The 144179-nt window shown below is 30.2% G+C and overlaps 9 protein-coding genes and 1 long non-coding RNA gene across 11 annotated transcripts in view; 3 read left to right on the plus strand and 7 right to left on the minus strand.

Moving 5' to 3' along the window:
* Positions 1-5991, minus strand: part of LOC108331763 (CBL-interacting serine/threonine-protein kinase 23) — an 8256-nt gene extending 2265 nt beyond the window's left edge. Inside the window, exons 1-8 of the mRNA XM_017566676.2 lie at positions 5227-5991; positions 1488-1550; positions 1292-1363; positions 1070-1177; positions 907-987; positions 762-815; positions 556-681; positions 78-167 (exon numbers count right to left, since the gene is read on the minus strand). Coding sequence (XP_017422165.1) covers positions 78-167; positions 556-681; positions 762-815; positions 907-987; positions 1070-1177; positions 1292-1363; positions 1488-1550; positions 5227-5418 — 786 coding nt within the window. The 5' untranslated portion in view covers positions 5419-5991. The remainder of the gene's footprint in view (positions 1-77; positions 168-555; positions 682-761; positions 816-906; positions 988-1069; positions 1178-1291; positions 1364-1487; positions 1551-5226) is intronic.
* A 22764-nt stretch (positions 5992-28755) lies between these two features.
* LOC108332181 (putative ALA-interacting subunit 2) lies at positions 28756-40358 on the minus strand. Of its 2 annotated transcripts, none has more exons than XM_017567358.2 (9): positions 40100-40358; positions 38624-38788; positions 33647-33708; positions 33488-33562; positions 33265-33381; positions 32592-32662; positions 30683-30980; positions 29707-29996; positions 28756-29151 (listed from the first exon to the last, which is right to left on the minus strand). In XM_017567358.2, exons 2-9 carry the CDS (start codon positions 38700-38702, stop codon positions 29049-29051), a joined length of 1095 nt encoding a protein of 364 aa, XP_017422847.1. In that variant the 5' UTR covers positions 38703-38788; positions 40100-40358; the 3' UTR covers positions 28756-29048. The 2 variants fall into 2 exon arrangements, with proteins under 2 accessions (XP_017422847.1, XP_017422849.1); XM_017567360.2 differs by having other exon boundaries at positions 28756-29146; positions 40100-40356.
* On the plus strand, positions 33719-36972 carry LOC128196161 (uncharacterized). Its single transcript, XR_008248333.1, has 3 exons — positions 33719-34613; positions 34763-34834; positions 36719-36972. It is a non-coding gene; the product is annotated as an uncharacterized LOC128196161 (long non-coding RNA).
* Positions 40359-41429: 1071 nt separating the features above from the next.
* On the minus strand, positions 41430-45567 carry LOC108332102 (heparanase-like protein 3). The gene is made up of 9 exons (XM_017567217.2): positions 45003-45567; positions 44422-44458; positions 44114-44297; positions 43860-44005; positions 43352-43582; positions 43063-43252; positions 42765-42890; positions 42368-42467; positions 41430-42032 (listed from the first exon to the last, which is right to left on the minus strand). The coding sequence occupies exons 1-9, from the start codon at positions 45246-45248 to the stop codon at positions 41676-41678; spliced, it is 1617 nt and encodes a 538-aa protein (XP_017422706.1). The 5' UTR covers positions 45249-45567; the 3' UTR covers positions 41430-41675.
* A 17807-nt stretch (positions 45568-63374) lies between these two features.
* LOC108331986 (protein PHOX1) lies at positions 63375-71588 on the minus strand. The gene is made up of 3 exons (XM_017567051.2): positions 68631-71588; positions 68315-68553; positions 63375-63709 (listed from the first exon to the last, which is right to left on the minus strand). Exons 1-2 carry the CDS (start codon positions 70657-70659, stop codon positions 68405-68407), a joined length of 2178 nt encoding a protein of 725 aa, XP_017422540.1. The 5' UTR covers positions 70660-71588; the 3' UTR covers positions 63375-63709; positions 68315-68404.
* Positions 71589-82649: 11061 nt separating this feature from the next.
* On the plus strand, positions 82650-86562 carry LOC108330720 (protein OS-9 homolog). Its single transcript, XM_017565233.2, has 8 exons — positions 82650-82859; positions 82996-83093; positions 84041-84244; positions 84390-84461; positions 85681-85796; positions 85923-85989; positions 86059-86165; positions 86247-86562. The coding sequence occupies exons 1-8, from the start codon at positions 82769-82771 to the stop codon at positions 86398-86400; spliced, it is 909 nt and encodes a 302-aa protein (XP_017420722.1). The 5' UTR covers positions 82650-82768; the 3' UTR covers positions 86401-86562.
* Positions 86563-88913: 2351 nt separating this feature from the next.
* On the minus strand, positions 88914-93148 carry LOC108332107 (uncharacterized). Its single transcript, XM_017567225.2, has 11 exons — positions 92773-93148; positions 92568-92690; positions 92393-92489; positions 91784-91819; positions 91136-91323; positions 90928-91030; positions 90484-90665; positions 90343-90420; positions 89709-89811; positions 89548-89641; positions 88914-89459 (listed from the first exon to the last, which is right to left on the minus strand). Exons 1-11 carry the CDS (start codon positions 93069-93071, stop codon positions 89101-89103), a joined length of 1662 nt encoding a protein of 553 aa, XP_017422714.1. The 5' UTR covers positions 93072-93148; the 3' UTR covers positions 88914-89100.
* A 13716-nt stretch (positions 93149-106864) lies between these two features.
* On the plus strand, positions 106865-108398 carry LOC108331282 (uncharacterized). Its single transcript, XM_017565933.2, has one exon. It carries the CDS (start codon positions 107304-107306, stop codon positions 108129-108131), a length of 828 nt encoding a protein of 275 aa, XP_017421422.1. The 5' UTR covers positions 106865-107303; the 3' UTR covers positions 108132-108398.
* Positions 108399-108995: 597 nt separating this feature from the next.
* Positions 108996-111768, minus strand: LOC108332095 (protein NUCLEAR FUSION DEFECTIVE 4). Its single transcript, XM_017567210.2, has 3 exons — positions 111211-111768; positions 110139-111034; positions 108996-109786 (listed from the first exon to the last, which is right to left on the minus strand). Exons 1-3 carry the CDS (start codon positions 111532-111534, stop codon positions 109297-109299), a joined length of 1710 nt encoding a protein of 569 aa, XP_017422699.1. The 5' UTR covers positions 111535-111768; the 3' UTR covers positions 108996-109296.
* A 28990-nt stretch (positions 111769-140758) lies between these two features.
* Positions 140759-141676, minus strand: LOC108331072 (uncharacterized). The gene has a single exon (XM_017565688.2). The coding sequence runs from the start codon at positions 141564-141566 to the stop codon at positions 140976-140978; it is 591 nt and encodes a 196-aa protein (XP_017421177.1). The 5' UTR covers positions 141567-141676; the 3' UTR covers positions 140759-140975.
* Positions 141677-144179: the final 2503 nt, after the last annotated feature.

Raw genomic sequence — 144179 nt, forward strand, 5'->3', positions numbered from 1 at the left:
AAAAATAAGAATATTTGTTAAACACCAGGTTAGTAACAGATCATAAGTAAATAAGAAAAGAAAACAAAAGGGCATACAGTGGCAGGATTTGGATCAAGTATTCTGTTGATTAGTTTCTTTGCACTTGAAGAGAACCATGGAGGAGACGTGAACTCAGCCTTGTAAATCTGTCGTGGGAAATAGGAAAAACAAAATAAACGAAAAAGAAGCACACAAGGACTGTCTTTTTGATTCACAAAAGTCAATATGATAAGTTTTCTAGACAGCTTCACGACATTAAATAAATCATGCTAATTATCTAATTCATAAAAGGTACCTCATTTAACAAAGAAAGAAAAATACAGTAATGAGCATACATGCATTCGTAAGAATTCCTCTAGTAATTAGTTCGTAAACTGCTTCAACTCTTACAGATTCTAATCACAGATTTTAAAGATAATAAATGTTTGAGAAAAATTAAGTTGTACTGTTATGCCCTCGAGAAAGATCAGAATAATGTGAATCGAGTTCGGTCAGGTGAACAGAAGGAAATGGACATGGAGTCATCAAAATCACCTTTTTATATAAAGCCGTTAGATTGGTTTCTTCAAAGGGCAAATAGCCTGCCATTAAAACAAAGAGAATAACACCACATGACCACAGATCTGCCTTTGCACCATCATAACCTTTGTTGTGAATCACCTAGACGATAAGGAAGTAGTGATAAAAGAAGAAAAAATAAAAGTTCATGAGATTAAATGTAATGGTAAAAGCCAATCTACCTCTGGGGCAACATAATTTGGCGTACCGCATGTTGTGTGAAGTAGCCCATCTTCCTATTATCAATAAGATAATCATAAGATAATCAGTTTCCAATTACACGTAATTATATTATCACTTTTTTCAAAAATTACTAAATGTACTCACCCGAACTTGTTGAGGCAATGCACTCAATCCAAAATCTGATACTTTAAGCACTCCATTAGCATCCAGCAACAAATTCTCAGGCTTTAGCAGATAAAACAAAGGAACAATTTAATTTTATATTCTTTTATCTGCTAAAAATGTGAAGGGTGCAAGAGTTACACACCTTTAAGTCTCTATGAAAAACACCTCTACTATGGCAGTAATCCACAGCACATATAAGCTGTTGAAAATATTTTCTTGCTTCATCTTCTTTCAACCTCCCGCTGCGTGCCTGACTCAAGTTAATAGCAACAAAAACACAGTAGAAGAGTTATATAAAGACCGACGAGATAATACAAGGACTCAGGCCTTCATAAGCTCACGGAAAAGATAGAAACTGCCTTACAATTTTATCAAACAGCTCTCCACCAGTAACAAATTCCAATACAATGTATATCTTTGTTTTGCTAGCCATTACCTACGCAAGGATTAGTCATTTATAATGAAGTTTGGAAAGATTGAAAGACAGGGAAAATATGAAAAAAAAAAAACAAATGATACAAAATGTAAAGTAACTGGGAAATCATTTACTGTATTCTAACCTCATGCATACGTATGACATTTGGATGTCTAATAAGTTTCATTGTGGATATTTCCCGTTTTATCTGCATATCAGTGAACAGTGGAAAACGTCAGGAAGGCAAGAGTAACTATACTAAAAGAAAGCACTAAAAACTGTATTCTTAACTTTTATATTTTAATATTTTTTTTATTGTTCATAATTTTTTTAACTCTCTTTATCTATTTTCCAAAAGTAATCAATATTTGTTACATAATATTATAGAAATATTACACAATAAAAAATTTAAAAAAGAAGAAGAAATTTAATAGTTTAAATTAAGAAATAAAAATATAAATTTAAGAAAATAAATAAAAATTAAATTTGATTACTACTTATTGGAAGAACTAATTTAAATAAGATGTCTAGTCTAAATAAGAAACATGTAACTTCAAAAAAAAATATAAGCATTACAAAGGTTAATAAAAATTTAATTATTTTAAAATAAATCTAAAATTATAATATGCTTTTTCTAAAAAAATGTAAATTTTATTTATAAAATAAAATTTATATAGTTACGTCATTTTATATTTATCAATTAATTTATGAGTTAACTCAACAAAAAAACTTTTAATCTAATAAATTACCTTATTATTACAAAATTTATTAACTAGCAATTAACTTATAAAATAGAAACAAGTTATTTTTACCAGCTAGATTATAAAGTCAAACACATGCAAAATAGCTAATTTATTATATCTTCTCTCATAGTATTTCTTTAGGTTAAATTTGGAAATAAAAGATAGAAAGAAATAAAGATAAAATTAACTGTACCAAAATGAAAATATAAAAACATATTTTAAAAAACTATAATACCCACACAAAAAATCAAAACCAGAACACAGATCTACAATAAACAGTACTACGCTTTGGTCCACTAAGTTATTTTCATAATCAATTCAGTCTTTATCTAGTGTTTTCCCCTTTTTCACTTCCCTTGTAGTTAATATAGGATAGTTTTTTCCCTTTCAAAAATCCCATGATTTAGACAAAAGTAAACAAATTCGATAAAATATACTATCCTGTTTAGCTTATTTTTTCAATAAAACCATTTCAAAGTATATAGTTAGTGTCTAATTAATTTTAAATCATGCTAATTTTATTTAATATTTAAATTAACTGTACAGAAACCAATTTTACTTTTCTAAAATAAATAAATAGGTTTCACTTCTAGTTTATTTGCACATTCTGTTCTGCTTTCTCCATACACCTCAAGACAGCAGAGTCAACCCAAAACTTAAAAACTCTAACCCTCTACGAAGACGACAAAATTCACTTTAATAAATGTTGTTTTGACTTCCACATTCTAAAAGGTCTAACAGTGTGACAAACCAACAACGGACAACAAACCACACGCCACCCTTTTACAATTTTCAAAAGAGTCTGGAAAAACAAATAACCTAACTGAAACCCATAAATGACCTCATATTATGTCAAATAAAGTCATCCATAATAATAAGGATTAAGAATTTGATATATGAATATTACAAAATTTTCTTATTAGAATAGGTAAATATAGTATAAAATTTAAAATTCGATTTTAAATAAGAATTTGTATTTTAAGAACTTCAAAACCAGATATTATAATTCAATAAAATATGAATGCTATAAAGGTTTGTATTAAAAAGTTAAATTAAAACATTATATAATAATCTAAAAAGAATTATATAAATTCGGGTTATATCAAATTCAAATATAATATGACTAATTTAATATAACTCAAATTTAATATTTTAAAATTTTTATTTGATTATTTAATTTATTGAATTTTGAAAATAGAAATTCTAAGTAGTTTAGGTTATGAGTTAATTTGAATGGATTATTCGATGAATTCATATTAAACTAATTTTTTTTAAAAAAAAGTATTTGTTATTTTAAATAAATATAATGAATATTTAATCAAAAAATAACATGTGTAATTTTAATTATAATAATTATAATAAACTATAATATTATATAATTTAGTATTAAATTTTCATAAAATATATTACAGAAAAATAAAATTTAAAATACATTTATAAATTTATAAATATTAAATCATAAACTCAAATTGAATGAATCCTCAAAAATATTCTAAACCACTAAAACTTAATTATAATTATTCATTTTCTACAATTTTATTTATCCACCCATCCAATTATTTGTTCAAATTGAATTTCATCATTTTCGGTTAGAGTATAAGCAATCATCTAAAAAAATTGAAAACTAAGATGTTTCAAAACTTCCCTTTGGTAGAGTCTTTTATGCACATTCATTAAAGTTAACCTCGTCATTTTTGTCATTGTATAATAATTAATATATTCATCTATTGCATGTTTTTATAATATTATGCAAACAATAGATAAATTAAGCTCTAATATATTTATAAGAAAACATGGTTAATATAACAACTATAACACCTGTTTTGTCCAAAGTAGCAAGTGCAGGGATGATAAGGGAAATAATCTTGCATGAAGAACAATAATTATTTGGTCTTGGTCTCTTTGATAGTTTAGATTTTGAGTTTTTTTTTCTTCCTAAGTTTTGTTCACTTAAATCTCTCCATTATTTTTATTGACTCATTATTAATTCTAGAAAATATTAAAAAAAATGGACAATAAATTTTAAAAAATCAAAACTTAAACTTTTAAAGTAGGAAAAAAAAATATTTATCCACTTAACCTTAGTCTTCTCCCATCCATATCTTTCAGACTCAAGATTCAATAGTATTGACCAGTGCTCGGAAGCATCTCGGCAGGAGTTGGTAAAGATGTCAATGTCATAAGTGCGTTATTGGCTAATATTTATAAATATTCTGATTCTTTAAGAAAAAATATATTCAAAAATTATTTAAAAAAATATAAAACTAAATAAAAAAATAATAGTCAAATATAATTTTAAATAAATTATATAATAAAATATTACTACAAATAAAAGTAATCTTTCTAAAAAAAACTATAAAGTTTCTTTTGAAAATGATTTTAGTTTTATACATCCAAATAAAAAAAACTATAAAGTAAAATTATAAAAAAATCATTTATTCTTTTAAACACTTTATGTAAATAACTTTAAGTCAATTATTTTAAAATAAATATTTAAACAAATTGCAATAATCACAAGTTGGGTATATCTCGTCAGTGAGTAGATAATTAAAATATCCATTTTTGTGAGAATGCATTAAAAATAGTCATGGTCAGTTTTATAGATATTTTTTTGTTATTCCTTCCTATGGAATCCAACAACATACTACACAGATTAGATAAGTCCAATAAATTAATATTTTTTCTGCCTTCCCAAAGTTGGTGGATTGCAGGGTTTATCTGAGTCCATAAGGTCTTATCTGACTTACAGAAGTCAGCAGAAAAATAAAACAGCAGGTTTTTAAAATAAATTTATTTATTTCCTTTCATTTCTTAAAACAAATCTATCACAATATTAAGCTGTAGCCACAGAGAAAATTAAACAATCAAATTAATCTTACAATTTCTTATTCATTTTCATTCATTTCTAAAACTCTCATCTTATTTTTCTTCATACAATTTTAAAAAATTATTTTTGTTTCTTATTATTTTTATCTTCTCTGTCAAATATTCAATTTGTTTGGTATTTATTTTCACACAATGAAATGCAGCATCACAATTCAGTACAAATAGAAGGATCACAAACCAAAACAAATCCTATTAACAGTAATAATGATAGATAAGAAGACGTAATTAAGAAAACAAATTGTAAATTAGTGGTACCTGGTCAATCATTTTGTGCTTGAGAACTTTCTCCTTGTCGAGAATCTTGATGGCCACGTTCTCTCTGCTTTCCACGTGCCTAGCGAACTTCACCTTGGCGAAATTGCCCTCACCCAGGGTCCGACCCAACTCGTACTTCCCCACACGGGTCCTGCTGCTCCCGCTGCTGCCCTGACCCGAACATGACGTCATCTCTCTCTTCCTCCTCCTCTCGCTTCCCCCCCTCTCTCTGCAACAATCCCTCTTCTCTCTCCTCTCTTTCGCTCTCTCTATAATATCAACTTCTCTTCTTCTTCAGTGGCTGCCACACGCGAGACTTCGCCATCTTCATCTTCCTTCCCCTTTTTTCTTCGCAATCAACCGGCGTTGACCGTTGGATCTGAGCAATTTAATCGCGGCGGTTCAAGAGAAAAAAGGTCGGTGAATCGTTTACCGATGGATCGAAGGAGGACTCCATCATTTGCGGAGAATCTGAGGAGCTGAAAATTTCTGAAAGAGGAAAATCAAATGAAGCTTCGTGGGAAGCCAGAAGCCTTTTGATAAAAGATTTTCCCCTCTTGCTGATAATGATACGAATCGAAGACGTGGATTTCGATTTTTCTTCGTTGGTGTATGCTTGGGCTGGTTTGAATCTGAAGAAGAAAGGAATGAATGTTAGCGGTGAATGAATGCGCGAACGAGGAATGGTTTTCTCTGACTATGATTTTATGAACGTTGGTGCTCATGTGAGTCTGCTTAAATATAATTGTTTTCTATAAAACAAAATGACGAAAACTTGAGCGGTTGTACAAAGAAAAATCCTCCATTATTTGTCTTTTATAACATATAACTCGTGAATCGGTATTAGTTTGAATATTATATGTCATTATTATATTATTATAAGTAACCTTAGATTTGATTGAAAAAATATTTATTATTATTAGACATTCAATAATAACGATGATTAAATATTTTTAAAAAATAGCAGTTATACTATGGCTTAATTGATCAAGGATCGATAATAATATGTTAAAATATTTTTCTTTAATTTTTTTTGTATAGTTTAGACAAATTGAATATGTATTAAAATTCATAATATTTCTTTTACTTTTTTAGAATTACTTGACGTATAGCTTTTAGAAAATTTCAATACCCAATAAAAAAATACATTTATATTTGAAGAAATCATTTTAACTTCAATCAAAATAGAAAATAACATATCATTGAAACAAAAAATTTAATTGAATAATATATAATATTATATATTTCTGTCTTAATTGTTAAGAGTCGAGATCAATAAAACTTTAAATATATTTTATCTTATTACTTTTAAAGACACATTTTAATAATAAGAACATAACGATGTTACCTCATTAAACTTGGGATTGAAACATTACTGGTGTTGCTTATGAGGAATGCTTGAAAGGTGAACTTTTATTCCTTTTAGATTTTGACTAAGAGCTTATGTTTAAGTATATTGAATAGTCTCACGTAGCTTAGAAGTCAAGAATAATGACACTTTAAATACTTTCTCCTTCTTCCATCCTTGGATGCATTTTTTAAGGACAAAATTATGACAAAACTCTAGACTCCACAGTGGATAATACCTCATATGCGATGATATACTCAATAATCTCACATTATTTAGGAGTTGAGGTCAATGACAGTTTAAATACATCTTCTTCCTTACATCCTTTGAGTTGTCTTTTAGGATAAAACCATGAAAAAACTCTAGACTCCAAACGAACTATACAACGGATTCAATGATCGACCCTAGATAATGATATTATCTTATTGGACTTGTGGTAATGATGTTATCTTATTGGATTTGTGGTCAGAACACTATATAAAAAATATAATTTATCCACTATATAAGAAAAATAATATGAAAAACTAAATTTGGTTTTATAAAAATATTCTATTTTGTCTAATTTTAAAAATTTTAATTATTATTTATTTAATTTAATTGATCTATATATATTATGCCCATAAATAGTAGGAGAATAAATTATTGGATTGAGCATTATTAAGACAAGATTGTCTCTAATAACTCTTGTTTTGAAATTTCACAATACTGTCTAATGAAAGTGTTTAATGAAAATAAATTGTTTAGGATAACATACTAAACGCTATACATATCCTAAATGCATAACGTTACTCTGAAATAAACTTTGCTAAATGCTATAGTACATGTATCAAGCTAAAAGCTCATGAAAGTCTAAGAACTTTCTTTTTTGTTGTGTTATTTTCTCTTTGTTTGTGCATATTATAAAGGACAAAACTTTATCAAAAGTTCTACATTGGTTCAAAAGAAAGTCAAGAGGTAGGAAGATATTCTGATAATGTTTCCTCGATACCTTCTGTTTGACATATTTGTACAAGCAGCACAGTTGTCTCTAGAAAGCAACATAGCATCTAACCTCATACTGAAAGGTCATACACCTACATGAAAATCAATGCTTTGAGTAACGAATATTTTTCGAAGAAGCTTAAATAAAGAGGATCGCATGAAGAAAAGAGAACAAAAATTAAGAATCCTTATTATTCTTACATTGTCAATATTTTCTCTTACTTACAACGTCTAACACTTTCTTTGGAAGGAAAATCTTTTTTACAAGTTTTTAGATATTCTTTGTATTGAAAACATACTCTCTTTATGAGAGTTATCATATGTACTTGATTTTCATAGAAAAACAATTTGTTGTTTTTGTAGAATCAAAATTATTTAAAATACTTTTTTGTTTAACTTGGCGGAGTTAATCGATATAGTCAGTTAGACTATTTGTATACTAGGAGTGGTGAAACTCGTATAGTTAGTTGAACTAGTGTAAAAGATGAGTGGTTAAACTTATTGTAATCTTTTAAAGTTTATTGGAACTCCTCAAAAGTGTTTAAATGAGAACTAGACGTAACTCAATTTGGAATGGACAAGTATAAAAACAAGTCTTCTTTCTTGTTATCGTTTTTAAAAGCTTTCTAAATGCTTCTTAAAATCCTTAAGTTTTCAACACTATCTACCCTGCCCTTTTTTCTAGAGTTTACATGTGTTTCAAGCATTTATTATTAAGGGATAATGATTCAAATGTTAGAATTGGGTTGTAACTCGACTCATCTGACATTCATAAACAATTTATTTAACCTAAATAATTATCTTTTGATAATTATTTCATCAAGCACTGAACTTGTGAGTAAATAATAAGACACAAGTCTTAATCTAAATGTAATGTTAAAAACACTCATATTTTGATAATAACATATAAAAACTTTTTTTTATATATCAATGTGAAAGGGGTATTAAGTGAAGTCTAACTTAGAACAAGAAACTAACAAAAGTATTAAATGATAGACAAAGTTTTCAAGAAAGAAAAATACAAAAAGCTTAGCAACACCATAAAATCAAACTATAAGTGTTCAACATAATATATATATATATATATATATATATATATATATATATATATCAATGATACAATGTTTAAAGAAAACTAGTTTACCAAAAAAGCATCCTAAAGATGATTTTTATGAGAACCCTAAAAAGGAAGAAAGGTACAAAATGCCTCACCCTATGTGCTTTCTTCCTTAGAAAACCCTCATCCAAAGCATTTCATATTTATCAACATCCTTTTCCCAAATTCTTCTCTCATACTTCATTTTCCTTTTACATAAAGGCATTCTTGGAGTCACTGCAAAGAGTTGTATAAGACCCATAATTTGAAATTCCAAATACAATAAGTTTCCTTTTCCCTGGTTTCTAGAAAGTCCAATTAGCGTTTTTAGTTTCATGCTTTTTTTGTTTTGCATGTAGTCCATTTTCATTCCAATAGACTCCTTGCACGTTTGCGCGTTTGCATGATAGATTCGTGAGATAACAAAAAATATTTGGGTTTTCTTTATAGTTCTTTTAATTGGACTTTTGATACAATATAATGTGGATTATTTGTATTTCCTTTATCCTTTTAATTAATTTTGAAAGATGTAATTGGACATTGCTTTTGGAACTAATACTATGTGATTTAGTTAGTCATGTTTAATTATTGAAGTTTTTGAAAATACGTTTCTGCGCTATAAAAAAGTTTTAAAATTATTGGTTTTTGTAAGAACTTGTGACACTCGAAATTAGGGGCGTTACAACAATGACTCAGTAGAGCAGTATAAGTCACCATAAGTGTGTGTCTCAAATGAATATGATATCAATGCATGTTTCTAAATAATTGAGTCTAGTTCTACCTTGTTTATGAAATATATGTTTTTATGAATGTTTGGTAGTTAGTTTACGTTGAAGTGCAATAATAATATGATTGATTTGAGTACACTATATTATGATACAATTTGATTCATTAATGTATGATAATTCTTTTGCAATTTTGTTCACCATCGTTTTGTTTGTTGTTTGTGTATTTCTTCTTTTGTGATCATCACCATTCATTGATGTGAGCACAAAATGATGTAAGAGTGAATGCACTTATATATGGATGTAGTAGTATTATCCATCTAAGTCGAGCCATGTGATAACAAATTTTCTTTTATTTATATATAATTATTTCTTTTAAGATATATGTACTTATGTTATATATTAATTGTTGTGTTAACTATTTGAATTATTAAACCTGTAATGTCTTATTTTAGTGATTTTATTCAAATAAAATTTGATGTTACAATTCTAATACAATGCATATGCTATTAAAGTTTGTGTATTCGAAATAGTATTATTCAAAATACAAGAGAAAATTGTTGTCATTTATAAGATATTTGAGTGTAACAACTAATAGTGTTAGTATAAAGTTAAACACCACTTTGTAAAGGTGTTGATTCAATGACAAGTCACAAACACAAGTTTCAACCATTTGATTAGAATATATATAAGATAAACAACTTCTTTATGCTAAAGCTCATGAAATGAATAAGGATGGTAAAACTGTGTGGACTTGTCTATGGTAATATTTTTTGGTTGGACTTTGACATGTTAAATCCATCAATTATTTTGTCCCACCCCACTTGGTTGACAACCTAAGAGGTCAAAGACAGGGTAGGAGGGATTAACCTATCAACCCAGTTTTTTAATTAAAAGATAAAATAGAAAAAATAGTTTAAAAAATCATTTTTTATATTGTATTATTTAAATGATACATGTAATATTAAAATTTATATGACTAATATTTAAAAGTTAAGTTATAGTTATTAATTATAATAGAACAATTTTAGATATTATCTTATTAAAAATATTGATTAATAATTGTAAAGTAGAAAATATTTACCAGACTACGCATGATTTTTAATACAGGCTAATCTCACTTATTTTTTTTCAACCTTACTAATGCATATACATTAATGTCAATTACACGAAAAATATTCTCCACACATTCAAGTGTTTTAGCTTTTAATTCATTTAATAATATATAAGATCCATTTATAATTATATTATTACTAAAATTTACACACAGATATAAATATGCCTACATTTACGTACATACAAATATACCTAACATAATCACAACACTAATTATTACAAGAAGCGTGCTAAGAAACTAATAAAGTTAGAGATTGATTTTAGAAAAGATATAACATAATCTCAACACTAATTATTACAAGAAGCGTGCTAATAGACTAATAAATTTAGATATTGACTTTAAAAAAGATTTTGCATGCTTTCAACTCATACTAACTATAATAAGTATACTAATAAATTAATAAATTTAGAAGTTGACTTTAAAAAGGTTATGCATAATGTTAATACTTATTTATTTATATTAAACATGTTTTTTTTCTTTTTTATAGAATGGTTTGGATTATGTAAATATTGATATTTATAGTTATAATTTTAATTAAATTAGTCTCCTCATATTTCTATTTATCTCTATTTCTTTTAATAATACTATTTTTTAAACATATTTGATGGATAAATTTGAAGGTCTAAATTAAGATACGAAAATTACTATGATAATCTTGAAATTTTTTTTGAAACATGTATGTTTTTAAAAACAATGGGTGATATATAGTTATATTTATTTGACACACATTAAAAATACAATAATTATAAAAGAATATTTTTTTAAAAAAATAATATGTAAATTTATTTTATTATATTAACATATGCTTCTAATTTTTTAAAATAAGAAAACTAATATTAAAAGATAATCATTCCCGAAGAATCATTTATTTATAACTACTCTACGGTTTCACAATTCAATGTTTTGGGATGTCTTCAAATGAATATACATATTTATAAAACTTTTGATATTTTTTTAGCTAATATAAGTTTTGTAGTTATTATTAAGATAAGATATTGTGTATATCAACTAATAAAAAATGTGTTATAAACATTTTTAAATAATAAACTTATCATACACAAAGTTTATAAATAGAAGATAGTATAAAACTGTTTTATAGTATTAATAAAAAAGCTTATCATACAAATAAGTGGTTTATAATGTTAAGTTATTTTTAATATATCATCACTATATATTCACTTTTTCTTATATTTTTAAAATATAATTAAAAAATAAATAATGAATATAAAATATGTATTTTTAAATAGAAAATTTCTATTATATGTCAGCAGTGAGAAAAATATATATATAAGTAGAATCTTTTATATGTTGCTGTAAGTTTTTTTAGTTTTAAAATATAATTAAAAAAATAAAAATATAAAACGGCTATTTTAATAAGAACAATTCTTTAATGTATTGTTATAAATTTAAAATATAACTAAGAGCAACATATAAAAAAAATGTACTAAATCTCAATCCACATTTTAAAATTGTGTGATGTACTTTGAATGGATGTGGGAGTTCTTTTTGAAAAGCGTCACTGAATTGAAAATTTAAATTTTGACTTCTTTTTTTTCTATGTTTGGGTTGATAATGGATTTGAATGGTATCATGTTATTTTCTAACTTTTAGGAAAAGCGTGTCAAATTAAACAACAATATCTTATTTGTCATCAAGGTCGGTGGTAATAATTAAATACGTCAGAAGTTGACATGCTGCCATTGGTATGAGATTATTAGATTTTTAATAAGAAACAAAATTTGAATTTTATATTTTTGCTAAAAGAAATTAAAAATAAAAGTAGTTCTTTTTTCAAAATATCAAATACTTACAAAATATTTTTTTATTCTTTATTTGATAATAGAAAAAAAATTGATGAGACGTGAATGTGAGAAATAAAGTAAAATAGAGATACTCATGGATTAGAGCTGATTTTTTTTTAAAATTATTTCGGAAAGAATGATAAAAAATATAGATTTATTACAAAAATTAGATTACACGTTTTTTTTAAAATATTTTTGAATAAAGATTTTGGATTGCCTTTGAAATACATACTCCGAAATTTATTTCCCACATTTTTTAATGATTATTCCTTATATAATAAATTTTTTATTATGAAATAAATAAAATAATTTTAAATAACAGGTTTCAAGGCTTAAACCACCATTTGCTTCTTTATTTAATCGAAAATCTATAAGAAATAAATTTTACCATGAATATGAGAAAGAAGAAAATAACATAAGATTTGGTGAAGAGAAAAGAACAAGAAAATCTACAATAATGAAATTGAGAGAGAAAAATTGCATCTGGGAAAGCCCAAGATAGTTTTAGATGAAAACTAAAGGCGAGAAGTGGTCAGAGTTAACAGTGCACACCAGCATCTTCTTCCTGCACCTCATATACTTCTTCCTGCACCTCATATACTTCTTCCTGCACACCCATAATATTTATTTATTTATTTTTATTATGCAATTTAGAATGTAAGATTTATATTTTAAATTATAAAATTTAAAATATACTTTATATTTTATATTTTAAATTTTTTAATTTAAAATACAAATTTTTATATTTTAAAATATATCATCTAAAGTAAACTTGTACTTTGATATTTATATTTTGAAATACATTTTTTATTTTCTATTTTTAAAGGTATTATTTTTCAAATAATATAATCCAAAACATATAAATTTATAAAAATATTGGTGAAATTATGAAAGTATAGGAAGAAATGACCGTGGACTTTTTAAACCAACTCAGACCAAAGGAAAAAATCAAACAAGAAGCTATTATTGAATTAAGACTCCATCTTTCACTGTTTTCACCATTTCCATAATTTTTTTTATACACCTCCATGTATATGAAAAAGATTTAAATTGTATAAGAATTAAAAATATTCTGGGCTACATAACCTAGAAATGCATTCCGGGTAATGAAATTTAAAATTTAGAAATATATTCCAAATTAAAAGACCTTGAAAAATATTTTGAATTACAAAATCTTAATTGATAATACATTTTTATCCGAAAATGTATTTTAAATTCTGTAATACTAAACCTATTTTAGATTGTATAATTTAATATATACTTTTAGATTTAAAAAATATTTTAGTTTGTGCACTTTAAAATATTAATCTAAATTGTACCATATGTGGCGTGAAGAAGCCACAAAATTATAGCAAATTCGACATTCGTAAAGGTGCTGGCTTTCTTCTGATACTGGCTTTCTTCTGATAACAAGATACTAAGTATCTTATTAACAAAAAAGTCTCTTATTTTTAACGAGACAGACACGAACACAACCTTATACATATAATACAGAATACAATAGAATATAATATAATATTATATATATATATATATATATATATATATATATATATATATATATAACACGAATATATGTTATTTTAAGTTTCTGACATATAATAGAAATTTAATATTATAAAACAAGCATTATCTTTTAAATAGATGTCAATTAACTTCTATTACATTTATAAGTTAGTTGACATTTGTTACATATGTTAATTTATGGGAACATTTTTAATATCAAATTTCACTATATGTATGAAAAACGATATAAATCCTTTTTGCATTAATGTATCTACCTCTCTCTGTATAAATTATACTTGTGAACACATAGATAGTATCTATTATATATTATAGGGTAATTATTGTGTTTATTAAAGGAAAATTATCTTAACATGCAATTAACTTAGAAGCAAATATATTATCCTTTACCTTTTCTATACCAATTTTTCCTTTAGTGAACTAGTGGCGATTATTGAAGATTAATCACATGTTTAATTATATAAATTATCATCGAAGTTAAAAAAAACTAACATACTAATATTGTTGATTTAATATTATATATTTTTTCTTACTGTACTAAAGAAAAATATGTCCATACTTAATATAGTTCCTTTTTTAACATTGTTGAAATCATAAGTTTCCTTATATATAAATTAGTGCTTTGGATGTTAAGTGTATAAACTAAGTTAATTTGGACGAACTTCTAATATGATTGAGTTATGTATAAACACTAGTACTATATTATAACAACTAACTTAGAAGGTCTAACAATAACTTCAACATAAAGGAACTAAAGTTAGAAAATTTTCTAAATATTATATTTGACTACTTGTTAATATTTATTTACCACTAAAACTATTCACATATAAATAGTTTAGTAGTAAAAGTATCATTTAACAATCGCGAGGAGAGAGAAACACAACAATGGAGAATTGAACACCAAAATAGTAATAATGAAGAAATGACATAAAAGTATTTGTTTATGTATTTGTCACTTTACATAATAATTTAAGTAAGAATTAATATGGTTTGTGTGTGATATAATAAAAAACATAATATAAATGTTTTTATTTCATTTGTATCCACTTTTATTTCACATTCTTTGGGTTCCTGTTTAAAAATAAATAAATAAATCTTTAGGATACTATTTAGTTTTAATTTTGATGGTTATTTCTCTCAAATAATTGAATTATAAATCTATATTGGTTTGAATTAAAATTATTTGAGGTACGAAAGAAATTGATTTCTTAGAAGAGCACTGGATTGTTCTCCTTCGAAAATGATTTCTTAGAATCCAATATACTTGTCATAATCTCATTAATACAGAACTCCAAAATGCAACATAGTTGTCAAATTGCAGCAAAGACATGTTGCACTTGCTAACCTGTTGAATGGCATCTTTCCATGCTGCATAAAGCCATAAAACCCCTTTTCCTCTAAGACGATGATGTCCACAAATCCTTAACACAAGCTAAAGGATTTACTATTTTTATACTTTTCCATCTTTGCTTGCAGGAAAAAAAAAAGACTCTTAAAGCAAAAACAAATGACCATTCATCAATATTGAATCACCTGCAACATATTGTGTAACTTCTTAATATATCTTTTATCTCTAATGGATGAAAAAGAATACTCTTATTAAGTGAAGCATTTATTTAATTAAGGAAATTATGAAAAAAAAAAATTCAATGCATTAGATTATATAAGTGAAGTTTAAATTCTCTTTCTACAACTAATTTGAAACAACTTTTTTTTTTTAAAAACATGATATACATTAAACAAAAAAGTATTAATAAAGTGCAGCAAGTTGCATGGATAAAATATTGGCATTTTTAAGGGTTATCGGAATCTGAGAGCAGCGATATTTTATCCGCCGTCTCGACGACGCCAAAAGTGCATATGCATCCTTTAGCGAAGCATCGCCATCATCAACGTACTAAGCCACATGCATGTTTTTCCATGGAGTCGAATATACATGAGACATTATTTCAAACAAGAAGACTGTTCTACAATTCCACCATACTGTAACCGCACCGAGTCATAAGTTAACCATATATATTTCCCTGTCTGCTTTTCCAACATTAAGATACACACTGCACTTTTTAAATTTTCTTCACTTTGATTCCTAATACAATTTGAACATATTGAATAAACTCAGTTAATTGAGTTGAGAGAAATGAGAAAGAAAAGAGGCTTTAAGTTCCATTTATCTCAACTCCTAACCTTTCGGAATAAGTAAATTCAGTCAAATTTTAACGAAACTCTTTCTAATTATTTTTACATTAAACATGATCAACTTTAAAAATTTTACTATGAGTGTAAGTTTCGTATTAGTTGAAAATAATAAAATTTAACATCTTATAATAAATAAGATCTATAGGTCTATTGTTTTAAAGTTTTAAATTAAAAATAGTGTTATTATCTTATAAAAATTGTTTTTTTTCTTATTGATATTGAGTCTTTTATTTAAAAGACTCTGGAAAAAACGTGTAACATTATCCTTAATAATTATCTTGCTAACAGAAAAATAACATAAATACAAGGAACACAGTAATATAATGCGGAAATCAGAAAATCGAAAAAAATAGCAAGAGTTTAAATAATAAAACTATGTAAAAATTTATATACATAAATTACCATATCATGCACTTTGATCCAAGTACACTCATTAAAGTTTTTTTGACCGGGACAAGAAATATCATAGACTTAGAGTCTATTATATAGTCACCAATACTCACTCTCTAACTTATCTTAAGCTATGTGAGACTTTACAAGATGTATTATTTTACTACAAGAAAATTGATACTACCAATGACAAATTCGTCGGTAAAATTCTCATTGGTAAATTAACAACGAAATTTATGTTTCGTCAGTAGTTACCGATCAAAAAATTTATCAACAACTCTAATAATTTTTGTAATATTATCATCAGTCTAACCATTTCTACCCTATTTAAAATAAACACATCTTCATTATTTATATTAGCAATTAAACCTTCCTAAGAATTTTCATCCATCATGCATTAAAGTTAACCAATGTGTGTGTATAAATTACAACTACAAAAAAACTCATATTAGCATTCACAATCTATCCAACCAAGAATTGTCATATGTCACAGTCCTTCAACTTTAAATCCGACAAACTAGAAAATGTCACATGTTACAATCCTCCACTATAAGATTTGACCAACCAAGAGTTACCATGTCATTTCCTTCTTCCTCAAGAAGATATACACACACAACCTTGTTTCATTTTCATTGCATAGTCACCGTCAAACCTTCACACAGTCACTAGAGCAAACAAATTACGCTCCCACCGCGCACAATTGTCAATGACGTAAGACCACCGCACGAACCACGAAACATTGCCGCTGGAGATTGGACCTCCATCGTCGCCAAAGAGTGTTAGCCACAACGCATATCCTCCGCACATAGATTGCTAAAAACCTGAGATCCATGAATGCAACAACCCATATCCATGAGGTACATCGTATGAACAACTAGAGCAAATATATAAATTGCATAGCACTTCCTCCACGCATATGTCGCTAATTGCGACTCACACAAATCAGATCTCCATCGTGCATACTCACTAAGCCACGTGCAAGCACCAACAACGACCTCCACTGTAAATCCAGGAGCACACTCGCCAAAAAATGTAAGTTGCATTGTAAATCCAGCACGACTCACCATCTTTGTACCTCTAGGAATTTTATTGTAGATTCACCACATCAACACAATACTGACATTGATCTTTCTATCAAATTTCTCATTATAACTTCAATAAACAAGGATGATTCTCTAACAACAAGGAATTAATATTTTCGTATGTGGTTGGACTCATATTCCATTGGTGTTGTGTTTCATCGGTGATTCTTCCCTCGATAAAGACCCATTAGTTGTATTCGAGATGATGATTAGTCTTGATAAATAACTTAAATAAGTACAATATGGTCAGTGTATTGAAAGTCTTCCTAACAAGAGTTTCAGGTAGACAATACAAAAAAACGACAATACAAAAAGGAGTACTCATAGTTGAGTATACTTTCACTTAAGAGGGAGTATAACCAATATAGAAGGGACTCACGGAAGATTGTTAGGATTTCAAGTGCGAATCTAAGTTTCCTATTGAGTAAAAAAGATAAAATTGAACATTAAAAGAAGGATGAAGACCTATAAACTCATTGTCTTAATATTTTAGATTGAAAATGACATTAATATTTTATTCATTGAACTCATGTCTCGTTATTGTTTTATCTTGGGTGAAGCTCTTCCTAACCAACTAAATAATAATATGAGAATAGAAAGTAATACTTCTATATGCTAATATAAAATAAACTTACTGAAGAAAAAAAGTGAATGTGAAACATTAAATAAAAATAAGAAAACTGAACAACTTATTAAAAAAGAAAAGACATACCTCGTTAATAATCATATATGATGTTAATATGTTTTATTAGATTATTAAATGAGATGCAAAATCACTTTCCAATAGCATTATGAGATAGCTGCCGTGTTAGAGAGGTTATGCATGAGTGCATGATGGAAGGAAGGTTGAAAGAAAAGATGCATGCGGGGCCTGAGCAGGGTAGGCAGTTCCAAAAGAGGGCCAGCGAAAAAGCGGAGGGTTGCAATCAATCAGAAATGGAGAAATGGAAGGGAGTGAGAGAAAAAAAAGGTGAAAAGGAGGCTATTGGGATAATGCTGAACTTGCATTTAATATATCAGCAACCAATTTGAGGAATCCAGACAATTTCTCTCTTTAAGCCTCCCACGCATATGCCAACTCTTCTATTATCTTTATATATAATTACACCACTCAAATACAATGCATCACTTTTTGCCTCTCTCTCACTAATTTATTCATTTTGTATTTACATGTCATTTGCTGATGTGGAAACATCTATTATACAATACATACATACACACATATATATATATATATATATATATTTAGCATATATACAAATATATATTTTTTATTCTGTCAGTTTTAATAAAATGTTTGCAGAATATTCTTGTTATGCCACTGACCTACAACTACTTGTTCTAATATGACACAAGTTATTTGTCACCACCAATATCCAATTCCAGAAATAGAAGTAATATATAGGACATTGTTGGGAAAGAGGGACTAGTTAAGGAGGAGAGACATGCAGTGAAAAACGATGAACATGAGAGAAAGAAGGATTATTAGTATTAAAAGGACGAGAATAACTCAAAGATGATGCGAGATAAATGTCATATCCAAAAAGATAAAATTATTCTTAAAAATGGGATTATATATGCAACTCATATATAGTTTATATTTTCTATCTTAATTGCTCTACAAATCAATATACAAAAATATATATTACATCGGTTGCTTTTGTACACAATAAATATATACATGTAATTTTATTGCATTAATTACTTAAATAAACTACGTTTATGTAATCAATATAGTATCTGCTTTATAAATTAACTTTTTAAATTCTCAACATGGAAAGTCTTCATATATATATATATATATATATATATATATATATATATATATATATATATATATATATATATATATATATATATATATTACTATTATTGTATAGATGATAAAATAATTAATTTTGTAATAAATTATTTAAAAACCATTTTTAAAGTGATATTTACCTAATTTACACTTGATTTAAACTAGAAAAATATTATGCACATGTTGGAGTGATCACTGTTAACTAAGTTATTTGGTTTAAGAAGGAGTTTGTACTAAATCCAAAGATAAACAAAAAAAATTCTTAAATATACTTTCATTTTATTATAATAAAATATCAAATTATTTTTTAAATATTAGTGTTAGCCATATTGCGATATTATTATAATTAATTGACTCTAACATGATACATGATGTTAATTTTTTATTAGAAAGATTAAAAATTGTAAAATTATTTTTAAATAATTTAATTGTTAAATAATAGAGTTTTTGTAATATTGATTGATAAAATTGGTTATTGAGATTATACTACCTAATTTTAATAAATAAATATTTGCATTCGTGTCAAACTACATTAACTTAGCCAATATTAATAGAGTCCATTTTATGTTGGACACTAATAGAGTCCATTTAACCAATTTTATCGCAACACTCACTATTTTTATTTTTTTTAATAAACAAAAACATTTGTTAAATCTAGTTTATGGTTATTTTATTTATTTTTAATATTTATATTTATTTAAGGTAATAGTGATTAAACCAACACTAATTTTATTTACTTAAGTTTGTTTTGATGTGGGTGAATTCGAATATCACCATAGTATATAAATTTTATTTGTATATTTTTAAAAGATTTTAAATTATTAGTATGCAAAATATTAATCCAATTTAATTTTATATTTAAATCTATAGAATTCGATTATATCTTTAAAAAAATTAATTTCTTACAACTTAAAAAAAAATGTGTAAATGATTTAAATTTATTTTAAAATTAATTTCTATTTGATTTTATATTTCAAATAATTTTATTTAAAAGTAAAAATGGAAAATAAAAATATCTATAATATTTGTAAATATAAAAAAATTGTAAATATAGAACAAATTTTTTAGATAAGATTAATTGTGAATAAGTATTACGTGTATATGATTATAATACATGGAAAACTAAGTTTGTCTTTTTTCTTTTCTTAATGATTTTATTCGAAGGTGCCCTGGTAGGTATTTAGTACGGTAGTTACAAAAAGAAGAACAGTCTTTTCAAGTATTCATGTCAACTTAAGAATAATAATCACTTCTTTATACGTACTTGTTTGGTAATCATTGCAACAAAGGATAAATAGTATTTTTTTAAAGTTGATTTTAATTCTAATAAAACATTTTAACATTTGGTTCACGAACTATATTTTATTTTCATTCCTTTAGTTACAAAGCTAACGCTTTTAATTTTGTAAGAAAAATATATTTAAATTATTATTCATAAGTAGACTTTAAATCTAATTCAATACACTCTTTTTTATGTTGAAAGATATTAACGTGAAACTAGATATTAATGAATAATTCGATAACGAGTGAAATAATATGTTTAACAAACCACAAATATTACTAATATAGACTTTAATTTGACTATGATAATATGTTAAGAAGTGAACTTTAAATCTTATTTAATTTTATAAAATTAATTTGTATAGTAAAATTTGTATCTATCTATATATTTTAAATTAGTCTATCTCTAATTCACGTGAATTACTAAAATAAATTTATAAAATTTAAAAAAGAAATTGTATCTTTATATAATTTTAACAAGTTAGAAGAACAAAACTACACAATTACCAAGATCAATAAGATCAATAGAGTATGTCTCTCACCAACAAATTAAGCCATAAGATTATTAGGGTACATAAATAATGTCAGGTGCATTCATTAAAGAATCCAAAAAAAAAATCTAAATAGATCGATATTTAATAAGCAGATATCTGAATCCACCACCGTTGCATTAATGAAAAAAAAACATCATAGTTATAGAAGAAGAAAAAATTGAACATTGACCATCTGGACTGAAATAAGAAGATAGATAATATTAACTTGGTACACGTGTTAATAATGGCATTATTGAAGTTATAGGGAAAATAAGGGCCAATATTGTGTATGTAATTGTATAAAAGGACACAGGAAGAAGAGGAAATTGGATAAGCAGAAAAGTTGTTTGAGCAAAGTGAGCAGTAGGAGTAAGCATGTCCAGCATAACTTCATCAATGAGTAAAACTTCATTGTTGAGCCCATTATGTGCAGTGTGTCCTCTTACTTTGGCCACTGTCACCAAATTACAGATCCAAAGAACCCTAGAAACCATCTACGAAGAAGAAGATGATGAGAAGGAGACAACTGCATCCACCATTCTTCCCAGTTCATGCAACAACTTCTTCATCCCAAATTCTCAACCCTCTGCACTCTTTGCTTGGTCCAAACTTCTTCTCAGAATGATGTACATAGTTGCCCCACGATGGATTTATGCAGTTAATCAGCCATATTATTAGGTTTATATATATATATATATATATATATATATATATATATATATATATATATATGTAGATTCTAATCATGCATGAAGCAGATTTTTCCACTCAAATCTCCTAGGAGCTTCATGTTTTAACCTTAAATGTTGATGGCTACATAGGTAGTCACATACATATACCTATGTTATCTTCTTTTCTGTTTATTTGCTCATTAATGCTTCCATTAACGCCAGCTTTAACTTTTATGCTGTAAGTATAATTTTATTGGATTAAATATATATTTAGTCTTTTAATTTTAATGTAAAATTGATTTTTTTTCTCTAACATGAACTTTAAGACGAGATGTATTTAACACATTCAAATAATTTGATTGAAATGACTATTTTCATTTATTTTAAAAATTTAAAAAAAAATATATATTAATATTTCAAATAAATTATAATTTCACTTCAAAATTAAGAAACTAAAAATATATTTAATCTCTTTATTATTTATATTTGTCTTCTTCTTACTAGTGTGTCAAAATTCAAGGATGAATTATTTATAACTTACTTACACAACTCTTTGGCTAACTGTCTTAATATAATATTAATTATATAGCAAATTAAATTCACATTTAGTTGTAACATTCCTTTGTTAAAACCAACCTCCACATGAACTTTTCTTTGAAAAGATCTTTTTTTCCTAAGATGATAATTAGTTGATTAAAAGTATTTATTATTGGATTATAATTGTTATAGAAATAGTAATTATGTGATAAAAAAGAAGGAAGAAGAAAATTGTTAAAATATTTTTGTCTATCCAGAAAGAACGTTGTTCAAACTAGTAAAGAAATTGGTGGCCAGTGGTGAAAGAAAACGACAGAGACAACTAACGAAAGTAGGGTCTTGCCATAAGATTATCCATATATTCTGTTTGGTTCCAGGAACTTCGCGAGAAATTCATATACTTACAAAAGTTTCATTTATGAAAAAAAATAATAATGTTTTTTTTTTATTGATTAAAGTTAACTTATGCATAAAGTAGATTATAATTTTATTTTTAATCATTCTAGATTTATAGTTTAAGTTTATGTGTAAATTAGTTTTAATGGATAAAGATATTAAATTAATATCCTTTTCTTTTTCAAATATATTCTGAAGAACGTGTCTACAGTGGTGCATTGACAATAAATGAAAAGCCCGCTTCTAAGGGAAAGCGAAAAGGTCACTGGGTCCCTCTATTAAATGTTTTTAAAATTTTAAAAGTTTTTTTTTTTATTTTTAATTTTTAATTTTAGTATTTGAACTATTTCTGTAGTAAAATTTTTATTTGTAACATGAGACAATTAATTTTAGTTCTGCTGTTAGTTTTCTTCTTTAAAGATTATATTTACTATGCAAATCTTGCTTTCTCTTGTGTTTGTACAGACAAGTACACAAACAATGTCCTCAATTTATGTCAATTACCGGATAAATATTCCTAAAATTAATATAATTTAGATTTTTTTTAAAATAATAGAGTAAGAAAATTGTTTTTTTAAAAAACAAAAATATATTCAAGAAATAGATAAGATTAGACATTTAATTTTATACCATTTATATCAACCTGATTATATATCTATAGTAATTACCAAATTCATATTAGAATTACAGTTTTTATGTGACACGTGTAATTACATAAGATATGAAACTAAATTTCTTGAACAACCTTCAAGAGACACGACCTACGATGCAAAAATAATACTAACTCTCACAATGTATACATGATATAATAAAGTATTTACAAAGGTTTAGAATGATATCTCTAGTAGTTGCATATCCAAAGATTAAAATCAAAGAGTAAAATGAAAAACTTCATAGAAATGCCCCCAATTGGTAATATTATAAAATGATATGTAATTAGATTATTTGTCTAACATTTATTAATACATGGAGATAAGAAAAATAAAATAATGCAACAAGATAACAGTTTCAAAAAAATTAAATGACAAAATTGATTGAGAAAAATATAAAATTTTGTATATTCAATAGACTAAAAATAATTTAATAAAAATCTAATTAAAAATATACAAATTTATGATGAAGTTAAAATTTAATTAAATCTTTTAAAAGATAGATATATGTGCAAATATATATCTAAATAATATTCAGTTCATTGGTAGTAATTAGGTGTAAGATTGTAATTTTCAATACACCTAATAAATTATAAACAACCATTCAATAAAAGACAAGGGAAAAATAAACAAAAGAAACTACATCGATGGCATCCCAAACAAACATCAAAGATAATTTTCATTTTACTGGTAATTTTAAGAAGCGTGGAACCAAAAATACTTTATAGTTAAATGAAAGTCGAATATTTTCCTTTAAGAAAAAGTCGAATTTTGTATTATTTATTTCTCAATATATTTACGTAATACCATTACAAATCATTTAACTGTCAATTTAATTAAAATTTAATTAGGATTTGTTAATATCTGAGATTGATTAATTCATATAATCCATCCGAACTATCAAATACTTACCTCATTTAGACGGTCTAATTTCAAAAGACTTTATCTAATGATAATAATAAATATTAAACATAATTTTTTTGTATAAATATATTTTTAGTATATGAACATTTTAAGGTATATTTTTGTGTTAGTGGAAGGATCTCTAGATCATTTAACTAATGGTATCATCAAACTACCGTGGAGGACTTTTAAAAATATTTTGAAATGTCAAAATTTAATTTATAAGTGTATACAAATTTGAGAAGACAAAATATATTATAATTAAAAATAGTATTTTTATTTATACATTAATTTTTATATATAAAAAAATTGGAAAGGTCAAAGCTTCCTAGACTCCAGAAAAACTCCATCATTGTGAGATGGTCTAATGTTTGTATTTAGATTAAATTCATATCAAGTTTTAATAATCAAATGTGAAATTATATCTTCAACGATTCTATGATTTAAGTAGTAAATTTTGATATTAAAATTGTTTGGTGATATTTTTATAAATATTTTGTTCAAACCATTATACTTATTTATAACAAACATCAATTAGTCATTTAATGTCGACTTGACGTTAAATAATGTCATACTACATTAGATCTAACATTATTTAATGTTTGTTGGCTCTATGATCCACGTTAAATGACTAATTGACATCTATTGTGAGTAGGTCACACATCAATTTTCTTTTTAAAATTAGCATCCCTATCTTTCTCTTTTTTATTTGCACAAAACCTCCTACCATAGTGCAATGATGATGCTAAACTTGTAGGAACAAGTTCTTCAACCCATTTCACTTCATCTTACCATTGTGGTGTTCATTAAATTTTCATTCTCCCCAATTACATTTCTTATTAAAGTCAGTGTTTTCATTCACTAGTCATTATCGTGTATTTTGAATTTTTGCCTACTTAAGTTTTGTAAACTTGAAATTGTTATAACTTTTAATATGGACCTCGAATGAAGATGCTCCAAAAATGAAAGTTGTTGGAAACGGGATGACGAACATGTTGGTCATCGTTGAAGGTGATTTTTTTTTACTATAGTGTTCTGGAATTTTAAAAAATCCATAGTTTAAGGTATGTTTTCTATTTTATTAGGATTTTCACCCATTTTTCTTTACTTTACACTTTTATTTTAGATATTCATACTACTTCTAAAATTTTGGAAATTTTTATGGTGTATTCTTGTATTGTATATTGATTTTTCATGATTTCAGTGAAGAAAAATATTGGTGAAAAATTGAAATAAAAATCCACAATTTAACATTTGTTATTCTTATAACAAATGTTAGTTATCATTTGTTATAAATGCAACATACATTAATTGACGATTGTTCAGAGACAACAAAAGTCAATTTGACATCTCTCCCTATCATGTCGGATATTTATAGATGTCAAGAGTCTAAAAATAACAGACATTAGAAACTTTTTTTGTGTTATTTGATACAAAATTAACAATAATTAGTTATTAGATATACATTTTTTTAATTGTTTTTATACTAGTAAAAAGAAATAAGCCCAAACGAAGAAGCAACGACTTTTTATATCAAACTTATATTCAAAGCATTGATAAAGGAAAATAACATTTTTTCTTAAATGACAAAAATAAAGAAAAAATCATATATTTGCTAAAGAAGTATTGCAATGCTTTATTATAGCATTCTATAATTCTTTCTATCTTCTAGTAATCATACAATGCCTAAGTGTTTTTTTTAAGGTGAATGAAATTATTATAATTCTTTACAATGTAAAGTAATCTCAATGAGCTAAATATGTTCTCACTCTAAGAATGTACTTGTTTCTTTTTTAATGAAGTCTTAATCTCAAGGGTATGTTAAGACAATATAATCAATAGTAGTTTGTGCTCTTATGTGTAACTAGGACTGGTTTGCATACTCGTGTAATAATTTATTCAACTAGTGGAACATCTTGATCAAATTATTTAATGGAAAAAAGTTGGATGTAGTTTGTGAATTTGGGTGAACTACCTAAAATTTGATTACGTTGTTTGTGGTTCTTGTCAGTGTAGTCTAATTATCTGCAAAAAAGAGTTTAAAACTGTATTCAATATTTTTTCTAAAATCAATTATTCTAAAATCAATTGTTCCAACATGATCTACGCTACTAAAAAAAACTTATTACTATTATTTATCAATTTAAATGTTTAACTTAAAAGGTGTAAGGAAATAAAACTATTTAGTTAAACTATAATCACACATTTGAGAGAAAACTTGTGATTAGACAAAATAAATTCTTCTTAATTTCAACAATTGGTAACACAGGTCGATATCTCAAGTCACAAAGAAATTAAGATTTTTGTTTATTCATTTTTTTCTTAGTAACATGGACAAAATTCGTTCATATTACCAATCCTCTATATAAGAAAATGTATAGAAAGCCACAAAATAATAACAAAGGCATAGAAACAAAAACTCTCGTTCAACATTCCTAAGCCATGTGGTTGTTCTTCTTCCATGATTGGTTCCAACATGAAACAACGTGGTGGTCTCTTATAAGCTGATTGTAGGAGGAGGGTTGGTGCAACTTCACCCCAATTCTGAATGGCCTTCATGTTGTTCATATTGTGATTGAAACTTCAAACCTAAGAAATATTACGGTGGAGAGAGAGGGAAATTGTTGAATGTTATGAATACAAAATGTTTGATTGAGGAAGAGTTAACTTGACATGAGCTTTTATACGGTGAAAATAATCTATTTTTGGTTTGAACACCAAAGAGAAGGACGTAACAATGGGTTTCCAACATTTTAGAGAGGTAGCCTAAATTTTCAATGGTTGATATATATTTTCGGGAAACTAGGCTTTAATTTAGCTTGCAATATGTAATTTCTACTAATATTTTGTTTTGGTTGTTACTTTCTAGATTATTGCTTTACCGACAAAATGTATGTACACAAATGAGCATGTCTTACTATTCTTTTACGTGTCTTTTTTTAGGAAAAAAATCATTTAAACTCTCCTAATTCTCTTATAACTTTAAGCAAGTGGTTATAACTTAAATACATGTGATGTTAATTTAGCCACGAAATAAACTATGCTAGAAGGAAAATACTCATTTTTGAAAGGTAAAATAAAATCATAAATTACTCACAAAATGTATCATATTTCTAAAAGAAAAAACTTCATAATTCAACACCATTTAACCCAAATACAATTAAAAATTGAAATAGTAAAATCACTTTCAAGTAGACAAAAAAACGTCATAATATCAACTTGAAAGTAACACAAGTATGGTTTCTGTTTCTCTGGCTTATACAAGTACACAAAGTCACTTCTGCTACTCTCTTTATCTCTGCCTATGATAAAGAGCACAAGTGTTAAGGCAGAAATGACCTAATAGTCTATCATGTCTAAAAAACCCCATTATTTTGATGATAACACATAATGTCAAGTTTTGGTTTATCTAATTAAAGTTACTTAGTGTGTAAAAGCAAGAAAAGAACATGAAAAAGATCAAAGTCTATACAAAAAGCTTGACGCAACATGAAATTACTCAAAAACTTAACCATGCTAATTGGAGCTTAAATACATAACTAGACACATTTCAAGCTTAAACAAAGCTCTATATATAATATTTTAGCATCTGTGTTAGATAGAATATGTTTGGTTTTGTTTAATTGAAATTTATAAGAATAAATATTTTAAAATATAAAAAATATAATTCACATTTTAATTAAAATTAAAATTCTTAGAAAATAAATATATTTAAATTAGTTATATGTAAATAAATTAAAAAGAAATCTTTAAATGTATAAATTTTTTATTTACAATAAAACATTAAATTGTTATAAGATTTACTTTTAAATATTGACAATTTGTTTTAGAAGAACCATTGAAATTCAACACAGAAATTGAGATCAAAGAAAATCGAAATACTTAAAAAAATTCAGTATTAACGTGTATAGATAAAAGAGATCCGACGTGGTTGAAAGAGAACTTTTATCAAGATGAGAGTACGTTTAACATGTTCAATTAGAAATACCATAAATCATAAACGAGACTTATGAATAAGTAGGATTCACATTTAATAATTTTATTGAATTTCATTCAATAATAAATGAGTTACAGTCTATCATTAACATTTTTTCTTTTAATTTATGATATAGTTCTGATGTTGATGGTGATAAAATGGGAAAAAAAGAAGTAATATTACTACAAAACAGCCTTTTCCACGAATTTCTTTTATGATAAATTATAAGGAACCAACTATAAAACTGTCGTACCATATTTATGAATGCATTTCATAGCTATTAATTACCAGGAAACAATGCTCGATCGGATTTGTACTTAATTAATGCACTAACAGTTAAATTAAAATGACTGTACAAGAATTTCCAGGGAATGTTCCAGGCAAGTGATTGTATCAAATAAAGAAAAATATCTAAAGAAAACAGACTAGCTTTCCGTTTCTGCCATTGGTAAAATGCTCTGAGAAGCTAAAAGATCCTTTTATAAGATCCTATCTAGTTTATAATAGTGCCACATAATAGTGGTAAGTAAAAGCACCCCTTGCATCTGTGTTTTAACTCTGTTCTGTAAAAATATGCTGCAAAATACAAGACCATATACGGTTTCTATTTCAATATAGTGTTTTTTTTGTGTACAATGGCATTGCTGAGGTTTGATTCATAACCTCATGCAAACACCCAAGCTCTCAACTATTCCATTCCTAACGGCTCATTTCCATAATAGTTAAACCAAAAGGAGATGCTTGCTCTGCCTCATCATTTACAGTTAAATACACAAGTTTTTAATAGCAAGAATACGTATCTTGTGTATCGCATTAAGAAAAGTACAACCACCAGTGTACCATACCATGTCCTTTATCAACTGGCAATGTTTTTCCTATTCCAAGATAAGTAGGCCATGTCCCCATAAGGTCTGTCCTAAAAAAGAAGCATAAATTGTAAGTAAACGCAAGTTCAGAAAATGTTGGGACAATCTACTTCAAAATATAGAATAGCAGAATGATCAGAACATGCTTTCTTAGATAATTACCATTTTTGGGAATTCCGTCCGAGGTATACCTACTAAATTTTATACTTTTTCTTCTAGGTAAGAAGTTTCAAATACTTTCATGACTTCACAATAAACAGTAAAAATATTTACTCAATTTCATTTAAAAGGACTCTCGGTCCTGCCTCAAAAGAATATTAGTCTTATCCGCTAATAATGTATACAAGTAGTAAATCATATGACACCACCGGTTTAAAACATGTTATTAACCTTTACACAAGTCAAACTACTATTCCTAGCATGATTATGTGAGAATAAAAGCTCAAAAGATCTTAAATAAAAAAGCAACAGAAAAAGAAAACTAAGGCTCTCATGCAGTAGATAAGCATTAGACAAACCAAAAACTAGCAGAGTTCAACATCCTCCAAGCAACTGCATAAGTGGTATCACGTGAACAAAATAATCAAAAAGCATCTAGAAATTACCTAGGATTTTTCATATGAAGCAACAGGAAGATGATGGAGATGAATATACAAAAGGCGCCAACAAATAAATTTGCAACTCCAAGGAAGTCATTTTTTCCACCCAACCAGCTTGATGTTGACAGAACAAGCTTCTTCTTTCCACCAAAACTGTAAGTGTTATAGTTATTTATCAGGTGGACTACTATAACATCATCTACATCCAAATCCTCTTCAATTCTACCATATAACTTTCTGAAGCTGGGGAGAGCAGCAGTCCTCATCCAAACAATGAGATCTTCTTGATCACCAAGCTGATATATGGGAATCAGAATGCATTAGAATCAAAACACGAGAAAATATATCAACAAAATCAGTGCATATAGATAATTAAGAGGAAATTAATAGTTACAAGAGATGCTTATTGTCTACCTTCCCAAACACCAAATTATCACCGCCACACCCACTCTCCCTCACCCCACACACAAGAAAAAGTGAAAATCAGCAGCACAGTGCATAATAATGATAATCCTGTTATCTTTAAACTATTGCTAATAAGTATCTCTTAGGTTTGCACTTTTTGGCCTCTCTTATTCTTTTTCTCAAATTTAGTCCCTCCATTATTTTAGTTATGCAACATCTATTTACTTGACATTCAGTATTTAATAAGTGCTAACATGACACTCTTGCACTGCCACATCAATATTGATGTCAAGTTAATGGATTGACCAACATCACATAATTAAAAAGGATCAAATTTGTGGGGAAAAAAATGTAGGAACCAAATTTGTAAAATGATGATAGTAAGGTGACCAAAATGTGTAATTAAGCCTATCATTTAACTCCTAGAGAATACTGTTAAATATATGAATAAAAGGAAAAGGCATTGAAATGCAGGTCACAAAAAGATATTTCGAATCCAAATAAGGAACTTGGTCACCAGCAAGACAGGATGTCAATAGTAAAAGCTCAATATGTAGTTCAAAAACTTCAAACTCACAGGAATACTTGGATCCAGCTTTCCACCCCCAATCAAAGTCCCATTTTGAAAATTAAATGGGTAAACATGTTTTCCAAATTTATGATCACGATCACTCTTCCAAGCAATATTCTTCCGATTGACCTTCAACTCTGATGGCCCACGACTGAATTTATATGTATCATTGAACAAACTCCACGCTATCAACCCACAAGGTACAACTGGAAGATTATGGGAGGACTCTAAAGGTTTACAAGAACTGGTGTCATTGTATCCAAGTCCATGTAAGAGCTGCAGGTCACTTCTACTTTTGACATACCTGAACAAATTTTGAAAATTTGAGTGAACCAGTGGAGAAACAAAATTACATAGTTGAATTTATAAGCATTTTACGGTATAGACTCTAACTTAAAAGATCTAATACTGAACCTGAAATTCTTCCTGCTAGAGTACATTAGATTAAATTTAAAGACAAATAAAAAAATGACAAAAACAGAAATAATTTAAAAATTTAACAATGGTTGGGATGACCTGTTGCTCAAATAATTAAAATACAACTAAGAAAATAGTGCAAAAAACACGTTAAATTCTATGCCCTTTGCATGTAAGCATCTTTGACTTTTACTCAAGCCAAATTAATCCTTAAACTCCATTTAATGTTACAAAGGTCCTTCCATTAAGTGAGTAATCAATATTGAAAAGGTTTGATAGTAATCCAAACCATCAAACTAAAAATATTATTTTTTATCATTTCTTAATTTAAAAGGTATATGTAACAAATAGGCAGAACAGAGCGTATTTCGAATCCTGAAAACCCAAAAGCCATAAACCCAAGTTCTGTTAAGAAACATGAACAAAAACCATAAAAAGAGACACCATCCAGTTACTGATATTATGTCCAATCAGGTGCTGAACTTCAACAGGCCTCACAAATATATGGCTGATCTTACAGTACAAGACATGCAAGTTACTCAACCATTTTGAAACTGATTAACATCAATTAATTTTGAAAGAAAAAGTATTGTGCAAAGATAGACACTTTATATCAGGGGGGATGACTGGATACTTTTTATGATCTGGATGGAAAAGATTAAAGAGATTGTCAATTGTTAATATAAAATTAGTAAATTCCCACTTACCAGCATCCTGGATTAGATTTTTTTACAGAAATTTTAAGATTTTCTAAATTTGTAAATCTATTATGCTAGAGGCTATGATTTTCCTGAATCCATACAAGAAAATTGAGCAGCCAAGAAATCACTGGATTCTTCAGACTTTCAAAGTCTATGAATCATGAAATCAACAAGCTTGGTTTATAATGTTGCTTGGATCACGAAGTTATTGTCTACAGAAAACATAGAACATGCTATGTTCTGCAGGTTATTTTATTAATTTTTCATTTAAGAATTGGGAAAAACAAAAGAAAATATGATTCTTAAATGGTTTAAGATCTAGTACGTTCGCTCAAGGGAAGGACTTACTGCCAGGACTAATTGAAACTAAGAGTTGAAGATGACTATACACAGAAGCTAAAATTATGCATTTCTTCGTAAAGGTAGAAAATGAAACCTAAAATATAAATCCAGAATTGCTTTGGAGAAATGTCAATACGTTCAAATATAAATTAATACTGCAAATAGATTTGACGAAAGCAAGAAAATATAACAGGGCATACATTCAGGTTTGCTCAATTTAATATATGCAGTTGCACAATAAACTATTTCCAACAATGAGAAACCAGCAAATGATAAAAAAAATGGCTGGTGTATTGACCAAAACACAAGCAAATAAATAAAAGGAGATCAATGTGAAAGAGAGTATAAATAGACAAGATCTGAAGTTGAATGATGATTTGGAGGCCTTGACAAATAGTACTTATTCTAAAGACTTAATCATTGTATTTGAAAAGAAGAAAACAAAGAATCCTCACCGTCGGTGGTTTTGGTAATAGTTATCAAGCTGGTAATAGATATAAATTGGTGCTTTCATTGGCTTAAGTACCTACACAGAGTATGAACGTAATCAAGAGGTGGTAAAAATTCAACTTTATTGATAATTCTTTTGGCAATATATAAGCATTTTATCTTCCAGCCCCAAATTATTCTTCAATATTAAATGAGGGTGCAAAAAGCATGCCAAAAATGTTATGAAAGTGAAGTAACAATACATGTAAGAAAATATAATATAATATTATACCATGTCCTTTTGAACAATGTCAAAACCCATCACCATGTTCTACCAGATATGATTTCCATGATTCATAATATCTACATCAGCACATATAATCTTTTCTCTTGAAGGGTGGAAGATCCTTCATAGATTGTAATAACAAGATAAATGCAGAAAACAGATAACTAGCATTTTAAGTACACAAGTTTTAACCACTCTACATGGTCATGCTATGCAACTTCTGAAAGAACAAGGGTAAGGGAATGTCACTAAAGAGTTTTGTGAATCCTATGTCAAAGATGTTAAGAGGAAGCCAGCCAATCATTCAAAAGGAAAATTAAGCAACTAAGTGTCACTGATCTATTTAACTAAATTACTGAACACTGAAGCAACAATCAGTATATAATGTAATTAATAGTAAATTGAACTATCACCTTTAAGAATCGTGAACAGTTTTTGGAGATTAAGTCATCTTTAATATATGCGACCTTGTTATTTCTATATTCTTCAGGTATACAATCCATGTCATACCTATCAACAATTTCAACAACCTACAAATAAATAGGTCAAATAAATATTTTAGAAAACAGGAAGATTTAGAAGGGAGACAAGAAAAAGATTTGGTTCTAATATCAAGAAAGTAAAAATTATTCATACACTATTTGAGGCACGAAGTGTAACAAGTCCAATAGGAATGAAAATTAAACCCATCAATAGAAATGTGGCGATGATCTGCATAGAAATTGACTAAGATTTAGTACATGTATTTCATAGAATAAGGTGTCATGAAATACTCAAGTTTTTTCAAAGACTAACTGCTGCAGGTGTAAGAACAGGTTTGCATGCTGGAAGGTTCTGCTGTGTAAACTGATAGAATGCTGCAAAACCATCAAAATAGCAATCAGTACAAGTTCCAACAATAAAAGGGGGAAGAAAGAGGGGGGTTTGAGGGGGTGCCAGCCAGGAACAAAAGAAATAAAACAGTTCACTAGCAAAAACCTGTCTAAAGAAAAATGTGATGTAATTCCGATGTATTGGAGAATTCTGACTAAGCATCATAACAATCTTTTCTCATTAAAGTCAATTTTCAAGGAGAGAACATGTATGAAATGCATTGAAACAGGATATGTCAACAAAATTTGATTGCCCTATTCTTATGTATTAGGTCACTGTAATGTGACAATGAAAATGATAAGTTAGCATGCACAAAAATAGAAAAAAAATGTACTGAAATAAATTGGTAAAAGACTATTTTTGTCGAAATAAATGAAAACAATTTTTCAGTCACCATTACAGCTATATGACTGAAACAGGGTCAGTCAAAATGTTGGAATAATGATACTTAATGTATTTAGTAAATAGAAGATTCATATAATCACATGATTATATGTATTAAGTGTTTATGGGTATTAGTATCTAGGAAGTTGCACTCAATTAATATTAGCCTAGGAACTAATTTCAACTAAGGGTCCTTTTGGACATTCTTTAATTTATATATGATAAAAAAATCAGTGGGTGTCAAACCCCTGAAAATGACATGTGGAAGAAAGGGGCAGATGTCTCAAAAAGATGAGCTTGAGTATTTTATATGGCTTTCCCAAAACACAGCTCATCCCATTTCTCAGAATTTACATCCCTCTAAAACTCAAACCTCTACCTTCTCTCCTCCTTCTCTCTAGAAATCCTCCATCTCCTTTCACTTTTTCCTCAAACAGCCACCGTCTAAGCAATTTGGGAGTCAAGATCTTCAATCTACACCGATCAAAATCAAGTTTAGAGTCAAGTAAGTTCATTCTCTTCTTAGAAATTCTACTTCCTGGCACATGCAAACCAAGTTCCTGGTTGCATGTGTTCATCAGCTCCTTCTTCTTAGTTCTGACTATTTTTCTAGTAATTTGGGTTGGTATTTCTTCACCGTTCGGTGAAATATAGGTGTTCTTGGTATAATCCTGGGAAGGAAGCAAAGTCTGGAAAAGAATAATCATTGTTTGGTCCGGTCAAGAGGTAAGGGAAGCTAGATAATTTAATTACTTGATTTTGATGTATGAAAATGTTGTTTGATAATTATGCATGTGTATGAAACTGATCTGGATAAAGATGTATGAGTATAAAATGGATGAATTGGATGTTCGGTGTTGTTGGTGTGGAATATTGATGATGTGATTATGATAATTTTGTATCTGCATGATTATGGTTCAGTGGCCGAGTGAAATTGAAAGGTAGTGTGGTATTGAAATGGGGAAATTGTTTGGGTTTGGTCTGTATAGGAAATCTGATTCCCAGTCATTGAGTTTATGATTCTACAGAATTGATTCTCAAATCTGTGATGAAACTCTCTTAGCAATGTTAGAAAAGTTTAAGCAATCTTAGTCCAGTATAAAGAAGTGTTTGATATATGTTTGGAGGATTAGAGGTTGGACGAGTATAGTGAAATTGGTAATATTTGGTGTCGATCATTATTCTGCAGTTATTCTGCAGAATTATGTAGTTCACTAAGGGTTTGGGGTTGACCGCTCGGCCATGCTCTGATTTGGCCGTTCGGCCTTCTCGTGTGTTTGGTTATTAATTGGGTTTGGTGTGTTTGAAGTCCTCCAGTTCATGACCGTTCGGCCTTAGTAGCGCTCGGTCTCGGTAGTGCTTATTCTGTACTACCGCTCAGTCTCAGTAGTGATTGGTCTTGTATTGGTACTTGGTTGGTATTGATGTCCAGTCGAAGCTCTTAGTGTTCGGCATGAGCCCTAAGTGTTCGGCCTAAGCCTATAATGATTAGTCTAAGTTAAAGAGTGTTCGGTCTTAGTCTGATACTCGGTTTCTTAAAGAGCGCTCGGTATTGTACTAGCCGTTAGGCTAGTAATAGCGCTCGGTCTTGTACTAGCTCTTAGGCTAGTAATAGCGCTCGGTCTTGTACTAGCTCTTAGGCTAGTAATAGCGCTCGGTCTTGTACTAGCTCTTAGGCTAGTGATAGCTCTCAGTCTTGAACTAGCCGTTAGGCTAGTGATAGCGCTCGGTCCTGTACCAGTGCTCAATATTGTAAATTGTACTAAGTTAACCGTGTTCGATCTAAGCCGATATTATTCGTTCCAAATCATAAGTGCTTGATATAAGTTCAAATGTTCGACTCCTACTTGAGTCTTATTCTCAAAATGACCATTCGGTCATATTCTCATATTGGGAGTGCTCTCCTGTTCGTTCTTGTTCATAGGTTATGTTGAACTTTCACGTTCGGTCTGGTTTAAAGGTGGGATTATTGTTTAACTGTGATGTGTGATATGTATTTAAGGATATGACGAATGAGGAAATATGTTGTTAATGAAGTATGGTATTTAAATTGTGATACACATGAAATCATATGGGTATGAAAGAGTATTCCAAGGAGGAATATCTCAAGATTGGTTATTGAATGGTAAAGTATGAATATGGTCAGACTAAGTTGTCGTTCATCCTGACATTCTAATGGTCACCGAGTCTCAAGTAGAGAATGGTGGCGCATGTGGTGAGAATAGCAGGAGGCCTGGTTGCGTATAGCTTGGGGTTCCAGCTATCGGACTAAACTCATGTGTAGACTTGGGTTTCCAGCTACAGTGAGGGATGAAGGGCTAACCTCGTGTGGCGGCTTGGGTTTCCAGCTATGGTAATTCTGATGGTTTTCCAGATTACCTTTCCACGAGTGCAAGAACGTCGTATCTACATAATCCATACAGTCTGGGCAATCAGAGTAAAGTGAACAGTCAATGCATGCATTGTGGTACGATTATGGGTGGAAATGTATGATTGTTTGTTACATGATGGACTGATTGATTTATATCAGATTTATGTGAGTAATTTGTTTACATAGTTAATTAAATTACATGATGTGCCTTGCAATGATCACCCTGTGGGTGTGAGCAGAAGGAGCTGAAGTTTTTCTGGAGCAGGCGATGGCAGGAGAAGATGGTTCTTGCTAGGGTAAGACCGTTCAGTCTGGTGCTGGTTTTGTATTAGTAAAAGACCATTCGATTTAATACGTTGCTTTTATGACTGATCAGTCTGATCTTATGAGTTGTGTTAGTATAGGTTTCTGTAAAGTTGTGAATTTATGGTTATTCTAGGATAGCTGTAAATTAACTTTATTCTTCTTGTAAACTGTTCTATTTTATTATGAATGTAAGGACTCTTAAGTATAGTTTAAAGCTATATTTTTGGGGATGCTACAATGGGTAATTGTGCTCAGCTGATGTTTATATATATATATATATATATATATATATATATATGGAAAGAGAAGAGTACAATACATGAAAAGTTATATCCTATAACACTCAACCCTTAGGTTAGGTACATACACCCAGAAAGTAGCTTTATGAAAGTTGTATTGAGTTTCTCTGCTGTTGCTAATTATGTATTTAATCACACACATGCAAATCCTTCATTTATATAATCATTCAAAGCATAATATAAGGGAGACCTAATAATGGAGAATATACTAATTATCACTTGTTCATATTTCCCTAACTATTGAGTCCAAATCATATCTTCTACACTCCCTTCAAGTTAGAGCATACATGTCACATGAGTCAAGCTTGTTACAAATGTAATCAACACGAGAGTATGGATTCAGTGAGTGTGTCTTCAAGTTGGTCACTAGAATTGACAAAGTCGGTGATGATTTCTCCCAAAAGCACCTTCTCTCCCACAAAAATGACAATGAAATCTTTATGTTTTTAGTTCGCTCATGGAAGACTGGGTTTGATGCAATGTAAACGACAACTTCATTGTAGTTTCTCTCCCACAAAAATGACAATGAAATCTTTATGTTTTTAGTTCACTAATGGAAGACTGGGTTTGATGTGTAAACGACAACTTCATTGTAACATAATGGTCAAGTATCATGTGTATCTCCAAATTTTAACTGATGAAGAAGTTGTTTCAGCCATGTAATTGCTGCCATAACTCGGTACTTAACTTCAACACTGGATCTAGTAACCATTTTCTACTTCTTGCTCAACTGTTAGGCTAGAAGAGAGGAGTACAATACAATAACAGTCACAATTTTAACATATAGGTTTCACCATAAGTACTTCTGGAAGAGAAAAATAAGATGAAAAAAATGAAAGGGGTTTCTCCATGAGCTAAAATTAGTTTGTGCATAAGCTTATTTGTAGAAGTTCTTTCATATAACTTCTCCAAATTTTTATTTTTAACTTGTGCATAAGTTAATTTTAGCTAATAGAGAAGCTCGTTTCATTTGTTTCTTTTTCTCTCCCAGAAATGCTTATGGAGAAGCTTGTTCAAAGAAGCTCTAAGTCTATCATGAAGATTTGTTTGCATAATATATGTACTACTTGAATAAGCCTTTTCATTCTCAAAACACTCTAGATTAGCTCACCCTCTCTCTTCCTCTCCCTCTACAACAAAAACCTATGCTTTAAGGAGAAAAGTAAATACAATATCTTATATTCTTCTTTGTAACTGCTGATAGTGATAACCAATATCTGTATTTTGATTATTGTTACTAGAGATGAAATAATTTAGAGTTTCATTCTTATATCATGCTTCAAGAAGAGGCAAAATTATAAAAATTAAAAATGAAAATAATAAATAAATAAATAAATCATTCAATACATGTAAAGAATCCAGTAACTGAACTCTCCTGACAAAACCCTGTTTAGTTTCCAGTTTATTAAACAAAATTCATTAATCATATAATTGCCAGATATAAATCATCTATTAGAAAAACCATTAATGCATTGCAAAAGCTTGCAGTGTCTAAGCTGCCAGAAATAGTTGAAAATCTGCCAAGAAAGTAACACTCACCACCACGTTGTGTTGAACGTCCTGGAATTTCCTGCACTCCTGTGCTAACTGTTGGCGAACTCCCCCCATCAAGATCCATTACTACCACAGCTTTCCGAGTTTCAGGGGTGTGTCACTCCACAAATTAGCTACCCAATTTTCACTAGCAGTTGCATTTGCCCAATACTGCATCCATTCCAATTCTCATCTCAGTTATAGTGAATACCACAGCTTGTCCTCAGTAATTTAAAAGCATAAAAGTACAACGAGTTAATCTTTAATACTGTATCCATTCCAATTTGTCATGCTGCACGGAACTAACTAATGGACAACAAAAAGGCATCAAGAGAGTAATGTCAGCATAGGACATATGAGAATGTTGCACTGGATATGCCCATGTATAAGAGAAGATAGGATTAGAAAAGAATTTTAAAAAGTTGGGGTAGCAACTGTTACGGAAAAATAAATAAAAGAAAATGGTAGAATCCCACCTTAAGTGGTTTGGGCATGAGGAGAAAATCAGTAGAAGCCAACGGTTACTGAAATGGATCAATCATTAAATAGTAGACGGACCTTTTGTTACATGAATAAGTAGATTGAGAAAAACCATTTTCATAAAAATTGGAGGATGATGGTTTCTCTAAGGACAGATTGATTCATAATAGAACATTATGACCTCTTTTAATCCATGTAACCAATCCATGCAACAAAAAAATAAGGATAGTACTTCTCAATCCCAATTAAAATAAAATAGCACGATTAGAAACCCAAATCTGCGTCATTGTATTCTCTTCTAACAAAAGCTTGCCAACAATAGGAAGTAAATTGCAATTCATTTCATTTGCAAAAATAACATCATCATCATCATCATCACCAAGCAAAAGAGAAGTTAGGTACATTGAGTGAATAATTCTCGAAACTCTCCTATTTAATGGATAGTCTTTAGGGTAGGGTTCTCTACTTAAGTTCTAACAATTGATATTTTCAATAAAAATCAGGCCAGAAAAAGGGTTAACTATTGTCTAGATTAAGGTGCAAACTAAATGTTGGTAGGTGAGTGAAGTCTTCAAGAGAAAATGAGCATCGGCTCTTAAAGGGAAGGGATGATAATGCTAGCAGACTCATTGAGTGAAATCCGTGGAAGAAAAAGCAACCAGAACAACAAAACAAAACAGAGAAACTCAAACTGCTGATACTGCATATAATAGCAACAAAATCCAAAATGACCCCAGCTCAAATCAAACGACACCGTTTTACCACTTTTTCCATGCGTCAACTTAATCCCGAAATATAGCATTCAAATTTCTAGCTGAACTAAATCATTGACCTAGTTATGATTCCCGTAATTGTTGTTACAATTATTATGATGATCAACACAAGCAGTAAAATTAATCAAAAGAAGGAGAAAAACACAAAGGCATAGAACATTGTACAATTAGACGTGCTAACAACATAGCGAAATTGAAATCTTAACGACGAAGAAATAGTAGGTATTACCTAGAACGTTGTGTAGATCTCCGAGCGGAGCGAAAGAGAAAAAAAGGGAAGAAAGAGAGAAATGAACGTAAAAGCATATATTCTTGGCTTGCGGAGAGGGAAGTGATGTGAATGCGCAACACAGAGAATGGAAGCAAACCAACGCTGCGTGAGGAATCTGTTCTTCCGCGGTTTCGCTTTGTTCACTTTTGTCAAAATCCCTCTGTTTGTGTTAGTGTCAAGGTTCCGGGAACTAATGGTTTGCTTTACCCAAATCAACTTAGCACCTACCACGTGAATTATGTTTCATCACTTTTCAAATCAATAAATTTATTACAAATTTTTAAATTAGTTCTTATAAATAATTCATAATTAAATAAACAGTAACTTATTTTATACTGTTAAACAATAAATGTAATTTTAAAATATTAATGTCAAAATCAACGAATTTACTTTCCAATTTGTAATTAGGTAGGTGTGGAACATTAATTTTACGTAAAGCTCATGTTAGATATTAACATGTATTTTGACATCTTTAGATATTTCAAAATACGCGTAATTTATACAGAGTTTACTTATTTTAAATAATTATGTAAAATGTATCTACATTATTGATAAATTTAAATTAAATTTATGGAGTATATGTAGTATTTTTAGAAATTCTTTTATTGCGTGATAAAATGTCTGGAATATAAATGTTGATATTTTTTTTTCGAGACTGTTGTGTTGGTATTATATAATAAAGGGATAATATTTAATTAAAAATTTAAAAGTTTTAAGATGTTCTCATGTCTTTTCTTTTGATCTAAAATTTAAAACTTAATGTTACTTAAATTATAAATTAATTAGTTTTTAAATCCTAAAATAGTAATAAGTGAATTGAGTGATGTAAAAGTCTCTCTTTTGTCCTCTCTTCTTTCATATGCATGTAATTATTATTGGCAAGTCCTTTACGAGGTTGTGTTTTTTACAATTTTGATAATAAGCTCAGTTAATGTAACCATACTTTCAATGTTAGACCTAATGTTCTTCCTCAATAGTTATGATAATAAGCTCAGAATAAAACATCTCTGAACCAAAGATTCGGCCATTGAAGATTACTTTTATCTTTTCATTTCCAATCCATGAATCAATTCACTTCTTTCTTCTCAATTATCTTTTAATTCATCCGTCAACTCATGCCATTTCATTGATGTCAAAATTAAAATGGTAGATTGATTAGAGGAAGACAAAAAACAGTTTGAACACGCAATAGGACGAAATTTTGTTGAGCAAATTTTTTTTAATAGAAACTTAGGTAGTTAAAACTTTAATTAAGCAAAGCAAAAAATCATTCCATATCAGAAGAGAATTATAGCTGTAGAAAGAAAACAATTATTCATGTGAAAGAGGGTTTGCCTCATTCAGTGATGCAAGAAATTGAATTTGTCGCTTACAATAGCAAATTGTAATCACATTGAACTTGATCAGCAATAGCAGAAAGCCATCAACATCCTAGTTCTTAACCTAAACAATTGGTAAACTAGGACATATTTTTCCATGTAATTTGCTAAACCACCAAGTGAAACCAATTTTGGTTTCCCCTAGTGCCACCTAACTAGCCGCAAGCAGTAACAACAGCATCAGGTAAATGGGCAAATACAATAGAGAAAGGAGCAACACTTATTGGTTCTGATGAGTTCACATATATAGGATCCAAAGGAGGAATTTCACCAGCTGAGTTTACCCTTAGAGCTTTCCCATTTAGTACCATGATTTGGCTATGTATATTCCCATCCTGTGGAGTTAGATGGTACTCTTCTCTTGCTGTTTCACTTGCAAGAGGCAGTTCCATCATGTTTGAATGACTGGACATCTTTCTCAGCCTCAAACTCTTTGCATTGTTGTCGAAGGTAACATCAGCTTCAACACTTGTGTTGCCGTCTAGGTTGATCAACAGGACTGTGATTCCCTTCTGTAAGATAGATACTATGAATAACATTTCATAGATAGTGTGTTTGTGTCTCTATGGTTTTGTTTGGCATAAATTCTCAAAACATACGTAAATAAGAAAGCAATAAGATCAAACGTATAAAACTTTTACAAAAATTAAAACCAGCTTCTGTACTTCAAATTTTATACAAGTTATCCAAATTAACTTGTTCATAAGTTGATCTTAGCTACTGCATAATTTAATCTTGACAAATTAAAGAAAATTTATTTCATCTTTTTTTCTTTTCCTGCAAAGTATTTACTCACAAGGTTATCCACTGTATATATATACCATGTGTGTATAAAAAATTCACTCACGGATTGCTTTGCACAGTGTGCATAAGCTCTTATCTTTTTTGTCCCAGAGAAGGTAGTTGACAGTACATTTCTTCCCATGAGTCTATGCCAAAGAAGAGCACTGTAAAGAAAAAAGAACATTACCATAGAAACATAGTGTGGATCTAATTGAAAAAGGATCACCTATTGCATTATTGGAATGGGGGGTCCTCCCATATCAGCCAAAAAACTTTGTCAAGTAATTAATGAAGCATGGAACATTTGGTGGATTCATTTCAGCTCATGAAGAATTATACATTAATGAAGTAAACTATGCATATGTGGGTCCACAATTATGTTCCCCATTCTTGAACATGGAAATTATTACATGAAAAATGCATATCTCCCTTGCAAGACTATGAAAATCAATTATTAGTACCTATAGTAGTCTGGATTTGGCAGGAAATTGGTAGTATTGAGTAAACCATAGTTTCCTCCTATCAAACTCTGTCTGCAATATGTTTTAGTGTCATAAGAAGCTGACATGCCAAGCTGATCCAAATACCTGTTTGTGATATCATAACATTAGCCAAAATATTTCTAAGGCTAAAATATGTTTTTCATCACTTAACATATCTCAAAATTCAGTTTTAGTTACCATAAAAATTTAGTAAGTTTTTATTCCATGAGATTTTAGTTCCTCATTAAGAACATAATAAAGGGTGCTTGTCACTAACCAGAAACTATAAACAAAAGCATCTGATACAAGATGATGACCGCTATTGTAGGCCCCTCCTGACTCACCAACCCATGCTGTTGCTGAGGTACCTGTACTTGCAAGTATATTTTTGAGGCCACTGAATGTGCTAGCCTCCTTATCAAGAAAGGAAGGGTCCAGAATTCTTTCCACGAGGTGTTCATCTACTCCTGTACATTAAGATAAAACAGCCTTCAAATATAATCAAAGTCATGGAAATTGGAAAGATATAAATTATAATGAGTATTTGCCAGTTTGGTGAGGGGTACCTGGTCCAAGGTTATAAATGTGGTGGGTTACCACATCCAAAGCTTTTCCAGATTTGCTTATAAATTCCCTGAACCAGGTTGCATCAAAGAACCCTCCAGGTGCAATGACTAGTGGCTTAGAATCAATATCTGCATATGCATTGTTAACTATGTCTCGTAAAGCAGCAAAATCAGAAGCATATTGGTCTGCTTTAATGCTTGTTCCAACTCCACTCCCACTCAATTCATTGCCTGCCAATGACAAGTGCTCAATATGGTTTGATATAGAACAAAAGAATGATTCATTCTTTAGAGAAACTGTCAAATTTATATCCTTCAACATAAAAGTATTGAAGAACATACTATCTCTGTGAGAAGTTTGATAAAGATAGTGATTTCCATAAGACTTTCCTTAAAGAAAACTTGGTATTTAGATTGTGGTACAGTGAATTCGGTACACAGCAGACAGTTATAGCGAGGATTATGTAACTATGGTGTGGAAATTACAATAAGAACAGCATATGCTTACCAAGTTCCCATCCATGAATGGTGTAGCCATTTCTAACATTGTATCTGATGAAGGACTCAGCATTGGTGGAATTCCAAGGTCCTGTTGCAGAATTACCGTGAATTGATTTTCCAGCAAGAGCATTTAATCCAAAAATGATCTTAGCCCTGAAAGAAACAGTTCAAAAATGTTTTAGAAATATGTTTTTCAAGTCCGCAAGGTGAATCTTGTTGGTTCAAAAACACATGCATATTTCACGGAGAATTCAATTTTACCCCGCTTTTTTAAAAAAGTTGTTCAGTTCATCCCATCTTTTCATTGGAAGGCACCCTTGCGTGAAACCAAACATCTCAGCAGCGTTCTTAACAAAAGGAGTACAAGGTTGGTGGTAATCTTCAGTGCCATATATTAACTTATCTTGCAAACTTCCACCTAATCTGAGTTTCAAAGGTGAAAAGGCTGCACAACAGTACCTTGATAAGCTTTCAAAACTCAAAGCATTCATCTAATAAATTAAAAAAGCAATGAAAGAATTGGATCCCTGCCAAATTCAAATATAATAGAGATGTAAATTATATCTTACCTTTCACTGCATTAAGAAAAATCTTGTTGTTGAGGTCCTGAAAGAGATGATAATTAAAAGATGTATAAGATTTGCAAGGTACTGTAAGCGGAAGCTTGTGAACTCATTAGAACAGTTAATCAGTAAATGAACACGTTTTTGAAAAAACGAAGTCTAAAATCTCAACCCAGACGTGAATTTCCATTAACCTTGAGGAAGCCAGAGTCAATAAAAATCGATTATTAAGAACAGTTAAGAAAGGTATATACTACAATCTTATCATGATGTGATGAGAATCTTACCACCTTGTTCACCACCACAAACTAGAATCAGAAATTGACATAATATGTATTTAGAAAATAGACATAATTAGTTATCTCTTTCTAGTGGAATTACTTTGCAGATCGCAGACATGCATGATAGATTCAAACATAATTTCAAAAGTAACAAAAAGAAAATCATTAAGCAGAGAATGAGAACAGAACATAAAAGGAAAGTAGCCAAAAAAAAGAATTTTTAGTTTGTGTTGGAACACTCATAATTCTAAAACCACCTTCCAGAAATTCATCAGCCATCTGAAAAAGAACAGAAAGCAAAAATACCAGATTGAGAAGAGAAGCAAGACCCCAACTGCATCTCCCATAGTCACATTTATCAGGAGGCCACCAATCCAAAGTTGCACAGACAAAATCACCATCAATAGTTCCAATCGCAGCTTTGTCATCAATGGCAACAGTCCCTTTCACAGTTGCATCTCCTCCTACTGCCACTCTGGAACCAAAAATGAAGCTTGAACATGCAAAGTGAAACCATAAGCAGAGACCCAGAAGCTGAATCCGAGAACCCATTTCCAGAATCAGCCAAAGTACAGATCTTTATCTGAGCTCATGCATAAAAGGGCAATGAGGAAGCCATGGGAGTGAAAAGTGAAGGTTTCACTGCAGAGTCACGTGCTACACTGACACTGAAAATGTAAAGAAAATTGGTAATTTAGCGGCACCACTTTTCTATGTTGCAGAGGCTTCTGTCTAGAAAGGCATTGCGCAAACACAGTTAATGTATTTGTACATTGCTAATCCAGAGATTTGGCTCTTATAGATTCAGTGGCCGGCTCAAAGTATCAGTTTAGAAAGACATGAAGAGAATTTCACAAAATCTTTGCATAAAAAAACAAAAGGCTTAATTGTTTCGTTCAGAGTTTTTTATCTGTTAGTACCCCGCTTTTTAAACAAATTTATTTTATCTGTTAGTACCACCTTAATTGTTTCTCTATTTTCTTCTGCAATGTCTCACATTTTTCTCTCTTTCATGTATCTTTTTTATATTACTTCTATTATAGTAAGTAATTCAGTTTTTTTAGATAATCGATCTAAATTGCTCAGCCTTTTAAAATATTTTAATTATATTTTTAATTATTTTTTGCAATTTTTTTTACGTAAACCTTTTGCAATCGACATCAAATATCTTCGTTATATTACTTAGCTTTAAAAAATTTAAAAACGATAATAGGATTATTAGTTCTCTTTTCACTTTAAAAGATGTTATTTAAAATTAAATTATTTTTTACATCATGCAGGTGCTAAATGCTAATCAATACAAAAAAAAATTATAAATTACGTAATTAACTGAGAATACAAAAAATATTTCATAACTAATTAAAATTTAAAACATTTAATAAAATATATTAAATACTAAATTAATATATTTAATGCATTGTTTAGTTTTTAATACATTTAACAAAAAAAAATTGTAAATTACGTAATTAATTGAAAACACAAAAAGTATTTCATAATTAATTAAAATTTAAAACATTTAACAAAAAAAAGTTATAAATTACGTAATTAACTGAGAACACAAAAAGTATTTCATAATTAATTAAAATTTAAAACATTTAATAAAATATATTAAATGCTAAATTAATATATTTAATGCATTGTTTATTTTTTAATACATTTAACAAAAAAGAAGTTATAAATTACGTAATTAACTGAGAACACAAAAAGTATTTCATAATTAATTAAAACTTAAAATATTTAACAAAAATAAGTTATAGATTACGTAATTAACTGAGAACACAAAAAGTATTTCATAATTAATTAAAATTTAAAACATTTAATAAAATATATTAAATACTAAATTAATATATTTAATGCATTGTTTAGTTTTTAATACATTGATATAGAGTAAATGACATATTATAGAAAAAAGTTAATAGTGGTGATTAGATGTTATTAGATTATTAAAAAAAATGAACTTTCTTATCTTTTTTATTTTGTTTATTCACTTGTTTAAAGAAACTTTTTAATCCAATTTCGTGATATTATGTCAGATAAATTTAAATATTTTACAAAAGAATGACATTAATATTAAAATTTCTATTTATTTTTATAAATTTTACAATTAACTTAAATGTTAATGTTTAAAATATTTTCCTTTGTAAGATAAAATGTTAAAAGAAAAGTTGTTTAAAGATGTAAGTTGCAGATACAAATTCACCTTAGATATTCTAATGGAAGTAGAACATCATTTAATTTAATAAAAAATAAATTAAAAATTTTAAATTATTTTTCCTTATCCTTTGTCACTTTAATAAGTATTGTAAATAAAATATGTGAATATTTAATATTTATAAATAATAGATATTTTAATATTTATTTATAAACAAGTTTGACATGAGTATTATATTATTTGTTTTATATTCATTAATGAAAAAAATTAAAATTAAAATTAAATTTTATTACATTAAATTTAATTATAATTACAATTAAAACTAATGCATTTTTAATTTAAATTATATTAAATTTTATATTGTTTTGGCAACTTTTTTAAGTTATATTTTAAAATTCTATAACAAAATTTAAATAACATTGAATATTAGTATGTCTTTTAAAATTTTATAGATAATTTTAATTTGGTATCAATTATTAACGGAATAAATAACAAGTTGGATTTTTTTTCAAATCAAACAGTGATAGGTATTATCCTAATCCGAAAACTAAAATAAAATATATTAAAGATATAACATTAATAAGAACAAAATGTTTTTAAGAAAGAAACATATTGAATTTATAAAATTAAAGTTAGCTAACGTAGAAGAGAGAAAAAAAATTGGGACAAGAAAAGCAAACGAAAAAAGAAAAAACAGTACTGATTTCATAATCAGGGCTTGAAAATGTAGGGTTATTGTGTCTTAGGTTGAGGCAGTCAGGCCCGTAAAACTAAGGACATTATGACTTTAGAAGGGACCTTTCAAAATCTGAGTTCATTAGCCAACTTTTCCTTCTCTTTCTAGAACTCTTATTTTCCCTAATCTTGCTCTGCCTTCTCTCTACCATTCCCTCACATTCGGCCATTGCATGTTGGATTAGGTGGTGCTCAAGTGACCACGGCGTAGTGAGCTTCGCAACCATCTGATTAGATTTTCCTTCTTTAGCGGGGTTTGGTCGGGTCCTTGCTGTGTGAGACACTGTTAGAGCATTCTAGTGGGTTGTATTGCTCAACTCCAAGGTAAGGGGAGCTAGAATACTTCTTTAAATTGCTTGCATGAAGTGTATGTATATTGGATTCTGAATTGGTGTACTGTTTGGAGTTGTATTTTGCGTTTTGAGTATGTTGTATTGTATGTGTTGATATGTGAAATCCATGAAATTGTGTTGAGTTGTTTGGAATTGATTTGGATGGGTTTGAATTGCTATAATTAACCAATTGAAAGTGATTTAAGTGTGAAATCTGGTATATTTTTTGTTGGATAGAAATTTGGAGTTTTGTGGTTTTTAGGTCACTTTGAGAGTAAGTGAGGTAGTGATTTTGGGCATTTGGGGTCTAAAGCGCAACTGGGCTGTTGGGGCAGTCTTAGCTAGTGTATTGTGACTTGTTTGAGTCACTAAATTGATCAAAATAGGTGCAAAGCAGTAGGATTGGGTTTTGGATCCCTAAGTTGGGAAAATTGGTATTTTAGAGTTGAAATTGAGTCTTAATCACTTTAGAATGGTAGTAGGAATGTTTAGAATCATTTAGATAAGTTTAATTAAGTATAAAACAAGAATTAAGGGTGTTAGAAGTTAGTAAAAATGGTTAGGAATGGTTATGTTAGGTGTTATTCATAATTCTGTAGAAATTATGCAGAATTATGCAGTTTCGCCGAAAGTGAACTAATAATCGTCCGGCCATGCGTTGTTGAGCGTTCGGTCTCTTAGGTAGCGTTCGGTCTCTTAGGTAGCGTTCGGTCTCTTAGGTAGCGTTCGGTCTCTTAGGTAGCGTTCGATCTCTTACGTAGCGTTCGGTCTCTTAGGTAGCGTTTGGTCTCTTAGATAGCGTTCGGTCTTAAGTAGCGTTCGGTCTCTCAAGTAGCGTTCGGTCTCTCAAGTAGCGTTCGGTTGTAGTAGCATTCTGTCTCTCTTAGTGGGCGGTCCTAAATAGTGTTCGGCCACTTCTTCAGTCTTACCTTTTATGGACCGTTCGGTTCTGTCATTTGGAAAGTGAGATACCGTTCGGTCTCCACCATTCACAGGGTGTTCGGTCTTGCTCATTATGTGTTGATGTTTTCCGTTCGGCCTATATTCGTATTTATTCCAGTATGCTATTTTACTTAATTGTTCCAATTGCTTTAAGGGCTTATGTGTGCATTATCATGTTGGTGTTAAAGTGAAAAGTATCAGTATTGGACGTAATTCCATGATCCTCAAGGGAGATACATGGTGGTGCCCTCAGTGTTTACAATGATTTGCATGGTAGCTCAGTCTTGGGGGTTATCCTGAAACTACAATGGTCAATCATTCTCAAGTAGAGAGAATTGAATCATATCGTGAGTAGTAGCAGGAGGTCCTAGTCTTGGGTGCTTCCAGTATGGCCCAAGGTGAGTGATAACGGACTAACCTCGTGAGTGTGGTAGGGTGAAACCCATTGGCAATGGCTTTGCAAAGCAGTAGAGGCCACCACGAGTGCATGACCCACCATAGCTCGACAATCATTCTAAGTCCGGACGAGTCAAGTTTAAGTGCAACAAGTCATGTGGGTGTAGTGTACTGTATCTGTCTTTGCTTGCCTATTGCATGTGACTGTTATAACATGATTTTTATATCTAGCTCACCCTTGCTTGTGTGTTTGTGTTTGCTTGGATATGTTTTTCTTTTGTAATGACCATCCACTTGGATCTAAGCAGAGGCGGATGAGGTGCCTCTGGAGCAGACTTTGGAGGAAGACGATGATGCTGCTTAGTCTCCTTAGGATTCTCTTAGTATTTTTGTATTTTGAATTACTGTTTAGCTATTGAGGATTTCCGTGTGATTCCTATCCTTTTGAAATACTCTATTTATGTTTATGTTTTAAATTATGTCTCATTTTGGGATGACTGTAAGTTTAACTACCTTATTTACAGTCTACTCTAACTGTCCTCTTTTATATAAATGTGAACTCACTGTATTATATGCTTTTATATAATCTGAGATGTTATAAATGTGATTAATACAATTTATACCACTTTTTGAGACAAAATAAAATAATTTTAAAATCATGTATTAAACAAAAAAAAATCTCATAACATGGGGATTAAGTAAGCCATTATGCCAAAAACAAATACTGTAAATTTTATTTGTTATTTAAAGTAATGATAATGTTCCAAAGATATGGATTAATGGTGTAGCATGAAGTGCTAATAATAGGAGAACAGATAAGATTAAGTGTAATGTAAGACGTAAAAATGGGAAAAGAAATTAAAAATGGAATTATGAAAAAAATTCTCAAATTTAGGCAACAACGGATAATATTTGGTTAATGCAATTTTTTTATATATAATAAAAGTTATAATATATAAATAAATAAATCTATCTATCTATCTCTCTCTCAATCTCCCTCTCTCTATATATATTAAAAGCAAGTGTACGTTCTTCAATAATGAATGAATATTATAATATAATAAAAATACAAATCTTCACTTATGATAATAAAAAATAAAAAATTTATTATTATTATTATTAGTATAATAAAATTAAATATAAATAATTTTATTATTTTATTTTATAAATAATTTTTATTTATTTGGTAAGTAATTTTATAATTAAAAATAATTAAATTTAAAAACACTATCAAATTAAAAAATAATTAAATTTAAAGAAACAGTTATAAAATTGATAAAATAGTTATTTTAATTTTATAAAACTTTTATTTAAATAAAAATTGGAAAATAAATGTGACGACAAAAATCTTTATATATAAGTATAAATGCAGTTAAAATTGGTTATCATATAATTTTAAAGCATTATAATATAAAATACTATCATTATATTATAGTAATTAAACACATTACTTTATCAAACTTATAATTCTTTTAATGATTTAAACCGACATCATAACAAAATTCATAGTTTTTTTCCAGTTAGATAATATTTGACTATTTTTTTAATAGACTAATAACGTTATCAATATTAATATATATATATATATATATATATATATATATATATATATATATATATATATAAATATGTAAGTTTAGTTTTATTTAAAATATACATTATTACTTAGGTTTTTTTATGTTGAAGAAATGTATGATTAAAATAGTTAAGTGTTGAAGAGTCTAAGAGTAGGTTTAAATTTCATTGATTTAGAATTGACAATTTAGCATCTTAAGAGTAAGATGCTAATGTCTTTAAGAATAAGATGCCAATGGCATTAGGAGTGGGGACCGAAATCACATGACACTTTATAGATAGCAAAACGTGGGCAGGGAATCAAACTCAGAAACTATACAAACATATATGTTATTATGTATATGAATAAATCTGAATCACACAATTAACTTTTTCTTTATCCACTTTCGTTTTTATTAAATATAGTATATATCTCTTTATATATATATATATATATATATATATATATATATATATATATATATATATATATATATATATTATAATTAAAGAGTCAGGCAGCTGTGCATGCACGACGGATTGATGGTACACAATAATGCGTTTAAAAATTATATTGTATAGTTTTAGTTCATATAAAAGTATTTATTAGTTTTAAATATATGATATTTTCTAATCATAATTTTTTAGTTTTTCTTATTGATTTTTAAACTCGTAAAAAATATTAATTAACATAATTTAGATAAATAAGAATATATAAGTTAAGATAATTAGAATATCCGTATGAAAAATATCACTTTTTATTTAATTAGTATAGAAAAATGTTTTTCTTTCTCATCGGCCAAAATCAAACCATTAGGTTGAGAAGCCAAACAAAGTAGGTAACATGATCCAATAATTATTTGCATTATTTGTTAGAAGTCTCACATCGATTAGAGAAAGAACAATTTATAATATTAAGTGGATGCAACCATCATCTTACAAGTCATTTTTGTGAGGTTGAGTTAAATTTAAAGTTCACATCTTAAGATAATATCAGAGTTATGGTTAAAGTCTATCCTAACGATATTTGTTGTTTATTGGGCACGTTGTTTCATCCTCTATCGGGTTGTTATCGGACAATCAATTAATGTCTAGTCTCACACTCAAGATATGTTTATATCTCAGCGTGAGGGAGGTGTGTTGGAAGTCCCACATCAACTAGAGATAAGACCAATTTATAACTCACCTTACAAACCGGTTTTGTGGGGTTGAATTAGCTTAAAGTTCACTTCTTAGCATTATTGGTATGTGTTTCAGAGCTCGTAACAAATGACGAGGTTCATTTTAGGTTCCCAACGATTCGTTATTGTTTTCACAAAACATCCTGCAACATTAGACTCACTTTCATTCTTCAATCATTCTCCTCTTCAATTTGAAGCACCTAAAAAGAAAAGACAACAAAGTACCAGTTTTCATAACACATATTCATCCTCTCAATCTCTCACAACCACTAACAAAGTATCATCTTGATCACCCTTGGCATCACGTGCCTTCTTCTCCAACCACCATCATTCCTTTATTCCTTATTTCTTAGAGGCAAAGCACAACACATCGAAAACAAATTCTTCATTTCCTTATTCACCATCATTAATTCCCTCATCCACCATCAACACATTCTAGGCCACGATTTCTTCCTCCAATCTCTTCTTTCTCTTCCATCAATACACTCAATTCCATTTGTTTTTCTCCATTCATCAATTAAAACAAAACTCCATCTATCCTTATTTTCCATTTCGATGTAGAGATTAACAACAAACCAGGGTCTCCATCAATCCCATGAAGAATAGGAAGCCAATGGCACCTTGGAATGTAAATATTGGTACGATTGTCGACGATGACAATGACAAGTGATTCGTGGTGGTTGTTGTACACTGGTTGCACGTTGGTAATTTAAAAAATAGGGAAGAAGAGAATCAACACCGTCAATGACATCATGGTGTGACGACGCAACACCTGCGGTGAGTGGTAGTGGTGTGACGACGGTGACGCTGCGAGAAACAAAACCCTAAGAGATCTTGTGCTAGGGTATCTCTAATCTTCATTCGTGTACGGTGGCGAAACCCCATCAAGGGACATAGTCAACTTTATACAGTGCACAACAAGGGTTTTGACAAGCAATGGCTTGGCGATTTGGAAGGGGTCGCAGCCAATAAGCACTATAAGAGTTTTTACAAGTGACGACTTGGCAATCTGGAAGGGGTTGTGACTCATGAACACAACGAGGGTTTTGACAAGTGTCAGCTTGGTGATCTGGAAGGGGTCGCAAAGTTGCAAACGTTGAGGGTTTTGAACTCTGTCTCAATGCATAGGAGCTCGTCGAGGAGGCAACTAGTCAGGGGATGGAGAAACGAGAAGCAAACAAGAAGAAACACACAAAGAGAATGTGAAGAAAAGAGAAGAAGCGCTCAGGGAGAAAGTGAAGTGCGAAAGGAGGGTTAGGGCAAAACATCAAATATTATATACCGGTTATAGTGACTAACCGGTATAGAAAAAATTCTCCAATATTACATTTTTACCACCACGCTACTTTTATACCGATTCTACATTTAACTAATATAAAAAAACGAATTTCTATACATGTTGTGAATGGAATCTATATAGAAATATTTGTAATTTATTATAATTTTTGTATCACACCACTTTTTATACTTTTTCTTAGTTGAATCACCATGAAAAAGTTTATCATATTTACAATCTTACTACCGTATTACTTTTTATACCTGATGAATCTCAATCAATATAAAAAATCGCTACAAAAATTATATTTTTCACTAATATTTGATTGATTAATGTTTTGAATGGTTGATGTTTTAAATCATGATTTACCTGTATGCATTTGTATATATTGACCCTAATTCTTAATAACGTAACAATTTTGATTATAATTTCTTCTATAGAGTCATACTTAAAAGCATAGGATACTACAGCTCCAATAGAAAGTTTTGAACGAGCTTAGATGGTTTTACCATGAGTATTCATAAAACTACATGTTCTATGTAATTTACTTTGTGAAATACTTTGAAATTTGTAAGTATAAGTAAAACTTAGTCATATAAAGTTTCAGGTATGTCAGAAAAATACATGCTTCACAAATAAACATATATATCATGATTTACTTGGTGCAAACTTGTTTATTTTAAATGTATTTTTTAAATATTTTAATTATTTTTAATTTTTCATATTTATATATTTTATATATTCATAATTATATACACACTTATCTATTAGCATATATTTTTAAAATTTTAAAAATGACATAAAATACATTAAAAAAACCATAAAATAATAAAAGTTAGGGAATAAGGATATAGATAACAAAAGAACTTGAATAAGTTAAACGGTTTAAATTTTAACGATTTGAAATTAAGTATGACTTCTTAGATTATTAGCTAGGACATTATATAACTTGATCAATATGATAGATCTCACCTACTTAAGATAACTTTTGTTGCTATATTAATCCCACTTTAATATTTATAAAGATTAATGAGTTTTATTATCACTATAGTTGTTATGAAAATATTTAAAATGTTTTATGATGACATTATATGAGAAAGATGACATGAAAGAGCATCCATGGTAAAGTTTAGGAAGTGGTCCAATGGAAAGGAAGGTTTAGAATAAGTATAAGATGATGTTGGTTGGTGGAAAGGGTAAGAGTTTGGTTTGTTGAAGGAACGTAAAAAAGGGATTGTGGAGGAAGTAAGCTTTTGGAGGCCAATGGAAAACAACGCCAACATCACTACTTCCACTCATAATAAAGATCTTCAACCACCACCTTTCTCACTATCTAAACCTAACTCTTAATTTTGGAAATTGAAAGTGCTCAATTCAAGGTGTAGTTAGTTGAGTTCTTATCTAATTTCAAATAACTCTTGTTATATAAGTTACATAGTAGTTCATACAAGACTATCGCTATATTCTATACAAAAAGAACTTATAAACCTTTACTATTCAAATGACTTATGACAACTACGGATAATTCATTAGCGACACTACTTTTTCCTAGAAAAAGTTAAACTGCCGATAACGCGTTTAGTTGGGATTTAAATTCCTGAAAACGACAAATATACCTCTAACTAAAATAATTTTTTGTTGTAGTAACTATCGAGATCGTTGTATAGATAAAGAAAAAGAGAGTGATGAATGTAAGTATAATTTGAGGGAATATCGATTATTTTATTTTTATGATTTTAAAATAAATATTACAAAATCAACTAACTTATTATATGTTAATATAGTATTTATAGTAGGTTAATGATGTATATAAATATATTTTTTAACGTATGGTTCTTTCTTCAGGAATAAAAATGCGAGATAGTTTATATAAACTGATTTGGCATCTATTTTGAAAGGTGTGAGATTGATTAAATAGTTTAAAATTAAATATATTTTTAATTTCTAAGTTTTTAATGAAATGTTTATTTTAAAAAGTTTGATATATTTTAGTTTTCAAACTTTAAAAACAAATAAATATAACTTTTTTAATCTAATTATATTATATCAATTTATTAATTTTTTTAAAATTTTGAAATTTAAATATATTAATGTTTCAGATAGAAACGAAATCCAAATTTACTTCAAAACTCAAAAACTAAATACATATTTAAGCAAATAATGAATTTGTCACTTTTTATAGATCTCTTTTACACGCAAGATAATGTGAAACGAAATACAAGTTCATCCCTCCCGCAACTTGTATTTTCTTTAATTGTTAATGTAGTATTGTTTGTGTATTGAATATGTATTTTCATTTATTATTTCATTAATATCATATATTTTTCAAGTTTAAATCTAGATTTTATTTTATGATTTATTTAATATATATTTTATTTACTTCCTTGTTTAATTGTAATAAATAGGAAATGATTAATCTTTAAATTTTTTTCTTTTCAGTTGTTATAATTGCATTAAATCTTTAGTTTTATAGGATATTCAAACTTAAAACTAGAAAAATGGTTTAGTTAAGTTTCAAGTGCTTCTTAAATTTTTACATTTTAAATTGAATCTTATTAATATCTTTTGTTTATTGAGTTCTCCAAATTTTTAATATTTTTCAATTAGGATTAAATGTTTTCATTAATTGTATGACATAATGATTATCTTGTCTACTCATCTTCTTTATTTGTCTCCATATATTAAAAATGTAAAGTTTTATACATAACATTAGATATTACTGTTAATCTAAAATGATAGGTGATTTTTATTATGTTTAATTAAAAATGTTGGATAATAAGATTGTATAATAACTTTCACATCATCACTTACCATAGTCATGGTAAATCAATTGTCATTTTACATTATTTTAAAAAAAAATTACATTTTTTAACATAGTAATACAAATTAAAAAGATGACGAGATAAAATACGTGATTAATGAAAAAAATAAAACAACTAAATATTAATTTAAAAATATGAAAATGTTAAATACTTATTAAATTATTTAATAAAAACCGAATTAAAAGTATCTAAATTTATAAATAATTTTTTTTATAATTTATACAAGTTAAGTCAATCCATAAGAAAACATATCTACAAATATACATTAACCTATAAGTCTTAGGCAAATTGCCCAAACTCCTTTTTGGCATAGAACGGCCGAAATAATACGGCAGATGAACCAACTTGCCATCCCACTTTATAGGATTCATTCCAATTTCCATGCTGTTTTACTATATATTTTCAATTTAAATTGTAAAATGTTCAATTTTATAATTAAAATAGGGTATAAATTTTATAGGAATGGATTTTTTAATGGAGACTAAGATTTAAATGTACTTCTTTTGCACATAGTAAAAATATATTTCAATTAATTCACAAAATAATAGTAATAAAAATAGCCATAAGTGTATAATGAAATAGAAAGTATTTCTTATTAATAAAGTGAATGAATATTTGATATTTGATGGCTTACGGCATGATGCACCATTGATGGCTAATGTTTGGAATTTGGGATGAATGAAACCATGAAAGCTTAGTATGTATGATGGGATTGTGATTGAAAGTGAAGCAGTTTTCTTTTCCAGCCACGAAACCTAATATTATTTTATATTAATCATTGGATAACATTTTTTATACGTGTTTTTCAAGTATCAATTCTTCGATTGCAAGTTTAGAAAACAAAGACTACATATTATTTAGGTATATTTGAATATTATATTATATATTTAATATATTCAGTTTAAATAATTCAGTTATATAAAGCTTTTTTCCTTAAGTATAAAAAAAAATTATATTTTCACAAATTATTTTCTAAACTGAAGTAGCTATATGCATAAATTTTTCAATCGTTCTCCATTTCTTGCTGTTTTTCCATATAACTGAACATGAAAATTATAAGAACTTTTATCATAATGTGAAGTTGCTGGGAAAATTAATAGCTTTGATTTATACCATTTGTTATTATTAATTTTTCTTCATGATAATTTCAAAGTGGGTGATGAGTATATGAATAAGAAAAAAAAAACATATTATTTCTAGAAAATTAATTAGAAACGTGTCAAGGAAATATGTTATTGATCATTAAAATAGTTCTTTATTTTTGTATATATATATTTTTTAGTTCTTATATTTATTTCATTGTTTTTTAATTGTACTTTAGATTTATTTGGGGCTAATTTGTAACTTAATCAAGTGTAAAAGGATTATATCATTCTCGACTGAAAGACTGAGAATACGTGGTATTAATGCAGGAGTTTTTGAATTGGAACGATTAAATCTTCGTTTCTTTTTTAGACATGTAAAATGTAAATATTAAAAAAATATGATGTGAATAATATATAATTTTAATTAGTAATTTTATTTTATAATTTTTTACTTAATTTTTAATATTTATTCGGTTCATAGAATTATAGTGGAGATGGATGAAGGTGTGAGGTATAGAAGTGGGTAGTGTATAAAATGTTATCCATAGTTATTTGATTTTCTATAAACAGAGATAACGATCCAAACACATTGAAACAACTTTCTGATTTTTCTAATTGCAGCTTGTGCAGATGATAGTGAAAGCACTTCCTTAACTAAATTTAAAACTATATAGATTATTCCATCTCCATTAACTTTTTTTATGAGTTTTTTTTATTGAAAATATTAGTATTTATTATTATTTGTTATTGGATGAGTTGAACTCACAATTCCTTTTACTTCTTTTAAACTCATCAAACTAATTTTATATGTTTAAAAGTATTAATGAGAATTTCATTTATTACTCGATAGATATATGAAAATATAGATTCGAAGGAAGTTCAAACGAAACAAAATCACTACCTATATTGGAAATCCTAATAATTCTGTTAATGATTTCAAATTATGGATGACATCACGTGAAGTGGTTGCAACATTATAGTCCTAAAATAGTATGCAACTCACCAAACGAGTTTTAAAGTCACCAAACGAGAGTTCTAACATAGCCACACAAATATTTAATGTCTATGTTAGATGCTAACAACTCAAATTATTCTCATATAATTAGAAAAGTCCATTCAAATTAATCCAGTGTTTATATAAATTGTGATTACAATCATTACATTTTGTAATTATGTGAAATCCAACATATATAAATATAGGTCTGCAAGTAATGGTGTTCACACGAATTTAATGAAGATTCAATTTGGAAAAAAAAAATTCAACCATAAAAATTTTATGGTACATATTTGGAATATCAAATCATTACAGTGAAACTTAAGTTTCGAATTTACTTCTATAATTTTAATTTATTCTATCTTGATTTTTTATTTTTTATTTAGTTTGGCAATCTTTGGTTCAAGTAACATCTCATCTTTAATAGTAAAATACTACTAAAATGAATATTACATATATGATAAACTAACTAATATAAGAAACAAACCTACGAAAGACAATATCTACACCTGTAGATTTGTCCGACTTCTTTACTGAATTCCCTCGATCATTTATCGCTGAAGTAACTGAAATAGATGTATCTCTAACCTCACACCAAACAAGTGATCATCACAAAAGAAAAACATACAAGGATAGACAACAGAAAAGCAATGGTAAGCTAGTTTAAACAAAGATTAATCATATACTCATTTACTAAGTTTCATACAAGCATACTTATTCATTCGCACCAAATAACTCTTCATACATAACACTACACTAACTTTGACCGTCCAGACTTAGAATGATTGTCGAGCTATGACAAGTCATGCACTCGTGGTGGCTTCTACTGCTTTGCAAAGCCATTGCCAATGGGTTTTACCCTACCACACTCACGAGGTTAATCTGTTCCGAGCCTTGAGGCATAATGGAAGCCCCCAAGACTAAGACCTCCTGCTACTCCTCACGACATGATTCAATCCTCTCTACTTGAGAATGAAAGACCATTGGAATTTCAGGATAACCCCCAAGACTGAGCTCCCTACAAATCATTCTAAACTTACACAGGGCACCACCATGAAACCTCTCCTTGAGGATCATGGAATTACGTCCATCAACCATACTTTAAAACCACATACTTTCATGTGTAGTTAACATCCATGTTTATCCTCTTTTATATAATACAAAACACTCTCAAACATATTTCACAAACCAAACAACACCCAACATAGTACAACACAAGATGATAGAAAAAGATAGTAAACTAAACTCAACTTTCGCACAGCGCACCCCATTCGCATAGCGAGACCCGGAGTTTCTCGCACAACGACACAACTCGTTGTGCGAATTAACTCGCAGAGGTACCAGACCTCAAACCCCTCGCATAACGCACCCAAGTCGCTATGTGAATGCTCAAACAGAAACCAACCTTCCAAACCACTTGCTATGCGCCCCTTTCGCTATTCAAATAAAATTAGAAATAACTCCAGACCCCTACCAGTCGCATAGCGCCCCAAACCGCTATGCAGATCATCAAACAGAGAGCAACCCTCTCAAACCATTCGCACAACGAGCTCATTCGCTGTGCGAATGCCCTGGCAAAGAGCATTTCGCCAAGGTGACTCGCTATGCAAATGGATTCGCATAGCGAGTCTGCATAATCTGCATAACGAAATTATGCAGAACGAAATTATGCAGAATTATGCAACTCAACCAGCCATTACCAATTCTAACCATTATTCCCAACTTCTAACACCCTTGGATTGTTGTATATACCTAATTAGACCTGACTAAGTGATTCTAAACCTTCACAACATCAATCTGAAGTAATTATGAATCGATTCCTATTATAAAACATCAAAATCATCAACTTAGGGACCCAATTTTTAATCTACCACTTTGAACCTGTTTTTGACCATTTTAATGACTCAATTGGAACCCAACCTTAGAATCACTAGAAATTTAGGAATCCAAGAAGATGAACACCCGGTTCATGCAAGAGTAGAAACATCTACAAAAGTTAAGAACCCTAAAGGCTAAGAAAGGGGGATTTTCACTTACTTGACCAAATCCAGAAATTGATCGATGGAAGAGATAGCTCTTGACGCCAGGATCGTCTAGGCACCTCCTGATCGTCAAACTGACACCCCAAATGAGAGAAGATCTTGAGAGAAGGCAGAGAACTCTAGGTGAATAAGGTTCTAGAGAGATAAATGTGTTTTAGATAATGAACCGAACTTTAAAAAGTTATATTTATATTATAAGATTATTTTAAAATAAAATGTTCGTCTCACTATTTTAATACACTTATCTACTCTAATATTCTATTTTCTAGGTCCTTACAGTTCCGCTTTGAATTTAATTTTCAAATTTTATTCGAATATATTTCAATTTTATTTTAAATTCAATTTTACAATTCTAGTTGACCTTTTTAATTTTGTTCTTCAATTTTTAATTGATCATATATTTATTTTATTTAGAATTTAATTTTTGAATCTTTGTTGAACTTGTTTATTTTATTTTTTTAATTTAACTCTATAATTCTAATATATTATATCTTAATTTTATTTTTTGATTTAATTCTCTAATATTTTTTAATTTAACTGTATAATTATATTTATATTTGTTTAAATTTTTAATTTAATTTTATAATTTTAATTGATTTTATTTTTTTTAATTCAATTCTGTAATTTTAGTTTTATTAAAAGACATTTAAAGGTTGAGAAAAGAAATAATAACTATTTTAAAATTTATAATTAAATTTTGAATAAAATTAACTTTAAAAATGATTCATAAGTTTAGAAAAATATAAATAGTATATACTTTATAAAAATACAAAGTATAAAGCACTTGCAAAAATATAGAGTAGACTTCTTATAAATATAAAAGATGTGTACAAAAATATCTACAGTAGATTTACTAAATATATAAATTAATGTATGAACGGTCTAATGTATATTACTAGACTAATATAATTAGTGTATTAATAAACTTATCTAATATGTGTTGTTAGATTCGTCTAATCAATATATGGATAGATTGGTCTAATGTGTATTGTTAGACTTGTCTAATCAAATATATGAACAAACTTTTCTAATGTAATATGGTGTATAAGATAATGAATATAGTCATTTAATTCGTATTAATAGACTCATATAATTTATCTAGCGTATAACTCTTTTAATCAATGTATGGACAAACTCATCTAATATATGTTGTAAGACTTATTTGATCAGTACATAAAATATTCATTTAATGTTTGTTCTTAATCCAATTTTTTGTTAGACTTATTTAATCAATATACGTATAATATATATTTTTAAATTCATCTAATAACAATATAAATATATTTCCTTTTTAGTCTTATTAAACTCACTAAATCTAAATATTTGAAGTTGAAAATAGTAGAATATGAATTCAATAAATATAAAAAAAACTATAATATTAAGAAGTGTCATTTTTTTATTATAAATTCATATTTTAAACTTTTGAAATAAATTATTAAATATAATTTTTTTGATTGATTGTATTATAAATATAATTATTTAAAACATTATATGAAGTTTTGGAATAATATCGATTTAATTTTTTTCTTAAATAATATTTAATTTTGAAATAATAAATATAAAAAATATTCAACAATAAGAATATTTATTAATTTCTTAGCATATTTTCATTTTTCTATTTTTAGGAAAAATCAATTTAAAATAAAAATAAATGAATAAAAGAGTAAAATAATTTGTTTACACATGTGATAACACTAAATATAAATAAAAAATAAATTAAGAATGTCAAATTAGCCAACTTACTTTTAAGACACTTGTAAAAAAAACATGGATTATGAAATAAATTTCATAGGTAATAAATAAATAAATTTTAAACTTTTGAAATAAACTATTAAATGCAATCTTTATACAAGATTTTTATATACATATAATTAGTGTAATAATTAAAACACTTGTAAAAGGAAATATATGAATAAGAGAATAACGTTGCAAATATTTTCTTTATATTTATAGAAGATGACATTAGTTATTTTTCATATTACAAATTTTAAGAAATTTGTGAAACTTTTTATAATTTTTAATAATTAAAGAAAAACAAATCACAGTAGGAACTTTCTATACGTAAGTAAAATTATACTTTGCAATTCTTCATTTTCTGAAAATACTACAAATCAAATATTTTGAAATGATGTTGTGATTCTTACATCTCTTGTTGCATTAATATAAAGTCATTATGTGATGTGCCCATATCTCTTTAATGTCTTTATCTTCTTTATTGTAACTAAATTAAGAGACACCAAGATGCTTCTTTTTTCTATGTTGAAGAAAACTCTAATATACCTATAATCTCCTTGTAAAATTATAAATTATAAGAGATATGATTAATTTGTTCCAAAAAATGTTAGAAAATGGTTCATGGTATAATGTTAACAACATTATATTATACTTCCAAAAAATATGTAAAAATTTATTTCACACAATTTTCTTACTGGCTTCGATCTCAATTAATTTACAGTTTTAGTTTCTTTTTTTCTAATATTTTTTATTATAAATATAGTGACATTCTTTCATCTTATATAAATATTTTAAAATAAAAAGTAGTAGATCGTTTTACTTCTTTTAAGGTTAGTCCCATTCATTTAGTACCAAAACCCTAAAATGAAACCTGCTATTGTCAATCAATATTTATAAATCATCTTAACAACAAGCCAATGACCATTAGGTGCACACAAAGAAATTATGCATATAATAAGAACCTCACTATCCAAGAAAATTCTTTCAATACTAAAACACAAAGGAAAAAAAAAAAGACCGTTTTCCTTAACAACAAGAATCTTAAATTTCAAGAGAGGGGACGACATTATGGTGAAATATCAGAACTTAGGTGAAGGTGAAATTGGAGAGGTGAACTGGGATTTTCGTTTCAAATGGGAAAAGGGAAATTCTTGCTGATGTTTTTTTGGTATAAAACAATGCCATTTCAATTTATGTAAGCAAACTCTGGCAATTATGACAATTATCATAAACAGAATTTAAATGACAAATGTTAATCTAAAGAGAACAACAATTGACTAACAGTTCAAAAACCAAAATTACTGAACCAAATTTAAAGGGACAATTTTTTTGTGAATGAATTATGAAGTTATAAGAATTAAAATCTGCTACTCTTTCCTTTCAAACAAATTTAAAATGCCTTTTTCCCTTTAACTTTATAAGCAGAATGTGCAGCAAGTTGAATAATTTAGTACAAGGAAACCTCATGTAGTTAGAAATACTAATTCAACAAGTAGTTACATATGATAAACTATTGAACAAGAGAAACAAGAAAACAAACAACAAATCTCTCCAACTTTCTTTCAGTATAACTTTAATTTCCTACCGGCCACTATAAATCTAAGCATAAAGGGAAGGCAATGTGAGCAAAGGCAGAAAGTAACTAAAAGGTAATTTCTGCTACTCCATCTTCCCCACCTGTCAAGAATCTCCCAAACTTTTAAATTCCTGTGAAAGATAGTTTCTTTCTAAAACTACAGTGTTGACTACAGATAGTAGGCAAAGAAACCTGCAAAATAAGCCAACAAAGATGATAAAATATACTCCATACTTTATGAACAAAGAGGGCATAGAAAAGAAGTTAACAGCAGCAAACAGTATCAATCATGCACATAGCTAAAGGTTGCATGAAATACCATGTCAATTGAGTAGTAACATAGCACACAAAAAGAGATATTTGTTTCTGCACCTCAACCATCTCAAAACCTAAATCCCTTTTAAACTTGGATTAGGTAATCTGAAACATAAATATATCATTCTGGATTAACCTTTCTGTAACAAATGCAGACATCGATATGTGAACTCCGGTTAGGTAATTCAAATCCGGAAAGAAGGTTTAACATTCTGGATTAATGTATGAAAGCTTGTAAGGTAGAACTTTTGTGTTTGAGCACAATGATTGAATGAATGATTAAAAGTCCCTTAGATCATTACCTTGTCCATAAAAGGTAACAGTACATTCAATACATTGGTCTTATGTCTTAAGGTGTTCGGATTCTTGATTCAAGAGCAACTGATCACATGACTAGAAAACAACTCATTTAGTCACAAGTGGTGATAGTGTACTAACGCAGATCTGGAAATATAACTTCAAAAATAACTAATGTATTAAAGGATGTTTAATATGTCCAACAACTGACCAATAGTAGTCTTATATTTGTGCATAAACTCACAAAAGATTTGAACTATTTAGTAACCTTTATTCTCTTATGTATTTCAGAACCTTGCCACAAGAAAGATGAATTCAATTGCTAAAAGGCCTAGATTGGGTTGTATCTGTTGGAATCAAGGACCAAAACAAAATAAAGGTCACAATGCAGCAAGCAACATCAAAAACATGGACGAGTTTCCAAATATGGCTTTATTATAGAAGACTTGGGCATTTCTCATTCAACTTTATCAAATCATTATTCCTTCATCTATTTACTAAAGAGTCTTTTAAATGTGATATTTGTCAATTGTCAAAGCATCACCATGCATCATATCCCACATGTGGTAAAATAGAGTTCTATTTGACTTAATTCATCTTGATGTTTGGAGAACTATTTTAGAACATATTTTTTTATCAAAATGATTGGTTACTTTTATTGATGATTGTATTCATCACATGAATATAGATTATGAGAGGTAAATTTGAGGTCTTTCATATCTTTGTTATCTAGTTCCATATTGTCCAAAATCAATACAGAAAAAATGTCAAAAGAATTAGATTTGATCATGGTACTAATTATGTGAATCATGAATTCTACAAACTTTTGTCTCATAATAGTATTGTTTGTGAACTAACATATGTAAACACTCCACAACAAAGCAAAGGTGCAAAAAGGAAGAATTGTTATCCACTCCCGGACTAAATGACATTAATCTTATTGAGTCTTTATTGTCTTTTGTTCCCTCATGCCAAGTCTACCTTGTCGAGTTTTTGTGGTTACAACCTACTTTGATTATCAAAGAAGCAAATAAACCACTTTAAGAGTTGTCTAACTTACAGGTGAGGATCCCTAGAGATAAAAGTAAGGAGGTAAGTATCAGAGAATTTACCAATGGCATTGAGGAAAAGAAAAAAAAAAATCATATTTTAAATATCTTATTTCTCAATATGTTTAATCTAACAATCTTTTTAATAAACATTGAATTTTTATTAGTGTCATTGAGGTAACGAGAATTCATACCTTAGCCCTAAAAAACCATGAAAAGTGAACATTGGACTCAAGCCATGAGAGGGAAGATGAATGCATTGAAAAGAAACTTAACATGGGGGATTGTTGACAAACCAAGAAATTGTAAGGTGCAGAAAGATATTTACATTGAAATAAAAGGCAGATAGGACAAAAGACACATATATAGTCAAATTGGTTGCAAAGAGATACGCTCAAATTTATGAAATTGACCACAAGGAGACATTTTATCCTTTAGCTAAGATTAATATAGTTTGAGTTGTTCTTACACTACCAGTTGATTTTGGCTGGAAGTTACCCCAACTGGATGTGAAGAATGTCTTTCTTCATAGAGCTTTAGAAGAAAATCCTCTAGAGATAGTGGGGCTATCAGGTAAACACAATTTTGAAAAAAAAAACTCTATACCATGTTAAAATCTAGGAAAGAGAGAAACATATAGCTAAAACTGTGTTTCTGAAACAACACAAACAACTCAGGAACTTTATTTATATTGGGAAAAAGGAAGAAATTCAATAAGTAGAGGAGATTTGATATTCTTTAATAACAAAGACATGATATGAGAATAAATAAAAAGTTCCTAATATATAGACATTCTTTATTTCTATAATTATAACAAGACTCAATATCAGATATTGGTAGGAAAACTTATTTATGTATCACGCATGAGACCAAAGATTGTTTATGCAGTTAGTGTGGTAAATCAATTTATACAAGATCCAAGAGAAACATGCATGCAAGTAGCTGACAAAATTTTTTCAAGCCCAAGAAAGGGGTCATTGCTTGGGAAAGAAAACACTTTGACCTTTGACCCTAAAGATATATATTGATGCAACCTATGCAAGTGTTGTTACTGACAGAAAATGTACTTCTAGGTATTATATGTTTCTTGGAAAAAGTTTAGTGAACTAGAAAAGAAAAGAAAAATAACAGATATAATATATTGTTCCACTGCAGAAGTTGAATTTCAAGTCCTTACTCAAGGTGTATGGGAAAGGCTCTGGATAAAAAATTATACTAGATATGATAAAAATAAAGGTTGACATTAATTGTATTGTGATAACAAGTTAGCCAAAGCATTGTCATTAATCCAGTCCATGATTGAACCAAACATATTGAAATTGACAGTAATTTTATCAAGGATAATTTTGACAAAGGTTTTGTGGCACAACCCATGACTTCAAATAACCAACATGTTCACAAAAGGTAGATTCCCTAATCTTGTAGGCAAGTTCAAAATAATTTATATTCATTTATCAACTTCAAGATAAGTGTTGTAAATAGCATATTATTAAAATAAAAATATCATCAGTGTATCCATAGTGATTATAAAGAAACATGTAGAATCTTTCCATTCATCTCAGCATACTTTTATCTCTTTATTTTTAAGAATTTGAATATTACAAATAGATATGATAAGAATGTAATTGGCATAATTATTATCAATAAAATAATTTTTTATTTCCATACAAAGTTCAAGTAAAATAAAACCTGCATGATTGCCGCCTAGCAAAAAAACAGCAAACTAAAACAAATATTCAAGGTATAAATACAATCGTTTAAATTGCAGAAGTAATTTATAAGATAATATAAACTTGATTAAGTATAACTTGATGGAAGAAAATTTACAGAAAAGCAAATTATAAAAATAAAAATCTTGAGTCCAAGCCTGGAAATGCCCGATTGTATTGTAGTCATAATACCTTTATCATCTATTTCCAGACTAAGTATGGGAAAGAATAATCACCAAATTACCTAAGATGCCTCACAAATAAAAACTGAAAATTGTTGGTGCATGTACACGTTAATATATTATTATGTAATCACAATATTAAACTGCTAATGTCAGATTATTAGGTCCATAAATTCATAATGTATTTCACCACAGTCAAAATTTCTGATCTAGGATATCTTTACTTTCTCTCTAATTGCCTGCATATATTGCTATGTACAAAATATTCAGATGTTTCCAAAAGTTTGCTATTTCCCACAAAACTGGATTGTAAGTTGAGGTTTGCACCTCACTTATATATTATAATTTGGCCTTATCTCTAGTCGATGTGGAACTTCCAACAAAAACAATTGTCTTTGCATTCAATCTTCAAGGTAATACACTGTCCTCTGATGAAGCAAAGGCTTGATGTCATCACATAAACAAATCCATTTTCATTAAATCAGTCTGCTCTACAATTGATTCAACTGAATATCAAGTTCTTAGACATTATTTCTGAAAGATTCATACAGAAGAAGTGACCTTGGGCTATAAATTTATAACCTAGTTCTGACAGAAGTTAATTTCTATTAAACGCTGCTTTATTCTTGTGAAAGTACTTCTTCCAAATAACATTTAATCTTACTCAGGTGAAGATATAGCAATCTAAAATCCTTTATTGAGTAATGGGGTTTGTGTATTAGTTCAAAAATAATAAAGACGTAAGTTGTTACTGAACTATTGAAGTCCTTGCCAGTAACTTCGTATGAAAACCCCTTGTATATGGTCAACAGATGTTTATGCTATAAAGAAAGGGTATATACGGAGCAGCTTGTTCATTTTAAAATAGCTTGCAGAAGTGATTCTAAAAGATAAGCAAGAAATTTACAAAACTTCAACACATTGCACATTGATCATCAATGACAAGACTTCCTTCAGAATTAGAAGGCAGATAGTAAATGTCCAAACAGTGTCAAAAAGAAAATGTTCGAGCATAATTCTCAATTTGCTGGGATGATCACAAAGACAATAATTTTCGCCAGCTAAATTTAACACCAATATTCCTCAGTTACTTATCAATGCACAAATCTACAAGATACTTTTGCAAGATGCACCTAGAGTCTCATTCCACAGACATGTACAAAAAGAGAACAAAACGAGTAGATTAATAAGCAGTGACAATTAATACTACTAAAAGAAAAGAAATAACATAGGACTCTCAGTTACCTTCATGATGACTAGCATCTCGGTCACAAAAGCAAGCCATGTGGATGTTGGCTCTGTTATTCCTCAACAACTTGTAGAAAAAGATGTAACTCATACAAGCTCAAAGGCATGGAGTATTTTAGATATTCTTCTTCTAAACAAGGGCTCCAAACGGAATGATGGCACACCTTTCTGCAACTTTTTAGCGTTGTACATCTCATTCCATGGTCGGACTATTTCATCAATGTTGACTCCAAGACCTGTTGGGAAAGTTGTAAGTATATATGAATACATATCTGTTCAGCTATAAATTTTCTAACTAGAAAAGAAAATGTACCGTCTACAACCGAGTTATTTGAACAGTGATTCTTCAACATTAGAGATATATCTGTTGTAGAAGTTCCAGCAAGTTGAAACTTCTCAGCTGCAACTTCAAGAGTTTCATTCCATCCCGGTATCCCTAACTTGAATTCCACTATTGAGCGCTCATATAGTATGGTACCCCACAGAAGATTCATTTGAGACCTCGTATCTGCCACCTGTGTAGCAATTTCATGTGCTGACATATTTTTGAATAGTTGGTCCAATCCCATGTCCTTCAAATGTAATAAAATATCCTTCGGATTGGAAGTTTCCAGCAACTGCTGCTCTCCTGATTCTTCCCATATAAGCATTCCTTTCTCCACACTATCCTCAGCACTGTTGTAAAGCTGAAGAACCTCAGTGGAGGAGGACCATGTTGATAAATCTACCTTAGAACAGAGTGCATAATTCCAAGAAAGCTTGGCTTGCTCAAACAGCTGTTGGCCAAGGGCCAAGAAGCCTTCATACAAATCTGGTTTAATTTCAATGGCTGTTTCATACTTCTCCCCAGCTTTTTCATATTCTTCGTGTGCCCATTCATACAAACTTCTGATTTGTTCATGCAAATGCTCCTTAGAAGAATCTCCTGTAAAATAAATTTTTTTCCTTGCGCTGGACATATGCACATTTCCCCAATTGAACAATGCTAGAGCTGCCATCTCTTGGAACTTACCTTCAGCAACATCAAGCACGCCTTGAGCTTCCTCACTTATAATTGTCTCCTCCACAACCTCTGAATAGAGCTTCATACCAAATTCATGAAAATATAAATATCTGTCGGCTTCCAACCCTACATGGTTCTTGAACAGTTGTGCAAACTGAATTATCCAATCCTCAATGCAAGATGAGCAAATAATGTCCTTTGCCTTCACCACAGATCCATTCACAGGAGAATTAGCAATACTAGCCTTTTCTCCACTCTTTGCATTAAGCTTCACAAAGAATGGATCATGTTCTGGATTAACTTCCACTATGTACAGCCGAATAGAACCCAGTGATCCTGTTTCAGCCCACCTTAATTCTTCATCAGAAGTGATAGTGACCAGATCACCCTCTTGGTCCTTATATTTGACAAGAACTGCTCCTAGTATAGGGAAACGATCACAAATAATTTCCCTTAGCTGAAAGAGGCTGCAATTAACTGGCAATTCAGCCCATCTTATATCCTCACCAAAAACAAGTTTTGCTGCTTTCTTAGGTATATCATCACTTCTACCATTACTTTTTTCCTCAATAACTTCCTTAACGTCATCCTTTTTCTCAACATTTTTTTCCTTAGCCTTCTTCTTTTTATATTTCTTAGCCTTCTTATCTTTCCGACTGTCCTCAGCTTTATTCTCATCTAATTTCTCCTCACTTTTCTTTTCTTCAATTTTATCAGTAGACTTCACCTTCTCTTTGTTTTTTTTCTTCTTGTGAATCTTTTCTTTGTAAACTTTTTCCAGACGTAAATCAGGAGGTCCAGCATAGTCTGGAGGCAACTCAATTTCCGTATCATTTACTACTAATCCCTTAACTTCGAGAGCATGCTTCACCTTATCCGAGACCTCCAATGCCATTACATTATTTGGCTCTATCTTTAAAACAGTGCTAACATCTCTCAGCGCAAAATCCAACCTATTTAAAGCTTCATAGCACCTTGCCCTCTTCATCAGAGCTTTACTATATTTTGGTGATGCTTCAAGAGCCAAATTGCATTCATTGATTGCTTTAGGATACTCACGAAGACCCATCTGCATGTAGCACGCAGCCATGTTACTCCTCAAATAAGAAATATCAAGATGATTTCTTGGAAGCAATTTCAGGGCCTTCTCATACTTTGCCAAAGCCCCCTCAACATCCCGCTTCTGAAACAGCTTGTTCCCTTCATCCTTCAAATCTTGAGCCATTGATATAAACCCCAAAGTATCGTTGTCATATGATCTGGAGCTTTCATCTTCTGTCTTCTTATGATCTCCTCTATCTTCACTTGTTTCTCCTACCTGCTTCTTGTTCTTCCCCATTTTGAACCCAACAATCCAACAGTAAATAAACTAATCAAAGATACCACTCCTCCTAGTCCACAACAGTTCAATCCACTCAACAACATAAGGAAAAGAGGCTTTTTTTTATTTTTTATTTTTCCAATGAATCAATGCACACACAAGATGACAAATCTAAAACCAAACGCAAAGCCCTCCTCAAAGAAAAGACAATTTAATAGGAAAGAGCTTCACAAAAACCTATGAACATAGCAGAAGGAAACAATGGAAAAGATACAACTGTCAGGTTGATACAAGAATCACATAACCAAGATAACCAACTTTATATATATATAATATATAACAGTGGCAGCAACTATGAGGAAACAAGCTTAAAACCTCAAAGTTGAAATTACTGAAGAATCAACTGGGCTGGGTTCAGGGAATACAAATGCACCACCCTTCTCTCCAAATCAGGATTTGTTTCTGCTGATACAAATCCCAACTCAGAGAGGGGACAAGGACAACCCAACTCAGATTTGAAGGTGAAGGAAATTACCCTTTGGTTTTATATCAGAAAGGGATTGAAGAGAGAGAGAGAGAGAGAGAGAGAGAGAGAGAGAGAGAGAGAGAGAGAGAGAGAGAGAGAGAGAGAGAGAGAAAGAGCCAGAATTCGGTAACAACGAAAATCTTATCAGGGTGACAAATTCAGGGGAAAAGGTTCAGGCTTTGTGAAGGAAATTCAAACACCAAGAGAGAGCGAGAAAGTCTGAAATGCGAGCAATGGAAGAAAGCCAAACCATCTTAACGTTACGTTGTTCCTTCGTCTTTCTGGAGAAGTATTGGATTTTCTTCCACACCCTTCACCTTAACGCCACAAATGGAAAAAAGGAGAAAAGTAAAAGAGAAAAAGATCAGATAATGCCGAATTTGTTGTCTGAACCGAAAATTTGCAATGCAATGCAATACAATATCCCTGGGGAATTAGTTTCTGTCACTCTCTAATTAATTCCCTAAATTCGTGAAAAAAAAAACAAAACAAAATCTGTTGGTGGGTCCCACCATGGAAAATTTTGTAATGAATTAATTAATTAATCCTTTGCTTTAGGACAACCTTAGTGTGAAGTGGCACAAACATGTTGACCTTTATGTCATATCCATCAGTTTGTTGGTTTTTTATTTTTTATATTTTGGCATATATAATGAAAAGGTCGTTTATGTTAGTTGGTGTCTCACAAAGTGTATCATTGTATTTTCCTCCTTCAATTTTTTATTTATAGTTATGCTTTCATTCCCTACCCATGTCATTATTTTAAGCATATAATAACAATTATGATATGTATAAATTAAGAAAGTTTTAAATTGCTAAACAGTTATATACCTATCTAAAAATTGTATATATTCATTTTTGTCATCTAAATTTTTTAAATATAACATTATCTATACTTTATTATGACTTACTCATTACATTTTATATATGGGCACTCATTACATCATGTAGTGAGATTCATTCTCCATTTGTCACATATCTAAAGTCAATAAAGAAAAAGAAAAAAAGTGAGATATAATTCAATATTATTGAAGCATGGATTGTTATAAGATTGATTGATAGGTTAGTTTAGTCTATCTTTGATTAACATGAGTTAAGCAATCATGTAAAGTATGTGTGCTTTGGATAAACCTAAAAAGCAAATGGCTATGCGTGAAATATTGGGAAATAGTTCCACACTCCACGGGAAAAAGAAAAGTGTTTAACAGTTAATGATCTTTTGGAGAAAATCTTATTGGAAAATGTAGTGCAGAAAGAATGAAAAATAAATAAAGAAAAGGCATAAGTTAAAGTAAAAGTGTTATTTTGATTACAAATAATTTCTCCAAATTATGAAAACTCAAATCAAATGTGTTTTATAAGAACCGGAAAAAAAATTTCAAAACAAAAATGGGGTTGAATCCTGCAACACATGATCGAATAGTATTTTTAATATGATGGTTCTATGAGATATAGATTAATATAAAGATAAATGAAAATATAGGTACGTGGATGCATAGAAATGTATGATCTTTTACTTTCTTTTTCATCATTTGATATCCCTGACAAGATGAAATAAAACCATTTTTATCTTCTCTTTTCATGTTTCTTTTTTAGTAGTTCTTTTATAATGTTAAAGTAAAAAAAGAATTGAGTAAATAGTTTACTCCTTATGATAAATATTCATATATTTCACTTATAGTAAAAAAAAATACACTTTTATTAAGACAATTTAATTTGGTTAATTTTATTTAAATTCTACTAATGTTTAATGTAATTGAGTACATAATTGATTTTTAATCATTGTTACATGTATCTATTAGAGAGTAGAGGAATTAAAAAAAAAAAGGAAAATCATTTGTAATATAGTTATCATTGTGCATCCTTATTACTTTTATCAAGATGTTTTATATTCTCAATACTTCTAATTAGATAAACAAAATCTTAGTTTAACTTGGAAAGATATAAAAAACTCATAATTCTCAAGTCATTTTAAGAATGAATTGTTCTGATAACATTAATATAACATAAAAAAAAAATATTTATATTTAATAAAATAATAAAAAAAATCATACATTGTATTTTACGCCTTAACTCCACCGTTCACTAGTACATGCTCACCCTTAACATTCTCCTAACCTCGTATCATTTAAGTGATATTGTAAAAGAGAAAAAAAACACACAAACAAACAAAAACAACAAAAGTAAACTTGATCTAAATTCGTTATAATTTGATTTATTCTTATTTAAACTAAGTTTGATTCAGAGTAACATGAGCTCAACCTGATTTCAAACCAGTCTAATTTAGACTAGATTTATTGTGTCTCTCAGTTTAACTTCATCCAAGATTTTAATAAGAATCCAACATCAATTTAACAAAAAAAATCTAATTAAATTATTTTAAAATTAAATTAATAAAAATTAAGCCAAATAAAAATTAAAGATCTAAATAAATCTTTTATACTAAAAACAAATTTTAACCTTTAAAAAAACAAGCTATTAAAAAAAACATTCAAAATTGTCCCACTACGTTGATAACCCTCCTAAAATATCGTCCCAAAGTTCGGTGGATCGGAATATCATATTCAGAATGAATGTATGCATTCCACGATTTACATTTGTCGGTTTACTTAACCAACAAGCATCGTAACTCTTTTTATTATTATTTGTTTTTTTATTTTTTCAAGTTAAGGAAAGAAGGTTATTCAAGTTATGGCGTTCTACTACGTGGCAAGAATTATTTATAAATGAAATATTAATATAATATGAACTTTACCATATTAATTTTTAAAATTACAAATATTAATAAATATATCGTTTTAATTTAAAATAATTTATATTTGTCACATTCACGCTATTTTACATTTTTGTTTATATATAATTTTTATAAAAAAAAACTATTATTAAAAATAGTCTTATGAAATATTTTTCTTCGTAATTTTACTATAGTAGCTATTCATATGGCGTCAGGAAGATGGAGACCACACACGTGAATACAGGGGCTTTTAGTTGGAAAAGCATATAAAAGGCAAAGGTATCATCATATCACATCATCACCGTGTAAGATTTTATGCCACGTTACTTGTTACTTGTTACTTGTTAATTAAAGAAATTATAATACTAAGTAAATAAATTAATAATAAAATATCAAAGAATAACCTCTCAAAAAAAGTTAGACATATTAATAATAAAATATCAAAAAATAATCTCTCATGCAAGGTAGACATAAAATTAATTAAACTGCACTTAAATATTAAGTATTATATAAAATGAAATAAAATTAATTAAATTGTACTTAATTATTAAAAATTATATAGAATTAAATAAAATTAATTAAACTGCACTTAATTATTAAAAATATTTTGAATATAATTTGTTTGACTTGAATATTAGTTTAAATGAATTGAACTAATTTTTTTTCTAACAAATTGAACTCAATTAAATTATTATTTAAAAACTTTGAAAAAAAAGAAAAATTAACTAAGTAAATAAAAAGTTGATATGAGTTAGATAAGGCTAAAGGTTTAAATGGATCAAGTCGAGCAAAATATCGAAATGGATCGGGATCAAATTAGACCAGGACATATATAATTGAAACTCAGACAAGTCACTCTCGACCTAAAATCGGCCAAATTATGCTAGGAATGCCACAAAAGAAATTTAGTCTAGTCGGTCTCGACCAAAATTTGGCTGAGTCGACCTCAATAAAAAATAGCCCAAATTTGATTGGAATGATCACTACCAAAACTAGGTCGAGTCGATCTTGACTGGAAATCAATCGAATTGCTCTTGGTCAAATTCGACCGGAATGACCGCGACCGAAACTTAGTCTAGTTGCTCCTAATCGAAATTAGTCGACTACTACAAAGTTGGTTCTGGTTGAAAATCAACAAAATTTGATAGGGACAACCACAATTGGTTGAGACAGTTGTAACTAAAAATCGATTGAATTCAGTCAAGTCATCACCAACCTAAAATTGACCTAATTTGGTCAATATGGACACAACCAAAACTCAATCGAATCAATCCCAATTAAAATTCGATTGAGTTAAACTTTACCAAAAATCAGTTAAACTCGATGAATCAGTTATAACTAAAAATCAACTGAATTCGACCAAATTAATCCCAACCAAAGTTTGATCAAGTCAATAGTAATTGACTGAAGTACAATTTTAAAACTCTCAAATAAGTATAAGATAAATTAATTTTAAATTAATAAATAAATAATTCAACTATAACTTTAAAAGTTTAATTTTCTAAAACTAAACTATAAAATGATAGAGTTCAATTTTATTATAATCCGTCTAATTTTTTTCATTCAATACAGTATAATTAACTAATAGTTCAATTAATTTTATATATTCTAACCTTCGATATTATGTAATTTGCAATCTTATTTTAATTTTATAAATCCCATTATCATTTTCAGATCCAAACTCTAAAGTATTTTATATAGATATATTTTAGATATGATGTGTTTAGACTTTTTCCATTTTCATTTGGCCTCTCTTTTCCATTTGTGTGCCTACCCCTTCTGTCTTGTCTCCCAACTAACTTTACATTTTAATTTCATCTTCTCTGACACCTTATTGGTGGGAGCAAGTTCCATAACAAAGTCAACCTCAATGCCATATGCATGAATCAAGACACAACATGATAAAAAAATAAAGGTTTAATGTCTTCGGGAAGTCCCTATTTATGTGGATTTGTATCAATTGGGTTCCCGTATTTTGAAAGAGCTCAATTGGGTCCCTTTTTATGTAAAATTGAATCAATAAAACCCCTGTCGTTAAATTTTGTGGACGACGTTAAAAATGTTGCCTGGTGGCTAGGTGAGGTGGAATCTCATAAACATGTGGCACATGAAGAGGTCCACATAATGACCAGATGGACATGGCCAATGAGGCCTTGCCACGTGTCAGCCCCTTCCCCACCCAAAATTAGGGTTTCAGATTAGAGGGAAGGGGAAGGCTTCCTGCGCCATCATGAACGAGAATTTTGTGCCTGTGCCATGAGCTGCTTTCAAGGAAGGATGAAGGATCACGATTGAGATTCTGGCTTGAAGGAAGTTGACCCTATGATTTGATACATTGTTTCTGCGTTTGATTTGCAAGTAATGGAGAACGAAAGAACTCGCGAGTTTCGTTTCTGGTGCATCAATGGAGAAGACGAAGATATGTGGGTCGCTCTTGGGTTAATTTGCAGGCGATTCACGCGATTGGAGTTGTGCGAGGTGGAAGAAGACGTTCGCAATCTGTAGCAACGACAACATTTAGGGTGTGGTCAGATCTTGGTTTTCTCCATATTTGTTTGTGGTTTTCTGGTTATTGATGGTGAAGAAGATGATCTCGTCGCCGTAGATGGTGCGACGACGATGACGCTTGAAGGTTATTGGCTTCTGGTTTACTTGCAGGTCTGATTGTGGTTGCGGGTGGAGGCAAGCAACGGCGCGGTTAGTGGTGGAGAAGAGTGGCGATTCGCGATCTGCAGCAGCGGCGTATGGTGGATGATTCTATTGTGGAGATTGGATGACAATGCTGTTGACACGATGGCGATTTGGCTGTGCGAGGTCGAAAATGGTGAAGATTGATGGTCGCAGCATAGCAAGGGATCACGTTAGGTGGTGGCGCGAGAACGAAGGCTGAATTGCGATGGCTTGCGATTTCCATGGTGGTGCTGCTACGGTGTAGAGCTTGCGTCAACAGAGGGCGGCATCACGATTTGAATTTTGGGTTCTGTTTTCTGGGAATGATTGACAGGTCCGGTGAGATGCGAAGGTGATGGAGGTGCAACAGAAGGGAGAAGACGCTTTGGTGGTGGCGCGTGATGTGTTGGAGAGGAGGGCTACCGGCGAGGATGGTGGTGACGACGCTGGATGATGCACGACTAAAGTTTCTTGGAGAGAAATTAGGGTTTGTTTGGAGATGGTGATGATGACGTGTCAGGGTGGTGATGTGGCAGGGACTTTTTTAAACTTTTTTTAAATTAAAAAATCATTTAAGTCCACCTATTTGCCACGTGCTTATGAGATGACACCTCACCAAGCCACCAGGCAACATTTTTAACGTCGTCCACAGAATTTAACGGTTGAGGTTTTATTGATTCAATTTTACATAAAAGGGATTCAATTGAGCTCTTTCAAAATACGGGGACCCAATTGATACAAATCCGCAGAAATAGGAACCTCCGAAGACATTAAACCAAAAATAAATAAACAAAATTCATAAGCACAAATTCACATAAAAGAAACAACAACAAAATCTCAAAACTTGATGAATTTTAATACAGTGAAAAATTGTTATTTTCTAATGCAGTTAATCCTCATTTAACGTTAACGAAAGAGAAAAAATGAATTATAAATTTAAGGGTTAAATATGTTTTTAGTCCCTAAACTATCAAGCGAATTTGTTTTTAGTCCCTCTTTCAAACTAAGCTACATTTTGATCCTTCTCCTTAAGGAAATCATAATTTTTCGTCCTCCAAAACTAACGACGTTAAAAATAAGCTTAGGTGGCTAACGGTGGTGTGCCACATCATTTTTTTTTCTGACACCACTAGTTAATCTTTCTCCCTCCGACTCTACCACAACTCCGGCGCCACCTTGAACACCTCCGTCGTGATCGCGAGCCACCCCTTCCTTTCTACGGTCGTCCCTTGGAGTCGGATCTTGAAGTCCTTCACTTTCGCCACCGTGAAACTCAGCCCCTTGGCCTCCGCGGCGATCTTGACCATAATCGATACCGCATAACACTTGTAAGTGAACACTGCGGCCGTCTTCCGCTTGGTCTCGAACAGGCCGGAAAGATCAAAGCCCGATTACTTGGAGGAGATGAACTCGAAGGCGTTGAAGAACTTGGGATCCTTGGAATTTTTATTAGCCTCTTTCTCTCAGTTTAATGTTTTTGTGTGTCTGGTTTACTAGGGTTTTAAGCTGCTTGTTTTTGGTTTCAAGATTTGACATCTAGCTCTTAGCGTGAATTCATTGCCTCTCTAATTCACAGGTTTGTCTTCGATTTGCATGTTTTATTGATTGGCGGTTTTCTTTGTGATTTTGAGTTTTCATGGCGTTTGAGCAAACCTCTGTTCCTGGCAGCGATGTTGTGCGGCCACTGAATTCAGTAGCGCGGAGTGTGGCGGAAGAGTTTCTCGTTTTGCCAGTGTCTATGGCGGTTCCTGGCGCGATGCCGATTTTCTATCATGCGTCTGTCTCTGATGTTGGCTTGGTTGGAATAGGGTATGGGAATGTGACTTCGGGAGGTGGCGGTGCTGCTGCCACATTGTGTGTGCGGCCTGCTGTGCCAATTCATAATCACAATCCCTCTATGAATCTTGCTGTTGGGTTTGTTCATGCTCCTAGTTTCACCAATAGGGTTGGTGCTGTCGGTGGCAATGTTGTTAATGTTTCGAGTAGTTTTGCGGCTGCTACTCATGGGTTTCCTATGAATTTAGGGGGTAACTGGGTTGCATCGAGTAATGGCCCGGATAATATTAATTGTGAGTTTTAATGATTTGGTGTAGAAGATGGTTAATACATTTGGGCAACATGTGGTTATCAAATATCAGCTCCCTGATGAGGATCTGGATGCATTGGTTTCGGTTTCCTGCCTTCTGTTGATGAAGCTTGGAATTGTCTAGACCTTCTAGCCCCCTTGATGAAGCTCCTTGTCCTAGTCCCTTTGTTGATGACAGCTACCAGAATACATCTAATAACCTGTTTAATGTTCGAGCATTTGGGACCATTAGAAGGGGCGACTTGTGTGGAGGTGTTCGAGGAGGCGCCAGAGGTGGATGTGGTAGAGTCGGAGAGAGAAGGAGGAAGAGGAGCGGGGAAAGATTAATAGTGTCAGAACGTGGCACACCACCGTTAGCCACCTAAACTTATTTTTAACGCCGCTAGTTTTGGAGGACGAAAAATTATAGTTTCCTTAAGGAGAATGATAAAAATGTAGCTTAGTTTGAAAGAAGAACTAAAAACAAATTTACTTAATAGTTAAAGGACTAAAAACATATTTAACCCTAAATTTAAATATAAATTAAATTAACAATTAAGTCTATAAATAATCACTCATCCTTTATATTCTGTTAATATTTATTTTTATTTAGATATATTAAAAACATATATAAAAACATTTTTTTATAAAAAGTAACATCAACTCATTATTCAAGAAAGGTTTGTCTTATATGAATATTTATTTGATATTTAGGTAAATTTTTTCAAAATTCATCTTCTTAGCTTAATAAAAATGGTTATTTTTCTCATCACTCAAAGGATTTAGTTTTTTAGGTTTAGATAAAATATTTTCCAATCATATAAATAAAATAGTATAAACTTTCTTTTAAATTGTTCATCAAGATAAAATTCAATCAAATATGGATGAGTGTGTTTCACACATTCATGTGAATGTAGGAACAATTATTTTGTAAAATTTTCTTTTGTACAATTTTTAATATGCGTGTTCTTCGACCATACACATGTACTTACAATAATTTGGTAAAGTTGTTGATGAAATTTTGCACATGAACCATCTTGGATAGCCATAATCTAATGGTAAAAATTCAAGGACAATTTTATGTAAGAGTGTGTTTTCATACCTATATAAAAGTAACGACATATAGTTATTTATTTATTTTATTTTTTATAAATATTTTTGTCATACTGATTAGAGATAGTTAGGCTGCGGTACATTGTTTAAAGGTAATTACACTTTTGTGACAAAACATTTAGCCTGTAATTGTTTACGTGGATATTACTATTCACGTGGATATGTGAAGACGAATGTGTGAGGATTTGAACTGTTTTTTTGTGCTAACTGTAGAGTGAGTGAGAGTGCAAATTTGAGGGATTGTTGAGGTTTTACAATCCTTCGAAATATCTTAGATTTACATGGATTGATGAAGAAACTCTAAAATGACCATGCTACCATTTCCATATTTACTTTAGAAAATATTAGGTTAAATTGTGTAATCGATTCCAAGTGAGGAGGAACCGATTCCACTAATTTTTCTTTGCTAACAGGAGTTCACGCTATAGCTAGAATTGATTCCAGCAAAGCTTTATTTGATTTCAAGCCATGTTGAAAAGACACAATACATCGTATTCAGTTCCAGCGAGATGTATTCAGTTTCATAGGGAGAGTATTTGATTAAACCATCCCTTTCATTGCTTCGTATTCAGTTCAATCATTAGTTTATTCTGTTCCAAGATAAGTGTATTGGGTTTCATCCCTTATATTCACAAAATATTATATTTTAAAAATAATTATTTTATTTTACTTAAATACAATTTTTTTTCATTTTAAAAATTAATTTTTATTTTTTTCTCTCCTTATAATAATTTTTACAATTATATATATTATTAACAATTATCATTTATATTACTTTTAATACTAAGAGTATTTTGGTAATTTTCGATTGCTACCAATTAAATCATTTTTTATATTTATCACATCGATTAAATCCTACACTAATTTTACAAACTTTACTTCTATCACTCACTTCCAAATCTCTTCAAAAAACAATCAATGTACTCTCAAATCCCCTCAAATTCATCCACTCCTTCTCCCCTAAGTCCATCCTCCAAAGTGAACATAACCTTAGTGTAAAATGCATATCCATATTGGTATATAATCCTTTCCAATATTGATAATACAGGCTGTTAGTAAAGAAAAATCTTTAGTTCAAGTTTTAAAATAATCAGTAATACAATATGATTTTTAAAGTGAATTCTATTCAATAGATATAAGAAACGAATATCTCTATAATACAAAATAAGCATATCAATTATTCGTGAATTACAATACTAACTTATGATGTCTAAACATACTAAGTAATTAATGAGATTGTGCAATGTTATGTCATTTAACAAATAAAATACTTGTGTATTTCATTATTTGTTCTTTTAACATAACATGTGTCTTATAGATAAAATGTAAAACCCTTTTTGTTTATAGAAAATTATTTTATTCAAAATAGATAAAACTAGCCACTACATTAAAAAACAATGAAACCTTCATCCTAAGAACGCCTTCCTCCATCTCCATCTCCATCTCCGTTCTTTAGTTTCTCTTACATTTTATCTGCTTTGTGATTAGAGGTCGGGGTTGCAATCATTGTGGAGCCTCCTTCGAGTTTGACTGAACAAAATCCTCATTCCGGTAAGTAGAAATTTCTGTCTTCTTTGATACCCACTATGTTTTGGATGTGCATGAGATTCTTCTAGGGTTGCATGTACTCCTAGAGTCTTTGTTTCTTTCCTTGCTAATCAATTTTTTCTTTTGTTTTGGTCCAATCGTTTCTTTTCGTTATCTCTAGGTTAGGTAGAGTTTTAATTGATTTTGGTTGTGTGATTGAGACTAAAATTCAATGATGTGAAATTAAAGGGCTTGGATGTTATGGATTATTGTATATGGATTAAGTAATGAAATTATGAGACTGATGTTGTTAACTAAAATATATTGTCTTAATGTGATTCTTGGTGTGTTTGAGATTTGTTACAAACATTTAGATGGATTTTGGTATGTTAGGAACTATCAAATTGTAAGAGTTTAGTTTCTGCTTTATGTAGACTCATTGAACGAGCTCACTGTTTGTCGAGTGAGTGTCAAAATTAATTTTGATAGTGTTTTCCTCGCTTGACAAGCAATTCTCTCATTAGGCAAGTTAAGTTTTTCTATTTTGGATCTTTTTCAATGTGACTTATGGGATACAATAATATGAATTGCGTAACTTATCAATCAATATTATTTGATTAAAGATTATATGATACTTTTTTTGTATATAAGCTTATTCTCTTTGTTGATTTGTTTTGTGTTTATGTTTTGTAATATTCACCTTTATTGAATTGATGTAAGTAGATAAAGAAACAAATGTTGAGCTACATTTGAAGAGTGATGGTGATAAATTATAGGATTATAATTCAATAAATTTGAACACTTTTAAAAATATTCAGTTTTGTAACTTTTGTTTTGTTCTTAGATTCCATATATTTTTTTATTATTATAATTATACTCTTTTAGATAATTATAATAACATTACTTTAGTTTTTGAATCATTTGCATTTGTTTATCAATTTATATTGTTTCACTTAATAATTTATACTATTAGATCCTATGTTAAATAAAACGTAACAATACTTCTGTAATTAATTATTTTCATCACTTAATAAAAAATCATAGGAGATTAAACCTTTCAATTTTATTATCATTTTGATATGTAAATCAATATTGCAGAGATGAAAAAAAAATATAAAGTTTTCTTCATTGTACCAAAAGTAAATTAAAAAGTATAAACTTTTCATGTTGATGAAAAATGTAAACTTAATAGAAAAAATAAAACTAAGATTGATATTATTTTCTTTAAAATACAAACCTAAGTAAATGATACATCTTAAGAATTAAAAATCAAACTTAAAAAAAATCACCATTCAATTAATAGTATCAAAGATTTAACATGTGAGAATATATGATCTAACATGAGAAGGCCATTCCATTGTGACACGTGGCAACCGTGGATTGGTGAGTCGACGTGGACGGTTTGGCATACTGGTGATCCTGGTTCGAACTTGTATTCGTTCATCGCTGAGGAAACGACGTCGGAGCTGGGTTTGGTTCATTGTGATCTGTGATGGTAAAGAAGACGATGAGGCCATTCTTTCTGTTCTTCATTCTCTTCTCTTTCACCTGTGCCTCCGAACAAAGCTTCCCTGCTCATATCGGTCATTATCGTTTCCTTCTCCTTCTTTCTTAGGGTTTCAAATTCAATTATTGCCATCAATTCTTCTGATTTCAAAATCATAATTCTGTCAGCTTTTCCATTTTTTTTTAAAATTTTCTTTGTTGTTGTCATAACAGGTAGTATATTTGGTGGTGCTGGTGGCGCTGCCGGTGGCCGCTCTCGGGAACCTAAATACAATATTGAATTCCATCCCCAAGATTCCCCTTTTATCCCTGTGAGTTTCTCCATGTTTACTATTGTTAGGGTTTCTATACTGCACTTAAATGAGTGTTGAGCTTGAATGTTGAATACGATGATTAATTCTGCCCCTTGGTTTTGGAAAGGAAGTAGAGGTTTTCACCGAGTTTGCACTCTGATGCATGGATAAGTATTGTGTATCTCTTGGACGTTCAAACACGTTTACGTGATTGGGATAATATTTCCAGTTTATTTTGGTAATGCTGGTTCTGAATCCAAAGTACCTGTACAAATTTAACGGCATTGTTGTTTTGATGATATCGAAGAGATTGGAAATAAGAGTGCATGGTTCTTTTTGATGGATTAGGAATTAAATGTCCTGTTTGTTTTACAACAGATGTTCATTTGTGATAAACAAAATGCCTTTACTATTGTGCATCGTGTTTGATTAACTTTTGAGATGGATGAAATGAATTTTGTTGAGAAAATATTAGGATCTAGTTACAAGGTATGGGTTCTTTGAAAGGGAATATTTTAGCTTTAAAAGCAAATATAATTGATTGAGGGTTGAACATACAAAATTTTTAAAAGCATCTTAATTTACGATACACACCATCCAAGCGATTAAATTCTTCTAGAGTCTAAACTCACTTTCAAAATACCATTCCCAAATACAATTTAATAATTTTTAAACATCAATTGTTTCAACACTGGCTATTTCTATCTCAGTTCTTTCAAAATCAATTCTATAACAATCTAACACAAACAGACCAGACCCTAAATAGTTTAACTAGTTTGACTGACAACTCAGTAACTTGCAATTTATGGTAGTTGCCTTTTAATGAACATAATAGGCTTTTTAAGTTATTTGCTAGGCCTCTGGGCATAACTGGATCTTTTTCTTTTCAGGATAAAGCCAATTTCAACTTTATACATGTTTATCTCATGACCTGCTGATAAGAACTTGTGATACTTCATTTGCAGGATGATGACCAGGAATCTATAACCATACCAGATAAAAATGGACAAAAATTTATCTGTTACTTACCTAAAGTGGAAAAGGAAAAAAGTGGAAAGCCTGTTATCCAACACAATGTTAGCAGTATGATTGTTGAAACAGAGAAACGGATTAAGCAGAAGACACCAGATGAACTGCTAGAAGCATTAAAGGGTCCGTGCTTTCTCAGGGTTAGTATTTGAATTATTTCCAGTGGTGATTTATTAATTACTATTCATGAAGTTTGTGGTCTGGATATTTGGGTTTTGGTGAGTCATATTTAAACATATGGCATCCATTGTAAATCATTTCCTTACTGGGTGTTTGAATGTGCAGCAAGAAGGTTGGTGGTCATATGAATTTTGCTATCAAAAGAAGTTGCGGCAACTACATTTGGAAGATGATAAGGTATACCCTCTTGATTACATTCCCTTCATGGGTATTTGTATAAACTTCTCTTTGCTCCGTGCTCTCTTCAGCAGCTCAAAGTGATGTATTTGTTAGGGGAATTACATTCTTGAATAAGTTTAAGTACTGACTCAGACACATCGGATACTACACTGACATAGATACCAGGACACGATTAGTGTTCAAAAGTGATACTGCTGATTACACACACACACACATATATGTATGTAAGTATGTATATAATCAAATGTGACAAAAGTATGAAGATTTATATAATTCTCACTATAAAAAAAATTGTTATAGTTTCCATGTAAGAACATCCTTTAGTATAGCATTATAAATAAGAAACGTGTATCTTAATAGTTAAAATAACAAGCCCAAAAGAATGAGTCATCATTTATAGTATAAGTTGTTTACTTTCAATTGCTTTTTTACTATTTTATTTTAGTAGTGTGTAGGAAGTGTTTAACGGATAATAAGTATTGGCTCACTTTCTTTACTTATGAGTTGTGGCAAATAGGGGTCTAAAATGTGTTGGTCCAGGAGCCAATTAAAAAAATATTTTTTAATAGTGACATGGTTAAGGAGTGCCAGACACATGTTTTAGGCATCTGGAAAGCGTTGTGTTCAAAAAGTAGCGGACGGTGACCTTCTATTCTACTGTGGTGTCAATGCTTCGAGGGTTTCATCTAATTCACCCGAAATGTCATTTTAACTTAGGCGTCTGCTTTATTTTGGGTTTGGGTTAGTATTCAGTTTGATTAACAATAGTATCTGCATATTTCCTTAAGTTTTGAGCTTCAAATTTTCTAATGTGACTTAATTTTGTTTCCGCTCTCTGAATTTTGATTCTATAACTAATGGGAAATGATTGTATTATGATTTTATGACGTGTGATAGAGACATACAGTGCATCTTAATGGGACAAGAAAATTTATATCTTAATGGGACAATTTTGTTACTGCGTAAAAGGAGAGGATCCAAATTTCTTGATACCATCCTTGTTCAAATTTCCTTGCCGTGATTATTGATTGTAGAATTTAGTCATTGATATAAATCATACATTCAAAAGACCTATCTTTTGGTTTGTCAATTATATCGAAGTGCATTTTAGCAGGTTCAACTGTATAATAGTGGATATGTTTTATTATTATTATTAGAAACTTGTAAAATCATATATTCATGTATCATAATCAGTGTAAATTTTTCCTTCTCACAGATCGTCCAGCAGTTTATCCTAGGAGAGTATGATCCGGAGGCTACAGCTGCATTTAACCAAAATCTTTCCGACATTTCTACATTGAAGGATCCCCGTTCAAAAGATGCATCTCAAAGGTACCTTATCGATGTCTGTTTATGAGTGTGAGAATTGGTTTAACTTGGAGAAATGGTTTCACATGATATATGCTGTGAATGACTGAATGATAAAAAGAAATACGCAATTATATAATATTCTTTCAGGTATCATGCTCATCAATATACTAACGGAACCATGTGTGATCTTACAAATAGGCCAAGAGAGACCGAGGTATGAAATTGCAGAATTGGGTCTTTTTCTTCCTTCCCTCATCATATTGATTTCATATTTCTATTTTAGGTGAGGTTTGTATGCTCGGAACCCAGAGCAATGATTAGTTCAATTACTGAGATTTCCACTTGCAAGTATGCACTTACAGTGCAATGTCCGACGCTATGCAAGCACCCGTAAGTCCTCCCCGCATCTTTCTTTGAAGTTTTTTTGTCTCATCACTATATCTAAGTTTTATGCTATTAATGTTTCTGCAGATTGTTTCAAGAGGAGATACCAGTATGGCACACCATCGATTGTAATGTGCTCCCAAAGAAACACGTGGATTCCGAAGTGAGGCAAGAAAACCAAAATATGGAGATTGTTATGGTCACAGATTCAGAAAATAATGACTCAGAATTAGAACAATGATATAATGTACAGAAAAAACCATAGGGAAAGTAAGTGACATGTATTTTCTACAGTAAAGGAACATCTATTTTCTATTAGCCTCTGCCTAGGTCATGTCTCCCACCATGGAAAACAAGTTTTACAAAGTTAGGTTTTTGTTCAAATTCAGATTGATGGTCGAAATTTTCCGCTCTCTTTTTCCTTTTCCCAATGTTTTTGGTTTTTATCTTTTTTATTCTCACTCCGTTTTGTTCTCCTTATCATCTTTAGTCTTCTCCATCCTACATTAACCACTGTCTGTGTTTGGATTTTTGTTGGAAATTAATTTGAGTTCAACTCAATGGGAGTGGAAAAAACAAACAATTTATCGTAATTCTTAAGCAAATTTGATTTTGAGTTGAATATTCTTTTAACTGGATTTAAAAAAAGTGTCAATAACACTTGAAAGTTGATTTGGGTATTCCATCTAAAATTCAATAACACTCTACTAGAGATCACAAAAATTTTTGCTATATGTAGATAAAATATATAATCTGTGACAGATAGTGTTACTACGTTGATGGTTTCCTTTTCCAGTGGCTTTCACAAAATTTGCAAATTTTGTTGGTGAAACCTTATTAATGAAACTAGGTCACCGTAGCCATGGGATACATCACCTACTTTTTCACCCTAGCTAGAGCCTTTCAGCTGATCGCTTTTCCAAATAATGATTACACGTGGTGCTATTAAGATTATACCAAGGATTAGTCTTAAGTCCTAAATGATATAGTTTTGTTTGGGGAATCAAAGAAAGTGACATGAGATTTGGAGTTTGACTTTAGAAACAAATACTTGTTTTCACAAGAGGAAGACAGTATATACATTAACCTTTTGTGGGTTTGTGTTAAATTGAGTTGGGATCATTTAAGTAATATCTCGTATTTTAATTCTCGTAAAAGGAAAACGTTAATGATATTTCACGACAAAAATAAGGTAAATTGATAAATAAGTATTTCACCCCAAAATGATGATAAGAAAAGTAGCATAATTTTAGCAGAAGAGGAATATTTGGGATCAAGATAATGAAATGTTCTATAAAAAGACAAGTGAAAGTAACGAACTAAAATATTTAGATTATTTTATTACTACACGAGAAGAAAAATATACGATAACTTGAGGTTATAATTAAATATTAATTAGAAATGTATGAGCCTACATGACCTTATTTGGATAGAATGTATGACTTTTAGTATTATGAAAAATAAAATGAAACGACATTGAAGAAAGATTTTGAACTTTTTCTTTCTTCCAGATAAGGCTAGACATGAAATGGATTTTATAATACCTATAATAACAATCTAGATATAATAAAATGGTTAAGTACATCTCCATGTGAAATTAGAATTTATTTCTGTCTCAAATTTTATTATAATTTGGTTTTTAAATTTTGAAAATAAATACATATAGTATTCATAATCCAATTATATTAAATTTTTTATATATCAAACAACATTTCATATTTAAATTATTTATTTCATTTAACATATTATAGTTCAATTATTATTTTGAAACATAATTTAAATAGAAATAAAATTAAATTCAATGAAATTGATTTATTGTATTTTATTATTAGGTCCATTAGATATGGAATGAATCGACTGATTTAATCTTTCAGTTTAAACTGATTTGGTCTGACTCTTTGATATAAACTAAATCGATTCAATCTTAAATCTTAATCGACTCGGTTCGACTTTTAATAAAAAATGATTTAACCGACTTTCATTTTTATTGTTTGTTTTCCAACCAATTGATAAAAGGGAGTTGAAAATTCACCTAAGGTTATAGGAAACTAATAAAACATCCCCAACATCAACCAAATTACAAATCAAAACACGAACTAGGTGAGAGAATAACATTTCTCAACTTACAAAATGTAGTAAAAATGTGAAAAATTCATATAAAGAATCTAATTATAAAAATTTAAAATATTTTAAGAGTGTAAAAGAACCTACTCTAAATTAAATTTTGAATAAACACTTAATGTTTTGCTACCTTTTTATAAGATAGGATCTGTGTAAGGAAAAAGAAAACAATAGCTTCGAAATCTCAAAAAGATATTACGGAGAGAAAGCTAAAGAAAAAAGGTTATGAAGAAAATAAGACGGAAAAACGAAAATGTTCTACCGGCCTTAACGATGAAGTTGTTAACAAGAACGTAAATGAAATGCAATGAAGGTAATTTCTTTCAATATTCCTTATATATGCACGAAGAAAGAAATAGCCTGCAATAAATAATGTTTAAAATGCAATGAACAATAGTGTTATACATGTAAAATTGTGATTAAAACAGTGAATAAAATAATATATATTAGAACGACATAATGCCAAATAATGAATTTAATTCTTTTAAAGCGAGACATGAAAAAAATTAGGCTAGTTTAGGTTCTCACAATAATGATTGTTTTTCATAATTTTAATATTTTATTTTTTGAATATTCATAATTATTCTTTTCAATTTTTTTCACACATGTCAACCAAATCATAAAAAGATGACATAAGATAAAGACGTCAAATTCGTTATCTATTAGGGGAAGGATAATGTGCTCGTTCCCTGGAGTTTTTATGATACTATTTACATGAAGCTCCCACGAGCATTAAAAACGTAGTTATCTATATCAACCTGCTATTTACATAAACTGCTCAATATTATTCTAACTATTTTATTAAAAATAATTTGTTTTCCTACTGGGAAGGAGTCCCTGCTGACTCAACCAGGGCCAGGTACTGAGTTATGGCTTCTCCTTCTACATTAACTTCAATGTCATAATCAGCCAAGGCATCTGCTTTTGCAATATCTGCAGATAGCTCATCTTCCATTTCTTTATCTCGTTGTGTTTTACTGTCTTCAACCTCATTCGTCGTATTTATATTATCATCAGAATTATCATTGTTAGGTAATGGAGCAGATGAACTAGCACCACCATTGGGGCCGGCCGTTGAATGTGTATTTATGGAAGCTGATGTGGGTTCGATCCCAGGTTGTTCTGTCAGTCTTAGCAAAACTTGTTCTACACCACCTCCCGCCTCAAAAGCAGCAACAACTACAAAGAAGCAGCACTATCAGAATAATCCTATATATGCATACAACTAGGTATAATGTGACTTGAATATCTGGATAAACTTTTATACCTCTCGCTCTTTCAAAACCCATTCGCACAACTTTCTCAATTTCATAATCTTTTGCTTGTTTCTGTCTCTTACTTTTCCTTGACTCGATCGAAACCTTCATATTCATGAGTAAGTAGGAAAATTGTTTGAAGTGACATAATTTTGTTAAGACATATACTAACCTGTAAAGCAGAATTGGTTACAGGATTCGTCAAATCATCCAATGCCTTCTGAGTATCATTTTCATTTTGTCTAAGGGCTTCTGCAGCAAGCTCCTTGTCAAACCTGTCAGAATAGCAGTGTCAATTCTGATGACTAGTTCGATTATGCAAAAGCAGCATTATCATACTAGAAGAATAAACCTGAAATTCATCCCTGAAGTAGTATTCTCTCTCATATTATGTATCAAGTATTAGAAGTTATGCTAAGTAGTCCCCAAATATTGAGAAGCCCTTCAACTAGATCTTTGAACGATAGTAAAATATACCATATTAAGGACAAACCTGAAAATACTCGAGGAATTACAACATAAACTTTAGGAATTACTTAGGAGAGAGGATAATGCCCGAGGGACCAAATTGGTAGTTTAATATTATTAGTTCATCTTAACGCGAGGATACTATTCACATAAAGAATAATAATTATTAGTTCATCTTAACGCAAGGATAGCTGCCACGAACGAATAAATAAATTCTAAGTGCCACAAGCCTAGGTACTTACAATACGTTCAAAAAGCAGCCACCCTTACAGACCATTCTTTACAATACGCATGAACAAATATCAATACTCACAATACAGCACATAAATAACCCTTACCCAATAGAGACCAATTCCTTCAATCTCTCTAGATCCACAGCTTTCTTTAAGGGTGTCATTCCATACCGCTTTTGTTCCCTGGGAGCAAGCTATTTAGAAAGAGAAACACAAAGAAAATAAAGCAGATAAACATTAACCCACTTAATTTCATTTCTTCTCCTCATATCCTCCTCCCGCTTTTGCAATTTCTTTGCTTTCTCCTCAGCAAGGAAATCAATGGCACCCCCAACATCTTGATTGTTCATCCGCAATGCTCGCTTTGCATCACGTTCAACATAGCCCATGCTCATAACAAATGATAAGGCTTCATCTGACACTTGCAGCTGCACAGAAAAGAGCATTGCTTACTAGAGAAAACGAGGCAGGGGACATACAAAAATAAAACTGTATATATCAATCAATTTCAAAAACATTTGAAGCCAGAGGGATCCTAACTATCTACTGTTAACTTCAAAATTTTAAATATTAAACTCCTTATAGAAGGTCAAGCTTCAGGCTCTTAACATTTGAAACTCGTCTAACTCCAACAAATGTGTAAAATGTTGACTATATTTCTTCTATCCAATTGATCGAACTTTTAGAAACCTGTTCAAACTTAGCTCTTGCAGAGGCTAATGCTTTTCTGGATTTCTCTAACTGCCCAGTATGATATGCCACTACCCCTTCAAGCAGCTCTAGTCTCAAATGCCTATAAACAAAACAAATTCATTATTTACAGGATGAAGAAAAAAATTAGGTGTTTTCACCACAAACATAGTGTTTTAAGGGGAAAAAAACAAAGGAAACAACTCACAATGCAAGTTCTGGAAATCGACCACCTTGTAAGAGCCTCAGGCGAAGAGAATCCTTTCCATGAGCCCGTTCAATTCCTATCCTAGCTATTTCAAGACGCTTTCCTGCGTCTGCGAGCCATCTGATGTCTTGTATCATAAAATAGCACCATACCATGTCTATTTGTAGTATAGGAACATTGTCAATAAGCTGAAGAGACAAAATTTGTATTAGACTCAAAACAAAAACATCTGTATTAAAAAATTTGGCTCTTCTAATTTATTTTGGGGGGCAAGGGGAACTATAGAGGAAAAAAATACAGTTGTAACAATTAATGGAAGAACCAACACTTAAAATCTGGTACTTTAACACTTAACAAATATTTATAACTACGTATTTTCTCTGTCTCTCACTTCAGAGGATCTCAATCCTCTAAAGACTCGTCTGTTTCCTACGCAATCTAAGAGCTTCATTACAAAATGCACACATGCAACAAAATATTGCCAACGACAAGTAATTTTCAGAAAAAGAAAAGGAATACGTAGCTAAAACACAGTTTTCAGTGAAATAAGTACACAATTAGACTAAATCATGCCCCAGTTCTTTACTTTAGTAAATAATTTGCAACAAAATTCTCTGGTCCACGATAAAGTTTGAATAAATTACTCACCTCAATGACTTTTGAATCACAAAGAGAGAATGACTCCTGCAAAAATAAATGAAATTTTGAACTAAGAGTGAAATTTATAAAAAAAAATCACTATCCAAGCAACACGGAAGAGAAGCCATGCGTGCAACTTCATGATTTATAAGCCATTTTCTGCCAAAATAATAATAATAATATGGCAAAAATACTACTTAAAATGTCAAGGTTAAAAGAAAGACGGTAAAAATGTCACAGAAACTATAACCACAAACTCTTGCCCTGACAAAGGATACTTCCTTCACCACACAATGCTCATAAGTCAGTGCCTATTCGTCACGTATCATTGAGCATAATGATGGCGAGTTACACCGAGCAGCAGTATTGCAGTTCATGACTCGATTCTCCGGAATTCACCCTGCCTTTTCCCCGTACAGCAATCCCTCTTAACTGTTTGAATTAGTAGCTTACACTACCCCAACACTCTTTTTGATAAAAAAAGTAGATTGCAACAAGTTTAAAAGGCAAGAGTAGAGAGTGAATTTCAGAGAAACCAAAAGTAGTGTATAAGTTTCAGGGTAATTTGATCATTAGAATAACACACTCGCAACAAAACATAAACCTATAAAAACTAACCTCTCCCATGCTAAGCACTTCCAGCGCATCTTTGTAATTCCCCTGCTTGATAAGTTTCTTCCCCTTCGCGTGAAGCATCAGTCCCATCATCACTGCCCTGGCACAGAAGCCAAACCCTCACTTTCTAATTCAAAACGAAAAATTACAAACACAAAAGCTCACACGTGCACCACACCTTTGATCAGTCTCAGAGCCTAACCGCACTTTCTGTCCACTCTGATCCTCAACTTCGATATTGAAGTCCTCAATCGGCAACGCACCATCCGAGTGGCGTTCCGCCATCGCAGTCGCAGCAGCCCTGTCCACATCGAACGCAACCAACTAAGTAAACCAAAACGACGACGTTTTCGCGAAATTAAAACCGTGGCAAGGCGCGTGACCTGATACGCGCGAGTCTGGAACAACGCTCTTCCTCCGCGACGAGGGATATTCCCTGCTGCGGAGAGGAGGCGCGCGTGGCGAGAATCTTAGCGTTGTTTTTTATGCCGAGTTGGGAAAGGGTTTGAGGTGGAACGGCGTCGTCTCGAAGAATCTTGCCGGCGCAGATGAGGTTGATGGACTGCGATGGAGAGTTGGATCGCTCGGCGACGAAGTCGCGGAGCATGGCGAGGGTCCAGGCGTGGAGGTCCACCTCTTCCACCACCCCTGCCCACGTTCCTCCTATCTTCAGTTTCGCCATCACACAAACACACACACACTGAAAACTCAGGTTTTTGAAGCTTTTCGATTTCCAACTCTTTCGTATCAACAAAGAAACAAATGAGGAATATAATAACGGAGTAAAGTAAACTTGTTTGTTAAGAAATATTAATTATTTTTATTTTATTTTCTCAATTACTTTGATTATGGATTTGTTTGTTCTCATACTAACACAAGATAAGTTCTTCTTGACTAATTTTAGTCTTAATTTTAATTTTAATTTCGTTCCTTATATTTTATAATGTCCAAAAAAAATTCTTAACTCTTTTCTCATTTTCAGTTTTTTTAATTATTAATTATCCGTTGTTAGTTTATCGAATTTTTTTTTTATTCTTACAAGACTAAATATATCTTACAAACTATTTTGTTCTCCGAACCTCTGTTTCCATCGTACAAAGGGGATGTCAACAAAAAAAAGTCGTTTAAGTCAGTAATGAGAGGTCTTTGGGGGCACATGCAAAAGTGAATAATAAATCATCATAAAGTTTATTTTATTGACCATGAGCTCATTCAAATGGATCACAATTTATAGACTCATTAGTCTTAAGGTTTAATGACCAACTTACCTGTGAAGCGAAACTCGTTTTTAGTTAAGTTCTACCAAGATGGAGTATTTTCAATAGACAATAACATATACCAGTATGTAGTGTTAGGTATCTGACATTCGACCCAATTCTTCTCGAAGCATATCAGGATTCTCATGTTGACCGCAGGCTACCCAGTACTAGGTTCCTGATACCGAACCTCAACTATACCTAAGTTGTAAACCTCGATTGATAGGGTCAATAAGTGTAACATCTCAAAAATATAGTATAACTATATTATAGAGTCATCACATAAAATGATACAATAAAATAGTCATCGACTAAGTAATCAAGTGTTAACGGTACAATTATCCAAAATAACCATAAAATTAAAACTTTACAAGATTCTGCCTAAGGAACAAAACTATAAACATAACTGATCGGTTCCTACAAAATCTCCACATGACCGATCGGTCCTAGTCTAGGCAGTTGTGTCCTCTCCGTCCAACGCCTGCTCCACCGAACACTTGAAATCCTCTGCTCACATCCATCAGATGATCATTGCAAAGAAGAAATGCCGAACGGGCAACATAGCAATACAAAAAAGAAGGGTAAGCTAGTGTGATTTAATAGTCATATAAACATAAAATCCAAACAAACATATCAGATAATTATACTCACGTAGAAAAACATGTAAACACATATTGACCGACCACTACAACTCGACCATCCGGACTAGTATGAATATGTAGCTTTTGGTCGTTCGTGCACTCGTGGGTGTAGTAACTGGAAACCCATCAGCTGTCACACGAGGTTAACTCGTTATCACTCACCATAGGACCCCCCCCCCCTCGACTAGGGCCTACCGCTATTCTCACGACATGACTTACCCATCTCTACTTGAGACTTGGTAATCATTAGAATGTCAGGATGAACGTCGTAGATTTCGCTATCCATATTCATACTATACCACCACCTTGATTAACCAATCACCGAGACATTCCTCCTTGGAATTCTCTTTCATACCAGTTGGAACATCATACCTTATTTGAATATTAATACAATTTCTCATACATAGTAGATCAATGCAACTATAATAAGCAATCAGAGCCAAACAGTGAAATCAGCATTTAAAGACCAAATAACCTTTCGTAGAAGAAGACCGAACGACAACAACAGCACCCCCGAGTACAACCGAACGGTCAATGACCGGTCAGGCCTAAGCATAAGCCGAACTCAGTTAAGTACCGCACGCTAGAATACTGTCGAACATTTAGACTATCCCGAACACTAGAATAACCGAATCACCAGAACTAAACCGAACACTTATAACTTAGACCAAATACTTATGTAAAACCGAGGACTAAGGTTAATCCGAACCCTAGTAGAAAACCGAGTAGTACTAAGAGACCGAGTGCTAGTACAAGACCGAACACTACTCAAAGACCAAACGCGAATACAGAACCGAACACTATTAAGATCGAACATGAATACAAAACCTAACACTTATACGAAACCTAGCACTACTAAACCAAACGCTAATACAGAACCGAGTATGACTAATAACGAATGCTAATACCAAACCGAATACTGCCAAGGCCGAAAACGAATACTGTTAAAACCGAACGTTAGTACGAAACCGAGGAACACTAAGACCGAATACTACTACGAAACCGAATACAACTAAGACCAAACCAAATTAATGACCGAGTACCTGAACTTGGCCGAGCGGTAAAAAACGAACGCTCGACTTTCCGCATAACTCTGTAGAACTTCTGCAGAATGAAATACACTATAATTTACCAAAACTGACCATTTTCCTCAACCCAGAATTCACTACAAAGTCTGCATAATCTACAACTCAATAATTAAAACATTTAACATGTCACACAAACAATGTCTAACACCCAAACATTCAATTTCACATACATGCAAAACCATCAAACAACATTTTCATACATCATCAACCAAACAATTAAATTAACTAACTTTCCTTACCTCTTAACTGAACCGAACGACTTCTATCCTTCCAGAAATTTTCTCACTTCCAGAAAATCCTAAGAACACCTATAACTCACTGATTTGTGAGAATCGACCAACCAAAGTACGAAAGAGGAAGTTAGAAAGAGAAAGAGAAGACTGATGAACACATGTAAACAACAAGGTTTACTTGCATGTGCCAGAAATTCCAAAAATTCACAAGAATTAAAGGAACAAAACTTACTAGCTCTAATCACTACACCGATCGGTGAAATGTAAGCTCTTGACACACAGATTCTTTAGGTACGATCTGAAAGTTGAACAGATGAATTGAGATTGAAGAACTCTAGAGAGAAGGAGGAGAAAAGAAGAAAGTAGAAGAAATTGGAGAGATAAAGTTGTATTCAAAGAATGGGTCGAGACTTTTGAAACTTTTCATTTATATATCAATCTTATTTTAATCTAAACCGCTTGGTCTCATCCCTTGTTTACACCTTTCTACTCCAGACTCCTCTAAATCTCTCGGTTCTTACAATAAGTCTTCAGCCATATACAATACACATTCAATTTTTATTTTTTCAATTTGTAACTGCTTAATTTTATTTAGTTTAATTATTTATAATTTAATTACTTTTAACACGACAAAGGGAGATTAAAATTTTTTCTTTCGGATACTTAGATTACCGAATTTGATAAAAATACCTTAATTTTTATTTTTTAATCATTTTATTTAATTTTAAAAATAAATTGAGTTGATGTTAAAGATTGAGAGAATAAAACTTCTTAAAATATGAAAATCAAAATTATAGAAAATTAAAAATTATGGTGCTAACATTGCGAAAAAACGACTTTGTAAAATAAAAATACCGAAGTCTCAATTAAATTTAAATGATAACTAATTAAAACGGTTAAAATGATAAATATGTAGCAAATTTTAAAAAATATGATAGTTTACTCCATAATTTATAAAAATGGAAAATTTTGTTAACAAAAGAGAAGATGATAAAGATCAAAATATTTTTTATGATGATAAAAGTAAATCTAAGAATTCAAATATGCAAAAGATATTGGAAGACTTATAGCTTAGCTTTAAGCTTTTGAATAAGTCTTATATATTTGTACGTAGGACGTATTTTAGAGAGTTACAAGGTAGTACAATATTATTTAGGAAATTTTTTAAAGGTTTGAAAAATGTTCTACGATAATCGATAGTGGTAATTGATTATCTAAATGATTTCATAAGTTTTAGAAGATTCTCTGTGATAATTGATTATCATTTATGGTAATCGATTATTATATAGAAAAAACAATTTTTTAAAAAAGTTTCTATGATAATCAATTATCACATCGAGAAAAGGTTTTTGAAAAATTTATGTGATAATCAATCATCATTTTAGATAATTGATTATCATCGTTAGTTATGGTCATACTTTTTCGTTTCTTGATCTAATTTTCAAAAATAAAAGTCTATATATTTTACCTAAACCTAGTTTCTAAACTTTTCATTTCAGTGGTTTAGAGTTGTGTTGTCAAAAGAAACTCTGTATTTAAAAAGAGACTTTGTAAGACGTAATGTTGGTAGAATAAGAACTTTCACTAAATGTGTCTTGAGTGATTGAGTGTTGCTACTGTTGCTAGAAAAAATTATTCATCCTTTATGTGTTTCAAATGAGGTGTTATTCATCTCTTATGTCTTCAAGAGATGTCTTTTCTAACCTAAACTTTATTTTCTATCAGTATAAGTTGTGGTTATTTGTTAGAGATTAACAATTAGATGAAGGGTCTTTTGATCTCAACTAGTATAAAACTCCTTATGGAATTCTCTTTCTCTCTACACTAGTACAAAAATCGCGTACAACGTCGAATATTTTGGGCTGTTACCAGGGAATTCGCGAAACGACGTCATATCAGGAGACGTTAAATTAACGTCGAATCTTATCAATATATGACGTTAACTTAACATCGAATTTTTTCAACATACGACGTTAATCAATTTGTTTTTGTTTTTTTTTTAATTAATTGTGATAATTTTTTACAACTCTACGAGACCTGAAAAGCAGAAAAACAACAAATTTCAGTTTTTGGTATTTTATAAAGCAAGAACTATGAATGTGTAGTGTAGTATCAACAACAAACAACAATAACCAACAACAAACAAGTTCAATCAAACAACAACAACAAACAAGTTCAACAAAAAAAACAACAAACAAGTTCAACAAATAAGTTCTTCAAAATGAAAATGAAACCTAACTTTCAAAAGGTGGGTTCGTCGGAACAAAGTGTCGTCACCAGTGATAGAGAAAGCAATATGCTCCTAAGAAGGATGAGAGCACGAAAATAACCGGTCAAAACAAACGAAAATCTTACATAAAGTAGTTAATTAACATGCATTTGTATCAAATGAAAGAAAAATTACATTTGATTGTCGACAAACTTCGTTCGGGAAATGTTTGAGAAGAGAATACGGTCTCGCGCGCTAAGATAAAATGAATGAATTTTCAATCTCCCGCTCAAATTTTTATTGAATTCACTAACCTTTTGACGTCTAACGTTAGGGCATTCGACGTTTTATATCATTTTACATCGAATTACAATTCTAAACGACATTTAATAATTGCATTTATTTATAAAAATGTCATCGGTCATTTTTAACGTTGACTATTCAGTGGTTAGACGTTGAACGCATGACGTTATAAACTGTTTTTCTACTAGTGCTACTCTTTATTTTTTTTAAAGGAATCAAATTTATTTGTAAAGTCAACTTTAAAAAGGGATTTTTTTTTAAAAGGCACTATTTTAGTAAAAAAGTCAATTTACCCCATATTGGTTTTCATCCATACGTGAATATTCTGTTGTGCGATTCTAACAATTTTTATGAGAGCTTGCTTTGATAGTCATTAATATTTTTCGAAAATGGTTGGAGAAAAAAACATTTGTTGAGGGTGCTTAAATGAACAACCCTCATTTGTTTATTAGGGAAAATTATGATTTTTTGGAAAGCGAGAATGTGTAGGAACCTAAGCCCTTTTCACAATGGGCTGCAAATGAAAATAGAAGGGCTATGTTAGAGCTAGAAATATAATTTCATTTGCTTTATCCCTTAATGAGTTCTACATGATTTATATGTGTAGGAGTGCTCATGAAATGTTAGAAATTTTAAGAGTCACTTATAAAGACACAAATGATGTTAAGCGTGCTCGAAATAACTCCTTAATACAAGAATACAAGATGTTCCATATTTGGCAAGGGGAAACATCCATGATGTGTATAAACGCTTCACACACATTTCGTTAATAATCTCATAGGTTTTGGTAAAACTTATGATATTGATGAACTTAATATTAAAATCTTGAAATCTTTGAACATGACATGACAACCAAAGGTCATGATCATCACATAGTCAAAAATCTTGCAACCATGTCTATGACGATTCCTTTTGGTAAATTAAGAGGATCAAGAAAGAGAAAGGAATAATGCTTTTAAATTTGAAGTCGTCAAAAGCAAAAGCCCCAAAGAAGATGATGATTGTGATTGTGAAATGGATCTAATGATGAAAATGTTCATAAAGTTTATGAAGAGTAAAGACAAAATAAAATTCATAAAAAAAAGAATCAATGCTCTTCTTTAAAATTTAAGTGCTACGTGTGTGGAGAATCGGGACATGTGAAAATGGATTGTCCAAATGCTAAGAAAAGTGAAGATAAAAGAGGCAGAAAGTTCTTTAGGAAAAGAAAATGGGAGAAGAATGATTCAAGCTCTTAACAAAGCTCTAGTGACTCAGGTAAAGAAACCGATATTTTTTTATTAGTAGAAAATGAATAAAGTTATAGCAAGGTTAGTGATCTAGTATTTTAGTGAGTCAAATAATTATTGTGATGAATTACTTTGTGTTTTTCAAGAGTTGTATGCTAAATCTTAAAAATTAAATTATACACATAGAAAAATGAAATTAGAATATAAAGCCATGTAAAAGAATTTTGAAAAATCTTTGGAAGAAGTGGAAACTTTAAATAGCAAAATTTCAATATTTGAGGAAAGTAGAAATGTAGCTCTTGAGTGTGCATCTTGGAAAAATCATATATTTGACATCAACATTCTTGAAAAATTACTTGAAGATGCAACTAAAAATAAAAATTTTGAAAAGCCAAATTTTAAGAAAAAGGATTTTAATAACAACAAGCAAGCTTCTAATAATAAAAATAAGAGAACACGTAGAGTGTGAATATAAAAATGTAAGCCTTATTCTAAGAATATAAATTGTGTAACATGTTTCTATTATACGGAAATGAAACATACTTCTAACAAATGTAAAATCAAACATTTTGATGTTCCTAATAGAAGATGTGTATAGATTCCTAATATAAAGTAACATGTCTCTAACCTCAAAGAACCTAAATAAGTTTTAGGTTACTTCAAAATTAAGGAAGTCTCTTAGGATGTTCAATAGTTAATATCTTAAAAAAATTGGTATTGTATGGATTGTCAAATTAAATGGAAGTTCCATTTTATCTCATTAAGGGGAGTTAACATAAGACATTTTTTTTATTATGATCAAAGAGTAGTATTATTTTCACATCAATAAATTTTTATATACAATTTATCTTTACTATTTTATCCTTTAATTTTTTTCTTTTACAAATACAAAAATTAATTTTTTCAATGACCAAAATACTCCTAAATTTAGGTTCTCAATTGGTGCAAGTGGTGTCCAAAAACCGTTTTGGAACTTGAAAACTCCAAATCTTGAAAAGTGTTTTATAAAAATTATAATAAAATTTATAACAAAATAAACAATGGACTATTATACATATTTATAAAATTTCGGGTTAAATATGTTTTTAGTCCCTTAACTATCAAGCGATTTTGGGTTTAGTCCTTATTCGAAAGTTTTGTTCATTTTAGTCCTCTTAGTTTTGAAACTCGTATAATTAGTCCTTAAAATTGAACGACGTTAACTTTTGTTTGATGTGCCAAACAGCGAGCCCACGTGTGCCACGTTTTTTTTTTCTCTTTTACTCTTCAATAGAGCAGCGTCCACCGCTTCTGACATCGCGCCGCAATTGTGCCGCCACCAGCCACATCGTCAATGCCGGAAAGCCTTAACGAACTGCCAGTTGCCGTCACACGCGTAACCATCATGGTCGCTGCAAAGCCGCCGCGAATGCGCCATAGCCACCATCTCCAGCAAGCTTCGACCTCCAGAAACCTGCAGAAGAAGAACTCAGATCGCGAACAACGCCGTTTCTCACGCGCAACCTCAGGCTGCCATCAACAGCGGCGAGTTCAACGCAGAAACCTAAACAGAGAAACCAAAAATCCTAATTTAGGTACCCTAATTGCGAATCCATCTTTTCGCGCAACCTCCATATCATTCGCGGCGTAAAAGCTTTCCCTTCACGCACAGAGCCAACACAAACCTGCAAGGAAACCAAAGAAGAAAAAACAAAAACCAGATCAGGAATTCCTCCCTAAACTAAGTGAAACCGCTGTGAAGGAGAGGGAGAAACCATGTTCTCCCACCAGAAGCAACATTCCCCCAAAATCAGAAACCTTAAATTTTTGGGTAGTGATCTTTAAGATTAAAATTGTGTGTGTGTTGGTTAAAGACTATGAATGTGAATATTTGTGGGATAGTTCTTTTATTTGTTTGATCTAAATGATTTGTTTCCTTTTACCTCCATAACAACATCACGATACTTTTCTTTGCAAAAGAAGAGGAAGGTTGCATCCTAACCCCAATGAAGGAAAATGTTCTTCCACCCGTGACTGTAAATTTCCAGCAAGGTCTTGGCCAGAGGTTTAAACAACCAGCTGGAACTAGTATTGATTTTTCGATATTTGAGGAGTCTAAGTTATTGAATGTTGGGGACGACGATATCTATCCTATTGCAATTAAAGCAGATGCATCCACTGGTGACCCTGATGAATAAAAATCAAATGAAACTCCATCATAGGGTAACACAAACTCTCAGATAACTCAAGCAGTGTTTGAGAAGGAGAAATGAGAGTTTTAGGTGACCGACACCGACATTGCCAACTTCGAACAGATGATGATGATGGTGTTGTCTGGCCGAATGGATTTCTTCTACTGATAGGAGCTTGCTTCAAGCAACGGTAGTGAAGGCCGATGTGGTGGTGGCTGTCGGAGGCGGTGGACGCTGCTCCGTTGAAGAGTAAAAGAGAAAAAGAAAAGAGAAATGTGGCATCACACGTGGGCTCGCCATTTGCCGCATCAAAGAAAACTTAACACCGTTACTTTTTAAGGACTAAACATAAGAGTTTCAAAACTAAGAGGACTAGAATGAACAAACCTTTCGAAAAGCGATGAAAACCAAAATCGTTTGATAGTTTAGGGACTAAAAACATATTTAACCCTAAAATTTCATCCATTACTCAATTTTAAGTTATATCTAGAAAGAAAATTCTAAGTTTTGCAATTGACATGAAAGAAATAAAAGAACTAAGACGAAGTCAAGGGTTATGAATTTAGACTTTTCTCTTCAACTTGTTGAACGAAAGGTCCAAAAACTCATGTTTCAATTGTAGAATATAGATGGAATATGTCGTCTTATATAGGTGTGAGATAGATTCAATACCCTAATCTGTTTGTTTCAAAGAGAAGAACATTTAATTGATCATCGTTTCTAATTCTACATTTAAGGAATGCACTGACGTGTGATCGAAGGTGTAATACCGAGTCAAAAGGTTCATAAGGAACGACACAACAAATGTTAGATGAGGATCTTGTACATACCTTGAAAAATTATTATCAGACAAATCCGAAGTAATCAAGAATATAGTCGATATTTTCCAGAGTTCTGATTCAACAACTGGCTTACATTTTTTTTTAAATGTTTTTCCAATGAACTTGATCAGAAATAAACTTCATTAGTAATATTGTGATAATTCCTAATCTGACAAGTTTTCAAACATGAATGGACCATTGGATTAGTTAATGACTAACATGAATAACAGTAAATATGTTAGGCTGGAACTTATAAAGCAGATTATGTGGTATGTGAATTAGATAGGTAGATATATGTGATTAGAGAAGGAATTTGAGGTGTTTGGGAAAGGCAATGAAGTAACTTTGCATGTGGACAATATAATTTAAACGTTAAGTCTTATATTAAAATAAAAATGAAAAACAAATTGTAAAATAGAGACTTATAAATTCATTATTTTAAAATTTTAAGATTAAAAAAAATTGAATTAAGTATCACAAAAAGACCTTATCACCAATTTTATATATTTTTTACATATTTTTTAATCGACTAAAACTAATAATATTAAATTAATTAATAAAAGCATATTTAATTATTATATATATATATTTAAATTATTTATTGGTTTTTTTAAAAATTCTCAATTAAGCCTTAAGATTGTAATGCATCTTAATTGAGTTTTTATTTTTTTTTTAAAATGTCATGCAATTAAGTCATTTTTGTTAAGATAATACTAATGATGCTAACTTATGTGTCACATGTCACTTTATTGTTTTTTTATTTTTTAAATTTTAAATTTTTTTATTAAAAAGTGCTATGTGAGATGAGGATCTTACCATGTGGCATAGACAGTGTGAATAATAATAACAAGGTCACGTGTCACTGTTAATACAAGTATCATATGAAAAATCATTATTTTATCCATGTATTTGTTATTTTGTCTCAAATTTATGTATAAAGTTTAAAAAAAAATTGGGATTGAATTGAGACAAAATAACAAATACAAGGATTAAATTGAGATTTATCACATGTCACTTGTTTAAACAGTGATGCGTGGCACTGCTACTGCCATGTCACATTGTCTTTGTCACGTGGCAAGACCCCTTATTTGACACATGACAATTTTAAAAAATAAAATAAAAATAACCACGAACTAATACATGACACATAAGTTAACATAATTAATATTGTACTAACGAAAATGATCAAATTGCATCATATTTTCAAAAATAAAGAACTAATCGAGTTCAATCACAATCTAAGGACCTAATTTAGATTTCCAAACAAAGCGAAGACCAACCGAAGATTCAAAAATATATATGCTAAGTTTATTCCAATTGTATATATATTTAACTTAATTTTATATTTTCCTATTTTTTACATGTACCATAAATATGTCTTACCTTTTCACAAACCACCACAATTTTGATTAAGTTTAATTACATTACCTTTTATTCTTTTCCACATCCAACATGTTAGTAATGAAGAAAGAAAACATGTATATTATGCACATGGTGAGGATAATCCAAATTTTGTACTTGGTAAGTATGCATATGGATCATTATAGCATTGGATTTTCATCATTTTTGTGTGTCCTTGTTATTGTTTTTTTTCTTTTGATTTCCAATTCTAATTATCTTTTGTTCATAGAATAAATTGTATGGTAAAGTTTTTGCTTTTAAAAAATGAAGACTTTTTTTTACTATTATCCATAACTATATTTAATTTCATTAAATTGATGAGTTAGTGGCTTAAATGTTTTAAGTGTCTATAGGGTTAATGTTTTTCTCATGATTGACGAGAATCTATGTGCTACCAAGCTACATTTTATCTATGTCGATTGGAATCTATGTGCTAGCAAGCTACATTTTGTCTATGTCAATGAGTATGTTGAAGAAATTATTCTATAATTTATGAAGCATCTTCAATATGAAGAAAAAATAGTTACTTATAAATACTTACATATCCATTTTAAACATAATTATATATGGGTATGGTTCATATATAATTACATATGAATCTTATTTTACGAAATTACTTACAAACATAATCCATACATAATTTATATATATTTATCAACAAATTTATTTGTGTGTAATTACATATTGACATTGTCTACATATATTGTCAAAGAAAATTACCAACAACATTCAATAATTCGATTAGATATTTGTTACCTATGAAATTTTTTTTTTAGGTAATTCATGAGTAACATAAATTTACATAAGTATTTTATTTTTTCTTACGAATCTTAGTAGTAAGTAATTGTCACTTTTCTTGTAGTGATACTTCATTTGACAAACACAAGTTTTGAGGGTTTTATGATACACGTTAAACTTATAAATGTTTATTTTATGCTTGCAAGTGTTTTAGATCTGACAAAATTTTGTTAACATTAAGATTCCTTGAAGAAAGTATTGAAAGTTGCTCAATAGAAACAAAGTTTCTAAAAAAATTAGAATGTTAGTGTTGTAGAGTCAACCAACTATGTTAAACCCTACACTTTACTCAAAGGTGGAAAGAAGCTACTTATCCTAGGTTTAATAAGTCATATCATATATTAGAGAAATTGGTAAAGAAGTTACACACATTTAATCTTACGTTGAAGCATTTAATATGTCTCTAAGCTCCAATCCAAACTTGAGCATAAGATAGTTGAAGAAAAAGAACTTTAATTTGTCTCACAATAACTCCAAAGGATTTATAATGTCTCATTTCTTCTCAAGCTCTATATATAAAATATATATGTTAAGAAGGAAGGTTAATGAAGCTCTTGCAACAAGATCTAATAGTCCTAAGCAATCCTTAGCGTTATTTTTCAAAAATTTTAATATACAATTCAATCATACATTCTTGTGTATTTAACTTATTTTTCACATTATTTAACGACACAAAAAGACTTAAGATCACATGACATGTGATTTGAGGTAGGAATCCATAAAAAATGAGACATATTTGATGAATTAGAGGAAGATAAACCTTTGAAGGATGTAATAGATATAACATATGATTGAATCCTATATTGTTTTTCAAGATCACATATACTAATTGAATGTAGAGAATCCTTAATTTTATTGACCATATTTAATTTCACAACAAAATAGCAAAGAACAACAAAATTAAAAAATACAACAAAGTAGATGACTAAAATCAAACTAGACAAGATAACCAAAACTAAAAAAAGAGTTGAAATAGAAATGAAGAAGTGAAGGCAACTATGAGTGATGGATTACAAGTCATGATAGAATAAGGGTTGTAAAAAAGAACACAAATTGGATTGGATTGCAAATAGGGTCATGAATTGGGTTGAAGAAGAAAATTTTATCTACCAATATTGCACCATGGTAGAGAGTTTCCAATTACAAACTAAGCTCTTGATACCATAATAATAATTAAACAGAGGATGAGGACACACCAAAATTGTCTCGTTCAACACTTGTTTGGTTTAACACGCTCATCTAATGTGGCGTGCTCTTCCACACATCTATTATCCTCACAATAAAATTTATTAACACAGGCTGAGAATGAGACGATGTAGTGCATATGTACACATTTCTCATGGGTAATAAAAATAATTATTATTTAAAATAACAATTATGGGGGGAATTTGAAAGATAGTATTTTTACTTATTAAAATAGTTTTATTTTTCTATGGTTAGGATGGTTTTTTTATTTTATTTTATGATGTTATTTTAAGTCACCGAGAAGTTAAATAGGAGAAATTGATTAAAAAAATTTAAAATTAAAGAAAAAAAAAACTGGACTAAGGCCCAAAGTAAGACGAGAATTCGTCCCTGGTCTCATGAATTCCGAACTCGTTACATTAAGCATTGGGGGTATAAGTAGCAAAGGTTTTCCCTAGCTTGTACTAAAAGGAAAACTAAAAATGGAAAATATATTAAAAACTGAAATTTAATATTTTTACAGTCAAATTTTTAAATATTTTATTGATTGAAAAAAACAAAAATACATACTTTTTATTATTCTAGTTTATTTTATAAATTAAATTTATCCAATATTAGTAAAAAATAATATTTTTTTTATTAATTTTATTTATTTAAAACAAACCATTTAAAAAAAATTTGTTCACCAATTTCCCATAAGCAAATCTAGTGGAGTATCTCCTATTGCAATTTTATTTCTATGGTGGGTCATCAACGTGTCTTCAGTTAATTGAAAAACAGCTGTTCCACCAATTTTGGACACTATTTCGTCCAACAAAATTCATGGCAAGTACTATTCTGCTTAATTTCCATTAGTTTCCATTACAGCAAAAACAATCTTCAATCTCGTAAGTAACAAATTTTCATGTTACATTGATGAAGTCCTAAAGACAACTAAGATAAGCAACAAAACATTTACACTTGTCTAGAATTTATTACATGGGGCTTTGTCTGAAAGCATGAAAGAGCTGATTTCTAACAAGCACTGAAGTGGGTTTAACAGAGATACACAGTAATTAACTGCTTCAACCTTGAAAGGGTGATTATGCTAGCTAGCCAAAGAGTAGGTTACCAAATTCATTTGCCTTCAATAAGTTCCTTTTTCTTTGGGTCCTATGGCGCGTCTCACCCACTTTATCAGGCCTCTGTCGCAATCCAACATAACATAGCCGCTCATTTTGATCCCTGTTCACTTCGTTTTATTTATATCTAAACTTTACACAAATATCTTTCTCTGCATAACTTTTTCTGCTCTTTCGGAAAACGTCAAAATTTCCCACTTATTCTTCGTTACTGTCTCCCGTGTCTCAACCACTATCCCAATTCCATTAAAAGGAAATAAAACTAATAAATGAACAATAAAATCAAAATCGTAGCCATTTTACCCGCCACATTTATGCATAGAGTTTCTAGTTTTCTAGTTTATAAATCCCACACCCACCACACACCTCAACGTAAACTAGCTAATAATAGCTATAGTTATAGCTATATTATACTTGTACAGCACTCATTGCAGCACATCGCTTGATCTTCGTCAACCATGGACTGGTTCTCGTGGTTGTCCAGGACCAGCCTAGAACCCTCCCTCATCTACGACTATGGCCTTGCCTTCGCCCGCAATGAGCTTCAGTTGGAAGATGCCACCTACTTCAACCACGAATTTCTTCAGAGCATGGGCATTTCCATCGCCAAACACAGGCTCGAAATCCTCAAGCTCGCCAAAAAAGAAGATGGGGCACTCAAAAGCATCAAGCTTTCTGGGGTCATCAAGAAGTGTCTGAAGAAGTGCTTCAGCCTGGTTTCGCGTGACGATCATCAAGAAGCGATGATGACGATGATGAAGGAGATGCCACCTGAGCCAAACTGGTACCGAGGGAAGTGGAGAAGGGCCAGGCACAAGAATGGGAGTGAGGAACTCAAGGGAGAGAATAAGGGAGTCGTGCAGAGAAGCAGGAACATTGCACTGTCAGGGCCTTTGGATGGATCAAATGGAAGAGTATTGCATGAGAAGATGGTGAACAACAGCAAGTTTATGAAGTTGTCTGGTCCTCTTGATGGGAAGATCAATGGCTGTGAGAGAGTGGTGTTTGCAAATGCAAATAGAAGTCCTATAATGAGTTCTGCTCCTTCTAGGCCTCTCGATGGAAGGTTCATCGGCACAGCAAAAAGTCCAAGGCTTTCTGGGCCACTTGATGCAAGAGCAGTGGTCTGTAATAGAAGTCCAAGGTTACCTAGACCTTTAGATGAGAGGGCCGAGAGCCCAATGGGGTACAGTCCCTACAGTAACGTCAGAGCTGATGCAGCAGCAGATTATGATGATGATTATGCAATTTGGCCTACATTGTTTGAGGATCTTAAACCAACTTAGATTATATATTGTGTTTGTGTTCTCTCGGCTTATTTTTATACTTTGATGACGAGTGACTGCAACGTTTTTTCATACAATAATGACAAGTAGCACACATGAAAATGATTCTGATGTTCACTGCAACTTTTTTGTATGTCTCAACTATGAGATCGCATCATTTATCGACAATTTGGCTAATATTAGCCCTTGTCACAGTGACATGTTTCTTGTTATTATATTTAAGAAAACCTTGTATGATCCGTGGATGAAACAAGGGATCTGTTTAGTTTCTTTTGGAGAATAACGGTTGGGCTTTGCGTGAAATGAAACAATTAAGTATAATTTTCAAACAAGGACATCCCTATGATTTACAGTAGTTTCTCGAAAACTTTAAGAAATTATTCATATTATCAGCACTTTTAAGATTGTTATTTTTTTTTAGATTTAAGTTTTTTTTTAAGGCTAAGCTAAGATTGTACTTTATGCATTTTTAATTGAGATTTTGTTAAGTTTCTTTTATTTACTTTTTTTTTCAATAAGTTCTCATCATTTTTTTTGTTAATTAGATGACATGATTGGCGAGTTTTATCATCTTGTTTATTTATCTTCATGGGTTAAGAAACGTAAGATTTTGTAATTAATATAAAACCATTTGTTTTATAATATTCATCAAATTGCATCTGTTTTATAGACATTTACGTAAAAAAAAAAAATTTATTTATCAGTAGACACTAACCCCGTCTTGACATGTGAAGTTGACATTAAATGTTAAAAAAATCCAACGAGGAGCTTGCACATTAAATAAATATTAAAAAATTAGCTTAGAATTCATGTCCATATGACAAAAGGTTTGGAGCATAAAATCCAAAAAAGACCACAAACATATATCCCAAATCATTCTAAGTTCAATGTTTTTCTGTAGACTAAGTAATAAGAGTATCATCAGATTACAATATGTGACTGTCAATGTATATTAAATTAATATTATTAATTGGCCTCAATCCTTTGGTAGACAGAACACCTTTAAAACTAACACACAAGTACGACCAAAACTTTGGACTTGATAGTTGATGTCCAGTTACATTTCCACTGCACCACTGACAGATCAAAAGCAAAAATAGCACAACTGGTAATGTAATAAAACTAGGAAAGGCTCAGTTTTATTCATTGTTGAAATTCAGCAGATTTAGTGACTTGAAGATATCTGAGGGTGCCTGAAAGAGCCTCCAGCATAAAGCATTCGGTAAACAGGCTTAATTCTCATAGTCACGATAACGCACAAGATTATGCCAACAGCACACACCCCAGCAAGAATGAGAAAGGTAAGCTTAAAGCAATTTGGACCGAGGCACGAAACACCAGAATCAATAAGGTCTATACCATGCTGCTTTGCTGCCTCACTATCGTATATGTTCCCTGCTAGCAGAACAGAAAAGAGCACTGCACCAATTGGATTCCCCAACCCAATGACGCTGCTCAGTACACCGTAGTGCTTCAGACCAAAAACTTCAGAAACAGTGGGGATGATCACGGAGAGTTGCACGCCATAGCACACACCGAGGAATGCAACCGCAGGGTAAAGGGTTCCACTGATAGCATAGGCAAACAGAAGGTATACAATGAGCATAATTATCTGCGTGCACAACATCCACACAGTTCTTGGAAGTGATTTTTTCCTGAAAAACGTCGAAAAGCATGGATTATAAATAATCTCTTTTTATTCCGAAATCATCCATAAAGAGGACAGTTTTCCCTTTTGGTTTATCAAGATGCTGTAGTTCTTCTATGTTTCTATTATATATTATACCTCTATATCTCATACGTAATTGTATTAGATTTTCATAATTCTTTTTAAAGGTTTGAGTGCTTCATAGATATGTTGCTATAAATCAGTACAGTATCCACAAGTATCAGTCTACACATCCGTGAAACAGAAGAAGTATCAATGCTTACTAATCTATTGATACTGTAACTTATGCAGCTCAAAATTATATCTCAATTTTGTCAGCAAAAGTAAGTGTCACTCACCTGACAAAATGTTCTGATACAACTCCTCCACCAAGCCGCCCCAGAAAATTGCAAAAGCTGAAAATTGACAGCAAGGTGGTGGTGTCTTCCTCCCCTCGGGCAATACCTATTTGGGCGAGATTGTTGAGAACAGTAACCCCAGTGCCGACGCCAACGAAGTAGATCAAAAACAGAAGCCAGAAATCAGCCTTCACTATAGCCTCAGTTAGCTTAAAATCTTCTCCACGTTTAGGCCTTCTCTTCTTCTGCTTCACAGCCCCCTCACCCAAGGCAAGAAGCTCAGCAACCTCAGGCAAATCATCCTGATCATTAAAACTCCCAAGTGCCCCCGCCGACGAAGATGCCAGCAGCGGCGCCGCACTCTCTTCTTTCCCTTGAATTAGAAACTCAGAAGATCCAACTTGTTGCTCTGATTTAGTCCCATTCCTTGGAAACAGCGTCATCTTCAGAGGGACAGCAAGCGGAGCCATGAGAAGCAGAACCATCACGGTCACCAAAGCATACGAAACAGCATCGCTAAACGTGTAGACATTACCAAGTATGGTACTAACAAGAAGGTAAACACCCATGATCACACTGGAAACTTGGACAAACTGAAAATGGTAAGGCTCCGCAGGGTCATCACCAGTGGCCGGCGTACAGGGCCTAACGAGAAACATCATACTCAAGCCTATAGCAGGAATACCAAGGGCAAGAAACAGCAGGTACTTAGACGAACTGTTACGAAGCAGAATGCTGTAAATCTCAGTCAAAACGGCAGCACTAAGTCCCCCATAACCTTTCAGAACCCCAGCGACAGAGCCTCTGCTAGCAGGGAAGTTTCTCATGTTGGTCACCAGAACCGTGGTGGTGAACCACGCAGTACTGTTAGCAGCAATAAGAAGACAAAACCATAGCTGCAACCATCACATACAAGTAAATTACAGTCGCTAAATTTTCGGCAAAAAAGGTGTCTGGTACCAGAAGATGCTAAACTACGAAAATTAAAATTAAAAAAATCCTGTCCAAGTTTTAAATTTAATCACTTTGATCCGTAAGTATGTTGTCAGAGAAAGAGAGAGAGATTACTGACCAGTAAGAAATGGAGGGATGGGAGGGTCTGGGAGACGGCGAGGTACACAACGCCGTAGCCGAGGAAGGCGGAGAGGGAACCGACGAGGAGAATGAGCCAAGGGGGGAACTTGTTGCAGGCGATGCCGGGGAGGAGGCTGAAGTTTTCGCCGACGTCGACGGCCACACCGAGGAGCGTGACGTGGCGCTGGTCGAAACCCAGCACTGATTTCAAGGAGTGGGAATAAAGTGGGAAGGTGGGGGTGTTCCCCGCGGCGATCTGAACCCAGACGGCGGCGGCCAGCCCCACCCACGGTGGCCGACTCCCTCCCTTCTCCTTCAACATGGGGTAAGTAAAGCTATAGAATTGACGGTTTTAACACACCTGTTTTAATTTTGGTGCATGATTGTGAAGGTGAGTGAAGCAAAGAAGAACACTTTGTGATGATTGTGATGCAGTTGTTAAGGAGAGAGAGAGAGAGAAGGGAGGAGATGCGATGTGGGAAAAAAGTGATTCCATGAAAACCAGATTCACCTCAACTGGTTATGTTGTGTGTTTTCGAGTTACAGGTTACTGTCACTGTCAGTGTCAAAGTATCAATTCTGCCACCAACCAAAGGTAAACCCTTCTTTATTTTTACGAAACTTTTTCTCATTACCACACAAAAATAAACCGAATTTGGCATTCTTTGCCTTTGTGCTTGCATTGCATAATGTTCTAATATTTATGAATGATTGATATTGTGGATTAGAATAATCGTTGTGTTACCTTATTTTCACGTTATCAAAATTGGAAGATTCAAACATTTAAACCAATTAATTATAAGAAAATTCTTATGATATTAAAACAATTATTATTATTTGATTCTGCACGTTAAATTAGTGCGCAAATGAAATTTACGTGGAGTTTGAGGATGTGGATTTGGAATGATTGTTTTTTTATGTTAAAGTAGCTACCATTCTGCATTTCATGGTGTTTATATTAGTTGAAAAACATTTGAGACGAAAAGAAAATTAAAAAAATTATATATATATATATATATATATATTTCAATTTTGTATTAAATTTTGACAAAAATATATATTTAAGTTTTATCAAAATAAATAAGAATATTGTTTTCATAATTTTATTATAGATAATTTTTATTTATTTTATACATAATTATTATACTTTAAATAATTATTTTGATATAAGAAAGCTATTATTTTTTTTAAAATACTTAAATTAAAAAAAAAGTTACATTAAAGATAAAAATTATAAGATAATTATCTTTAATTTAAAATATTATTATTTAAAGGGGTAAAATAAAAAAGAAAATGTGAACAATCATTTATACATGTATAAATGTATAGATAATAGAAAAAAAAATAACAATCATAATAATAACAGAAAGTTTTATTTCTTATGAATCTCAGCAAGTAAAATAAATTAAAATAAAATATTAAAAAATGTTCTATTAACTGCTCTCTTCTTAGTTTTATTATATTTTAATAAAAACATGTATTCAACATAATAAAAATTGTAATTTAATTTCTTGATAGTAAAAAAATTAAGATAGTAGAAAGTATGGCATAAGTTTTTTTCAGAACAATTAAAATGGAATTTATTTTTTAGTTGATAATTAATGTAATAAAATTTGTAAGAAATAATTGTATTATTAGAAAATTTTTATTTGTACATTAAAAAAAAGTTAAAAAATTTAATATAAAATGATATTAAAAGTTGTTCTCTATAATTATCAGTATATATCATTATTTGAGATATAATGATGATTTATACAGAATATAAATAATTAAATTTAATATTTTAAAAAGTTTAAATTATTACATTAACTAAGAAACTAATAGTGAAGAATATATGTATATGTATGTATGTTCAGAAGTCGAGATAAAACAGTAGTGGTGTCCTTAACACCACGAGGAGCAAGGAGCACCCTATTATATTAAAGCCACGAGGAGCACATGTCTTGTCTTTATCTGTTTTCAAATTTCTTTTTTAAATTAAAATAAATATTTTATCAATTTTATTATTTAAGAATTTTTTTAAAAAATTTAACAATTTTTTTCTAATTAATTTTTCTATAAATTTAATATTTTTTAATTACAAAATTATCTTCAAAATATATAAAAAATTATGTTTAATTTTATAATTAGAATTATAATAATAATAATTTTATTGTTATAAAAATAGTAAACGGGCGCAGTGCATGTGTTTTAACTAGGTTGTTCTTTTTTTAAATTGAAAATTGTATAACGCCACATTAAAAAATTTTAATGAAGAAGATCTTTAAAATTATTTTTACTTTAAAATTAAACATAAAATGATAATGATGGTAAGAATCCATAAAGTTGTTTTTTTTTTAAAATTAAGATTTAAATATTTTAATGTTAAAAATTTAAAATATAAATAAAAGTTTTATAAGAAGAGTTTTAATATTTCAAGTCATTTTTTTCTTTTAAAAATGGTTTTTTTAAAGCTTTTCATTCTCTTTAAGTAGGTATTCTACGTATTAGGTCATCTATTTAAAGAACATAGGATGACAAAGTGATCACTGGAGCAAGGTCTTTTAATCTAGCCAATCAATTTTCTTAAAAGATTAACTTAGTTTATATTTTTTTTCTCAAGTTGTACGTATTTTTGTGCATGTAAGGATTTTTCTGTCGCATGTGTCTTCTTAGTTTTTTAGTATGTTTTTTGTTTATTAGTGGTTCTAATAGCGTACCTTAATCACAATTTTGTGGTTCATAGGTGCAGATAGAGGTCTTTGAGTTGAGGAAGTGGTTTTAGGTTCTTTTGAGTTGTTTAAGCTCTTATCATGCAAGGAAAGCTAACTACCAAGTTTTGTTATTGTAATGTTTTGCTAACTTGTGTTGCATGCTTAATTTAATTAGAAATTTATAAATAGGTATGTGAAGTTGCTTATGTGAATTATATGGAATGTGTGCTCGTTCGGTCCTAAAATTTGTGGTATAACATGTTAAAATTATGTGGTAACTATCTCTTGAATGATTTTAAGGTTGGTGGTACCAATTTGAGCAAATTAGGACTCGGTTAACTATTGGTCTTGCTTGGTTTTGGTCTAAAAGTGATGTTTTGATAGATGAATTTCTATTGGGTGTGTTGTTTCAGTGAATTGAATGTTGGAGGTCTTTGTTAGTGGTATTTAAGATTTAGGTAGCTTCTTAGTTCACTAAAATGTGGTATGTGATATGTAAAATAAGCATGTATGAATTTGAGTTGGACAATTGAGCAAATTGGTATTCAATTTGAGTTATAAAATGTTTTTAAAATAATTCTAGTGTCAAGAATATCAATTTGGTCATTTGGATAGGTCTTTAGTGCATTTAGATCAAGTTTCTAAGTTTATGTCTTCTAGTATGACACTCAACACCCAGTGGCACTCAAGTGCCAGCTTTGCGAGAGGTTTGGTGCTCAACAACATAAAGGTGACGCTCAAGCGCCAGCTTTGTGAGAGGTTTTGTGCTCAACAAAATAAAGGTGACACTCAAGCGCCAGCTTTGCGAGAAGAATGACATTCAGCGACAAGGATGAGTCACTCAGTGTCGTGAGCCTTTGCAAAACTTCTCTTTTTGCAATTCTTCTTGCTTCTATAATATTCCAGTATTTGATTTGGCATATAAGTTTATAGTAAATGATCTAGATACACCAAAAAATGGGGATTAGTAATGAAAATTGAATCAATACAACACAAGATGTTTTCTACACTCTTTAATGTATGTTTGTTTAAGATGTTATGTACATTGTCTGATAAATTAAGAATGATTTATGAATAGTAATTCACTACAAGAATAATTGAGATTACCGACGGTCCTAATTCGTCGGCGGTAATGTATAAAACCCGTCGGTAATTAACATTTACCGACGGCTTACCGACGGCCAACATACCGTCAGTAAAAACGTTGTCGGTAAACTTTACCGACGGATCTTTTATCCGTCGATAATTACCGAAGGCTTTTGGCCGTCGGTAAAGCCTTCGGTAATTACCGAAGGCCCTAGGCCTTCGGTAAATCCGTCGGTAAATGTCGCGACCTGGTTCATCTTCTTCCTCTTCCTTCGTCACTGTGTCAATTTTTTTTTCATTTCCACGAACTCTACCACCAAAACGGCATCACGCGAATAACCATAGGGAATCATGGAGAGTTGAGCTCGCCGAAAAAGTTTAGGATCGGTGATGTTGTGTCATTTTATCACAGAGAGTTGAGCTCGCCGGAAAAATTTAGGACCGGTGATGTTGTGTCAATTTATCATGCAGAGTTGAGCTCGCCGGAAAAGTTTAGCACCGGTGATGTTCCTAATGAACTCTACAACAACCCACCAAAAAACTTGAGCATGCCGGAAAAGTGAAGCTCGCCGGAAAAGTTAAGAGCATCCCGTGATGGTGGAGACTATCCTGCGATGGTGGAGAGCAACCAACAATGTTAGAGAGTTGAAGCCACAAGACGGTGGAGAGCAACCAGAAATGAGTAGTGGTGGTGTGAAACTGAGTTGGTAATGAAAATGAGGAGTAATGGGCGTCTTTGCCACATATATTAACGCTGGGGGCAGAATTTGGGCGGGAAAATTCCCGCTCTTTTTACCGACGGCCAAAAGCCTTCGGTAAATCCGTCGGTAATGTCGGTAAGTGAAATAATGGGCGGGAAAATTCCCGCTTTTTTACATTACCATTACCGACGGATTTACCGAAGGCTTTTGGCCGTCGGTAATGTGTATATCAGTTACCGACGGAGTTATCGAAGACTTGCGGCCGTCGGTAATGTGTATGTCAATTACCGACGGATTTATCGAAGGCTTTTGGCCGTCGGTAAATAAAATTCAAAATCCGTCGGTAATGCCGTCGGTAATGAAAATTTACCGACGGAAATATATCCGTCGGTAAAAATCCGTCGGTATTATTAAAAATTTCTGTAGTGATTGTGTAATGGCTTGTTTGAGTGGATTGATTATTATGATATAATGTATATTTTTTTATGCTTATAAATTTGTTCATGACATATGATAATGAATGCGATATGTGTGCGTGTGTGTATGTGTGTGTGCGTGTGTGCGTGTGTGTGTGTGTGTGTATGTGTGTGTGTGCGTGTGTACTGACACTCCAATAACCATTAAGTCTCAAATAGAGATTGATGAATAATGTCGTGAGGAGTAGTATGAGGTCTTAGTTTATGATTATTGGTTTAGGCCATAGGTGTTAACGGATTAATCTTGGTGTGTGATAGCTTGGGTGGACAAATTGTTCCACCATACATGAGGTAGGCCCCCCTATAACATCCCAAAAATACAATATTAAACCATATACAAGAATCATCACATATTAATAATACTACAGATCAGTTCTACACAGAACGAGATACGATTATGGTCGAACGACCTTACATAATAGCAAGGAATTTAAACTAACACTAGTTATCACTAGACCGAACGTTTTACAAAATATACTAATACCGCACGGTCTTTACAAAAGATAAAGCCAACACCAAACCGAACGCTCTCAAGGTTCGGCCTTCACTTCCGTTGCGTCTTCCAATACTTCTTCCAGCAGCTCTTCTCCTTCTGCTCACATCCACACAGACGATCATTGCAACAGGACAACGACAGGACGCACAACACAGACAAAATGATAAACAGGGTAAGATTATGTAATTTAATTTATTCAATCACAACATACAACATATAACAAAACCAACAACGACCACATCATAATTTATACATCCATGCAAGCAAATAACGACCACATGACTCTGACTGTCCGGACTGTATGAATCTTGTATAGCTACAACGTTCGTGCACCCGGGTGATGTAGTAACTGGGATACCCTCAACAGCTGTCACCCGAGGTTGATCCGTTCCGTCCAAGTTAACCTTATGGACTAGGACCTCCTGCCATTCTCACACGTGACTTACTCCTCTCTACATGAGAACGAGTAATCATGGAATATCAGGATGAACGCCCGCTAAGCTTTGCCCACATTCATACTTTACCAATCAATAACCACTTCCTGAGATATTCCTCCCTGTAATACTCGTTCATAATCACGCTATTTCGTTCACATCACATTTCAAACTCCATTAAAATCAATCATTAATACATTCGACTAAAATACGATCACACTCTCTCATCATCTCATAAATTCAGCTAGAATAACACTTCTTAGAAACTAACATGACTGAGCGTTACTTATTAACTTAAATAAACAGACCACTAAGAGTTCAAAACGGACGTCACGAAGCCTAGGCCGAGAACTAAGACTCTAGGCCAAACACCTTTTAAAGACCAACACTGTTTGACGCACGATATTGATACTGATGAGAAACTATGAGTAACGAACACTATCGAGTTTGAATGAAGACTCTTATTCTAAACACGGTAATAATATATTATAGAAAACAAGACCCAACGCTTGGTTTAAGACTGAGCCCTGTAGAAACCGAACACTATTGAACGAGCGCTGGTCCAAGACCAATTGCTTATCAAGAACGAGCGCAACTGAAATTGAACGCTTGGTCCAAGACCGATCACTAATAAACTCACATAAAATGAATAAATATAAATCTATACAATTGAGCCACCACTGATTCTGAATGAAAAAGAACAATAACGTCTACGACCTTAAGTAGTATAACACATTAACTAAACTGTTTAGGAAGTCTAAAGAAGAACTACACTTAGGCTGATCACTCATATTTACATTCTAATATTATAACACGGTTGTTATTACCGTAATTCCTTGTATAGGAGAACCTAATAGAGACGGACACTCGACCAGATTACCACCTTTACTCAGAATACTACAGTTAACGATCAATCCCTATCTCAACTCAATTCAGCACATGCATCATTCATCCATCCACACGTACAAACAAGCAGTGCACACATATTTCATATTCATCAAATAATCAAACAACGTATCATGCAAACATGTCAACGTTCAAACAATAATGTAAATCAAATTATATAAGTTTCCCTTACCTCTAAGCGTGACCGAACGTTCACAATTTGAACAGAATAGCTCACCACCACTCTCTTAGAAGACTACGATCACGATTTACAAAACTAACCAAGTGAAAGACCAGAAAGACGTTCAGAAATGGGTTAAGGAACTCATGTAACCGAAAACTGAGTTTGCATGTACAGAAAAACCACTTGGCTGAGATAGATGAACTTACCAGTCCAGAATCCAAAACTGATCGGTTCAAACGAATGCCCTCGACGCTGGGAGTGTTCAGACGGTGCCTGAGAGGTGATCGGAAGAAGTAATGGTGAGGTTTTCTTAGAGAGAAGGAGGAGATTTTAGAGAGAAGAAGGAGAAAATGGTTTCAGCAGGGTGGGGAAGAAGAAAGGCATGCAGAGAAGTGGCACGACATTTGAAATTTGGCCTTAAATACTGCCGTCACCCAAAACGAACGACCACTCTCCTGCAGCCACCTGTTCTCCACTAACTGAGACGCTCATTCACTTCTTGGCACATGGATCCCACTACTTGGGGTTTTGGGTGCATTTTTAATGAGGTCTGACACCCCCATGAGTCCGATGTCAATACATGTATCCATATGGCCGAGTCTATAAATGATATGATTATTTTTGTATTGTTTGATTTAAATGATAGGTGTAATATTATTGTTTTAAAAGGTGTGAATGTTCTTTTGGTATTTTACCTTACCTTTTTGTCTTTTTTTATTTGTGTGTGTGCTTGTTTCTCTTTTGTAATGATCACCTAATGGTGTGAGTTTAAGGGTGTCCCTGGTGAGTACAAGCTAGTTGGTGTCAGAGTTGAAGCTTAGAGTATGACATTTCGTCGTTTTTGTTTTGTTTTATAAGATTTATATTATGCTTTTGATGCAGTGTAGTATATCTCCTTGTAGTATATGACACACACACACATATATATATATATATTATTTCTGAATTATTGTAATAGTAATTTATATGTTCTTCTTGGAATCAACTGTTTTGTTTTATTAGAAATGTGATATACTTTATAGTAATTGAATACTATGAAAATTAGAATGTTACAAAAATTTTATAATAATTTAAATTTAAATTTAAATAATAAAGTATATACATTAGGATAATAAATTTTTTTTCTATATACCAATTTTAAAAGAAAACTATGAGAACCCAAGCATTTATTTAAAAATAATTTATAAAAATTTGGATAAAACTTTAGGCAGTAAATAACAAAAACTAAAAATATCTTTTTTTAATATTCATAGCAAGAGAGAAGTTTCAATGTGGGAATTGCAAGTACTAGTGTAATACACTGCAATTCCCAAAGAGTTCATCACTTATCAGGCAAACAAATAACTCCTTTTTCTTGTCTCCACAAATTCATGATTTTATCTGACATTAATCTGAATTTGAATTTGCATATGTTATTAAACATGGACAACTATCATACTTGCAAGCCATTGGTACACTAATTAACATAAAAAAAACATTCAAAACACCTTACACAAAAGTGAACAAAAAGACATTCTAAACATAATAGATTTTGACAATTAGACAATCAATATATGATACAAAGTGAGTAAAATCAATAGTAAGTCATGGTTTATGGTTTAAGAATTTGTGTCTCCTTACTTCACAGATTTAGTATAAATTAGAAAAGGTATAATACAAATTAAAACTAATTTTTATTGATATGTAATTAGTTTATGACAAAAGTAATTTCACAAACAAAGACATAAACAAAATATTCATAATTAAAAATTTCTTATGAAACAATGTATCTACTTTGTTCTACATAATACAATTGATTTTCTTTTTCAATTATAGAACTCTCATTGTATACTAAATAATACTTAACAAAGTAAACTTTTTGCAACCAAATATGCAATCTCTAGTAGTTCGATGGAAATTTCCTCCGCAAACAAAGTTACTTGTTAAGTCTCGCTTAAATGCATATAGAGACACACGTTCTTCTTTTTTAAAAGGTTTAAATATTATTTTGATCCCTATTTTTGTTCACTTTATTTAATGTGATCTTTTTTGTGTGTGTGCATTCAATTATGTTTTTATTTTAGCTAATTTTGTTCAATTTGGTCATTTTTTACGATAATGTTTAAATTGTTAACATCACAACGTACAAATTGGCTAATTCTTATAAGGTGACAATATTTTATCTTAGGTGTGCATTGTGACATGACCCTCTCTTCTTCTTATTTACAAATGTTAGGGTTTCATGGACTCATGACCATTAGAAATGTCACCATCGCCATAAAAAATCCAAGAGAGAAGCTCGACAATCTTAGAGAAATATTTTCAGTTTATTTTGAAAACTGATGATGAATGAAGAAGGTAAATGAAATCTCTAATGGTGAAAAATGATGATGATTGGATTGTGTGAAGATGAAAAATGGAATGGTTGAAGGAAATTAAGACAAAAGGTGCAAATTGATGAATGAAGCATGCGTGAGATGGATTATTGTTGATAATGGAAAGAAATTGAGAAATGATGATTTTTATATGTGAGTTTCACGATTCACGTTCATAGTGAAGATCAAATAATGGTTAAAGAAGGAGATCTGGTACGTCACAATGTAAGCACAATTAGGACTTGTAAGGAAGAGTTCTGCATTTTGGTGGTTCATTACTATATATTCAAGGTGGATTCACATTTCGTGATGATACGATTTGACATGTGTGTGACGGTTCAAAATTAAACTATTCATATATATATATATATATATATATATATATATATATATATATATATATATATATATATATATATATATATATATATATATATATAATTTTAATAATCTAAAAGTCATAGCTTATAAAAGAATAGCAAAATATCAATAACTTATGGCAGCTAAGTAAACTCCTAGAAATTAAAATATTTATGTCAATTATAATACACTATATCAGAAAAAAAATTAAAATAAAACTCTACAAAATCTTAACTCTGTCTTATACTGATAATTAATCTTATGTATTTGTTTAAATATTGGTGTTTAAGCTGTTTTACTATAATATAGTATCATAAATTGATACTTATAATATACATTTTTATTACAATTTATTGTTATTAAAAATATAAGTAATTTTTGTAATTTATGTTTAATAACAAGAAATAATGGATTTATATAAATTATAGAAGAAAAAATTATGTAATTGGATGTAACACAAATGAAAGTGGGATAAAATGAATGAGATAGGAAATAAACACATGATAACATAAGATGAGTAACATAGCACAGAATGATTTATTACTTCTTATTTGGTGGTAGTAAGAGTGGGCCAAGTCATAAAACAAGTCATCTAAATTGGCACTGTGTAAATCCCATATGACAAAGATTTCCAACTCGCTCTAGTGTTTTCTAAGAAACACTATTAGAACATGTGGGCTGCACAAGAATAATATTTTCTAAATGTCTCACTGTGGATAATTCAAATTTAACAAAAACAAATAATATTTAGTCATTTGTATTAAATTTTAAAGTTAAAGTTTGCTCAATATCAACATCTAAAATTAAAATTTAAAAATCTAATAAATTTTAATATAAATTAATAAACAATTAAATAATATTTTTTTTATCAATTTTTAAAATATGAATTACACGATATATTAATAAATTAGTTTACTAATATATTAGTTTTAATGGTAGAAAGTGAACTTTAAGCTTAACTCATTCTACAAAATCAGTTTACTACAAAATTAATTTGTAAGGTACGATTTGTATCTCACTTATATATTATAATTTGACTTTATCTCTCACTTATATATTATAATTTGGCTTTATTTCTAATCGATGTGAGACTTCCAACACATCCCCTTTATGCTGAGGAATAGACATCTCGAGCATGATAGTAGAAATTAAGTGGTCTAATAATAACCCGACAATAAATGAAATAGAAATGTCCAAAAAACAAGAAATATCGCTAGACTCAAACCATAACTCTAATATTTTATTAAAAAATAATTTTTAAGACATTTAATCATAACTCTGATATTCATGTATAAATATGATATAATTTTCTAAAAGTCATCACGTCATTCGTTATAACGTATATAAAAAACTTATTATATATTAACAATTAAAAGTTAACAATATTTTAATAATAATTACATGTCAAAAATTTATTGATTCATTTCTTAAAAAATATTTTAAGTGTACCAAAATCAAGACACTTATCCAATTGGTAAAATATTGTTACAAAGAGTTGTTAAAAAACAATTTCATATAAAATCATTTCGTTAGAGTAGAAAACTTAAGTCGTAGCCGCAATGTATGCACAGTGAGAAGTAAGAAAGAAAGGTCTGACATCGAACATGTAACATCAATTGGGTGTAAATATACATCATGGTTATGTCAAACTTATAATAGGGTTGTCATGAACAAATAGAAAAGGGGTTCCCATACTGCTTGAAAAAAATTTCGTTCCGAAAAGGTCTACATTGAGCATCACCACCGTCACTAATATCTTTGAATTGAATTTGAAGGTATTATTGTTTGAAATTCAGTTGAAAAATTCAAAATGATTTCCAATTTTTCTTAAATATTATTTAAAGTTTAAATATCTCATAAATTTAGATATTTTTAGTTAAGTTTTATTAAAAGTCATTGTTTTATTTAAAATATTTTTATTTTATTTTAAGTGTCATGTCTTTGATTTTTGCCATCAACAAAATAACTTGATTATTATTTTTATCTTCTTATTTTTAACTCACCAATCAACTTATTTATTTTATTTCTAATATTCTTCAACTTATCACTATTCTTTTTTAAAAAGGAAATTGACATGTGATTTGGAAATAATCGAAGAGAGAGTATATAGGTGAAAAAAAATAATGATCATATTACGTTATTTACAACATAATCAAATAATAAAATATTTAACCTAAAAGCAAATTTATAGGATAAGTTAAAGAAAATTAATACTAATTTTTCTAAAGAAAAATCTCTAAGGGTGTGTTCATTTGGGGGAGAGGAATTGAGGGAGAGTGAGTGGATGAATTTGAGGAGATTTGAGGGTAAATTAAGTGTTGTTTGTTTGAGTGGATTTGGAGGTAAATGAGAGTGAATTTGGAAATAAAGTTTATGAAGATTAGTGTAAGATTTGATTTATGTGACAGATAAATTTTTTTGTTTAATTGGTAAAAATTGAAGATTACCAAAATATCCTTAGTAGTAAAAGTAGTATAAAATTGTAATTATTAATATTATATATAATTGTAAAAATTATTATATAAAGAGAAAAAAATAAAAATTAATTATTCTATTATTTTTTTTTAATTATTTGTTATTACTATTATTATTATTATTTGTTATTATTATTATTATTATTATTATTATTATTATTATTATTATTATTATTATACAAAAGGGTAAAATGGATAATTGAGGACAAATACCTGCAAATCTTTGCTATCAACGAAGATGGATTTAAGGAACTAATTTTCAAATCATCACCTTCATTTCTTCGCAAATACCTGGAAGCGAACGTAAGTAATCCCGCTAATCCATCCGCACACATCTTTATAAACAGTAAACTCCTTAAAGCGAACATGGCATAAAAGTTAAAGATGATTTTGGGAATGCGATTAATGATAAAAATATTTTCGTGAATGAAATCATGAATTACTTTTTTTTTCCTTAGTAGATATTTTTTTAATTATATGTACAATGTAATTTTATCATGAGTTTGAAGTGGTTCTCATGTTTTGTTTTTGTTTTTTTGAAAAAATAAAATCAACTTATTTATTTGGAACTAAAATAAAATATTTTTTAATAAATATTTAATTTAAAATACTTTATTTTTATAAGAGACTTAAACTTAATTAAGTTTTAAGTTAATTTACAAATTATAATATTTTTTTCTAATTTGAGTTAAGATCAAGTTAACTTATTTTTTAATACTATTATTTTGATACCTAACAAAATTTTACATCTATTATTTAACTTTTTTTTCCATAAATATAAACATTAATTTTTTTAATGATCAAAACATCTCTAGAATTGGGTTATCAACTGGTACAAATTGGTATAAGTGATGTAAGAAAACATTTTTCCTTTTTTTTAACTACAATTCAGAAATGGTTGACACAAAAGAGAGAAAGTATAATTAAATAATTAAGGCGTTTAAGAAGAAAGAGTATAAGATAGTTAGGATGTTGAGTTGTAGGGTAAGGGAGGATAAAGGTGATATAGATGGATGCAAATGGTGGAGACCATGTCCATTGTTTTGTTTTGTTTTTTGTTTTTCTTTTTTTTTCTTGCTTTGGTGTCTTATTTATTAATTGATTTATTTTCTTCTCTCTCGTTTATTTTTCTTTCTGAGTATATATATATATATATATATATATATATATATATATATATTCATAAAATATTATCTAAATTGAATATGTTAAATATAGTAAAATTCAATATGAGTGATAGATTGTAGTCTTAAACATTAGGAATATAATTTGTAATAATTATTTATTGGGGATTGCTTTTCTAAATATGAATAATACTAATTTGATCTCTTTCTTGATTATTATATGTATATTTAATATTTAATTAATAATAATATCATATTTTTATTATTGTAAATTTTAGTTTTTGAAAAATATATTTAGAGAAATATAAACGCGTATATAAAAATATACCTAGTATCTGAAAAAGACAAAACATAAATTTTGTTATGAATACAATGTTTTATTGTTGAAAGAAACAAAAATATAATCATACTCTTCGAGTTGATTAGATTTTGTGATTTTAGTAATGGCTGTCCCATCATATATAGATGACGATAAGATAAAAAGAAAGGCACTTTATTTTGGGATAACAACATAAACACCACGCAACATGATGAGCAGATTTTGCCAACACGGTTTGGTTTAGTGTGAGCGTGATTGATTCTACTTCAAAGAGGAAAAAGACTTAACCTATTCAAACACTATTACAAAAATTAACTGAAAAAATTAAAAGGACAAAATTAGCAGAAGATTACCTAGATGTTAAATTAATTATGTATTGTAATATTTGATAGAGTTTTTTTAAGCATGTTTAAGAATATAATGCTAAGCAACCATCACATTAAAAAGAAAAACATAAGATAGAAATATATTTTTATTAATATTCAAAGATTTTATAAACATACAATCTTATAAGATACAGTGGATTATCTATTCACACAAGGAGTTTTTGTATATTATATATATATGGAACATAAATAGAAAATGAAAATGGTATTAAATGTGATAATCTACTATATTGTTTAAATATAAATAATAATATAAAATTATGCTTATAATTATGATGATATAGATAAATACTATATTAAATAGGATACTAACGAATAATTATAACTGTAATATTATATCACAAAATATTTTTTTGTTAATTTTGTTTATGAATATAATGCTTTGCAACCATCATGAAAAAACAAAATAATAAAATAAAAAAATATTTTTATTAATATTGAAAGATTTTATAAACATATAAGAGTATGTGGATTATATATTCACACAAGGAGTCTTTGTATATTATATATGGAACATTAATAGAATAATAGAAAATCATTAAGGAATTTAAATCTAAAAATCAATAATTGTTTGTATTAAATAGTTTATTATATTATAACTAACAAATGATCTTTTACTCCCTTCCATCAACTAATGATATTGTTTTACTGAACTATTCAACAAATTGTTTATTAAAGTCAACAATCACAAGATTTTGTCTTTGACTCTACATCATAGAAGAATTTCAAGTATCATCTTTGTCCTCCATACAAATAATTCTATATTTGTCTCACTAATGATTTTATTTTAATTATTTAAAATTTATATAATAACTTTAAAATAATCAAGTGATTATACCTATCAACCATTTATATTTTAAAAGATTTAACAAAAAAATTCAATAAAATAATTTTACAAATCTCAAATTTATTTCATATTTAGTATGGATAATCGTTGAGGATTTTCAGTTTAAAATAGGATTTATATTTAAGATAATTTCATTTTAAATTTAGGATTTATATTTATATTTATATTTTTATTTCTCGAAATTTAAGATAATTTGGCTTTTGATCCCAAGATTTAAAGACTCATTTTATTTCTTTAAATTTGAAAAAGAAAATTTAAATCCATAAATATTAAATCAAAATCTTAAAAAAAAGTATTTTGGTCTTTAAAAGTTAAAAATATTTTTTTTAAGTTTTAGGGACACATTATTTTTTAAAAGAATTGGAGGACCAATTAAACCTTAACAAATATTATATATCAAAATTTATTCAAAAAAATTAATTGCAAAATGTATTAAAATTTGGCTTCTCTTTATTCATCCTTAAAAAATGGTAAAGTAAAGATTTATTTTATATTATTGTTATGTAAGTTATTTATTAGAGATTGAATACCAGCAATAAAGCATTGGGAAAAGAAAAGTAAGAGGTTGTTCAGAGCTACCGACACTTTTTAACTTAATGCTATTTATTTACGTTATGGCACGTCATTATTTTTGTAAAATAAAATAAAATATTACCATGAATGTATTTTATGAGTTTAACAGGTTTGTTTCTTAATTACATGATGGTCGATTAATCATGATTGGAATGGATGCAAATGGTGGAGGGATCATCTTCTCAAAGTCAAAGGAGCATGTCCACCATTCTTGCTTCTTTTTTCTTTTTTTTTTCTTGCTTTGGTGCTTATTTATTAATTCATATTTTTTCATTCTCTCGTTTATTTATTTCTTCCTTCTATGAGTATATATATTCCTAAAATATTATTTAAATTGAATATTTTAAACATAGTAAAATTCAATATGAATGATAATGGATAAATTGTAATCTTCAACACTAAGAATAGAATCTCTAAATAATTATTTCTTCAACACTATAATAATAATAATAATGTTAGCTTTTTTTTATTATTATATTAGTCTAATATTAATCTAATAATAATATCTGTTTCGGTAGGGTTGAGATCCCTTACTCAAAGCACTTCAAGTGGTTTGTTTCATCATTCATATTACGTTGTTCTCTCTCTTCTCCTTGTCCTAGTCGGGGGAGGTGCCTGGAGAAGACACTCCGACCTCAAATTAGTGATTTACTCAATAAATTCTATAATAAAAATGAGTAATCAGAGTTAAAATTACATGTCTTTTTTTCATAAGACATATATTTATAAATATTATAATGAGTTTACCATTATGTCTGACTCATTAATCATCAATAAATTGTTATTATTTTGTTTAACTGTCCATTAATTAGTATTATTGTCCATATTAATTACTAGTTAATGACTGTTCTGGACTGGTAGGTTTCTTGCTAGATGGTCGACCGGTCCTTGGTTAACCGGACGGTCATATAATACAATATCATATTTTTATCATTGTAAATTTTTAGGTTTTGAAAAAAAATATCTAGATAAATATAAACACTTACATAAAAAATAAAAATACAGCTAGTATCCGACAAAACATAAATTTTGTTATGACTATAAATGTATTGTTGGAACAAACATAAATATAATCATACTCCTGATTTATTAGTTTAAAGAATAATTCACATATTTAAATTTTTAACATTTATTTGATAGTATATTTACTTACTTTTATGTTTTTTCTTAAAAAAATATAAAATTTTATATTTTTATAATTATTTTATCTTTATAGTTTACATTAAATGAATGTAAAGATGTGCTGTTTATTAATTTTTATTAATAATAACTGTTCCATCATATTTAGATGACGATAAGATCAAAAGAAAAACACTTTATTTTGTGGTATGAACAGATTTTGCCAACACAGTTTGGTTTAGTATGAAGGTGATTGATTCTATTTCAAACAGGAAAAAGACTTAAACAATTCAAATACTATTACAAAAAATAACTGAAAAAATTAAATTAACAGAAGATTATCTAGCAAACTAGAACTCCAAACAGTGTAAATTCACACAAATATATATATTTATCAAATATTAAATATTAAATAATTCTTCAGTGATTAATATTTGTCTCATTAATAATAATATTATTTGGTCTTTAAAAGTTAAAATACTATATTTTTTTTAGTTCTAAAGACACATTATTTTTAAAAAAATTGGTGAACCAACATCTGTAGCTAGGATATATAATTAAACCTTAAAAAATATTACGTATGAAATTTATTCAAAAAAATATCTTACACATATTATTAGTAAATCCCATATGTATTATGGCGTTGAATTAGTTATTATGTTAAGTAACTTATTTATGAAGTGAAACCCTATGGACACTTTTTGACTTATTGCTATCTAATTACGTTAGGCTTTATTTTTGTAAAATAAAATAAAATGTTACCATCATTGTATTTTTATGAGTATAATAGGTTTGTTTCTTAATTATATAGTCTATTAAAAGTAACTTTGATATATTAGAAATTATTATAAAAATTGATGAATTTACCATGCATAACAATTTATAATTATATAATAATGTGAACAACATATATTGTCAATTATTCATTTATATTTCAGGTGTGATCTTATGTATATTAAGTATGGAGTTGCCGTATAATTTACAAATATTGCACGTTTGAATAAATAATTTCAATAACACCACCTTTTTTCATCATGTCTATTATATGTGTAGAAACAGTAAAATGAAAATAATATTAATATAGTTTATAACACAGAATTTTGAAATACAAAAATGTAAAAATAATTAGGTATTTTTTTATTATATTGTCTATAATAGTTATTATCTTTTGAAATTCTTTAAATTTATAATATTTTGAAGCTGTACTCTCTTGTTAGTCTATACTTTGGTGCAATAATTTACATATAAGCTTAAGTTCATTAGCATATTTACTATGTAAGCTTTTTAAACAAGTTTTTTTTTATCAGCCTTAAACAAGTTCCTGTATGACACTTTAATTTATTCATGCACCTTCGTAAACTTAAAATTATAAATGCATCTCTTTAAATTGGACACTATTAAATACAAAATAAACATTACATTATGAATTACTTATTTCAAAATGTCAAAATAAAATAATGTATTTCAAAATGTATTTTTTATTTTGCATTTCGAAACGTGAAATTTGGAATGTTTTTTTGTGAAGAAGAAGAAGGTGGTGACTTAGGAGTGGAGGTGGAGGAAAAAGATGAAAGGAGAAGATAAAAATAAATAAGACATTTTAGAATTCTGTGGTGGTGTAGAAAGAAATGTCTGGAGGTAAGTTAGCTGTTGAAAATTTTAGACTAAACCTAAGGATAAAGGCCCTATATAAAGTATAAATTAACTGGGCTTGGGCCTGTATTAAGCTCGGTTAGTAAGTTTAATCTATGACCCAATCTATTTCCTTTTATTGCATCCTAATCTATATTCATTTTGGTAACTCAACTCATTAAAAACAGCAAATGTAAACATGAAAGGAGAACGTAATAACTTTTTGATGGACATGATATAATATAATAAGATAATAAGATATAATTAGTTAAAAATAGAATAAATTTTAATTATATGGAGTATTTACACATGATAACAAATTATGTAATGAAAGGATATAGAATAAAATATATTTTAGTAATAATTTTTTAAGTCGTAACCAGTATTTTTAAATATTATATAATTATTATTTTATTTTAATTTGCAATTAAAATTTATGTATCTCCGTAATTATATATATATATATATATATATATATATATATATATATATATATATATATATATATATATATATATATATAAAGGTAATGCGTTGATTATTATATAAATAGCTTTAATTAATTTTATTTTATTTAAAGAGTTATTTTTTCTTAAAATTATAAATAAATTATATAAGAGCTATAAAAATTAATATCTTGAGTTTTTTATTTTTTTATTAGTTGAGTCTAATTATCTCTTCCTTAAATTAAGAGAAGAAAAAGTCAAATGACATAATAAAAAATGTAATAAGATAACGTTATTATCATGATTTTGAAAATTAAACTCGATTTTAACTGGTAAAACTTAAATACACATTATTTTATAAAATCAAGTAATGTAACAATGAATTTGTACAGCTACATATAGAAAAGTTTTTAGAAGAAAACAGACATACACATGTATATGTATAATTATATATGTAATAACTATCATAGACATGTAATATTAGACTTATAAAACAAAATACAAAAGTATTCATGAGAAAAATAAACTAAATATAAAATCTCCTAGGTTTGTCTAAAACTATTATTATTAAGAGGTAGAACATTTTCTTCTACATACACTAAATACAATAAAAATAGTCATAATAAGACAAGACAAAAATGTAAACATGGTTAAGCTACTAATTAATTACAATTATAAAAAAATACACATAAATATTTATAACACTACTATCTCTCATTATAATTTATCATTCATCTTCACACAAAAGTTATATATACAATCACAATTAAATATGGAATAACGGATTTGTAAAATTAACTCTCTCTCGATTTAATTTCACCACTCTACTTTGCTTGGTTTTAACAAAGTCACATGATACATTCATCCTCATAGTAAGAATCTCTCTTTTTACAAAGAGACACGTGTCACTATTTGATAGACATACTCATTAATTATAAGCACATTCTTTACAAGACTAATTTCCACACTGAGATGGCAAAAAAGAACATTTTTCGTTTTTATATTTTTTACTTTCCTCAAATCTTTTTTTTATAGTTTAGATAAAAGCACATCATAAATTTAAATGTGGTTAATTTTTTCCTGACAAAATAGCGTACCTTCTCTTATAATTTTATTAAAAAAAATTGTAAACTGTAAGAATCATTAAAAACACACCAAAAAACCCATCTGAACGGACGTCAGGTATCAAGCGACGAGGATCCGAAAATCAGATAGTGGAAGGCAGGTGTCGACAAATGAGCGGACGTTCGTTTGACGTGGGAAGCAAAACTGAGTTTTTGGAAAATTTACGTTACACTCTCTGCATGCATCTTCTTCTCCAAACTCTGAAATTCTCATTTCTCCTCCTTCTCACTACAAGATTTCCCTTCTCTCTACCAATTCTTACTCTTTCTCTTCTCCGATCACCGTTCAAGCACCGTAGAAGCACTTCCGGCGTCCAGAGCTTCAGTTTGAACCGATCGGTTTCAAATTATGAATTGGTAAGTTCTTCTTGTCCTTAGTCGTTCGTTCTCTGGCACATGCAAACCAAGTTTTGGTTGCATGAATTCATGGTCTCATTATGAACCACTTTGGTCTGATTGTTTGATTTAGTTTGAAGAATTGTTGAGCGTGATGGTAGAAGGATTGTAGTCAGGCGAACCTTAATTCTGCCTCTAGGATGTTCGTTCACGCTCAGAGGTAAGGGAAGCTTATTAATTTAATTTGTATGATTATGTGTGTTGCATGAACGTTCGTTGAATTGACTGAATTAATATATGATGGTTGATATGTTTGGATTGTATGAAGTATGAAAATTGATTATGATATGAATGTATAAAGTTATGAAACTATATGTTAAGAAATGAGTTTGAATATAAATGAATTCTGAATATGAAATTCCCTTATGATAGTGTACGTTCGTCACTGAACGGTCATTGACCGTTCAGTAATTCTAGTAAACTTGGTTAGAATTGAATTCTTTCATTTGGGAAGAATCCTAGTTGAGGACGAGCATCTTCGTGTTGTAATACTATGCTTGAGCGTTCGACCAAGCATAGTTGTGTCTTGGTATTCTGTGATAAACTTAAGTATATATATATATATATATATATATATATATATATATATATATATATATATATATGTATTTGTATATTTTAGTTATTCTTAAACACTATTCAAATAATATTTGATTATATTTATCAAGCCTCTTCTCTATAAGTTTAGTAGCACTTGGTCTTATACCAAGTGTTCGTACTAAGCAAGTGTTTGGTCTTACACCAGACACTCGTTCTAGCTCCTTAAGCTAAACTTAATAATAAGAGCGTTCGTTCAAGCCCAATAGGGTTTGCTCACTATAGTGTTCAGTCTTTAGCTAACATTCTGATGGTTATTGGTGTTTAACTCCTTCAAATGCTAAGTATATTCATTGACGTTCGGTTTATTCACCGGATCCAGTTAAGTACCATTATTTGATGTCCCTTAGTGTATGTCTAAATTGGTTCCTGCCTAGAGCCTTAGTACTGGGCATGGTCTTCTCGGTGTTCGGTTGGATCTCTCAAGAGTCAGTTCATCTAATTGGCTCACTTTGTAAGTAACGCTCGTTCTAGTTGTTCCTGTTATATATGATTGTACTCGGTTTCTTCCTCAAACCGATAGTACCCCTCTTGGTCTTAATTCGTTCTGGAACTGGAGACCTCTCGGTCTCGCTTCAAGTGTTCGGTCTCGTTCTGAGTTAGGGTTGAACATTCGGTATTTGGTATCCTTATGGATCGTTGTACGAAGTGGATAAGTGAGATAATTCTTAATGAAAAATGAAGAGATTAATATGATATGGATGATATGTGTTGGATTATGGACAAGCGTTCCGGGGAGGAACGACTCATGAATGGATGTTGGAATTGGTAAAGTATGAATGTGGGCATGCTAAGTTGGCGATTCATCCTGATGTTCCGTGAGTACTCGTCCTCACGTAGAGGAGGGTAGGTCATGTATGGGAACGACAGGAGGTCCTAGTCCTTAGGGTTACTTTGGACAGATAGGACTAACCTCGGGTGGCAACTGTTGAGGGTATCCCAGTTACTACATCACCCGGGTGCACGAACGTCATAGCTACACATATTTCATACAGTCCGGACAGTTAGTCTAGTATTAGGCTTTGTATGAACTTATAATGATTTATCTTGTTTGTTGGATTGTGTGAAATGTATGTTTGGACATGAATTAAATTACATAAGCTTACCCTGTGTTTTCCTGTCTTGTCTTGTTTTGTACGTTCGTCTTTGTCATTGCAATGATCATCCGTGTGGATGTGAGCAGAAGAAGACGAGCTGCTGGAAGAGGCGCTGGAGGAAGAAAACTTAGTTGAGGTTGAAGTTAAGACCGAACAGTAGGACGTTCGGTCAGTAGTTTAGTTTTATAGTGAGGTGGTCGTTCGATCACCTTCCCCTTTTGATTTGTATGACCGTCCGGTATTTGACTTTTGTAAACCGTTCGGTCAGAAGTGTACCTTTGTACAACTTTACTTTCTCGTACTGCTTTGTAAGGTCGTTCGGCCATGACCGTACGTTCTTTTCTAGTGTAAGACTGATTTGTATATTATTAAATGTGATTATTCTATTATATAGTTTTAAACTGTATTTTTCGGATGTTACATAAACCTTCAATTTATAGTAGATAAAATGAAAAATATTGTATACGTATGTATAAATTAACACATAAATAATTCATTTTTATTTTAATATATATTTAATATTTTTGAAATTTTTGTAAACTTAAAAAAAATTTTGAGACTCCTAAAATATTTTCTCAAGATTCCACCTTCAAATATAAGCATTCTCAACAAATATTTTATCATGCGTGACTCTAAGACAATGTTCTTCATTTGTCGTGATTTGCTTAGAGACACGTTTGCTTGGTGGTTAGAATCTCCATATCCTTCACAACTTCTACTTCAATCAAATTTGTGCAAATAATATGCTTCTCGATTTGCTTGATAAAACAACTTTTATTATTTTTATTTCTTCCAATAAAGTTTCCCCATAAATTTCACTTGGAAAAAATAACTTTATATCTTAAACTTTTACATCCATGTTTATGATAATCTGATCGAAATTTCATCCTCACCAATACAACAAAGCTCAACCTTTCTTTCATGATTTTTTTTTAATAATATTCTATTACCTACAACAATCACCAGACTTAAAGATTTAAATGAACATTCATTACATAGTACAAGTGTGGTATTATTATACTTGAAATTTTTTTAATTTTTTTTCTATAACTTCTCACTATAATTGATTTTCTAGTGAATTAATCATAATTGTTTGAAAAGAAAATTCAAACTACAATCCGATCTCTGCAATAAATTTTTCCATATTAGTCTCAAAGTAAGAGAAAATAACATATAATAAATTATTGAAAATAAAATTATTAACACATATGTTGTCATTAGGTTTCTCCTAGTGAGAGAATGATGCATGCATATACCATAGAATCACCAAAACATGTTTCTCCACTAAAGGACAAAACAATGTCTTCCTTTAGACTCATTGCCAACTCATATCTATTATATCATCATCAACTGCTTTCAACCATAACTCCAATTTTCTCATCTCATCTCTTATTCAATGTAGAAAATATTGTTTATCAAATAAAAAATTTACATAAATAAATGGTGATAACATATGATATTTTATAATGATAAAACTTTTAAAATATTTTCCATCTAACTTTTTAATCACTTACCCATGTTGAGTGTTATTCCATGCAAACTATGGGCTGAATATGAGACCAAAAACACGACCACCTTTTTATTGAAATCAGAAACATCCCACAGAATTGAGACATTGCAAATGGTATATGGTCACAAAACAACCTTTGAATTTGCAGAGAACGTGAAAGTGTCAACTCACCTATCCAACACTTGGTAATGTTGTTCACACTTTTAGTAACATTGTTCAGAACTTCACTATCGATATTGACACACTTTTAGTAACTTGTGATTGAGTTTATAGCTTTCCTAATAATGGATGCTAATAAACTATATAAAAAATATATTATTTATACGTTGGAGCAATGCACAAATTAAAAACTGATAAATCAACAGAGTTATCAAAGGAAACAAAAATATCGAAGTTAGAGTGGATACAATGTTTGAACTTACCTTTTAGATTCTTTAACCTGATAAACTAGTATTTTAGATGAAATTCTATCGTGTTTAAGGCTTATTATTTACATATGTATTTGTTTTACACAAAATCAATATCTTAACTTACCTGAACTTAAAATAAATATCAATTATATTTTTTTTTGTAATTATTTAGGCTAACAATCTCGTGATTTTTTTTATTTAAATGGATGAAAGTGCAATACTAATTAAATAATCTTATTCAAAAATAATAAATTTATGTTTGGCCCTCAACTTAAAAAAGAGAGAGGTTCTTATGCTTATTTTCAAAAGATCTGGTTTTAAAAGTTAAACATATAAAAGTGAAACAAGATAATAATTAAATCATTAAGAAAATGAAGTAACGATTTAAAAAGTGTAAGGTTATTTTGAACACATATTAAAATTAGAATTGAAAGGAGCAACATAAAAACAGAAACAAATATAAGAGTTAATCTAAACATATAAGAGTTAAAATTTTTAAATTAGAACTGAAAGGAGCAACATAAAAACAAAAACAAATATAATTAAAAATATTAAAATTTATGAAGAACTTTAAATTTAATTTAAGACATGAAAAAAAAACTTAAGAACTTGATATAATTTGGTGAACAGATCATCAAAATGAGTTTTTCATTAGAATTTTCAATGACGGTACAAAATTATTAGTATTACATGAATATTTTTCCACCCTAAATTGTCATCTTAGATTCTTATTTATACGGCTATTTTGACTGTCCTTTGCAGTGAGAGTATTACAATACTGTCAAAGACTCACTAGTGGTTTATGGGAAGACATTTGTCTTAGAAGTATATTTTCATTATCTTCCCACATTCTTTATAATAACTTGTACCTCAATTAACGCAACTTCCTCGTAGATTTTCTTTGAAAATGGTTTCTTATTTGACTTTTATACCGTTATGCTTAAAGCCCTTTTTGTCCCTTTCTCAATTATAATACTTCTAACTCATATTTGTGTTCTTTTAACTCTAAACTATGCCTCCCACTTTGATCAATGGATCTATGTTCAAAAATATCTTTTCATTCACATTTATCTAAATCATTTAAATATATCTCGAATTTGTTTCCAATTTTTTTCTCAATTTTTACTTATGGTGTTAAAAGATGCTTCCAAAAGCTATGATGCATTAATATCATACGTATATCGGATTTGATATGTATTTGTACAGTTTTGGTCCAAAAAATCTGATAAGAATAGTATCAATACATTAATATATTTATTTTGAAAATAATAGGATACTATATGTAAATTGAAAGTGCATAATAATTATTATAAATTTGATCTAAATTAAAATCAATTGTATTAAAGTTGTTAATATAAAAAAACTATAAATTATTGTCATCGTTATTTTATTGATTAAATACTTCGTTCATAAATATCAATCGAGTATTTTAAAGTATAGGAAACATACACGTAATCCAAATTGAAGTATCGTCATGATTCCATGGGAATGTCACTTTGGATATAAAAAAAAATTAGCATTATCTTGTTATGGATTTTCTTCTTTAATCTTTTCTCGGTGTTCATATCTACTTTCTTTTTCTTTTTCTTAACCATCATTAAATGTTTTCCATGATTATGCTCTTCACAATATTTTTAAGAATTATATCATTAATATTAATGACTTGAATTGTGGTTATAATAACCAATTATTATATTTTATTTTTAGTTAAGATATACTTTTTTTTTGCCACATTTATTATATAATAAATGTTAAAATTAAATTTTTATATTTACTCACTCTTTTTCTCTCTTGTACTCTTCTATTTTTTATTTCCATTGTGTTCTTTTCAATTTTTATCTCGTAATGATCGATGGTTGGCACCTCCTTCTTTATTTATAGACGTTGTTCTCCACCACTATTTGGTGAAACTGAATTGTTAGACTTCATCAGTAAGAAGTTTTCTCCAATCTTCTTTGCTTGGAAGAAGAAACCAAAAAACTATGAAAAATATATATTATCATCATGCTCTATGATGCTCTATTCTTGGCATCATGTTTTTTTTTGGCCATTGAAGACCAACCCTTCTTTCAACAATTTGAAAGAGTTATTTCTTCCACATAAGAAGGATTAAATTTAATTCATAATTAATAAATTAGGATAACTTTGTGGATATATAACCACCAAGTTTTATTATATTGGTCCTACTAGTAAGAACTAACTACTAGAAGTTGTTTGAGAGTTGAGAAAGTTTATAACTCCCATTAGAATAACATTGAGATCTTTAATCTTATCAACTCAATATATTCAATATATGTTCTTTTGATATGTCGATGTTAGTTGCAGTTGTGCATTTATTAAATTGAACTTCCTTGTGGAACTATTTCCCTTGCCCTCCTATAGATGTTGCTAGGGTTAGGGAAACACTACATTGTTAGTGCTTTTAATCAAATCATAACTTGGAAGATGGAATCCAATTGTCTAGAAAATCATATGGACAATTTATTTCAAATCATTACAATGAAGATCTTGATGTTGAAGTGATTGAAGCTAAACACATAGTGTTTTTAGTTTATTAGCTATCTGCTTCTGAAGATCTATTTAGGTTATACCAAACTTCTACAATTTAGCATTTCTTATTCGTAAAGGCACTCTTTGACTTGTGAGAGAATCAAATTGGGGTTAGAATAATGTGGATGGGAGAAGCTAAGGTGGAGGTGGTGTTGTGTGTGAATTTTGGGATGGAGATGAAGATGGAGGTTAGGGTGGATGAGCGGGTGGAGTGGGATCTATCAATGAAGATATGTAGAAGGTTGGTTGGGAGAGAGAAAAAAGGTGTGACATGTGTCATCACAAGAATGGATTTAGTTATGTAATCCAAAAGCTATGATAGAATGTTGTTTGCTAGGTCAAATAAGAATTTAACATAGTTTGGTTAGGGAGACGGTATTTATTTATTTTTAAAGTGTTAGATCAAATTGTAACGGGATATGAATGAATTCTAATTTACATGAGAACTAAAAACATATTTAACCTTATATATAATTATCTAATCTCTAAACCATTTTACATGAAATGAAAACCAATATTTCTAAATTCATTTATACTATTGAGAGAAAATCCAAATTGAGTTGAAAATTGTTCTTGAAACCTTTTTTGTTCAAATTCTATGATCAATACCGTGAGTGAAAGAAAATACAGAGGTTATCTTGGTTATTTCTTGTGTTGTTTTGATCTTATTCCAAGTGATATTGTTTTCTCAATGCAATTTCAATTTTTAGACTATTTATAAATAAAGTTTCTAGGTATCGTTTAGTATTAGAGCGTTTTTAGGTATAGTTTAGTAACATGGTGTTACTAGGTGCGTAATCAAATCTTTAATAGGGTTTATGACTTATTTCTTTAGTTGTTTACTTTTATGTTTTTGATGTATATGCTTGCAAAAATATTAAAATTTTAGTATAAGCTTACTTGGTGTGGTTGGACAAATCGATGTAGCTCTTGAATTAAAGTGAATCAATATAAAAAATATATGTTTATGTCTTTCTCTCTATATTATTTGTTTATTAATATTATTTGATTTTTTTTTCTCAAGATTGAAAGAAACTAAAACTAGAATTAAAAAATTAGTTAAAATCCGATTCTAAATTTTGCAAAAGTTTAACTCAAACCCTAAACTTAACAACTCTTTCCCCCTTTCTTCCTGTTACTATTATTGTTATTATATTATTATTATTATTATTATTATTATTATTATTATTATTGTAAATTATTTTTGTATATTAATGCTTTCACTATTCAAGTTTTCAAAAAGGACCATTGGAAGATGTACTCTTTTAGAACTATTGCTTATTAGAATTTTGTTTAGAGAATTATACTTTCTATTGATATTTTCAAACGTATGATACTTTGAGGTGGTTGAAACACATTCCAGTCTCTGCACTTAACTATGTGTCAGTAAAAATATCAAAAAGTGCTTTTACATGTTTATAATTGGTATTTGTGTCAGTATCTATTACAAAGCACTTCTGAGACAACATTTATTCTACTTGACTTGTTTGAAGACTAATGTTTGTATAAGAGTTTTTATTGTTAGGCTCTACAACATAGTCATCTGACTAGGTCATTCCCATTCTTTTCGAATTGAAGGAATTACATTTCATGCTTGTCATGAACAATATGGTTGTTTGTAAATGATATGGCAGTGTGGCTCTTTCTCGCTTCTTCATAATATATGTCTGATACTTCTTGCTGACATTGTTTGATGTTGTAAGAGAAAATAAATTTAGGTAGAAAATAAAAAAAATAAAATTGTAAACTAAAAAGATCTGTATAATTTGAAACAACCCAAAGCAATGAAAAATTATTTTTATGAATCCATTGCTTGTGTTGATTTCATGAGAAGTAAATATAATTGTATTTATCTCAAATTTATAGTAACAAATACTTCACATATATGTTGATATCGTTCTAATAGCAAGTAAGTTTGAAATTATAAAAGTAAAGACGACACTGAAGACAGAATTTGATACGAGACACTAAAATGTTTATAGAGATCAAAATCATTGGATAAAAAAGAACTAAAACTTCTATATCTGTCGTATCTCAAAGGAGATCTATAGAAAATGTTTTACATTGACATATAATATTGCAGAATTCATGTGAAATCTTCGATACATTAGTGCAGAAATAATCTTTAATGTTACTTCTTATACGTAAAAGGTTGACTAGTGGTATTTTGGTAAATAAGTTGGTCTTGGCGACGTCAGACACGGAGACACCGACGTCTTGATTCCTGTTAAATCAGAAATCGTGAACCTGCGGTTACGCACACTTCATCGTCTTCCTCCTCGCCTTTTCTCTCTGCGACATTGCATTTTCAGGTGCGTTTTATCTCTTTTGAACCATTTAAATTTACTTTTACTTTGATTAAATTAGTCTTTGATGAATTATCTTTTATTTTAACCAATTAAAATGAGTTTTTGTTGTATTTTGGTGCCGTTTTTCTCATGTTTTTGGGTAGCGTAGTAACACCTTCTCCCTTTGCTAGTTTTCTCGTAAGAAAAACTTGCGTCTTTTGGATCTCATATAACATTTCAACCCAAAACCGAACCTGGGTCTTTGCCTAGTTCTCATGTCATCGTATTTTTTTTCATTAACGGTTGGAATGAAACTAGACAAGGACTCAGGTTCAGTTTTCGGTTGAAATGCCATAAAAAATCTAAAAGACGTAAGCTTTTCTTATGAGGAAACAAAGAAGAAGGTGTTACTATGCTATCCAAAGACACGAGATGCAGTCAGTTAATGCCATGTCCGACGTCTATAGTGCCCTTATACGTTGATTTTAGTGTAATCCTTTAGAGTCCGACGACATTATTTATAAAGACATCGAATCAGAATATGACGTTAAAAGCTCAAAATAACAAACGTTTAAAACCCTAGCAATGACATCGGAAATTCTTAAATTTTGAGTGAATTATTTTGAGTGGATCCTTAAACAAAAGCGCTTAAGTTTAAAAGTTTTTACTAATTCTGACAAAGACTAAAGCTAAAATGAAACTAAATACCAAGCTGAAGCAAAAGAGAAGAGAATAAAAATTCATTTATGATAGTCATCTTTTCACTTATCTTTGTTAAGTATTAATTTATTGTATTCTTCATTTTATATTCATTAGCTAGTCCTTGTTTGTGACGTTATTGTTGAACTTAGTGAAAACCACAACAACTTCCAATGTAGAGTTAGACCGAGGAGGAGTTGATATAATTCAGAAGTGTTTAACTAATGATTATAAACAAAATTGTTTTCGATGAAATTAGGATCAGAACTTGAAGCATAGCCATTAATGGCAACCACGGACTAATATTTCACTGGTGTTTTATTTTACGTTTATTACTTTGGTATATTCTAATTTCAGATTATGTACACGAACAAAGAACGATCTCATGGGTATCGGATCTAGAAGTAACAAAAAAACTTAATCCGTTCCGAACCGTTTCACCAAGCCGGCAAATCTGAATCTGTTCCGGCGAATCGGCGAGTTGACAAAATTGAAGAATTCGTTCACGAATGTTCTTCCGCTTTGGACATGAGAGACAGCCTGCTCGGTTGTTTCCGGAAGTCGCCGCGGCGGCGCTGCTGGTGCGACGATGGCCGGATCAGCGACGCCAAGGCTCTCTTAACGAGGTCGCCTTCCACACCGCGGTTTTTCACGAGCGAGTTCGTCATCGCCGATCGCCGCACGTTGAACCGATTCGGCGCATACTGTGGTGGCGCCGGGTGAGAGCCGAAGTTCTTGTGGAGGCTGCACCGGAACGAGCCAGGATGCGTCGACGGCGAGCACATGCAGGTCCGCTTCTGGTGGTGACTCTGCCGTTTGGCCGCCTCGCCAGCGCTGGTGCCGGCGACCGAAATGGAACAGTTCGGGGAGTTTGAACTGAAACGAGCAGAAGCGGAAGAACCGCAAAAATTGACACGTGTGGGAGACCTGGAGCGGTGGAAGAAGGTGGTGGAGCGTGTGGAGAGGGTTGAAGTTGAAGAGGCGAGGGCGGTGGAAGAATAAGACGCGGACGGTGGCCGGGAACTTCGAAATCTGCCGACTGGCGAGAGCGTTCGGAGGACAGGACCGCTTGATTTTCTAGAAGCTGCCGCCATTTTAGAGTGAGAAAGTGAATGTAGAGAGAGAAGCAAAGTAATGGTTTGGTTTTGGGTTTTCTGGAAGAGAGAAGGGATGGACCCTCTGGTTTTGCAAACCTTACTTTACTCAAACAATGTTTATATAGGAGTTCATGGAAAGGGCAGAGTTGGAAGATGACGACGTTTTCATTTTTTTTATTCAGGTTTTTCTTTTACGTATTTTCGTTTCTAACCCTTACTTATTATTACTGCAAAATATTTGAGTCTCTTTCATCAAACATGTAGGACAAAACACTGTTTTATATTTAAAAAAATAGAAAAAAAACTTTATTTCTTTTTAATTTATCCGATTTTTTTATCTTTTACGTAAGTTAATTTAAATTTATACTAATTTTAGTTTATTAAAAACCTATTTTATTTTACTTTTGTATCTTTAGAACTTTTTATTAAAAAATTCCTGTCAATAATTGATATTAAAGTACAGAATTCTATTCTTAAACATTATATTTTAATAATGTTAGAAATATTATTTTAATAATATTTAAATAAAATAAAATCTAAGACCATTAATAAGGTTGTTCTTTTGCGACTTTTCCCATAAATTTTAGGATAAAAAGGAATAAAATTAACTTAATTTTTTACATATAGCTGATTTAAATTTTATTTTAAATTTATTTATATATATATATATATATATATAATAATTTTAACTTAATTATAAAGAAATAAGTCAAAAGAAAATTATATTTTTCTTCTATAAATATTTGTGAAGAAACATATTTAAATATATACCTAATTATTGGCATTTTTTCAGAACTAACCATTTTATATAAATTATGGTTCTTTTGTATCTAAAAAAATCTTTTAAATATACAAATATAATTTTTATTGATGAATAGCGTAAAAGAGGAAATGTGCAAAGTGCAGGGACTTGAATGCAAAAGTTAAATTTGAAAGTAGCATTGGTGTGATTAGATAAGGTGGGACCGAGGTAAAACTGACACTAACTTTGGTTCTGACAGCCAACAGGTTTCTGTTCATCAGTTGCAAAACTGTGGGCTCGCCCATGATAAAATAAAAGTTCACCTATTTTATTTGTTTTTTAATTAGAGACTAAATTAATAAAATTTTAAAAATACTGTTAGAATTAATTTTAGGTCAATCTTTATAAAAGTTAATAAAAGTATTAATCAAGGATCATTTGTGTTTTGATTATGTTACAGAAATTGTTTATACTTGGAGTTTGGCTCACACGGAATAATATTCATTAATAGTTGTTAAAATTTTATGTTTAATTCATCAAGACTAATTGTGTTTCTAAAAAATTAACCGGCCAAATCATAGCACATTAAATGTCTTTAATCCTTTGTTTAAATTGAGGAATGAGAAGGAGAAAGTGATTTTTTTTTTTGAATTATTTATATTAAAAGAAGTGGACGATAAAGAAGAAAAGTGATTGTAGAGTACGTGACAGATTTTTTTTATTATTTATTCTTCAGTTCTTCTCTTTCTTAATTCAAAGAATTTAATTTTTTATTTAATTTTTTTCTATCAACTAGTTGGATGACCTATTAGAAATAAATGTTAGTATGACTATCTTAACTCAACTCTAATTTCTATAAATCACAAAAAAAATTCTTGTTAGTATGACGTTACAATCGTTATAGTCCATTCTTTTTATAAAAGAAATATATAAAAACTCTTTACTAACTTTTCATTCCGTTGATTGAATCATATGATATTGAAATTCGAACTTAGATATGAACCATGTATGAGTTTAGACTCATAATATTGACTCATTTAATTTAAGACTTCAGTCTTTAATGTTGACTCATAATGTAAGCATCTTTGCTTTTGCTTTTCTTGATTCTGCTTTGTAGTAAGTGTTAATCATTATGTGCTATGGCAAGAATGGATATTACATGTAAAATTCTGATGTTGAATGTGATCATCCTCATGGTTATTTGCTCTAATAATATGCTATTGTAACATGCTCCTGTGCATTTTTATTGTACTGTTGATTTGAGTTCATCTTGTCTTCAGTATATGAACATTTTACTAGATTTCCTTACTAATGTGTTTAATGGTACAATAGGGGACCAATGGTGGTCACAATATAATTGAATTTGGTTGTAAGTGATTCTAAAAATTACAGTTTATGTAGAGACAAGTTTTATAGTTTTGCAGTGTCCTGATTTATAGTGTTTATGACTGTCTAAGACTATCCAAAATTATGAAATGAAAGTAAAATAATTTACATTAATTATTCCTAACCATAAAAGTTAACCATGTATAGACTCAACAAGCAGATGTTGTTAGTGCTGAAATGTTAAGGAAACGTTGAGATCATCCATTTATCAAGATACTATGATGAAGCAATGACAAACTTGAATCTTATTATGTTATGAAAAACTTTTTGGATGCTTCAAAATGCCTACAACCTAACAAATTACTTAGAGAAGCTACATGAGAGGGGTCTTGCTTCTAAAGATCACACCACACTTCTGTTAAGGTTAACAACTTACATGCTCAAAATGATATTCATAATAGACTCTTAAGAGTTGTATATATCCAATGCATTGAACTTTTCTCATGATGGTGCAAATTTCTTTAATGGAAAATATAGGCCAA

This window comes from Vigna angularis, chromosome 4, assembly GCF_016808095.1.
Source record: "Vigna angularis cultivar LongXiaoDou No.4 chromosome 4, ASM1680809v1, whole genome shotgun sequence".
In the NCBI taxonomy this organism is placed as follows: domain Eukaryota; kingdom Viridiplantae; phylum Streptophyta; class Magnoliopsida; order Fabales; family Fabaceae; genus Vigna; species Vigna angularis.

Coding starts and splice junctions, on each gene's coding strand:
- LOC108332181 (XM_017567358.2), bottom strand. CDS start 38,702: ATGGATCTTGATGGGGGGAGTTCGCCAACAGTTAGCACAGGAGTGCAG. Junction 33,709..38,623: donor ACGTTCAACACAACGTGGTG/GTGAGTGTTACT, acceptor ATGGTTTTGCAG/CATTCTATCAGTTTACACAG. Junction 29,152..29,706: donor CTTCATATGAAAAATCCTAG/GTAATTTCTAGA, acceptor CTTCTTTTTTAG/GACAGACCTTATGGGGACAT.
- LOC108332102 (XM_017567217.2), bottom strand. CDS start 45,248: ATGGGTTCTCGGATTCAGCTTCTGGGTCTCTGCTTATGGTTTCACTTT. Junction 44,298..44,421: donor TTTTCTTAATGCAGTGAAAG/GTAAGATATAAT, acceptor ACTGTTGTGCAG/CCTTTTCACCTTTGAAACTC. Junction 44,006..44,113: donor AACTTTTTTAAAAAAGCGGG/GTAAAATTGAAT, acceptor TGTTTCTTTCAG/GGCTAAGATCATTTTTGGAT.
- LOC108331986 (XM_017567051.2), bottom strand. CDS start 70,659: ATGGGGAAGAACAAGAAGCAGGTAGGAGAAACAAGTGAAGATAGAGGA. Junction 68,554..68,630: donor AAATAACTCGGTTGTAGACG/GTACATTTTCTT, acceptor CTTTCCCAACAG/GTCTTGGAGTCAACATTGAT.
- LOC108330720 (XM_017565233.2), top strand. CDS start 82,769: ATGGTAAAGAAGACGATGAGGCCATTCTTTCTGTTCTTCATTCTCTTC. Junction 82,860..82,995: donor AAGCTTCCCTGCTCATATCG/GTCATTATCGTT, acceptor TTGTCATAACAG/GTAGTATATTTGGTGGTGCT. Junction 84,245..84,389: donor AGGGTCCGTGCTTTCTCAGG/GTTAGTATTTGA, acceptor TTGAATGTGCAG/CAAGAAGGTTGGTGGTCATA.
- LOC108332107 (XM_017567225.2), bottom strand. CDS start 93,071: ATGGCGAAACTGAAGATAGGAGGAACGTGGGCAGGGGTGGTGGAAGAG. Junction 92,490..92,567: donor GGCTCTGAGACTGATCAAAG/GTGTGGTGCACG, acceptor CTTCTGTGCCAG/GGCAGTGATGATGGGACTGA. Junction 90,666..90,927: donor CAAGAGCTAAGTTTGAACAG/GTTTCTAAAAGT, acceptor TTTTCTGTGCAG/CTGCAAGTGTCAGATGAAGC.
- LOC108331282 (XM_017565933.2), top strand. CDS start 107,304: ATGGACTGGTTCTCGTGGTTGTCCAGGACCAGCCTAGAACCCTCCCTC.
- LOC108332095 (XM_017567210.2), bottom strand. CDS start 111,534: ATGTTGAAGGAGAAGGGAGGGAGTCGGCCACCGTGGGTGGGGCTGGCC. Junction 111,035..111,210: donor CATCCCTCCATTTCTTACTG/GTCAGTAATCTC, acceptor TGATGGTTGCAG/CTATGGTTTTGTCTTCTTAT. Junction 109,787..110,138: donor GTATCAGAACATTTTGTCAG/GTGAGTGACACT, acceptor GACGTTTTTCAG/GAAAAAATCACTTCCAAGAA.
- LOC108331072 (XM_017565688.2), bottom strand. CDS start 141,566: ATGGCGGCAGCTTCTAGAAAATCAAGCGGTCCTGTCCTCCGAACGCTC.